The sequence below is a fragment of the Solanum verrucosum genome, unplaced genomic scaffold (assembly GCF_900185275.1).
Source record: "Solanum verrucosum unplaced genomic scaffold, falcon-dt-bn FXZP01000203.1, whole genome shotgun sequence".
In the NCBI taxonomy this organism is placed as follows: domain Eukaryota; kingdom Viridiplantae; phylum Streptophyta; class Magnoliopsida; order Solanales; family Solanaceae; genus Solanum; species Solanum verrucosum.
Genome location: NW_026020815.1, coordinates 604,694 through 748,872, shown reverse-complemented (window position 1 = coordinate 748,872; position 144,179 = coordinate 604,694). Strand labels below are relative to the sequence as shown.

The 144,179-nt window shown below is 30.2% G+C and overlaps 13 protein-coding genes across 14 annotated transcripts in view; 7 read left to right on the top strand and 6 right to left on the bottom strand.

Annotated features, from left to right (window-relative positions):
• The first annotated feature begins 9,566 nt into the window (after positions 1–9,566).
• Positions 9,567–12,948, top strand: LOC125813483 (U-box domain-containing protein 11-like). The gene is made up of 4 exons (XM_049492985.1): positions 9,567–9,933; positions 10,744–10,860; positions 10,941–11,393; positions 11,556–12,948. Exons 1-4 carry the CDS (start codon positions 9,631–9,633, stop codon positions 12,624–12,626), a joined length of 1,944 nt encoding a protein of 647 aa, XP_049348942.1. The 5' UTR covers positions 9,567–9,630; the 3' UTR covers positions 12,627–12,948.
• Positions 12,949–16,828: 3,880 nt separating this feature from the next.
• On the bottom strand, positions 16,829–25,702 carry LOC125813481 (putative 1-phosphatidylinositol-3-phosphate 5-kinase FAB1C). Its single transcript, XM_049492984.1, has 11 exons — positions 25,081–25,702; positions 23,533–24,315; positions 23,300–23,453; positions 22,864–23,208; positions 20,741–21,352; positions 20,329–20,660; positions 20,071–20,197; positions 19,805–19,969; positions 18,165–19,670; positions 17,755–18,021; positions 16,829–17,256 (listed from the first exon to the last, which is right to left on the bottom strand). Exons 1-11 carry the CDS (start codon positions 25,560–25,562, stop codon positions 17,002–17,004), a joined length of 5,028 nt encoding a protein of 1,675 aa, XP_049348941.1. The 5' UTR covers positions 25,563–25,702; the 3' UTR covers positions 16,829–17,001.
• An 18,010-nt stretch (positions 25,703–43,712) lies between these two features.
• LOC125813410 (uncharacterized) lies at positions 43,713–44,934 on the bottom strand. Its single transcript, XM_049492914.1, has one exon. It carries the CDS (start codon positions 44,894–44,896, stop codon positions 43,787–43,789), a length of 1,110 nt encoding a protein of 369 aa, XP_049348871.1. The 5' UTR covers positions 44,897–44,934; the 3' UTR covers positions 43,713–43,786.
• Positions 44,935–47,246: 2,312 nt separating this feature from the next.
• Positions 47,247–47,954, top strand: LOC125813412 (cytokinesis protein sepA-like). Its single transcript, XM_049492917.1, has one exon. The coding sequence runs from the start codon at positions 47,247–47,249 to the stop codon at positions 47,688–47,690; it is 444 nt and encodes a 147-aa protein (XP_049348874.1). The 3' UTR covers positions 47,691–47,954.
• A 4,574-nt stretch (positions 47,955–52,528) lies between these two features.
• Positions 52,529–53,336, top strand: LOC125813413 (kirola-like). The gene is made up of 2 exons (XM_049492918.1): positions 52,529–52,761; positions 53,080–53,336. The coding sequence occupies exons 1-2, from the start codon at positions 52,575–52,577 to the stop codon at positions 53,334–53,336; spliced, it is 444 nt and encodes a 147-aa protein (XP_049348875.1). The 5' UTR covers positions 52,529–52,574.
• A 1,047-nt stretch (positions 53,337–54,383) lies between these two features.
• On the top strand, positions 54,384–54,779 carry LOC125813417 (uncharacterized). Its single transcript, XM_049492921.1, has one exon. The coding sequence runs from the start codon at positions 54,384–54,386 to the stop codon at positions 54,777–54,779; it is 396 nt and encodes a 131-aa protein (XP_049348878.1).
• Positions 54,780–63,985: 9,206 nt separating this feature from the next.
• On the bottom strand, positions 63,986–67,382 carry LOC125813441 (auxin efflux carrier component 3-like). The gene is given in 7 exon segments (XM_049492945.1): positions 63,986–64,481; positions 64,576–64,652; positions 65,082–65,239; positions 65,581–65,666; positions 65,795–66,068; positions 66,165–66,660; positions 66,663–67,382. Coding segments are annotated over 7 exon segments (1,863 nt in total). The 5' UTR covers positions 67,368–67,382; the 3' UTR covers positions 63,986–64,414.
• An 8,280-nt stretch (positions 67,383–75,662) lies between these two features.
• LOC125813411 (uncharacterized) lies at positions 75,663–78,305 on the top strand. Of its 2 annotated transcripts, none has more exons than XM_049492915.1 (5): positions 75,663–75,758; positions 76,864–77,015; positions 77,291–77,372; positions 77,477–77,593; positions 78,023–78,305. In XM_049492915.1, the coding sequence occupies exons 2-5, from the start codon at positions 76,894–76,896 to the stop codon at positions 78,071–78,073; spliced, it is 372 nt and encodes a 123-aa protein (XP_049348872.1). In that variant the 5' UTR covers positions 75,663–75,758; positions 76,864–76,893; the 3' UTR covers positions 78,074–78,305. The 2 variants fall into 2 exon arrangements, with proteins under 2 accessions (XP_049348872.1, XP_049348873.1); XM_049492916.1 differs by having other exon boundaries at positions 75,707–75,758; positions 76,840–77,015.
• A 1,221-nt stretch (positions 78,306–79,526) lies between these two features.
• LOC125813408 (mitogen-activated protein kinase 9-like) lies at positions 79,527–86,632 on the bottom strand. Its single transcript, XM_049492911.1, has 11 exons — positions 86,548–86,632; positions 84,701–85,109; positions 84,480–84,607; positions 84,203–84,262; positions 82,813–82,962; positions 82,561–82,716; positions 82,335–82,472; positions 82,166–82,239; positions 80,963–81,061; positions 80,615–80,870; positions 79,527–79,754 (listed from the first exon to the last, which is right to left on the bottom strand). Exons 1-11 carry the CDS (start codon positions 86,548–86,550, stop codon positions 79,689–79,691), a joined length of 1,539 nt encoding a protein of 512 aa, XP_049348868.1. The 5' UTR covers positions 86,551–86,632; the 3' UTR covers positions 79,527–79,688.
• A 6,438-nt stretch (positions 86,633–93,070) lies between these two features.
• LOC125813407 (uncharacterized) lies at positions 93,071–96,792 on the bottom strand. The gene is made up of 3 exons (XM_049492910.1): positions 96,480–96,792; positions 93,746–95,267; positions 93,071–93,342 (listed from the first exon to the last, which is right to left on the bottom strand). Exons 1-2 carry the CDS (start codon positions 96,720–96,722, stop codon positions 93,792–93,794), a joined length of 1,719 nt encoding a protein of 572 aa, XP_049348867.1. The 5' UTR covers positions 96,723–96,792; the 3' UTR covers positions 93,071–93,342; positions 93,746–93,791.
• Positions 96,793–98,724: 1,932 nt separating this feature from the next.
• LOC125813439 (uncharacterized) lies at positions 98,725–103,555 on the bottom strand. The gene is made up of 7 exons (XM_049492943.1): positions 103,484–103,555; positions 101,620–101,895; positions 101,403–101,458; positions 101,234–101,312; positions 101,008–101,146; positions 99,317–99,430; positions 98,725–99,185 (listed from the first exon to the last, which is right to left on the bottom strand). The coding sequence occupies exons 2-7, from the start codon at positions 101,787–101,789 to the stop codon at positions 98,994–98,996; spliced, it is 750 nt and encodes a 249-aa protein (XP_049348900.1). The 5' UTR covers positions 101,790–101,895; positions 103,484–103,555; the 3' UTR covers positions 98,725–98,993.
• A 32,045-nt stretch (positions 103,556–135,600) lies between these two features.
• LOC125813460 (kirola-like) lies at positions 135,601–136,256 on the top strand. Its single transcript, XM_049492967.1, has 2 exons — positions 135,601–135,787; positions 136,003–136,256. Exons 1-2 carry the CDS (start codon positions 135,601–135,603, stop codon positions 136,254–136,256), a joined length of 441 nt encoding a protein of 146 aa, XP_049348924.1.
• A 7,843-nt stretch (positions 136,257–144,099) lies between these two features.
• LOC125813469 (kirola-like) overlaps positions 144,100–144,179 on the top strand; it is a 656-nt gene continuing 576 nt past the window's right edge. The window contains exon 1 of the mRNA XM_049492974.1: positions 144,100–144,179. This exon is cut by the window's right edge and continues 107 nt beyond it. Within this exon, the coding sequence (XP_049348931.1) occupies positions 144,100–144,179 (80 nt within the window).

The window sequence follows — 144,179 nt, the reverse complement described above, 5'->3', positions numbered from 1 at the left end:
TTTTTGAATGAAGCTTCCGCTGTTTTTTGGAAGAACAAGGAGACACAATTTGAAATTTTAATTTCCTAGTTATGTTACCTTTTTGTGAACGATTGATTGTTAGAAGAAAGAAACGTACGCTTGATTTGTGGGATTCAATAATATTTTCTGTTTTTAGTCCCTTATTTAGCACAGTAAACTGATAACAAAAGTGTTTAAATTAATGTATCTGTCCTCACAATTATGTATCCGAAAGATATAAAAAAAAAGGGATTTTTGTAATTAATGAAAGAGTAGGGATAAGATCTAATTTGTCTATTACACTATGTGGTTTGCATAATTTTTACAATAAAGAAAGCAATTTGACCCTTTAGTTGGGCCTAATGTTTTGGGCTCAAAAAGCTAGGCCTGGTTTCTTATGCTTGTTAAGGAGCCCAATGAAATTTCAATTTATGATTTTTTTCTATGGGAAACTTACATAAATAGACTAATTTTAAAAAATATTTACCATTTATAGCAATAACTTTTTTTTCTTCACTTGATCACTTTTAATACATTTATAATACAGTTTCAATACATATTACAAAGAACAATTTATTATTCACATATAATACAAGTTTTATTGATGGTTAATACGTTTATCACACATTTTAATACACTTATAATATAATGAGTCAACTTCTTACCAAACAAGCATAGTATATTTTAAAAAATAGTTATAATACATATATACTGCATACATATATAATTCACTTTTAATACATATTGCAAATTTAACATAGTATTGTTATGAATGGTAATAAATAAAAAGTATCGCTAAAATCGGTAATTACTCATTAAAAGGTACCAATCCATGTAATTTTTCTTTTTGCTATCTCTTAGCTATTTATAAAACTTCTACGTGACAATCACAATGGACGGAAAGCATACATTGATTTTTTTTTCTAATCATGTTTTTGTTTTAAAAAAATATTTATAAAAAAGAAGTTGGATGCATGTGTGACCAACTGTATATATGTATGTATATATGTGATTTCAAAGTAGAAACTAAAGGCTTAAGTCATCCACAGCCACTCAAAGTTGTCTGCATATTTCACTTAGACACCTCAATCTAACCTTATACATATTGAACACCTACACCAGCTCGAATTTGAACCATTTGAACACTTTTTTGACAAATAACTAAAAGTATAAGAGGTGTGTAATACACTTGTGCTGATGTGGCAATTTGACGAATGAATAACGTACATATGGCACTTTGAGCCAAAATATTTATTAAAAATTACAATTAAAAAAAAAGGAAAAAAGGTCTTTGTCTGCCCAACCGTGGACCTATAGCCTCTTTCGATCCACCATCGCGCCTCTTTGTTCAAATTTTCCTTGAAATAGCAAACTACATATCCTTCTTCGATTTCTTCATTTTAATCCTTTTTTTAATCTTCTCAGTTTCTAAAGGAAGTTGAAAGAAACCATTAATGGTGAAATTGAGATGTTTCAGTGGAGAAAATTTTCAACTCTAGAAAAGAAATTCTGAAATTGTTTTGTTTGTTTGAAATCAACGCTTTTTCAATTTCTGTATTTTCATCCCTTTGCACGTATTTGTTGCGGAAAGAAATTAAATCGTTAATGAAGGAATTAAGCTATATTTAGAAGAAAAAAATACTTATTTTTGAAAAAAGAAATTTCGAAATTAAGTTGTTTGTAGTTGTATATACTTATTAACTGTATATATGTATGTATGTATGTATGTGATTTCAAAGTAGAAACTAAAGGCTTAAGTCATCCACAGCCACTCAAAATTGTCCGCATATTTCACTTAGACACCTCAATCTAACCTTATACCTATTGAACACCTACACCAGCTCGAATTTAAACCATTTGAACACTTTTTTGACAAATAACTAAAAGTATAAGAGGTGTGTAATACACTTGCGCTGATGTGGCAATTTGACGAATGAATAACGTACATATGGCACTTTGAGCCAAAATATTTATTAAAAATTACAATTAAAAAAAAAAGGAAAAAAGGTCTTTGTCTGCCCAACCGTGGACCTATAGCCTCTTTCGATCCACCATCGCGCCTCTTTATTCAAATTTTCCTTGAAATAGCAAACTACATATCCTTCTTCGATTTCTTCATTTTTATCCTTTTTTTAATCTTCTCAGTTTCTAAAGGAAGTTGAAAGAAACCATTAATGGTGAAATTGAGATGTTTTAGTGGAGAAAATTTTCAACTCTAGAAAAGGAATTCTGAAATTGTTTTGTTTGTTTGAAATCAACGCTTCTTCAATTTCTGTATTTTCATCCCTTTGCTCGTCTTTGTTGCGGAAAGAAATTAAACCGTTAATGAAGGAATTAAGCTATATTTAGAAGAAAAAATACTTATTTTTGAAAAAAGAAATTTCGAAATTAAGTTGTTTGTAGCTGAACCCACTTCCATTTGCTTCTTTTTATTTCGTTTGTGGGCTTGGTGCCAAAGGAAACTCAATTTCAAGTTAAAATTTTTAATTCTTGAAAATGGTAGTGGTGCTTTCCAGATGAATATGGTAGTGGTGAGGGAGAGAGTGAGGTGGTTGACGATAAGAGAGAAAAGAGAAGGGTGGATGGGTGGAAATGGTGGTGAAAGTAATTATGTTTAATTAAGGAAGAAGAAAGAGATTTTTTTCAAAAAATAAAAAAATGGTCTCTCACACTCTGAATGTATGTGTACTGCACTTCCCATGTCACATCAGCGAAAAATGTTTAATAGGTACTAGTTTTGAATAGTATAAGTGTTCAATAGGTACAGAGTCTAGTAGAGGTGTTTAAATGAAATATGCGGACAACTTTGAGTTACTGTGGATGACTTAAGCCAAACTAAAAGTATATGTATATATAAAATTTATGTGTGGCCAATCAGATTTAATGTATGTGTTTTGAAATGGTATGTACACAATATTGGTCAATTGTATGAAAGATCAATTGTATATGAAGTGTATATAAAGTGTATGTTATATATATGTCAATCTCCGTGAAGTGGCAATCATTTTTTAGCGAGCAACAAAAACGCCAACAAACTATCGTGAAGGTGAACATGTGAGGTTGGGTGGGTAGAATTGTGGCTAGAGTTTTTAGATACAAAAATATGTATTTAGGTGTATATATATGTTATAAAATTTAATAATTGTATTATATCTTGTAATTATTTAAAGAGTAAATTCATCAGGAGCATCTAAAGATGATACCATTTTACTTAAACATCTTAACTAAGACTTGTATCATTTAAACAGATACAGTAAGATAGATTGAATTGTATTACCCTGACTTTTTTCAATGACCTAGCAACTTGTGTGATTTTCACCTCAAAATGGCGCTTGAAGAGCCTATGACAAACAAATTCCTCAATAAATTAATTATTATTGTTTGGGTATAAATATATATAGTTCAATGGGAGATAACAAATTTATTAGCCTAAAGTAAGAAATCATAAAATTATCTCTTTCATTTTTATATATATGAGAGAGTGATACATAAAATTGAAGTATAGAACAAGATATCAAAACGCAAGATTTTAATTTTTTTGCAAGCAATACTAGGGAAAGTCCAACTTCTTTATATATATAGAGAGAGAAGTGAGATCGAAGAAATCACAAATATTGAATTGCAAGGATATGTACATATTATCAAGTTACAAGGATGGGTGGATGACACTTTACCAAATACCTACAAAATATTTATTTTCACTTGATTCGTTCAATACCTATAAAATATGTAGAGTTTAGAAAATTATAATTTCATCCTCAAAATCAAAATAAAATATATTTAATTTTATTCTACGATCATATAGATGAATATATTCAAGTTTCATCTTAAATTGTGAACATAATCTTTATAACTTATAAAGATCGATTATTTAATTTTTTTTTTCTAGAAACTAAAATTTAAATAAGTAAAAGACACAAACAAATACACATCTATTTAATATTTTTTTTATAAAAATCGAAAAAATAATTATTCTATAAGGATACATTATTTCTAAACACAATTAATACTATATATATTCCAACAAATGTACACCACATCAAAGTAACACTAGGTAAACATCATTCTAACAATTCTATGAAAAGATTTAGAACCACAATTTCTGCTACCCCAATAAAGCATTTTCTTTCTCAACATAACTTGTTCCAATTATTGAGAATACAACAATAATAATACATTCAGTGAAATTTGATAAGTAATGTCATAAAGATAGAAAAACTATTTTCGAAAGACTCTCATCAGTAAATTCAAATATAAAAAAGAAGACAGTGAAAAAAATATTATAAATAACACGTAAGTAGTGCAAATTTGATCAAACACCACCATTCCAACTTCAACTCCCATGACAAAATACATTGCTTAGACATAGTATTTTACAAAAAAAAAAAAAATCAACTTTGTTTTAGAAATACACAATAAAACATTTTCTTAATTTGTCTTACTTTAACATCACTTTCCATTCGACACAAATATGGATTTGTATTTATCCTCCCTTTTATTTTCTTCTTTGGAGATAAGAATAAATTTGACTTATATGAAGAAAAAAAAATACTTATTATATCATGCATTGGATCCAGGCCAACACTTCAAGTTGTGGTCTCAAGCATTAATTGATTTGTTAGTATATCGCCATGTTCAGATGGTAAGCAGTAAGCACTCTTCACTTTTGAGTTTGAATCACCAAAGGAATAAAAGGTGGTAAAAAATATCACGAGTTCAAATCTCATTGAAGCTTCTAAGAACTAAAAAGATGGTAAAAAATATAATGAGTTCAAATTCTGTTAGAGCTCCTAAGAAAGGAGTAAAACGATTGAGCTCATTCATCCTAACTCTGTTATTTCGCGATATCTGTAAAAATAGCGCAAAATTGCTTCGACTCAGCGGTAGGGACATAAACTTATTTTACTACTATTTTTTTAATTTTAATAATGTGGAATAATCAACACACAAATTAAACATATTTCAACATATATTGCTTAGACATATAGTATTTTACAAGAGGAAAAAAAGAAGAAGACACTAATTGGTATTAGGAGAAAGGAAATAATCCTTTTCTTTATTTGAGTTTCTTTCCATTTCTAACTTTTTTTTTTTATGTTTAGAACTTTGGTATGTAAGTAAAATATATATATCTGATTTTGCTTCGATTAAAGGTTGAGGAGAATATAATCATTGAAAAACATCTTGTAAACTTGTTTTTCCTACTTATACTAAAGAACTCATTTATTAATTTTTAATGAACTAATTATTTCTCATTAAATATGTTTTTTCAAAAAAATTCATCAACTGAACAAAAAAAAATTGAAAAATTTCACACCGACCTCACCCGAACATATGTTTGTATTTATCCGTTTTCTAAAAAATCTTTTTCTTTGTAGATAAGGGTTATTATTTTGACTTATATGAAGAGAAAAAGAAAAAAAAAACTTAACATAAATTTGGACTTGTATAATTTCTTTGAAATGGTCCAAAAAAAAAAAAAAACTAACTAAATTAACATCCACAAATTCCGCCATAACCAATGGCCGTCCATTTTTTCAATTTGCTGGCAACTTTGTCGATGCCACGATTTAATTTCTTATATTTACGTAATATATTATAAATATATACTATACTCCTCCTACCAAACTTGGAATCCTAACAAACTTTTTATACTTGAAAAAATAAAATAATTTCAACTAGTAATAAATAAATAAATAATATTAATTTACGAAGAAACTAGAATTTTTATTATTAACATAGAAAATATGAAAAATAAACACATAAACAGTTCAGATATAATTTTCCGCAAATAAACCCCTTGCTTCAACTTGGCTCCGCCTCATATTATATACTCCTACCAAAGAAAATGAACAACAACTTGTGCTAAAAATATATCCAGACTGTCAACATTATCATTTTAGAATCTAACTTATGTATTATATAATATGCAAGAATAAGTCATTTGACCAAATAAATTTTTTAACAAAAAGAAAAAAAGATTAGTTCCTTCCCTCTATTTGGTTTTGTAAGCTAAGTCCCTTAAAAAAAGCCATAAAGATGTGGTCATCCAACAACCAACTATCCCGTCCGTTGTAATTTATTTATCATATTTATTTTTCTTAATTTACTTCAAAAAGAATTATTTTTTTCTGCAACTTTATAGTTACGATTTTCTACATAACATGTTTAAGACCCAAAGGATTATTTTTTCAAAAAATAATAATTCGTTTAAAGTTAAAATCAAACAAACAAATTAAAACAGAAAAAATAATAAATAAGTAGAGACTACTTTTAAAAAAGATAAAATCGTAGGTCCACCATGACCATAAACTTGCTTACCCAATCCAGGTAGCTTTGACTTAAGCTTTATATTAATATACTAAAATAATTATTTAATATGTCTCTCTAAAATTCAATAAATAAAAATGAATATGACTTAGAACTCATAAACTAAAAATTTCTGACTATCTCCACTTTTCAAGAAATTAATAGTTTCTTGCATGATATGTATAGTATATTAGGTAAAAAAGAATTTTAAGAAGTTAGTGGAGTAGAGTGAAGACCATTTTAAGATACCTTATTAAATGGGAAATGGCTAGCATAAAATTATTTTTGTAACAATATATGCAATATAATTTAATAAAAATGAGATTTGAGAAAAGTAGAGTGTATGCAGATTGTATTCTACATCAAGGATAAAGAAGTTATTTTAAATAGATCATCAACTTCTTCGGTATTGTGTTTCTAAGATATGATGCGAGGCTAACATGATAGCGATTAGCGAATGCCTTGAGTCGAAAGTTTGTGGATAATTTGGCCCGTATTTTAGTTGAGATATGACCATTAACCTTAGAGGTATAGTTTTTGGCGCTTTTTAAAATAAGAATATTTCCGAGCAAGTAGAGTTCTTGCATATGTGTAGGATTGCACAAACAATTTAGAAATCTTAAAGAGTTCGGTTATTTTGGATTCATATCGCGTAGGGCACCTTTTGGTGAAAGTCTTCCCCACCAAGAAATTTTTTTCATATCCAAGGCTCAAATTCAAAACCTCTGATTATGGGATGCGTTGTCTCATTCAGAACACCACATTCGTTAATGGTAATGAATGTAGTTGTTGATTGTGTCATGTGTCAAACTAAATTGGAAGAGAAAAACAGAAATGCATATTTAAAATTATAATCACATTATCACATACATATACATACGTAATCTAGTTCTTTGTCTTTAATACTAGTTTGATTTTTAGTCTTTATTTCGATAAGTCCAAAATCTATTTCAATGATAAAAATAATTTGTCTATGAATCCTTAAATCAAAACATTCGTAGTTATTCAATTTAACTATCATTATAATAATAACCCAAAAAAAAGGATAGAAAATCAAATCAATACAAAATTGACATAATTAAATTTAAATATTTTAAAAAAAACCTTAATTAAATTATTTTAAGTCTTTTTGAAAACTTACCCCATTCATCGTAACTCCTTTGTAGGAGTTCTCTTCTTTTTTGCTCCCTTAGTGACTTGAACTTATGACAATTTTCGAATTAAAAATAAAGAATATTTACTATCCGAGCAACTCCCTCTCGTCCTAACTCTTAAACACATTTTCACTTTTTTTTTTAACAACAAAATCCTTTTTGGACCTACCATTAGAAATTAGTGGCTCAAATTAAGACCCCAATTGTCAAATTGACAAATGAGGAACTTCTCCAGCTATCTTCCAATTCCCCTATATTCCACAAGGAACAATGTTTTTCTTTTTTTAAAATAAAAAAAAGAAAGTAAAATTGGATCAATCATTTGCTAAAAAGATTATTAAAAAAAATAATAGTTTTGGTTATATCTTTACAGCTTCTTATGAGCTATGAACCGTCAAATATTCTACTTCCAACTGTATTCTTTTGTTTTTTTCTCTCCTAATATTTTCCTTACCAAATTTCCACAATCTCTTTCTATCTCCACCAAATTTTTATTCATTCGATATCTGAGAATTATCAGTATTGAACTATCAATTAAATTCAAATCGTACCATGTAAGGAGTCCAAGAATCATTAGAGGATGAAGCTTCCAACAAAATTTTCTCTATATCCAAGATGTAAACTCAAAACATTTGATTTAGGGTATTGGAGCAATTCCACCATTATACCACAATCGATGTTGATTTATTTCGGTCACTTACTTCATAACCAATATATAAGGTTAAAATAAATGGGACTTAAGATCAACAAATTGGATGATAACTTATGGAAGAAAACAAGAGCAATAAAAACAACAATAGAAGTGATCCATCTTGAAGAAGCAAAATGAATCGAACGTAAGATCAATGCGGAAATAAGACTAGGACATATTGATAAAAGAGTCATCAAAGAACAGTGCTAATCATTATATAATTGTTCTAGTGATTGCATTGGTGTTATTTACTCATTTATCATAAGTTAAAACGGGAATTATTTATGGTTATCATATCCTAAGAATTTACCCCTATAAAATCAATAGAATCATACATATACCACATTGTTGATCATCATCATTGAATACTTGAATTTCGATTTAGTAATATTATTACTTATTAGTTCAATCCGCATTGAATTTTCGTTAAGTTTGCTCGTAGATATCTCTATTAATTAAAGATATAATTACAATCAGGACAATATAAGTTATATTTATTTTAATCTTATATAATTCATTCATATTATCTTAGCTTATTTTTTTTTATCCATAACTTTATTTGCTTATATATTTTTACGTTTTACCTTAATCAATTCAATCCTAACATTCTTTAAATTTTGCGTACAAATTCAGTTGCACCTTTTTATTTTTTTTGAGTAAACAATCAAAATTATAGAATTATTTTTCTCTTTTATTTAAAAATAATAATAATTTACGTACATTATCTTCTTTTTGCTACCCCTTTCTTGTTTTACTCCATTCATCTCCGTCTGTCTTTTTCATTATAATTCTTTTAATATATATTTAGTAATTTTTTAATTCTATTAGTCTTGTTTTATTTAATGGCAGAAATGAAATAACATGTTTAAGATTACAAGCACGGATAAAATTACAAATTTATTTACAAGTTCAGAAGAATTCATTAAATTTGATCAAATTCTGAATTTGTATTCTAAATTTTACTTAATATGTATAAATGATTTATTTAGAATTTCATAAACTCAACATCCTAAGTTTTTTCTTTAACCACAAGGTTAAAAAATATTTTTAATATGTTACTTATGTCTATCTTAAGATAATATACTTCACAAACTCTTTTACTATTTTTTCCATTCTAATTTATGTGATACTATTTCAAAATTCTTTAATATTAACGATTTATCATATATTTTGATAATTACTTGGTACATCTCATAATTTCAACATCCAAATAAAATTTATCGATAAGTTTGGAAGATTGTCGATGTATTCGACCTTGATTTAAAATTTAATTTTTTACAAAGATTAATATTTGAGACCAAGTTTCCCCTTAATTTCCTCTTTTTCTTTAAAAAATAAATAAATAAAAAATCCACCCCACCACCCCCACTACCCTTTTAACCCAAGCTTCATAAACCCCATTGGTACCACATAGTTGTTGCATTGTGGTTGTATAGATACCGGAATCCAACTCAACTATCTCCACCAACCACCACCATGGCCGGCGGAGAACCCACCGCCGTCGCCGGCGACTCTACCAAAATCCCTCTCCAGGTTGTTCATGACGTTTGTCGAATTTCCGGTGCCGGATTTGCTGGTTTCTTCAAGAAAGATTGTACTGATTTGGCTAGAAGAGTGTCCCTTTTGGCTTATTTGCTTGAGGAAATCAGAGATTCCAACACCCATTTGGGTTCTTCATCATCTTCCCATGATTCATGCTTGTATGATCTCTCCATAGCTCTCAAAGCTGCAAAAAGACTTCTTTTAGCAGCAAATGACTTTGATCCCAAGATCTCAGCTGTAAGTATATAGTGCTGATCCTCAGTAAACTTGTTTTTTTTTTAATTTGTGTATCTGTACTTGGGTAGTTAAGTTGGAGGTGGGGTGGGTAGGTAGGGGGAATTGACATGTGAATTCCCAAATTCTAAGTTTTTTAGCTGAAAATTGTGAAATCTAGCAATGTAGTTGTTTTTCCTGTTATGTGTTGATCATTTTGGAAACCCAATGGTGTGGATTAGTGATCAATGAAGTGGGTTGAGAACCACGAGGTCTCAGGTTCCAATGGTAGATAATGCTAAAGTGATATATATCTTCTCATTTGTCCTATAGCTTTGGTGGACAGAGTTATGTGTTACCTATTGTTGGTGGGAGGTTATAGGTATCTCGTGGAATTACTCGAGGTGCGCTCAAGCTGGCAAAGACACCATGGTTATCAGAAAAGAAAATTTTGCTCTCATTTTGTGGTTCTGTGTTTGAAGGTGGATAATTTTTGGTAGAAAGAATGAAGGTTCCTTTGACTTTTTCTGTGTTAGGTATTGGGAAGATATGATAATTTGGATGTAAGATTTGGCAAGAGATCCTTTTGGGGTTGTGTAGATTTAAAGTTGTTTGATTTGATTAAGAATTAAGATTCATTTGCCACATTGTGCATAATCCACACTTATGAAAAGAATGATGCAAGTTTTCTCTTCACGGTGACATTTAATTAAAAGGAACTTTTATTATTGAAATCTTCAATTTTCCGACAGTTTACTGAAGTTCTTTTGTAGCAAGTTTCATTCAAGCTAATATTGTGTGCCATTCTCAAAGTGTGTTGTTTCTTGATTGAAGGACGTGGAAAGGAAGAAAATTGTCTTTCAATTTCAATGTGTAACATGGAAATTGGTGAAATCCCTAGGCAGCTTACCATATGACCAGTTTGACATATCAGAAGAAGTACAAGAGCAGGTTTGTTTTGAGGTTTTACTTTTTCCTGGTTATGTTGCTTTCTCCGTTGGATTTCCCCCTTAATGTTTCCACGTTTCCAGGTTGAATTGGTCAGATCACAGTTGACACGAGCTAAAGAGAGGTATGGTGGACCTTTGACTTCAAATGTATTATCTCGAGCATTATCCCAACCATTAGATAAGGAGATTGATCCGCTTCAGTCGGGCAGTAGGGGAGTTGGAAGTTTACATCTAGAGAATGTTGGCAATATTGATCATGAAGTTAGGCCAAAACTTGGAGATCTTCCCTTAGGTAACACCCCAAACGGTAATGATTGTGTTCAGATAGTTCAGGAACCAGAAAATCTAAGGAATTCATCCAAAAATTCTGAGGTTACTTCTCCCAAAAGTCCTGGTTTGGCCAGGGAAGATGACTCACCCAGCAAGAATGTTGTGGAGAATAAGAAGCCCAATTCTCCTATAATTCCTGAAGAGTATCTTTGCCCTATATCCCTTGAGCTCATGAGGGATCCTGTAATTGTGGCCACTGGACAGGTACTGTCCTTGTCAGTCTGATACATTATCATTTGACTGCATATTTGCCTATCTTTGGCTTTTAGATGGAAGTTATTCTTGGATTGTTTCTTTTAGGTGTAAAATCTTCAAATGTAGTGTGCTAGAAGTAATGCTTAATGTAGACTTTTCTTATTCCTACAGACTTACGAGAGATCTTTCATACAAAGATGGATAGACGGTGGCAACACAAGATGCCCAAAAACTCAGCAAATACTCCAAGATCTTACGCTGACACCAAATATTGCTTTAAGAAGTCTCATTTCTGATTGGTGTGCAAAGAACAATGTAGAGCAGCCAACTGCATTGGCAAATGGGAGAATAAAGCGAAGTGATGGATCGTTTCGTGATGTTAGTGGGGATATTGCAGCTATTGAGGCAATTGTACGCAAACTTTCAAGCAGGTCCACTGATGATCGGAGGGCTGCAGTAGCGGAGATCCGGTCTCTATCCAAAAGAAGCACAGACAACAGAGTTTTGATTGCTGAAGCTGGAGCAATCCCGGTGTTAGTCAACTTGTTGACATCTGAAGATGGTCAAATCCAAGAAAATGCCGTCACTTCTATTCTTAACCTTTCTATATTTGACAACAACAAGGGGCTTATCATGCTTGCCGGTGCTGTTCCTTCAATTGTTCAAGTTCTCAGAGCTGGAAGCATGGAAGCAAAAGAAAATGCAGCAGCGACCATCTTTAGTTTATCACTTGGAGATGAGAACAAAATTATAATAGGTGCATCGGGGGCCATCCCAGCTCTGGTAGAATTGCTTCAGATTGGAAGCACCAGAGGGAAGAAAGACGCTGCAACAGCATTATTTAACTTATGCATATATCAAGGAAACAAGGGCAGGGCTGTTCGGGCAGGGATTATACCAGCACTATTAATGATGCTGAAAGATTCAAGCAACTGCATGGTTGATGAAGCTTTGACCATTCTTTCAGTTCTTGCCAGCCACCAAGAGGCCAAGGCTGCCATAGCTAAAGCTAGCACGATCCCTGTATTGATAGATCTACTAAGGACAGGTCTACCTCGTAATAAAGAGAATGCTGCTGCTATCTTGCTCTCCTGGTGCAAAAGAGATACTGTGAATTTATCTTGCCTTTGTAGGCTCGGTGCACTTATACCTCTTACAGAGCTTGCTAATACTGGCACAGAGAGGGCTAAGAGGAAGGCTACTTCATTGTTGGAGCACCTTCGAAAACCTCTGCAACCTTGACTGGTATTCTATCAGTGAAGGATTCATTAATTGCTTCTTTCATTCTTACCTAACCGTGAATTACACGATTCCATTTATAGTGTGATATAAAATCTGAGAAAACGAACATGAGAAAATAATTCATTCTCATTGTTCGTTGCATCAGTGTATCTATTTAGTCTGTTTTCGAGTGAGTCACTGATTCGTTTGACCTGTTTCTTTTCATTATTTGTTACTAATTGATCAATTTGATGTTTGCCACGCTAAGGTGTGACGGAAATTTATCAACTCTGTATAAATGAAACATTTTGATATGTGAAAAATTGTACTTTCTTTTCCTTTATCCTTCTACTTGTAATGTCTTGTAAATTGATGCTGCATTACCTTCTGCAGAAGAATCAAGTATAATATTTTCTGGCTTCTACAGATCTTTCATTCCATAGTACTAATGGCATGGACTGATGCTATCTGCTGTTAATGATTCTGGGATAATGGCCAGCAGCCTTATTTTCTGTCTATGAGGAAGCGTTACTCGGTATTTGTTTTGGTGGAAGGTAGTAGATATTTCATGTAATTAGTCAAGACGTGTGCAAGTTGGTTGAAACATGATCTTTTGAAAGGGAAAAGTACAAGTATGATCTCTCAATCAATGAGGCATCATTTCTAAGAATTACTTACTCTGTTTGAATTTGTTTGTATGGTTTTAACTTGACACGAAATTTAAGAAAATAAAGAAAATTTTTGAATCTTTTGATCTTAAATAAAAGGTATGAAGAATGTATCAAAATACTCTTTAATTTTGTGGTCTCAAATGTCTTCTTGATTTATATGTCACTTGATTAAATAGTGATATTGTTCGACTTGAGCTTAAACATGCACTATTCCAAGGTTTAACCTAGTGTTTGGTATGGATCAAATTTGATCAGACTTTGAAAATTTTATCTTTAAAATATTTTTAAGCTCCCAAGACTAAACTCATCAGATTTTGGTAGAAATTTCACTTTCACTCACAAAACTTTAAATTTTATTCAAAGTGAAATGCATGTCGAAGTTTCAACTTCAAAATCTTTGATAAAAAATGTTGAAACATGTTCATATTACCTAATGTGTATATTTCTTTATATATCCAACACCTTTCTCATGTTTTATCGTGTTCGACTTACCTATGACTATGAGGTTGGATGAATTGGTGCTTTTTTTTTCTCAAGAATGTAACTTCTTTCACTTGACAGATTTAAATTTTAAACTAATATGGTACGTAAAGTTATTATAACATTGTTCATAGGTGATCACTTGTCGTTATATTATATTTAGCGATAATAATAAAAATGAGTATTTATAATTAACACTCTATATACAATGTCGTTAAAGACTTTAGTAACTCTAGATGACATTGACACATTTGCTGCTAAATATTTTTATAGCAATAAATATTACCGCTAAAAAAAAATATTTACCACTAAATATCTCTTTTGTTACCATGATTAAATCACTAACTAAGATCAACATTCAACATTATGGTATTCCTTTTTTAAAAAGTAATTCTTCTTATACGCTATTGACTTATTGACTTATTGTTATAGATTTTGAAATTGATAAGTAGCCTTGCTAAATTGATCAATTCTCTATCAATTTTCTCATATTTGATTAAGCCAATTTCAAGAAAAAGAAAATAGTTTCACTGATTCCTGAACCTTCAGTCACCACCTTATCTCATTTGTATAAAGTTTTGCTAGATTACATATAAATGTTCTTAGAATAATATTTTATTTGCTTTATCATCCTAAATTCCTAATACTAGAAAAATAAATTTTAAAAATTATTTATAGAATTTTTTTTCCTTCATACCTAAAACACCCTAGGAGGAAATTGGCTGGCAAAACTTTTCTTGGTCCAAACTACTTTTTGCTTGGTAGTGACTCAACTTAGAAAATAACACAATGTTGGTCTTAAATATACTAAATAATTCTACGCGCATTAAAAAGGTTCCCTAAGACTTTGATAAAATGGTAAGAGTCCGACGACGATTCAAGCAAAGTCATTTGTTATTTATGGTATTTACTTTTTTATGTTTAATTATGATTTGTTAGTTAGAGTGGTTTCTAATCTTCATTTAATTTGTTTGTTACTTTTTTAAATAACGATGTTACTAGTTATTTTCAATACACAGAAATACAAAAAATAAAAATTACAAAAGTTTATAAATAAAATATTTTCCTTCATCTACCATTAAGTAACAATAAAAACTCATTTTTGTGTGAGGACTAAATGGTATGATCACATCATTATCTTAACTTTTCAATCATTTACTTTATCATACTGTATTTTTCTTATAGATTTGCCCTTCAAACTAAAAATACGTAACATTATGTAAAGACAGAAAATAACACGCTTTATTCAAAACACTGTCTTTATCAGAATAATACAATGTAATAGGACACTCTCCTGTCAATATCCAGTAGGATCACATGTGCTTTACAGAAAATGTAATTCATACATAAATAAAAATTAAAAAGGTTGTTACAATTGTCAATGCTTTGAAAGTTAGTTCTCTTTCACATGCAAAGAAAAACTAAAATAATGACAATATATATTTAATTAATAAAAATTATACTATTGTGAAAACAATCAATACTACATTATTGATTGTTAATGATTTTACTAAATTTATTTGGAAAAAAAGATAAATATATCCCGAACTATTATAAATGGTATACATATATCCTCTATCATATTTTTGGGACATTAGTGCCCCTGTCGTCCAAAACTAGAGCATATATACCGTTTATACTAATGGACATACACGTGTCATAATCTTATCCACCGATCGACATTTATTAAATATTGGATCGACGGATAAGATTGTGTCACGTGTCCCTATTTAGTGATCTTCTGTTAGAGTGAAGAGCATATATGCTCTAGTTTTTGGATGACAGGAGCACCAATGCCCTAAAAGTATGACGGAAGATATTTGCATACCATTTACGATAGTTTGGGAATATATTTGTGCTTTTTCCCAATTTATTTTAGAGTAGACGTCTTAAACGAACAACAGGTTATTTGTTAAAGTACTTTTTATTTTATTTGATCAAATCTAGCTTAAATGCTCTAATTAGTTGAATGCTTGCTAATAAATAAGACGTTTTAAAAAAAAGTAATAAAAAGCTATTTAGACAAATACTCTTATAAAAAGTACTAGTACCTTTTAAATTGCATAAAAGCATAAAAAAGACCGTCTTTTTCCCCCTCATGTGAGATTTTTTGCGCTTATATCATAACCCTTGTACACGATCATAATTATATTAAAGTTAAAACTGATCGCCTTTATGACCTACAATTATAAAATGAATCTTGCAATGAGACCTAGGTATTCCACATGATGTGGCTCCCTCAACACCGTTGAGCTCATTTTTTAAGTGACTAGTCGCTTTTCTAATAAATTAGGTACATTTCAAGCAAGAAGAGAATTGTGTAGTTGAGTTGGATGCTGATTTAACAAATGTATATTACACTTAACTAACTTGCTCTTTATGGTTTGTTCTTCACTCGACTTGACTCAAACCCGAACACAAAAGTAGTAGAAAGAAAATCAGAAAATCTCCACGTTATACCTAACCAACTTGCTCTTTATGGTAGTTTTTTACTCGACTTGACTCAAACCCAAACACAAAAGTAGAAGGAAGAAAATCTCCGCGATATACTTGACCAACTTTCTCTTTACGGAAGTTCTTCACTCGACTTGATTCAAACCCAAACACAAAAGTAGAAGGAAGAAAATCTCCGCGATATACTTTACTAACTTTCTCTTTATGGTAGTTCTTCACTCGACTTGACTCAAACCCAAACACAAAAGTAGAAGGAAGAAAATCTCCGCGATATACTTGACCAACTATGGTGATTCTTCTTTCGACTTGACTCAAACCCAAACACAAAAGTAGAAGGAAGAAAATCTCCACAATATACTTAACCAACTTGCTCTTTATGGTAGTTCTTCACTTGACTTGACTCAAACCCAAACACGAAAGTGGAAGGAAAAAACATCCCTCACCGCTTCAAGCCACGACTAGATGACCCCGCCCGAGTAGGTCATTTAAGCAATGCACAATGTTAACATTGATAATAAAATGTCTAATAACAGCAATATCAGAAGAAAGTTGCAAAGAATGGGAAGTAGTTTGCTAAAAGAGATCAATTTTCTAGATGAAGTCTGTAAATGATACATTTTGCCAGATTTCTCAACATACAAGATACCAGTAAGGAGTATTCCTATCCTACACTAAAAAAAAAACATAATGGACCAACTGGAATTTATCAACTTTCCTTCCTGCTGTTCTTTGCAAATGCCATTTTGGTTTTGCTTATTGATATAAAGTTCTTGTAATGAATTTAAGATGTTTCAAGATGACCATTGATCAGGCAGGGTGAGAAAATAGCTTGTCATCGCCTTTCTGAATCTTTTCTTGTATTGTATCGGAGAAACAATAGTTGGTAATGCATTCTTTGGTCCACCAAGTATGCCGGATGCCTTAACCCATGTCTCCAAGTGCTTGTCCCAAGTATATTGTCTCATAAAATCAATGATCCCTAAGACTAGCTCCTTGCGCTCTTCGTCCACCCCAACTAGCAAAGAGTAATCCATCACATCAACCGACTGCCAAGAAGAGAAACTCCATTAGTCATCACTCAAACTAAAAGCATAAAGAAGAGAAAGAGGCGACTCAACTCTATGGAGCACTAATAAACAAATGTAAACCAGCTAAGAGAACATTTTCAATCAGTTTAGAGCCTTTCACTCCAACAAACGTTTTGCCATATAGTAGTGTGCCAACCTAAAGTATTCGTTAATAAAGTTCTCACAAAACCAAAGGAGACTAGTGTGCCCTCCCCATAATCACATTTCTTACATAGTACTTAGGATACTTTGCTTCTAAGTTCTAGGAGTCTTTTAGCCTATTAGAGGTTATTATGCCAGTAGGAGATATAGAGAATATTTTGTATAATGATGGCTTAAGATGAATTTAATGGAGAAACTTGATCAATGAAGATTCATATACCCAACCCGAACTTGTTTGGGACTGACGCACAATAGTAGTTGCTTTAATATAATAAAAGAAATCTTGAAATTCAAAGTTGGAAGCTAAGCAGTTACCGCTAAAAAGGATGTATCGTTCCAAATAGCTCTCTCCAGACTTCTTTTTGCTTTGCTTCCAAGAAATATAGGTTTGGTACGCAATGTTTCTAAAAGATTCATGTCCAACAACACACTGTTTTCCCCAGTTGTGTCTGCATTGTAACGGGACCTTAGAGACCCCTTAAGATCATAGACCTTAGATATTGTTCTTCCAAAAAAGAGATTCTCCATCACAATCAAGTCCATTTTCGTTTCCCTGCCTCCTGTCATATGTTTGACCGAAACCTAGTATATGCAGCATAAATTAAAATAAGATTCTGCAACAAGTTTAACATTATCAAAATGAAAGGAGAAGTATTTCTATTCACCACCAAACCATGCCTGCATAGCACAGACACAAAGAGAGAAAGAGAAAAAGGGAGTCCAACCTGATATATTCCTAGAACTTTAGCAAGGCAAGTTGGACTTCTTGAGCTAACAGAATCTGTTAGATATTTGAAGTAGTTGGGTCCAAATTCTTCAAAAGATTCTAACTCAGTTTTTTGAACTTGTTTTATTATGAATCTTTCATCCAATGACTTAGCAAAATAAGCATTGCTCTTTCCTCCTTGAGCGCTCCATCTCTTACAACGGCTTAAAGACCGTATAAAGTCCAGTTCATCAGGACAGTATCTCTTCCTGAGAGCATCAAACTGCTTAGCAAAGTAACAAGTGACAGAAAACTTCACCTTTCCGCCAGCATTTGAAGATTCGTCCTCAAAAGAGATCCTTAAGTGAGGGGAGGTCTTGGAATCTGCAAAGATAGAACTAATTGTACTGGAAGCATCTTCAGAACCATGGCTTCCATGATGGATATAATCCATGTCTAGAGAGCCAAAAGACTGCCATCTTGAAACATTAGAGGCCACTCCATTCTCCTTCCTGAGGCCATTCGTGTTCCAACCCCTTTCAGCCACATTTGGCTTATCAGTCACCCGTTCTTTATACTCCTTGGAAATAAGAGCATACGATATTATGCTAGTAGGTTCATTGTCATAAACAGCTATTACAATGTCATTGAATCCATTGTGTGGAACCATTAATCTGGGTCCATCATGTATAAGAGATGCATAAGAAATAAACGAGGGTGATGAATTCATTAGGAGATTAAACTTCTGAGCCTCATTAGGTGACATTAGAGAATAAGTTCTCTGAACACTGATAACAGGGTCTCTGATCATATTTCTATAGTCTCCAGAAGCATGAAAAGATCTAATTGCTGATAAATGCAGTGAAGAAGGCGGCAATCCATTCTTGATTCTTTCTTGAAGTCTCAGTGCAGAGTCGAAGGATTTAACTCGTGCTGGTGATTTTACCCTTGCAATAGGAGGATAATCAAGTTGACTCAGTTGTCTGAAAGGAGCAGCTTCAGATCCATTTCGTTTTAATGTTATATTTAACAGAGCTTTTTTGGGAGATCGGTCAGTACCAGTCCAAGCAGAATCTATCTGATCAGAAAGAACAGAACCAGCTGAAGGAGCTCGTTCCAAGGGTGTTCCATTAACTGCATTTTCTCCTTCCATATGCATGTCCTGCGTTTTCTCGAACTCACATGAGGTAAACATGGACTCTTCCAGCCCACAAGGTGACCCGTGAGTCTCCTCCTGTTCAGACTGAAAAGGTTTCTGACGATATTCATCTAAGTTTGAGAATATAGGTTCGGTCTCTTCATAGGCATGCTCGAGAGGGTCATTTCTCCAATCTATCAGCTCACTACAAGATCCAGTATACTCTGAACCAGAGGTCTTTTGGAAGAGAGATTCCACAGATAAAAGACGACGATCCCAAACATGTGAAGCAATCACAAGGGAATGCCTCAAACGATTTAGTTCAAGAATGTCAACCACTGCCTGCCCTCGTTCTGAAGTTTCTGCATCAGCAGTTTGAAGCAAGTCCTGTTGTAGAAACAAACAGAAGCAGCAAATATAAGGAAGAAGAGTACATTTATCCTACACACTTGAATACATATAATTTGCCATGAAAAGGAACATGCAGAAGTATTATACATCAATCTCCAATTGGTGCTTACATGGTAATCGCTCTTTTCTTTCATAAGCAAGTCTTTTAACTCCATGATGCAGTCATCCAGCTCAGGTTTATCAGATAGATCATGTTCTAAAGAGGATCTTTTCTCTTCAATCCTGCGAAAAGCACTGGATATCTCTGCATACAAGGCTTTGGCTTTGCACAATAGCTACAGGAAGCATAGTATAGTATTAATAAGAGCTATTGGAAGCTAAAACTAAAAATAAAAAAGACGACCAGAAAAATCCCAAACATGCAGCATCATTGCACCTCATCTGTTTCTTTCCGTAACCAATCCTGCTCTTCATAGCTACTGAACATAAGAGTTGATGGAGGTAGACAAACTGACAGAATATCAATAGGAGAATAGCGGAAGAATGCAATCATACTTCCACACCTGTAAAGGCAAATGGGGAAATTTTATTCTCTAAATAGCCGCTGCAAATCCAACAATTGAATGATCAGAGTGATTGCACATTACTGGCAGACGATAAACTACATTGTTAAGGTATATTACGATGTACGCACCCATAAAACCGGAGGCAGTCCCGTTGGAGAGAATGACCACATCTAGCAACACGGTTGGCAGTTGCATTGTTTGAAAAACTAAGATCCAAGAACTTGCCAAATGAGAGTCCCCAAGCAGCATCTGACATTACTACTCTGTGAGTTGCTGGTGGGACTCCTTCTATATGGACACACTTGAGGCATCGATGCCACATCCATATCTTGTTGTCCCACTCACCAGGCAGCTTCACTGAGGGTTGCCGTCTAACATGTATAGTAAGGTTCCCTTGCTGGTGTGTATAACAAATGACATGGTCCTCAGCTGGCTCCTTGCATGATTGACAGGAAGGTATCTGGAACATGAAGTGCCATACATAAATAGCTCGAAAGTACTAAAATTGGAGATAACAAGATGACTTATGTAAACTTTTACCTGACCAAAAAGATCATCCAGAAGAAATCGCCCGAGTGGCTTGTCAAAAGATCCATAAAACTTTATGCGAAGAAGCCGAGAACGTTCACATACACTTCCATTTAGAATACATCGACTTGAAAATGATACTAGTATGCTTTGACGACTGTCAGCAGCTGAATATGATTCACTAGAGGGTTCAAATTCATCTGATATCTCAAGCTTTGACGGATCTAGCGATTCTCTTGGTTGAAACTCCCCTTGACCTAAAGTTACTCGTGATCCTTCAATGGTATCATCTAGGATGGTTGGATCTTTAAAAGGAGGGTAATGATGCTTCACCAACGATACTGGTAACCCAACGTCCGCATTGCAGCAGGCAGATCGTACATGGTTATGTGGGCCATTACCAACTCTATGGTGTCTTGCCGGGGAAGCAGTATGAGAAATCACTGAAATAGCATTATCTGCAGATGTCATCTCTGGTATGGCAACGGAAACTTTAGGTAGACTAGCACCCTCATCCGCAAGGAATGATGTCTCAAGGGACAGATGATATGCCGCAAAGACGGCATACTGGAAGACATTCTTCACCTTCTTGAGCTCTTCACAACACAGACCTCTCAGCAAGACCTACAAAATGTCAAATGAAAGGCTAACTAACATCGGTTTACAATTCAACCTCTTGATATTTAAACTAAGATATAACTGCAGCAATATCGGTTTACAAATTCAACCTCTTGCTATTTAAACTAAGATATAACTGCTGATCCTTTATGACAATGCAGTCTTAAGATCTTTTTTTTCCTTAGTTAATATTTTTTTAACTCACATAACCATTAATGGAAACTCAAGACCATTATAGGGATCAATTCAGTGACTAAAGAACAAGATGAAAGTTAATTAAGCATTTTCAGAATCAATACAGCATTTTAGACTGGTACCTGATGATTAGCTACAGCTGATCAAAGCATAAGCAACCTACAAAATTTTACTAGAGTGATAATCCACTATGGCAGATGGTGTACGTTATAAGTGACCACTTCTATTTCACGAAGTTCTTGTAAAATGTCCACTACTTGGAATTGAGAATGTTCAGTGACACGGAAGAAGTCATCAGACACAGCCCAACATAAGTATTTTATTTAAGACAAATGATTAATAATAGTAAAGATTGTGTAGACTATAGAGGCAAGGGAGTATAAAACTAAAATAGAGAGGTGATATTATAAAGTATAGGTATTTTTCGAGTAGATATGATGTAGGTCTGTTTTGTACAGAAGTACTCACAGGTCAAACAGAAAGATGAGAGCAGATGATTTGCTCTAGTGAATCACTTGGATTGCATTGCTAGCTTACACTGGACAAACATGAGTGTACAAGAACCGATCAATTTCACTCTATGGTTTTCTTTGGCTTATACTGTCTTCTCTTTTCCCTCCCATTGCTCCCGAGGAAAAAAATTGTATTCCCTTCGAGAAAACACTTACTTTCCATGATATAGCTTCGCACAATATGTCAAGGTTTGCCGTGAATAGTAAGACCACTGATCCTTTTCACTTACATCATTAAGATTCCCCAAATGACACTACATGAATAATCATTTCGTGAATGTTTGTTATTATAGCTATTGGGAACATGAAACCGCCGAATTAACATTAAGGTGTCCAGGGCATAAAAGTTTGTCAGTGAATTCAAATCATTTATGAATTGTAAGCACAACTATAATCATAGGAGTATTATATATTGTGGATTCAAAGTGTGGAAAGAAGTGGACATGTCACGCTCAGGGACTGGTCTAAAACACTACCAAATAAATTACATAACAAGCAGGTGACATTTGAAATTTATCCATTCATGGGAAGAGAAGACCAGCAGTACAACCAGTCCGGCCTTTGTTCTGTTTCTTACTAAGAGTGTAAGAATGGGCGAGGGTGTTCTGCATAAATAGTAGACATAGGCTATAAATAAGAGAATATCAAAGAACTAAGCCATAGAGAGTTTCACAATTTTAGCACAACGTACTTTTTGAATCCAATGTACTTATGAAATATGCATGATATAAGTCTTAATTAGAGCTCAAACATTTAAAAGTTTTAGCAGAAGAAAAAATAATTTTTGAAGTCTGCGGCAGACAAAATTACCGTGCAACCTAAACGCCTGGGACAACCATCAAAAAACATCAAAGTCTTTGATGGCTTCTTGTTGAACTGGTTTGAAGGTTCATGCTCTTCAGAAACTTTTTCTAAATGAAAGAGCTCACAATATCCCAATCTAGCCATGGCTATGTTATCGATGGACGGGGTTATAAGAGCACCAGTGCACCTGGCTATCCGTTCCAGCAGTGGCCGCTTAACATTTAACACCAAAGAGATCTCTTTTTCCAGTAGATACTCCTGAGCATGAGAAGATACACTTTTCTCCACAAGTAGCACATTAGGATGGTGGGCCTCAATTTTTGAAACAATCATCTTCAGATGCTCCCTTTCCTGTTAGAATAATAGAACTCATAAACTTGTCCCTAATTACTCTTATCTCAAATTCTCAAATCATAGGAAGATAGACAAATCTACCAAATACCTGTTGCAATAATGTGTTAAAAGAGGCCAATTGATTGGGAACTTTTTGGTACTCAAGTGCTCCTCCTAACAGAAGCAATCTAGCATTTTTGCAGTGTGAATTCATTCGCTTGTGTTTAATATTCTTCATACAGACTACTCCTTTAACAAGGGTGCTGCATTGAAACAAAACTGAATGATGAGACATGACTAACCAAGCGTAAGACGCAAATGTTTAAAGAAAAGACTAATTACCTCTCCCTTGGACTTCCAGAAGCTACACATTTCACCTTTACATAATAACCAGGATCCATGCTGCTTCCTTCACTAGTATCTGGCTTCACAAAATTCGCAGCTTGCCATGCTAGTGATGTAACTATGTCAACCCAGTCATCAGAACCGCTTTCTTTCCCCGACTCTACTCCTTCACCTTGCAATAACTGTAAGACAAGAGCCCTGAAATGGCCCTGTACAGCAGCTTTCATAGGTTCCTTGTGATCCACATGCTCTTTATCCATGGTGGTAAGGCTTGCACTTGAAGAAAATATTGTAGCCGATTCTCCAATTTCATCATCCTCATCATCATATGTGAAGAAATTATTTTCATCCTCATCATCTTCATCAAGTGGAGGAGGAAACCATATGAGATCACTATTTCTAAGATCGAACGGCTTTTGCTGCTTCTCTAACTGGTTGTGATACACAGACAAATTTTCAACACTGGCATCAGCAGTCTCTGTATCCTTCGTCCCTTTCTCAAACCTTCTTAAAACATACAAGGCTTGTTGATCAAAGGGACCATTATTCTGAGACCTTGGGATCTCATTTTGATCTTGCTGTACAGAATGCCCAACTCTATTGGAAGTAAAATGAATCCTAGAGGGGCTGTCCGATGGACTTGATCCAGCTGACCTTAAACTGTAAAATTCATGTCTAGTACTAACACTACTCGAATCTATATCTGAAGTATCATGAAAATAGCTACTTGATGGACTAAAAAATTGGCTTGTTGAATCCCCTCCTTCGTCTTCATCACTCCTGAAATTATTAGCAAAAGAGTAACAAATTTTATTACCAACAAGACTAACAGGTTCTGTGTCCCAAAAGCAGCTTACAACAACATACCAAGTGTAATCCACAAGTGGGGTCTGGGGAGGGTAGAGTGTATACAGACCTTACCCCTACCTCGTAGAGATAGAGAGGTTGTTTCCTATAGACCATCGGCTTAAATAAAGCATTTCCAAGCAGTTTGAAAAAGGGAATAGAAAAATGAGAGCAATAACAACAACGAAACAATGTGAAATGGAGAGCAGTAAACAGCACGCAGAGGAAAGAACAATAATGACAATAAAATAATGTGATAATCAAAGAACAAAAAACACAGCTGATAACCAAAACTGAAGAACAAGAAACTACAAGAATAGTTTGATTGGACTCCACACTCAACTGAAACGAATGTGAGTACTGTTCAATTCACATATAGGTAAATGAGCAAAAGGATTATAAGTTGAATATCCTAGAAGAGAACATAGATATGACACATCATCTCATATTTGCATCATCTGCTACTTCAAGATAAAACATCTCTGGGTACTAATCCAAAACAAATCTTGAGAAAACATAAAAGTTCCAATCTCTAGTACAAACAATATCAGAGGCCGAAAAAACTAAATCAACAATAAGATAATTTAATGATTATGCAGGATATATGTTCTTCCATCTAATATTAACAGATTTCAAAAGCACATCACATTGGTAACAAAGTTAATACAAAAACTACAATATGATACCCTTGCTCAGTACCTGCTTGGCGAGTGACGTAGAGACATCTGAGACGGATGACTTGAAAAGGTTGTAAAACTACTCTTAACTGGTGTATGTGAAGAATAACCATCAAATCTGTCACTGTTGAAATTTGGTGATGTTGATTCTGTGCTTTCTCTAGGAGACTCAAAAGGATAAGTTTTGTCTCTATTCTTCCCAACACCATTATTCCAAGTCCTTAACTCAGAACAAAACTTGCAAGATTTTATATCAACCACTTCCCCTTCTGATCCAGATGCAACAACATCCAAACATCCATTACTGTGTGTACAACAATCACCACAGAAAATTCCATTGCAAATTTGGCAATTGTACTTGTTGCAAGAATCAGTAAACCTCATCTTGCATTCCCAACAGGTTTTTCCACTGTCAACATCCATGTTTAATCCACTCGTTCCCCACGAAATCCAAGATTTAACTTTCTCAATCAAATAAAAAATTGAACTTTCAGATACTCCCATAGACTGGAAGTAATGAGTAAACCCCACCAAGAATGACAACACAATTCTGCCTCAATTTATCAAAGTTCATAACTTTTTCTCCTAATCTGTATCTAAACACAATGGAAACTATCAAACCCCACAACAAAATATGGGGTTTTTTTTTTCTTTTCTGCAATTTACATAAAGTATATAATTTTTTTTCTTTAAAGAATGTATGTGAAAAAAAATTTCCCCCAGAAATCACTATATATTGGAAAGGGGGAAAACAGATTACAGTAATTTAGAGTGACACCAAGTATGGTATGTACACCAATGACATGACCTGGAAGTATAAAATCTTGAAAACAAATAAGGAGTGCAATTAAAGTGCTTTTGACCAATCTATAGATATTCAAACCTAAACACATAAGCTCAACCAATCCCAGAATCATCAACAATAGTTCCCAAGATCCAATTTTTCATTACAAGAAACACAAAATCCAGAGCTAGGTACCCATATAAACTAGTTATACTTACCAAAATCCCAAAAAACAAGAACCCCACCAACAGAAAAGTGTCAAGAAACACAAAATCCAGAGCTTGGTACCCAAATAAACTAGTTAAACTAACCAAAACCCCAAAAAACAAGAACCCCACAAGCAGAAAAGTGTCAAAACAAAAGAATCCAGATCAAGAAAACACAAAAAAAGATTAAAGTTCCAATCTTTGATGGATTATAAATGGTTTTAAAGAACAAAGAGTACAAAAATAAAAAGGAGAAAAAGGAAGAGTATAGAAGTGAAATTTTTCCCTTTTCTAGTGGCTCTAATCTCCATGTACATTATAACCATAATCTGCTGCTTCTGCTTCTTCAACAAGAACAATATTTTATCTCTCTTTCCCATTTCCCTAGCATGGCTTTTGCTTTCAATTTCATTTTTCACTTCTCAAACTAACATTAAAATAATAATCCATTAAAATACACTTTTTTTGTATTTGTGTGTATATCAACATGCAGCTTAGCTAAATAAAAAATCCACATGCATATATACAAAAAAAAATTCATTACAAAATACAACTCTCTTTTTCTATGTAGCTTTTGCTTTCAATCACTATCCACTTTATCTTTCTTAAGGTTTATGTTCAAGAAAATGACACCCTTTTTTGAACCTGTTGTATATTCTTTTTTATTTATTTGGTTTATATAGCATTATTTAATTATTTTCTCAAACTGTTCTCTATTCTTTTCTCACTCATTGGTTACAATTGGAATTTATTATCAAGCTACTATAATATTAAATAATGTTAAACTTGTGCTCTTTTTTGGATCTTTCTTTGTTTTTTGATTTCTCACCTGGAGTTTGATATTCGTCTAAGATTGATGTTTTTATATTTGTGTTGGATAATTTTATATTTGGATAAAAATCTTTCTAATAAAAATGATTTCGTATTTTGAAGGGCTTGAATTCGAAATATGAGTTTAAAGATGAACAAACGATTAGGAGGATTCAACAGCTTAATGACTTGCTTGGATTATCTAAAAGATAAGGCCTTCTTCAATTATGATCTTAACTTTGTTTAAAGTTTCACTTTTTAGAAAGCACGTTTTTTGTTATTTAATTATAGTCTCAACACGTACATGAAATTCTTAGTCATGGGCTAAGCATGTGAAATTCTTTTTGATAATGAATGGTGGTAAGATTTGATTCAGAATATCGCTAAAAGTTTAAGTTGTTAGAGAAGACACATTTTCACATGCCGATCTGATCTTTTTCATTGCCGAGCATATATAAATTCTTTTTATAGTAGTAGACAATGAGATTCGATGCACACTCTTATATGCAGGTTGATTCTCTTTCATGGGTCAAGCACAGAAAAAAAATATAACAATGAAATTCGATCTTAAAATCTCTAATCGTTTTGATATCATATTAGAATGGTTATGTCATTTAAAAATATATCTAAAATATTAAAAAGATATATTTTTATTATTTAATTAGATTCTCAACGACTAGAATTAAGTATTCTTCTTTCTTGATTATTTAATTCCATCTCAACCTGTTCTATATTCTTTTCTCACTCATTGGAATTTATTATTATTAAAATTATAATATATAATATTAAATATTTTATTCCTCTAAATCTTATTTAAAGAGTATTGAATTTCTTGAGCTGTTATTGGTCAGAAACAGAGAATGGAATTATGTCAGCTGCAGTATGCAAGTCGTAAGGAATCATTTGGCATGCGGAACGAAATAGATAAGGATATTTTTTCGAGCTTTTTATATAAAATATTTAATTTTATTATTTTAATTTTAAAAAGTTAAAGCAAAACAATTATAAAATTAGCTAATATTTTAAGTTAAATAGAATAAAATTATTTTAAAATTATTATCTTTATCTCACGTATCAAATGATCTCGAGATTTTGGGTTTTTTTTTCAAATATTACGTTGGAATTTTGTCACCATGTCACTTTGCTTGCGTGTTGCACGAGTAATATATTTTTTTCATAGTTTTGATTCTTTAAATAAACAAATTTTAATGGAGTACTAAAATTTTATCCTTTTTTTAGAACCTCTAAAAAAATTACTATTGTTATTTTTTGAGTGCTTACTAGATAAATTTGCTCTTATATAATAGCTCATAAATTATATAAGAGTCAAATTAAAATTACGTATTCTGATGTGACTGAGCTTAATTGAAAGACGTCAATGAAGATAATCAATCAATAATCTCCCTTTTAGAATATCATATGCTATACCAACTCAACTATTCTTACGAGTTTAAACGGTGTATTTTTGCTAATTAATTTTCAGATAACAAAAGTCAAAACAAATATCATAGTGCAATAGATAACATCGAAAGGAACAAGTGCAAATGTTTATAAAAAAGAATTTTATGGTTATCCCCATGTTGATAAATTTATATAATAAAAGTATGAAGTTGACATTATTTTTTGAGGTACATGACAAATTCATTTTTATAGTATAAAAATCATTCTTGATATAGTTTTATTTTCTAAATTATTCCAATAACTTTTTGTCGTCCTTAGTTTTTTAGAACAAAAGATATATTAATTAGAAATGCTACATATATGTTCAATAATTTAAATACTGTTCTTCTCATATCTTACTTTTTATTCGAACCTATCGACTAGCCAATGGCAGAGGTTTTCTTTTTTATTTTCATAGTATTAGAATTGTTAAAACGTATTCACATCAAATATTTATATTGAATCGTATCAAGTTACATGATTAAGTAATTTGTCGTACCATATTTAAGTAAGAATATCTATACACACACAAAGTTACAAACATGTGTCACGTAGATATTGAAATTTAAATTTGATTTTAATTAATTTTTAATCAATACTAAATTTTAAAAAGTAATTTTCTAGAAAGATTTGCATTTGGTTTTTCACATAATTAATGCCTTTTGTTTCTTTACATATAGTCAGACTTGTTATAATAATATCCCATTATAACACATACTAGCAATTATTTTTAGGGTAGAAACTCATCTTAAAAATAAAGCATTATTTTTGTCATTTTCTCTAAATTAAAGTATATACATATTTACATAATATTTTCCACAGTTTTCCTCTTTGCACGTCTTTTCCTATTTCTTGACATTTTATGAAAACACATATAACCAAACAAAAAGAGAAAAAGAATGTAAAAAGTGTTTGTCAACAACTCTAACATAGTAGTTGACAGTTCGATGCATTATGTTTTTGCTATACGTAAAATATACAAAAGAGTTGAATTATAAGTAATTTTATTTTATATTGTTTGTAAAAAGCTATTTTTATCACTCAGATATGTGATTTCTCGATCACATAATAATAATTTTATCAGTTACGTCAAGACTTCTCTAGTTAGAAGTTACTCTAAAATAAGTAGCCCACTAGAATGTTGTGTCCAAACAGTTTATTTGCCCTCTTTAGGGCTACCTATAAAATATCGAAAATCAAATTATCGAATTGAGTAAAAAAAATTAGTAATTTAATATTCGATAATTTGGTATTTGGTATGGTATTCAAGAGTAAAATTTTAGAATTATGGTATTCAGATTTGAATTTGGTATGAGACATTAGTACCATTTGATATTTGGTACTTGTCAAATATCAAATTATTTACTTAATGAAGGTCATATATCAATATATTGATTACTCGTTAGTACAAGTCTAAAGAGAAAGTTAGAGAATAAGCATGAACAATCCAGATCTATTTGTTTTTTTTATGTCTTCTTACTTATTGATCTTCTATTATATCGTATTTCCACAAAAAAAAAATGATTGGAGAAATAGTATTAACTTTATAATACAATCGGCTATAACTTCAATACGCTATTGCCAAATACCATTTCAAACAAAAGTTTAATTTACCGTTTACCGAATTACCAAACTAAAATTTAAAAAATTTAATATTAGTATTTACTTTTAACTATCAATTACCAAATTCAAAATTCGAAAAATCCAAACCAAATACCAAACGTCCACACCTACCCCTCTTTTTCCCTTATTGGAAATGCCTAGAAATGAAGGAAATATAGCTGCTTCGATTTTGAGGAAAAATGAATAATCTCCCATCTCCATCTTACTTTAATAAATAATCCTTATTATTTTAATTTCTGTGAACTATATTTGATTGTACACAAAAAAAAAATTAAAAAATAAAGACTTTTAAAATTCATTCTAATGTCATAATATATAATATTTGTGTGATTATAAAAAATAAATTTGATGAGAGAAAATGGAACCAAAAGTGAGGTAGTACATAATAATTCTACCCATTGAATTAGAATTCCAAGTAAATTACCACACAAGAAAATCTTGAATAATATACCATATGATCCATATTGTCTAGAAAACCCAAAAAAAGATTTGTTGCACTTAATTTATTTTTTATTTTTATTTTGTAATTTCTTAATGCTAACTTTTCATCTGATATATTTAAGATCACAAGATTGAAAATATTTTAATATATTTATATTTTTTTAATTTAAGATTATAAAATACAAATAAATTATTTTTATAAATTTTATATCAAATCAACATCAGACAAATAAATTGAGATCGATATCACTAAACCTAGGGCTTAGGTTTGTTAAGAAGACAACATCCATGTGTCAATTTTCAAGTTATGTTTTGCTTTTTGCCAAATTGCCTCATGTATTTGTCTGTCTTTTTCCTAAATTTGCACCCCCTTTGTAATACTACTCTCCTTTTCTTCTTGGCTTTTTCTTGAATTATTAATAATTCACAAAAAATTCCTCAATTTTTTCCAATGTTTCTATTACACAATTAATTGAAGGATTATTGAATCTCTTTTGTTTCCTTCTTCATGTTTACTTGTATTAACACCTAAGAGATTCTCAAATTTGTCTCCAATATTATTCATGTGATCTTAAAGGGCTTTTTTTTAGTGCTAAAGAAATTGTTTTAGGTACTTATCGAGATATGTGATAGGTTTGTTGGATTTCTCTGTCATTAACTTGAATTTTAGAGAACGTCTTATATTGATGACAATAAAGAGAGAACAGTTGGCCTACTCCCCGATAGATTTAGAATCTGTTAGAATTAAATGATTGTAAATAGTTGATAAGCTACACTGAAGTTCTAAAAATAATTTTATAAATAAAAAGTTACACGTTTGTATCGAAAATGTTAATAAACAATTAATGTATTTGACAAAAAATACACAAACAAATCATATTTATAAGTTAATTTAATTAGCTTATAAACTTAGTTAAATATTAAATCACGTTACCAAAATACACAAACAAATAATAGTTATAAGTTGATTTAATCAATTTATAAAATTAGTCAAATACCTTCTTTTGATTCGATGTAAATTTAAATTAATCTAAATCGATAAGTTTAATTAAACTTTTTAGGGTTTTAGCCTTTTTAGTTGCACCCCCCACAAAAGTCTTGCTCAAATAATTTTTTTTTAAAAAGGTGACACATCATTTCTTCACCATTTTGTGTCATTTACATGTAAGGAAATTAAATTGAAGGATAAGAGAGAAGACTTTTATGACCCAAAGCTAGCCCATTTTAAAACTATTAAATTAATTGTTTCCCATAAATCATCATGATTCATGAGTCATCACCTAGGTTGAAAATATTGTCAATAGTTTGAAGGCAATTTAAGGAAAAATACATAAAAAAAACACTGAACTTGACACGAAAATTTACTTCAGTACTTAAATTATTGGGTGTTTATATACCCTTCTTTACATATTTGATGTGAATTATTTTCAACCCTCCGAACACCAGCCTTGTGCGCGTGTTGTTACAGCTTAGAATGGCACGTTAGTCATCTTTTAACATTTTTTTAAAATTAAATTTACCCCTCCAACGGTAATATCCGACCCATTATCCATTTGAAGAACAATCTTCACTTTTTAAGAACCCTAATTACCTCTTCTCCCTCACCAACCCAATCATCCAAAAATGGTGACCTAATTTATTATATTTTTCTTGATTTTTCTCAAACCTTAGCTCTTCAAACCTAAAAGTTGAATCTTTGAAGGAATTATTGTTCTTCAAAATGTAAGATTCAAACTTATTCTTCTTCATCTATTATTTTGATTTTTGTTTCCTCACTTTTCAGTTTTTCCAAATTGTTTATCAGTTTTTCAAGATTGTCGTTACTTCTTGAACAAAATTGTAGCACACAATGCGATCAATTACTTCACGCTAACGAAAGAAAAATCTTGAGATTAGGTCTTGTAGATTTGAGAGAATGAGAATCGGGCTTAGAGATTTAGGGATATTTGTTTAGAAATGGGTTGGGTTGTATTTTGGGAACGGGTGAATTATATAAAACGGGTAAGATATTTTTAAACCCTTAGCGACGTGGACCAATGAAAACGCGCGTGTGTAACAATGTCCAGCCTTCAACTGGGCTAGTGTTCTAAGGGTTGAAAATAATTCACATCAAATATGTTAAGGGAGGTATATAAACACCCGTATAGTTTAAGTACTAAAGTAAGTTCTCGCGCCAAGTTCAGGGGTTTTTCTTTATGTATTTTCCCGGCAATTTATAACTTCTTATTTTCAATAGGATAATTCATGATATATATATTTACTAATATTTACATTAAATTATATTAATTTATTATAATTAAATGAAATAAAAATATATACTTCCTCTGTCCAACAACACTTGTCCGCTATTGACTTTGCACTCTTCTTAAGAAACTATAAATAGAAGGGTAATTTTACTATATCACCCTTTGAATATACAATGTCTTAAAAAATGTAATAGAGAAATAACTATAATGATAAGGGTAAATTAGAAACTAAGTGTAAAATTATCCATTGATTTCATAATGTGGACAAGTATTATTGGACATCCCAAAATAGTATAGTGAACAATTATTGTTGGACAGAGGGAGTATTATTTATAATTAAATACTTATGTATAATACATGTTATACATTTCCTTGCGTGCATTTTTCAATTGTTTTTTTAGGGGTCAAACAATTGGGGTTATATTGGTACTACTCAATAGTTGGAGTAGTTTCTTAACATTTTTTCCCCTTAAATATTCATTTTTGTTTACTTTACTTGCATTTTTTGGTGCTATTTTGACCTTATAAAAAAATAGTACTTAGCCTATTTCCTACAAAACATTTAACTTGTCCTTCATATTAAAATAAACAGTCCAAAAAAATTATTATTATTTTAGAAAAATTAGATATAATTAGGTGCAATTTTTTTTTCATGTTGGTGTTAGTAATAATTATTCTTAAAAATAATAAATATTAATTACTTAGCATAAAATTTTTAAGTGAAGGACACATACACAAATTTCAATATTATAATTGCAAAGATTTTTTAAAATTTATTAAAGAGAGATAAAAGAAAGAATATTAGTTGAAAAAAAAGATAAGAGTGAATATTTTGTTAAAGAAAGTTTAATGGATAATGCTAAATGGCCAGAAAATTTGGCCAGAATTTGGTCAGAAATTTTAAAAGTCTATAATATTCTTTTTATTTTAAAATAAACTGATTTTTTTTTCATTTTTTAATTAAAAAGTATTAAAGTTAAAAGGGTAAAATGTTCAGCAAGATAAAATAACATAGTGTGAAATATGTTATTTTACCATTCTGGCCAAAAGGATTTTTCCTAAAAAATGGAAAAAATAATAATTTATTTTAAAATAAAAAAGATATTATAAATTTTTTAAATTTCTGGCTATTTAGCATTTCTCTATTTATTTGCCATTTCATATCTAATCACTTTTTTTTATCCTCCCTAGGAGCTCCCACCCCTTTTACTTCCTTGATGACTCGAACTCGCAACCTTCAAGTTGAAAGTGAGGGTGCTTACCATCCAAGCAACTCTCTCTCGTCCATATCTAATCACATTTAATATTATAATGAGATGACTTTTTGGGAGCCGTGGTCATTAAATTCTTGGATCCATAGGCTGGCCACTACAAATTAATTCCAACATTTAAAACATACATTTATATTTAATTTTTTTTTTTTGGGGGGGGTATGGGATTGAGTACGGGTGTCAAAATCAGCTTATAAAATTGTGATTGATATAATTTGTTTATATATGTATTTTATTAACTGAATTTATTTTGATTCACTTAGTTTAGTTTATTATAAAATTGAGCTAATAAGTAGTTTAGATCGACTCATGAAAATTTTTATCTAAATATTTTTAAGAATACTTTTTTATTATAAGGGAGAAAATTTATTAGATACTTAGACAAATTGCAAGAAAACAAATTTTGAGTTTAAAATTTTGTAAAAATTGGACGGAGTAATTTATGATTCGATTCTTAGCTCATTTCAGTCGGCCTTCCACTTCAGCGTAAATAATATTTAAGCCGGTCAATGATCTCCCTAAAAAGAAAACCACAATACTACATGATCCTTCTGAACATTTTACTTGTTCAATATATAATTGATTATTAAAATTAGTCTAATTAGTTTGAGAAATGTTACTTAATAATTAATAATAATATAGGTAAAATTTTAAAAAAGAATTTATTGCTATTTGCTAAAATAAATTTATTGTTAGTATATTTAACTAATAACAAGTAAGAAAGAGTGAATGAAGTATCATTTTTTTTATAGCTATATATGGGAGCCCCTTCAACAAACATCATTAGTTATATAGCTATTTCTTTTATAAAATTAGAGACTTAATAATGATTCGTTTTGACCCTAAAATGGTGTTATTGTTTGTGATACCTTTTTTCTAGGGAAAGTTCACATTGTTCCCAAGAAATATTCCACATAAGTTTTATTAATTAATTAATCAATACAAAAGTACAGATGAAAAAATAAAATATATAGAAGGATTCAATTTGTTTTTCTATGTCTTTTTTAATCAGTTTAAAAAAGAAGACAACTTCTTTTGGGTAATTTTTTAATTTGATTAAAGAATATAATAAATTCTACATATCTTTAATTTAGATCTTAAGACTAATTTATTTTTTTACTTAAATTTTTTTTTTGTGTGAAGTCAAAATCGAAAAAATAAATTAAAACTAAGGAAGTATTTAATAAAGTAAACATTCTATGACCAATGAAAGTGTGAGAATATTATATTATATGGTTTTCCCAAATTGTAGCCATCATCTTACTTTTTGAAAATATTTGCATTTAAAAAAGTAAAATAGTTAAATCGATTGGTTGTACATGGTGGGCTTCTTAAATAGACAAAAGAAAACCTTTTTTATTATCTTATAATCCAAATAATTCCTTCTTGGAAAGTAATAGGGTTAGGGTTAAACTGTCCTATGTTTTTGAGAAATTGAAGAAAGATAAAAAGAAATATCTCGACTTAGAGTTTTGAGAATATAATGAAATATACGATATTAGTTAACATATATTTTATTTTTTACATTTTATTTATGAAATTATTATTGTCGTGGCTAGATCAATTTGTACAAACAAAAATGAATTCTAACTTTCTTAGTCCCTTCGCCTTTATTGATTCCCAATAGCGGCAAGCGAAATGAGAGCAGCCTAAACCGTGAAAATAAAATTATGAGAGAGCAATAAAAGTATGGTGCTGCTAAACGATGCAGCCTGTGCACCCCCCTCCACACACATTTTTTTTTTTTTACTTAATTGAATAATCAACACGTTTCAATTTTAAAAGTGGATGATTTCATCTCATCTTGGAATTTTTCTTAAAGACATCTATCTCTATTATTGTCTACTTAATTATCAAGCTAATTAAAGACTTATACTCTTGAATTATTCTCTGAGAACTTAGGAAACTATTTTCACCTTTTCATTTGTTGCACTAAAACATTATAGTAAGTGGTGGTCTATATTTGTTTCCATGATTTGACATTGCAAAAGTGGGATTTTTTCCCTAGTTAGTTACTTCCTTTGTTTCAAAATACTTGTTTTGCTTCATTTTGTGAGAGTTTAATTACATGAACTTTGACCAACATTTTGAGATATATATTTTCATCAAATTGATATAAAAGAATTATAATTTACAATATTTTTCATATAATTTTTGAATTTTCAAATTGTAATTTTAAAATATTAGATTATCTAATCCAATAAACTCTGAATATTAGTTGAATTAATTTATAAAAATAAATAAATGTGACAACTAATATGAAACAGAGAAAATAGTAAATCTCTCAATTGTTGGATAGAATTTCTGGCCTTGTCATGAAAAATAGAAAGAAAAGACCAAAAAAAAAAAAAAAAAAAGAAGAAGATAAAACAAGGATTGATGGAGATTAAAGTTTTGAATAATTGAATAATTTCTTTTGTCCATTTAAGGGGAAGACTAATTAGTGGACAAGTCATAGGAAATGAAAATAATTTTTCTCTTTTTCAAAAATCTTTTTAAAAAATGCACTCAATTATTTGAAAAAAGAAAATAAAAGCTTCTCAAATCAATAATGTCCTATTGCTTAATGGAGTATTGTATTTTTTACTTTAATTTTCTTCTATTCTATTTTTTTTATTTTTTTTATTTTCTTCTATTCTATTGATTTCTAAATGGTGCATTATTTTAGGAAGAGAAATAAATATATAAAAAATTCATTATAAAGTATTTTTGTACTGAAAATCACCCTTCATCATCAGTAACCATCTTTATTATCACAATCAACACTATTATTGTCAATAATTATTAATTACCTTTGTCATCACAATCACCACAAGCAACCATAATTGTTTATCATTATTGTCAATAGTTATCATACCTACCACCTCTATCATTATCATCATCCTCACCATCGGCCATCGACACGTCCTCCTCCATCACTGCAGTCAATTTCTATTAGCTACTAATCACCTCCACACTATTACTGTCGTCAACTACCACTAACACATTGACAATCACCACACATTTTCAATCACTACCATCGCCATCACCCTTGTTATCGTCACAGCCACATCCACCATTGTTATCTGCCACTACCTACACTATGGCTAATTCTACTACCAACCATCTCTACTATCACTATTAGCACCGCCATCAACTACGTCCACCAACACATCATCGACCATCACACATTCTTTAGCCACTATCATCGACACCACCAACTACTAACATCAATCAACTTTGTCATTACAACTATCACCACTTCTACTAATTATAATTAATTGCCACTGTCGCACCAATCACTATAACACCAACCATCTCTACCATCAGAACTATCACACCTTCATTACTAGCTAGTCGCTAACACCAACCATTACCACCACCACTATAAGCCTTTTTTTTACCATCACTAGCGAACATAATATTTTTAAAATTTTATCAAGTAATAATTTTATATATTTTAATATGGAATTATTTTTATATGAATTGTATATTTATTATGTTTTTAAAACTAAATAAATTATGCATATTCGGATGTTGAAACACAAATAATCTTTAATTATTCAGTGTTTAGATCTAAAGACAATATCATAACAATGTAAATATGTATTCCTATTCTAACGTCTTAATTTGAATGAAAACAACGAGTCCTTTCCTTTTCTTTTTACCCTTTTAAGTTTTAACAACAAATAAGGCCTTCGTTTGGGTATCTATCAATATTTCTCTCTAAATCTTTTTAGGTATGAAACTAGAATAATTTGGAAGAATACCTAAACCCCTAAAATTAGGCAATAATTATTAATTTCACATCTAAATCAATGTATATTATTATTATTACATTTCATACTAATGCAAGTTGGTCAATGTAAATGAGGTGCACTGACTTGTAATTGTCACTTCGACCATAAACTTGGTCCTTGGACAAGGAAAGTGGTAATGCTTTTTAAAAAAGAGATTTTTTATATTAAAAAAGTATAGACTATAATCGTGATTTTGTCTGTCAGTGGTATTGGAGGGTTTCCTATTGATGTTTATCTTGTATATGAAAATTGATCGCAAAAATATCGAGAGAGGAGATTAGATAAGATATAAATTATTTGTAGTTTATTAAGGACATAATTTTAAATAAAAAGATATGAAGGTCGAAGATTAAGATAGAAGGTTACCAGATAGACGAGACGACGGACATTTGCCAGCGATTGAGAGGGTCACATTAATTCGACCCAAATGTTCATCACAAATTAAAAGGTAGACCATTTTAGGGTTATTTTTGCAAAGATTTGAAGTGCTATTTTTGGACCTTTGTAATAAGTTTGCTTAAACTATCAATAGCTAGACTAGCTCATTTTAGGCGTAATTAATTTGTTTTTAAGAGATTACATAATTAGACCTATTTTATTATCATATATACTTATTATTATTATTTTTATTTTTAAAATATTAAATAACTTATTACTAATTAAGAGTTTTCTATCATTTATTAGGAAGATATATGCACCTAGATACATGTATATTTGCTATCAAATACACTAAAACAATGAGAGAAGTGAGCAACATTTATTATGTATCTCAGATACATAGGAGAGTGACAAGCGAGATGGGAGAGAGGCAAGGGAGATTTGTTACGTATCTCAGGTACATGTGAATCCACTTGAATACATGCATTCAATGTATCTAGAACAAATTACAGCTAATTAATTTTGACCATATATATTTTGAGATACACGTATCTGAATGTATTTGGACATACCAAAATCTAATAGAATTGTAGTATTACAAATTAAAATATATCTAAGTAATTAACTCCTAAACTAAGATTTACGTAAGTTTCCATTTCCCCCCTAACATATTGATTGTCATTTCTCTTGAGAGAGTTTGTGTGTTTGGTACAAAAACTGACCAAATTATGAGTAGTACTTCTTTTAGAGTGTACAATCAATTTAGCCGTCGGCCAGATATATTATATGTATACAAATGCCACGTTTTAAAAAAAAATTTACAACGCATTTAAGATTTAAAATTCTATGAAAAAGACATTATTTTTTCATTGAAAAATGTTTAGAGGCTATTTTCGTTATTGATTGAATCGGTGAGAAAGAAAAAAATAGTTCTGTTTTCATATGAAATAAAATAAGAAAATGTTTCCTATCATTTCAGTGAGAAACTATTTTTCATCATGTATTTTGTTTTACTGATCTGGTTTAGTGAGAAATGAGTGAGAAAATTATATTTTATGACATAAATTTCTCACTAATTCATGATGGGAAAACCTTTTAAATAATCTCTTCTTTTTTTTTGAAAATATTGTTAATGAGTAAATATACTCCCTCTCTTTCTATTTAGTTGACATGTTCGATCGTATTGAAGCAACCTTTGACAGAAATACAAGGTAATATTGTGTACAATAGACTCTTGTGGTTGCACCTTTCCCCGAATCTTGCGCATAGCACGAGCTTTAGTGCATCAGATTGCCCTACATGTTCGTATGTTAAATCTTCTTTTTAAGAAAATATTAATGACAAGAGAATTGAATGATTAATTTATTTTTATTTATTTATTTTTATCTTTGAATAACACATTAATTTCTTTCTAATAAATGACCGCTCTAATAATGATGTAAAAAAAAATTAAAAAATGATTTCTTGATTTTAATTTATATCTTACTTTCTTTTTTAATACTTATATAACATGTTTAAGATCATGAAACTAAAATAATATTTTCATACATTATATGTATTTTTATTTTAGGCTCATAAAATTAATTTTTTTAATTATTTTTTAAAAATGATTTGTCCAAGCAAATTAAAACTAAGAAATGAAATAGCGTATAGTTTTTTTTTTTTTTGACTAATATGAGGAGTAAATAGAAACGGATGGCTATAACCTAACATTAGAATAGACTACTTTTAGACTTCTCAAAATGGCCGCCACTTCATATCATTTAATGTGCAATTTTTAATGATAATTTCAAAGTTGTCCAACTAATTATTTCATTAATTTATTAATTAATTATCAGTATAATTAATTTTAGCACAATTAATTTCATTAATATTGATCTCAGCATTACTAATACACCATATTTAATATTAATCTTATACACTTTATCAAATGATTCTTTATTTTTGAAGACAAGTTATATTGAGATTAGTTATTTTGATATTAACTTTTAATGACTGTTTGATTTGGTATATTATAAATAACATGGATAACATAATTTCTAAAAAAAAGTTGATTGTTTACAAAAATACGTCTATCTTATTAAATAGAAAGGGACTTTGAGAGACCCTATGGTATTTCTGTCATCTTATTATTTTTATCATGAGATAACTAATAATGGCACTATCATACCATCCTCTATCAGGGATAGTTGCTGATACTAATTTCTAATTTTGGTATAACTTATTTTAGACTTAGCAATTAAACAAGAGATTAAATTTTTACCCTATACTATTTATGTTTGTCCATTATAGTAAACAACCCCTTAGAGTGTGTTTGGTATGGATTAAAATAGTGTCCATTTTCTCATGTTTGATTTGTAATAACAATAACTTAACAACATACCCAATGTAATTTCATAGGCAGGGGCGGAGCCACCTTATGGTCAGGGGGTTTGGAGGTGAAAAATTATACTCCCTTTGCTCCTATTTATGTGGCACTTTTTATTTTTCGAGAGTCAAACAGTTTAAGTTTGACTAGAAATTTGCTCGTGAAATCTTCAATTTTTTGAAATGAAATTTATATATATATTTGTAAACTACATAAAAAGTACTATAAGTCACAATAATTGACAATTCAAAATAATTATATGAAAAAATTACAGTCAAAGATAGACTTGTTTGAATCTCAAAATCTGAAAAGTGTCACATAAAATTGGGACGAAGGGAGTACTATTTATATATGGTTAAAATAATTTTTTATGTGTATATAGTATATGTCGAACCCCCTTCGATTAATTTATGTTTATTTCTTTAGATTTGAACCCCCTTAGCGAAAGTTCTGATTCCACCACTATAATCATAGGTGCCATCTTGAGAAGATAGAGGGTAGCCAAACCTTATCCCTATTTCATGAAAAAATAGCTAATAAAATTGTTTCAGAAAAACCCTCAATATATACCAAAAAATAAGCTGATTATTTTCCGAAAACATTTTTCATAAAAAAACATATTTTCTTCATACCAAACACATCCTTAATACTTTGTGGTGTTATAAATAAGTCTAAAAGAGAGGGCATTGAAATCTTTTCCTCTTTGGCTGCACAAGTTAGCCCCATGATGTTACCTTTTCTTCCTCTTGAATAATATAAACTTCAACACATCCTATACTTTTCTTTTCCCATTCAAAAACAAATACAAGAAAACAAGAAGATTACAAAAAGAGCAAAGGGATCAAAATGTATAAATTTGATCTTAGAGGTTTGATTTTTCTTCTTGTTCTACTAATTACATCAATAAATATGGTTTCAAGCATAAGAGATATTGAAAAGAATTATTTGCTACAAAATCAACTTCCAAGAGGACCAGTCCCACCTTCTGGTCCATCTCCATGCCATGACAAGCTTGATCCTTTCAATCAAAACAAATTTTCATTTCATCTAGATTATGTCATATGTCCATAATGTTAACAAATTCGGTGAAATCTCACTGAGTGGAGTCTGAGAAGGGTATATTCATCATACGTTCATATTTATTTCTAAACTATATAGTTAGGTTATTTCAGGTAGAGTTTGATCGCTTATATGATATCATTCAACTATTGTAAATGATGTAATAAAGTTATTTTCCTTTCTTCTTATTTTGTAATAGAAAAGTCATTCGATTAATGAAAACAGAATAGCAAAGTTATTCTTCTTTGTTTTGTATAAAAAAGTCAATTTACTATTGTTATATCAAACAATTCACTCCTTAGGTTCATGTGCACTATTTCAAAATAGATTTTCACTTTTAATATATTAAGATTTTTTTTTCTCTATATTTTTGTTCTTAGTATTAACTACTTATTTCTGAAATCATTTTTCAAGACGTAAAACTAAACATCAAATAGTTTGATAGAATCTATCACGTTAATTATTTTTCTTTTAATATATAATATAACAAGCATTCCTTCTGAATATTTTTTCCAAGCACACTAACTTTTTTCATGTGATTAAGATGAGTTGTAGAGCCAGAATCAAAATTTAAAGATTATGAGTTTGAATTTTAATTTTTATAAATTATTAGATTCTAAATTAATAATTTATTATATATTTAATGAATTTCTTACTATAAATTCAGAGTTTTGAACCAAAATTCAAAAATTTGGCCGAACTCATAAGTAACACACATCTGTCCATGTCAAGTTGGGTTCGTGAGTCGAATAGTTCTATATTGATTGGATTCCTTTTGTATTCTTTTGATTTCAAATATTGTGTCACGTTATTAAATTGTTGCTGAAAATATACTCTACGACTATGAGTATATTTGATATGACATACTCTTTTTATTACAACAACAATAATATATTAATAAAATTTCACTATGTAAGATCTATGGAAGATAGAGTCTACACATATTTTATCACTATTTCATGAAAATATAGAGACTGTTTCTGAAAGATCATAGGTTCAAGTATGTCAAAACGATGAATAAAGTAATAAAGAAAGCATAGCAGTAAAATAAGAAAAACAGTGTACAATTGACAAAAGAAACAATAAGAACAATAAAATAGTATGATAATCAAAACCGAATAAGAATTTTTTTTATTACAAATAAATTTATTTTTAAAAAAAAAAAAACTTTATACATCAATTTGAATAGTTGAATAATCATACAAGCAAAGTAACTCTTTAATATGTACAAGGTACATTCAAAACAAGGGCATTTGAGGTCTAATAGCTTTCTATTAATTGATCCTTTCTCTTTCAATATCTTTTAGAAAGCAATTTCTAACTAATTTTATTTGAATTTTTCATTCATTTTCTACGATAATTTTTGATGAATTATTGAAATGAAATGTCTATCTGAATGAAAATGTAATTTATAAGAGATAGAAACATTTTTATTTATTCATTTAGGTTTGCCACACGTTCTCTAGCATATGAGCCAAATTGTTGAATTAGTAAACTCTTATCTGTTTAAATTTGAGCGACTTGATTCAGAATATGATGGTCAAATTAATTAATATTCGCGTGAATTCAAAGAAAAAATTTTAATTTTTGAAATAAATTTTACATATTTAAAAATTATATAAAAGTATTATAAGTCACAATAGTTAAAATACAAAATCTTTAAAAATATTGTGGTTAAAATAAATTCTTTAACCATCCAAATATTAACTTATTTCAATTAATAAGTTAGATTGAATTGACTTATTTTTAAGTGTTTGTGGCTTTTAAATATTTTTTTATTCTACTTTACTTTAGGCTTAAAAAGTACTTCATCCGTTCACTTTTACTTGTCACTTATTTTTACAATAAATTTTTTATTTTTACTTTGTCACTTAAGATATATCAAGAAGAGAATTTATTTTTTCCGTGTTTTACCCTTAGCATTAAATAATATTCTCCAAATCATTTACCAAGAGCTAATACTAGACATCAATTAATAGAGATAGTGTGATAAAATACTTGTATCACTAATTAGTGGTAAATGATTTGGAGAATAGTTCAACTACACAGTTTATACATTATTAAAATTAGGAAATTTGTTTACTTATTCATATTTTAAACCTCCTTAGTGAAAATTCTGATTCTAACTACTATTTTCCAATGAACTCTTCGATAAGAAATGAGTAAAAGAATCATAATATGTAACACAAATTTATCAATGATTCACCATGAAAAAAACTTTTGTTTCTAATAGTAGTGTTTATTCATCATTTGCTATGAAAAAAAACTTGTCATTTATCAAAATAAATTACAACAAAACAAGTAAAAATAAAATAATCAAAACCTAAGCTACCCTCTTATCCATATTTTGTACAAGTCTACGCATTTGAAATCTCCAAAACAAAAAATAAGTTAATCCAAATCCAACCAAAACAAATAACCATATATTATCTTCTTTATCTTCATTTTCCTCTATTTCAACTATACTAAATTCTTCTCTATTTCCATTACCCATTATACCCTCCATTAAATGCCCATATAACACATATACCCTCTTCCTATTTCCTACTACAACCGCCGTAGCAAACCCTTCCACCTCAAGGGTAGTTTCGTCAAACACCACTCCTTCGTCCCAATTATTCTCACTCTTTATATAATAAAGTTTATGCTGACTCACTACTAAAACGACGCCGTCACTTCTAACGGCGATTCCATCACCCGCCGTTAAATCCTTGTTTAAATTAGCAGTCTTCGCCGTTCCGTCGTTAACGTTGACTTTATACAATTTGCCGGTATTTGATTGGACGACGAGTAAGTACCCATCGGAGATGAAAACGACACCGTTTAATCCACATTTGTGGTAGTCAACGGTGAGGTCCACGGGATTTGATTTGAAAACCTCCGATCTAGAGAAAATCGAACCTTCGCCGTCGATGTTTACTTTCCAGATGAAGTCGCCGTCTGAGTTTGTGACGTAAGCGTTGCCGGAGGAATCAACGGCGACATCGTTGGCAGCAGCGGGGTGGATTATCTCTGTTACGGTTGCGATCGGGTTTTGGTCGTTTTTGTCAAGGAGCGGGGTGAGGAAGATGCGGCGGCGGGATTTGAGATCGTAGGCGGCGAGTGCGTTGAACGGGGAAGGGTGAGTGGCGGTCGGGGTGCGGTGAATGCAAGCAAGGAGGCGATTGTTACGGCGGTCGATAGCAAGGCCGAGGAATGAGGAATTTTCCGGTAAATCTGTATCGGAGATTAGGGTTTCAGCTACGCCGGATTCGGAAATTGAGAGGAGTTTCTGGTGACGAGTACCGCCGATGATGAAGTTGTGAGATTTAGGATCCCAAGTGAATGACTCCGGGTAGAGAGACGGTGATCGGAAAGTGATGACGTGGCCGGTTTTAGCGGCGGAGGCGATGATGAAACTGACGGAGATTAAAAGGGCGAAAAATGATTTCATTGTAAAGCTTTGGAATTTCTGGTAAGTTTTTTTCAACGGAATATAAATTTATAAAATCGTTTTATTTTGTTTTTTCCATTCAAACTAAAACTTGGCCACCAATCCAATGAAAATATTATTTAAGAAGATAAAAAATATTTTGTGATAATGTTATTTTATTTTTTCCATTCAAACTAAAATGTAGCCAGCAATCTGTCAGCTCATGTGCATGGTTTATTCTTTTGTCAAATTTTAACGGTTAAATCAACAGCTATCAATAATAACCGATAAGTCAATATCATAATTGTTTTATAACCATTTTAATATATTTATAATTCGATAACTGATAAGTCGAATCGATAAACTTCAAAACAGAATCGAACGAACCTATGGCCTAGTTTAACTTGTGAGCTCGTTTAGTGTAAAAAAAGGTCAAGAAAAGAAGTGACATTTACAAACATTAATTAATTTATTAGAAACACTAATCTCATTTTGTCGGTAGCATGATTTCTGCAATGCAGAGTAGTGACGGGCTATAGAGACAAATTCTATAGCTAAATATTAAAATTTATCGCTAATTTTATTTAGCAACAAATCGAAACGAAACAAATCAGTGATGCAATTTTGTTAGTTACGAACAAATTAGCAACAAAGTTTATAGTTGAATTAAATTTTTTATTTCCATAATGATAGTCAATAAACCATATGTAATTAATCAAAAACACACACTAACTTTACTAAACATTATGGTTATAAAAAAAGAGCATAGTGTAAAGTTGAAAGTTTCATACCAAGAAAACATGTGAAATAAGCTACAAAATTTATCGGTAATACCTAGTTAATTCGTCGTTAAAAGTTTCCTAACTAACTAAATTTTATTAAAATCCATCGCAAAAATAAAATCAACATAAAAATTTATTATTTAGCTATAAAAATTTATCTGTCGTTAATTCTTCGATAGCCTAATATATAATGCTCGAATGTAGAGTGCAATTAACTTAAAAATTCATACCAATAATAGGCTGTCCAAACTACTCTTTATAAAAAGTGGTGAATGATTCCCTAATATTATCATGCTATAAAGAGTATTAAAGAATAATGTATACGTTTTGCAAGAATTTCAAAAATCTTGAGTAGATATGACGAAAAATAAACCCCACATGCACCATATTTTTCATATTATAGCTAAGCTTCACCAATTTGACTTATAGCGAAATCCAATAATAGTAATTCAAAGTTTCTTGCCTACTTCAACTAATCTAAATACGTGGATCTCAGAAGCTCACTTGGTTGACTATTTAAATTTTTTATCTTGTTGAAGAAGATTTTATCCTCCATATTGTTACCCCCTCAATCCTCAACCCCCCCCCCCCCCCACACACACACACCCCACACACACGAACCAAATTTTCACTATTAAAATTAGCTACGAACTTTGTATTTAATCTGTCGTAGCTATACACAAATATACTTAGTAGTTAATACTCGTAGAGTTTTTAATACTCTATTGCTAATTCATCTCACTAGATTAAAAAAAAACTATAAATTTTATTATTTAGAATTTGTCGATCGTTAATTTTTTTAATTAGTTCAAATATTATATATCTAGTTGTCTCAATTTTCTCATTAATTATTAGACCAAACTAATAATAGAAAAAAAATACAATTATTGGAAGCTAACACATGCAACATAGTTGTTTTAAGAGTGTTGATCATCAATCATCCTATAACATCAATTGTATTAATTCATCATTCAATAATTAAGTGTTTAAAGAACAATTTTAAATTTTAAAAATAGAACATAAAATATGTAAAAGAATAAAATGGTGGGACACCAAAATGCACCGACCACATGCATTTTGATTGACTTGAAGATTAAGCCTTCACCATACAACTCATAATCCCACTACTATACAAAATATTAACAAATTTTAAGTGATAAATATTTATTGTTAATATAAAAAAAAATGCTATGTTATGTTGAGTTACATTAGTTGTATACAAAACAATTATATCGTCAATGCATATAACTTTCCAATTCTTTTAACTATAATACATATGGTTAATGCAGAAATCCTGTACTATAAAACGTGATTCAAGTTATTTAGATATCAAAAATTAAACTTCTTAATTTTGACTGTATATCCTTTTTTTTTTGCAACTTCCATGCACTTATAAGTAACGTAAACAAACCACTCTTCATTTCTTATAAATAAAGACTTCCCTTTTCTTTTCATTTGATTTTAGTGATTTTATTTTTTCCACCAAAGGTCACCATACCTAACCTACCATATTTCTTCATTACACACTCATATAGCCAATTCTTCTAAGCAAAAAAATCAATAACAACTCAAAATTTGTCTTGGGAATTATGTCAAAACTCCCAATTATTTTTCTCATTTTTGTGGTTTATTCAACACAAATAATCAATGGATTATTGAATAATCCAAGAAAACTTGATGAAGCTAATATTGTGAACAAATGTGGTAGTTGTCCTTGTAACAATCCATGTAATACACCCTCTCCACCACCACCACCACCACCCGTTCCGTCACCACCACCACCAAAGAAACCACCATCAAGTGGATATTGTCCTCCTCCTCCTCTTCCTCCTTCCGAGGGCGGTGGTGGTGGTGATGGTGGTGGCGGTTATAGTCCAAATCCACCAAGTAATTCACAATACATATATATGAATGGTCCACCAGGAAATTTGTACCCCGTTGATCAATATTTTAATGGTGCCAAAAGGGACTTTACTAGTGGATTTTCACTTTTGATCAGTGGATTTTTCATGGGAATTATTGCTTTGATATGAATATTGATCAAATTTTATGAAGCTAGCTGCAGATTTCATCAAAAACAAGAAATTTAGTGGCTAAGAGTATTTTTAATCTTCTTAGGTTAGTGCTAATTAGCTATATTATCTTATCCTATCGTTATAATTTCCATCTGTATCGATTCTAGTTCCAATAACATTTTAATTTTCTTCCACTTTGTATTTTTTTTTTGTAAAATTTGTTGTCAGTATTTTGTTTCTTTTTATATTTGATCTAATCATATACTGTTTCTCTTCCTCTCATATTTTCTTTTGGCGTTAATTTTATTTTAGTTGGGGACTACATTAACTATCCTTAACGTCTCGAGTTCGAATCCTGGATATGGAGAAAATCTTATTGAGAGTATCACCTCAAAATGTGCTTTGCAGTATGCGATTCAAATTTAGTTGGGATTCCAATACGAACTTTGAAGACCATGTGAGAAACCAAAAATCAAAAACCGAAAAAAAGAACTACATCGATATGGTTTCAATTAAAAAATATATGCAAAAACTTACTAGTATTAAACAAAGAGTTCTTATTTAAATTTCAATATTGAAAAGATGTCACATAAATTAACACGAATACGTTACAAAATGTCTGCAGTAGAAAGTTGGTGGGGGGAATGAGATCAACCTTGGTTAATACTTTTTTGAACATCTTTTTTTAGGGGAGATAACATAAAATGTCGTTCCAAGTAAGTTTAAAAATAGTTTTAAAAATAATTTTTTGGATAATTTTAGTCTTTTAGATTTTCACAAAATATTTTTTTTTTGTCTTTGTCCAATATTACAATTGTAATCCATTAATCAGATCGGATAGAAATTGTAAAAAAATAAAAATAAATAAATTATGAGAACTCATATTTGGAAGTGCATTTCTTGTGCAACTCTTTGACGTGCAATTTTTTATCTATTTTTTTTCCCATCCTAGTGTAAATTTTTCGTGTTGCAATTTTTAATAATTACGAGACTTTCTTGATATTTTTGATTAACAAAATTTGTTATTCCCATAAAATTTAAAGATAAAATTAAATATTTGACGGAGATTAAAAGCGAATACTTTTGACAAATTTTAAAGTGTTGGCTTTTGTCAATCTAGGAACGTGTGGTAGTTAGGCCTTTATTTTGGCTAGTTTTGCAACAACCTATTTTATTTATTTATTTGGTGTCTTGTATTCACATTGGAGTTTAATTAAATTTACATGTGAATGGAAAGTCTCTCATTAAGAGTAAAGTGTTCCCTAACAAAGACAATTCTATACCTCGAGAGACTTGAACCTGAGATTTTGATTAGAAATGAAAGAGTGCTTACGAGTCAATCACAATTCTTGTTGATGCAACAACCGGGTTAGGTACTGTTTAGGTTAGGAGTGTGGAAAATGTCAAGTTGTTTGGCTACTTCTTTTCATACTATTGGCTCACCACATGTGACAATAGGGGAAAGGAAAATTAGGAGAGACGTGGAAAATCAAATCTTCACTAATAAGTTATGGTGAAAATTTAAATAGTCAATTAACTGGACTACTAAGATTTTTCAATTGTAAATGTCATTTTGTCACTTAAATTAAATTTTTTTTCCAACTCAAAAGTTTCATCAAGGGAAAAAAGAAACAAGATACTTACCCATATGTACATGCAGCAACAGAACATTTCAACAAAAATGGTTGTATCTTGTATGTATATGTAATGTAAGGATAATGTATTTTTCATTATACCAAAAAAAAATCATTTTATTACAGTAACATATTCCGTTGAAATCTAATCAAACAAAATGTAAGGATTCAGAAATTTGAGTCATTTTATCTTATAAAGATAGAAACATAAATTTCATTTATATAATGATTTTAAATTGCACATAGACAAAGCAAACAAATAAGTTGCAGTATTCAAAAGCAAGCTAAGCAAGATCCAAAAAATTAGTTAGACCAAAGTTGTGCAAATTGAGTAGTACCTCTGAATTTTCAACTTGAAATTAGTGCAAATTATGAGCATGGAGTACATCATAAGTTAGATAAAAGCCTCAATTTTCACAAGAATTATGAGAACCGCTATATAATACTCCCTCCGTTCACTTTTATCTGTCACATTTGGATTGACACGCTCATTAAGAAAATAATGATTGTCATGATTATTTTACCACACTATCGGTCTTTTAATTGGTGTTTAAATGTCTTGAAAAATAATTTGAGGAATAAGTAATTAATGTTAACGATAAACATGAAAAAAAATAATTATCTTTTCTTGATAGGTTAAATGATAAATAAAAATGAAAATTTATTTTGAAATAGCGGATAAATAAAAATAATCGGGGAAGAGGGTGTAACTAGGAATATGACATAATTTAATGATTAAGTAGTTTAAACACTGGTTTGATTTTCACTTTAAGTAAATTAATGGTAACTTTTTAGTTAGCCATTTGAGAGAATAAACGAGTACCAAGAAGAAAATCTATTTCAAGAAACACACCAAAGATTAAATATTTTCCAAATATATATTCTTTTGAATAGTACTCCCACCGTCCATTTTTACTCGTCCAGTATTAATATGACATACCTTTTAAAAATAATTAGTAGAATGATAATTTTACTATATCACCCTTTGAATATAATAAATTTAATATTTTTAAAAATATATTGAGCAATGACTATAATTAATAATAAGGATAAATTAGAAACTAAGTGACAAATTATAATATCTTGATTTTTAAAATCATAAAAGTAAAAATGGACATTTATTTTTAATATAGTAATAGACAAGTATAAGTGCATGAATTAAAATTAAAGGGATACTAGTTAATGTAATACTAAGACTACGACTTGGTGGTCAATGCAATTATGTGAATATTTTAAGGACTTATAAAAATCGAATACCAATCGAGATAGAAAATATCAATAAGTTAATTTTTATTATTTGCCTTTATCCGATACTTGTACCGTAATAGTCAATGAGGTATTTGCACATTTTACTTTGGCTCGGTCGTCATTATTTTTCTATAAATTTAAAAGTATTGCTAAAATAGATAATTAGAGAGCCCAAAACGTTATATATATATATATATATATATATATATATATTTTTTTTTTTTATTTTTTTTTTATTTTTTTGATAACTAACGATTTTATTAACTACCAAGAATCATTTACAATCCAACATGACTCATACAATTTGCTAATTGCTATACTAATCAAATTTCAGACAGACATTATAATTTTTTCTAATAAAAATCCTATACAATTTTTTAAAAGAAATATATGGGCTTAGAGTCCTATGCAATTTTCTAAAAGAATATAATGAGTTATTTCACATCGTAAAATTAAATGACAATTTTATATGTTATAAATTTTTTTAATAATAATAATAAAAATCAGCCAATATTTTAAAAATCTTCTTAGTGGGGATCAGGCTAAGACCTAATTTATTAGTGACCATTCTTTAGATTTAGACTCTCTACTAAGGATATAGAGGATTACCCTTTTTGGGGAAAAAATGACTCAAAATTGAGTATTTATTGCACAATCAATTAAACTCAATCTCTGACTTTATAAAGTTTGGCAGTGTATTGGAAAAAAGAAATTATGCATGCGACATTTATTATTGAATACCTTTTTTATATGAATATTTTCACATTACTTGTCCATTTTAATAAATTAAATGAGATTTATTATTTTTTAAAAATATATTATTTTTATTATTTAATAATTACATAAAAATTTAGTAGTCAAATCTAGAGTTCAAAGTATAATTAATGAAAATAATTGAGTAAAATAAATTCTTACTAATAACATATTATATAAAACGCTCTTCTATTCAGAATTTATATTTCTGTAATACTTGAAAAAGTCTAATTATATTAAAAACTTGAGCTAGATTAGGGACCATTCTTGAGATTTAGACTCTCTTTTCAGTGTTTGTAGGATAAATTTTTTTATTTATTTTTAAAATGATCCAAAATTGAGTATTTATAGCACAATCTATCAAATTCAATTTCATACTTAACAAAGTTAGGTAGTGTGTTGAAAAAAATAATATGAAAATTGGCATTAGTTTGGTGTAAACATCCGATGCGGATAATTTTTTTTTAAAATTTATACATGTGACATTTATTATAAATCCCTACTAATAACATATTTCATAAAACGCTCTTTCGTTCAATAAATTATACAAGTAACGTTAATTAGATTAGCACATAATATAATGTATATAACACAAAATCGTTATATTTCTATTATTTGAAAAGCCACATAATTTTGTAAAATTTTCTAAAAAAAATTCTTTATTAAATTAGCACAACTGCACAAGATGTACTGCATGAGACGATAATAAATTAAATCGTGCATGTTATCTTTTATCAAACAAAAATAAAAATTAAAAGAATTATGTAGCAGATAAAATTACAAAAGGTACAATAATATTGAAGGATGTACATTATTTGTCTTTTTATATACTTACATTCTTCACTTGCTTGATAAAGATGATTTATTTCAAGATTAATAAAAACGCAATTCTCTTCCTGCTTTTATATTTATATATATATGATAGAAAAATTAATTCTCATAATTTTGTTATCCTTGAATTAAAAAATATGTATTTATAAACCTCAATCTAATTATAAAATGAATATACTTTAATTAGCATGGATATCTAATTTTTATTGTAAAAATCAAATTTATAACTAAACAAAACATATAATTATACATAAATGAAATAACACTAATTATCTTTGATCCCCCACCAATTATAACATGTAAGATATGTAGCGATAATATTTTTTACTAGCTAGTTTTTCTCAGCTAATTATTATCTATATAAAGACTACATGTTCTTAACATTTTCTCACCATTTTATTTTCACAACTTATTGCTATTTTGAGCAAAAGAAAATATGGGTTTGAAAGGCAAGTTGATCGCTTCACTAGAGGTGAGGGGTGGAGGACACTTGATTTTTGATATTTATCACACTAATACTCATCATGTATCCAATATAAGCCCTAGTATTGTCAATCATTTTGAGATTCATGAAGGTGAAATTGTAAAAGTTGGTTCAATTGTTAGCTGGAATTATAACGAAGGTAACATATATACATTTTCCCGCTCTCTTTCTCTATATATATGATTTACTTGCATCAATTTTCTATATTTCAAATGTTTTGCAGAAAAAAAAGTTCATGAAAAATTACTTTTGTCATATCAAACCTAATATAATGGAAATTATAATTTTCCTTACTAATTTCCATGTTCTCCCCAATGCAATCTATTCTTATGTTTTCAAGAAAGGTAATTCAATATAATAAGATATTAATTTTAATTGTTTAAATCTTTTACGATGAATGAGACAGTTGAACTAGGAGTAACATCTCTTGTATTTTTATTTTTTTTATTAATTTCAGATGGAAAGAAAAAGATTATGAAGCAAGTAATTGAATCCATCGATCCTCACGAAAAATCAATCAAATGGAAAGTGATTGAAGGCGATATGTTAGAGTTGTACAGTTTCTTTGCAATTGTAATATCTTGCGAACATGAGTGGACTACATGGACTTTTGTGTATGAAAAAAAAACCGAAGACATCCCAGAGCCCCTCAATTTCTTAGGTCTTATCCTTGACATTACCAAGCATATAGATGATCACCTTCTTAAGCAATAGAAGATCTATGTTGTGCTATATGTGTATGTACACACACATATACATATTTATTGTGTGTTTCTGTTTATGTGATGAATAATTTACAATATTGGCTAATGTTTGCTAAGTGTGAAATAAATAATATTGTGTTTGAAGAATATATTCTATGTATGTCAATCTCCTGTTATCATTTTCAGTGACCAAAATATGTAAGATATTATGTATTTAAGCCATTTTCCTTTATTTTTAAATGCTATATTATTTTTAGGGAACTTAATTTTTCAGATTATACTAATTACAAACTTGATAATATTTATTGTTATACTAAATTTATTAATAACCTTCAAACGGTTAGAGTTGGATCACCTAAAGGATAGTATAGGTTGGGTGTCAATCCCAATTTTAGGATGTGATAGTTTATTTGTTATTTGTTATTTGTTAGTTGTTAGTTGTTAGTGTTATTAAATTATATTATTAGGGTATTTCAAGTAATTTACTCTTCTATGAAAGACAAATATTGGAAGTTAATTACTTTTTTTTATTGGTTTCCATGCGGTGTTTGGAGTTTGTATTGAAGTTTTGATTAAATTCGAATCACGCATGACAGAGCTCACTTGGGGTAGCGCTCCCAATAGAATTTTTTTCATATCCAGGGTTCAAACTTGAGACCTATGATTAAGAGTTAAATAAAGTATAAAAAGGAAGAAGTGTGTGTGTTGACACACCTTATAATTCTATGACACATAAATTGAAACAGAACCAAATGAGTTCATGGAAGACACAAGTCTTCCACCTAAGTTACCTAACATACAAAACATCACCTATAAAACATTGCACTTGCATTTGTTGCATACTTTTCTTCATCTCTAGCCTCTTTTTTTCAATCTAGACATAAATACCCTCAAGAGAGCCCCCACCCCCTACCCTACCCCTACCCCAACTACCTCACACTATTTCCTCACTAACTTTTTTTCTCCTCCCCATTCTTTCTTCTTCCTACAACAAAAAAAAATGTTCACTAAACATCTCCCACTCTTACTTCTATTCTTGTCACTATTTCTCAACTTCATGGCATCAACCTTCGGACAAGTGTGTCCATATCCATGTTACCCTCCACCGACCGGCCCCGTAAACAACCCTCCGGTGGCTATAACCCCACCATATCCACCACAAGGTTCTAATTATAACAATTATCCACCACCAACAAGTGGTGGTGGTGGCGGCGGCGGCGGTGGTGGTTATAATAATTTCCCAAATTACCCTCCACCAAATAATGGCTATGTAAATGGTTTAGTGCCACCACCTCCTGATCCAATATTACCTTGGTGGCCTTATCATTATAGAAATCGTCCTGATCAATTCTCTTCATCAAATTCAATTCAAGAATCAAGAAACATGATATTCATCATGATCACTATTATTGTTCCAATGTTTTCCTTGTATTTCCCTTTGCTTTTCCATTAAGTTAGTTTCTTGTTGTAAATTTTCTTCTTCTTCTTTTTTTGTTTTATAATTGTGGTGGTCAGACTATTTTACGTATATCGTAATTATTTTATTTTGTATCAACTATCTTTCATCAGTACATATGTATTAAATAATATCATTAATAGAATTTTTTAGATGGATCAAAAGAAATTAATTGTCTTTCTTAGGTCAAATTTTATGGTTAAATTTTTGTGGTTCAGGGACGGAATCAGCTTTAAAGATATAGTTGGTTGGAATTCAGTAATTTTTGTTGAAATTGTATATTTATATTTTTAAAAAATTACTAATAATTTATTTAGAATTAGGGGTAAATTTAGAATATTAGGTGCTAGTTTTTGAGGGTTTATTAATTATTGCATAAATCTTATATTTATATTGAGGAATTTATTAAATGTATAAAAAGAAAAATCTCAATGCACTATTAGTATGTAGTGATCAATATATTTTCATTCATCTTTATTAGCTTTCGTTTGATCATAAATTAAATGTTGTTTAAAATTTTAAGTTATAATTTTTAGGGATAAGGGTCTGAAAAATATCTCAACTTTGGTCGAATTTGTTGTTGTGATACTAAACTTTCATGAGGACCTATTACCTCCCTAGACTATTTAATAGTGTAGTTTTTACCCCCTGAACTATTTAATAGTGTATTTTAAAGGTATATATGTGCCCACGTGGACACATTACTATTTATAATTTTGCATTATTTTTTATGACCACATGGGCAAATATATATGTTTAAAATACGGTATTAAATAGTCTAGGGAGGTAATAGGTCCTCATGAAAGTTTAGTATCGTAACAACAAATTCGACCAAAGTTGAGGTATTTTTTAGACCTTATCCCTAATTTTTAAGATTTAAAGTTATATATGAACATACAATTCACTTGAAAAATATTTCAAATTCTATGAGTTAAAGTACTAAAAACTCAAAAATTGATTTGAGCCGATTTCTAAAAATTTTAAGATATCTTAATATTAAAATTTTAAAATCTAAGTGAATTTAATGATCAAATGAAAATTTGGAAATTTTAATTTAGAAAGGAGTATTCTATGTATGGAAAGAGTGAGTTTTTTTCTCTCTTGATTTTGCAGAAAAAAAGGGGGACAAAAATGGGTGATGGAAGTAGAGAAAAAAAGATATGGCTGATGATAGTACTTCAAGTGTCTTGGCTTTACATCTTGTAATTTGGATGTTTCTATATTTCTCTTTTTTTTATCCAAAATTTTCTTTAAAAACAAATATGATAATTGCATCATCACATAAAAATATGTTTTGAGTTGTTAGACACACAATTGAACACTTCTAGTGATAAGGTTCAAAGAGTCCTCTAACCATCTAATTGGACCTACTTCTATCTTTTGTCTTTTATTAGGGGTTATTTTCTATCATATAACTTAAAATTGAGGTGTTCAAAAGTCTCAATCTCATAAAGGATTTTGCCCTTTTTTCCTATTTGGCCTTATTAAGCACTCTAAATATTTAAGTAACAATTAAAGCTAATATCAATTAAATTATGGCATCAATTGGTTAAATGATCTTTTATGATAGAGACTCTTTAGCCCCTTAATTAGAATAAGCTAATACTACTAATTAAGAGTCAATATGACTCTATATGAGTATTAAAACAAATGACTATGGTTGAGAGAGACCAAAAACCTACCAATACTAGTCTAATTTTGACATAACATTTTATTTATTAAATTAAAAGAAAAGAGATTAGTGTTAGTTCTTTCTTTCCTTTTCTTCAGTGTTAAAAAATAAGTTTTTTTTATTCATAGAGTGAGTATAAGATATTGGTGAATTGACAAAATTGCCATTTAACCAAATAAATTTGCTAATATTGTAGTACTATATTAGTGATTAATTTGGAGTTGTTTTTCTTTGATTTATGTTTTATAATAATAATCAGTATAGAAATGCGAAGTGGATGGATACCCGATTTTGATGTTGATATTTCACTTTGTACTTATTTTTGAATTTCTTTTTCTTCATGTGTTTCTATTTTGGGACAATTTTTTATATACGAAATATAAAATCAATTTTGATAATGTTAGAATTTTTATATGACAGATATTCGAACACATATGACTGAACTTTAACAATTTTTATTGAAAGTTTATACACATATATAGTTAAAGTTGAGAAAATTGGTTGAATTTGGGTAAAAACTGAAAGTCAAGAGGTAAGGGGGTGAATTGAAATTTTGCTCAGTCGTCTATCAGTAAGAGGTAATCGTTTTTTCCGCAGATTAGATTAACAAGCAAATTATAATGTTTAAGTATTGGAAATAAATAGAGACAAAAATTTTATACTCGTTCAGATCATAGATGCGGTGACTAGTCTAGTCTTTTTAGGTTATACGAGTTTCTTTTTGGAGCTTCTTGAAGATCTTGTGAGTATATAGTTATTGATTCTTGACTCTATTTGATTTTAAATCAGATTGACAATTTGACACAACTTCTACTTATATATCATATACATACTTTTTTTTTTCTTTTACAATTATAGACTCGAGAGAATACAGAGTTTTATGAAAGATTAAAGGATGATTTTATTCAAGTTCAATTTAAGTGCGTGATTTTCATTTGTTGGTATTGACACTATCATTTGACGTGTACCTATTTTTTAAAAACTATTTAAAATGCACTATAAGGTTCGTCTTCTTCTTCATCCTCCTCCTCGTCTTCCTCTTCCTCCGCTTATTCCTCCTCTTCCTCTTCCTCTTCCTCTTCCTCCTTCGAAGTTTGGTCACCATTTTTGTTTGTTGGTCTAATACAAATGTAAGTCCAAAAAGTTGGGCCTATTTAAAAGTTTATTTAAATGGGCCAGCTCTATGATCTCTTACTCAAGCCCAATTCATGAGAGAATGATATTTGAAAGGAAATACACATTTATATTTAGTTTGCAAATTGCAACAATACCCGATTCAAATAATAACAATTTTGTAAAATTCGATTTTTGAATTTCTTCAACAAATTGAAGCCTAATTTTCTATCTTATTTTTCAAGGACAAAACTTAAAACTAAAATAGGGACAAGAATGCAAATGATCCCATTTGTATCTCCCCTCTCTTTATCCTAAGGCCCAAGGCCCAAGTCAACTATTACTGTGTATAACTTTTATTTTCTAGCCACAATTTCGCACGTCTACAAAGCAATTGGACCACTATGAAACATAACATCAACGCAAATAAATATGGACAAATTACAGAAATCACATACTTTTAAGGCAAAATTATAATTTATCCCTTAAAAGTTTATAATTACAGAAATCCCTCATTTTCACGCATCAAATTAATGTATCAGCGCTTATATTATTGTATCTCGCGCATCAGATTAATGTATCAACGCTTATATTATTGTATCTCGCGCATGTATCAACACTTATATAGCTCTGATACATTAATCTGATGCACGAGATACAATAATATAAGCGCTGATACATTAATCTGATGCACGAGATACAATAATATAAGCACTGATACACTAATCTAATGCACGAAAATGAGGGATTTTGGAGATTTGTAAAACTTATAGGGGATAATGGTAATAAGTAAACTAAAATGTGAGATTTCTGTATTTTTTCCTAATAAATATTTAGGCTAAGACGTGAATATTTTGCTCTTATTAAAGAAATATAAGTTCATTGTAGTGTATTTGTATCGATCCAGCATAATAATTTTAGAGTTGTCCCTTTCAAGAAATAGCAATTTAATAATATTGTATAACTCAATTAGTTGAAGAGTTCAAAGTTCATTATTAGAACACATTCTTCAATATAAAATTACCTCTCTTTGTATAGTGAATAAGTTGGAGACTCAAAATATTTTTCTTTGTCTCAACTATACTAACCTCACAACAAACTACTCCCTCCATTCCATATTAATTGAATTTTTGAGATGTTTCATACCCTTCAGGAAAAGTAGATTAAGACATAAATTGAACATAGTTTTTTATTTTTACCCTTATTAATTATTGTCAAATTTATTGAAATCATCACATTGAAAATCCAAATGAAGGATAAAATTGGAAGAACACTCTAAAAGTAATCTTGAAAATTGAATAATTAAGTTAATTTAAAAAATGAAAAATGCCTCAAAAATTCAATTAACATAAATAAAGGGAGTACAATATTTTTTCATACTTCTCGAAGGGATTACGACTGCCTTCAAATTACCAAGACAAACACATGAAAGTAATTTATTTTTTTCGAACATCGTTGTCATGAAAAACAAAGTACATTTAAGGTGAAATAAAAAAGAAAATTGGAGAGGTGCAATAAAAAGAAAGTCATATATAAAATTTAGCTTTTAGAATGTGTTGTCCATTATGCTTTGGTTTTTAAAAGCACTCACTCTATTTTATTTCCCACGCGATGTTTAGTTTAAAAAGCGCTCCTAATAAAAGTAATTGATCTGTATTAAGGGGAACTCGAACCCAAGATCTCTGGTAAAGGATGAATGAGTACTTATCACTCTACTAGAATCCTTGTTGGTCCCTCTACTTTATATTACTAGGCCCGGTGTTGAAAGTAATTGTTTCAATCTACTTATTTAATTTATAAAATTAAGAGATTTTTTTTAGAAAAAACCTTTGATACTGATATAAATAACTAAATAAAATAATAGTCATTAAATTAGAGTTTTAAAATATTATTAATAAAGTCAATTAGTAAAATATATTTTTAATTTAAAAAATATCGCATTAACAAGAATCAAGTAATATAAAAAGATGGATAAGGTAGGGGCATATCTCTATCAAAGTCTTGAATGGTCCCATAGCATGTTTGTGGTTCACCCTACAATGTAACATGACACTCATTTCCTCTCACTTTCACACATGCATGTCACTTACTACTACATTTATTAAATTTAATTTTGTCAAAAAATTATTCAAAAACACTTCTAGTTTTTTTTTTTTTTAATTCCCACTATGTATTTGAAGCTCGCATTGGAGCCCTAACTTAATTCGAATCGTGTATTGCATGACCCATTAGGGAGTAACGCTTCCAACAAGATTTTCTTCATATCCAAGGTTTGAACCTAAGACATCTAGTTAAGAATAAAACAATTTCACCACTGCACCACAACCATGTTGGTCTTTTAGCTTGTTTCGATTGAACATTTGAATATAACATAACTTATCCTTGTTAATCAATATTTAAAATATGTCACCTTGTTAGTTATACACATTTATTTCAATAAGTAGTGAACCCTCGAACCTATTTCAATTGATGTTAATATATATAAATATCGGAGAAAATATATATAAGTGATTAATTTATTCACGTAATGAGTGCGTGAAAATACGTGCAAAATTAACGGGATTGGTTCCTTGAAGGGATGTTGGAGAATAAAGCCATGCACACGAGGACACAACCATATGTTTATTTTTAATTGGAAATATATTATTATTCAATACATTTACTTCTAATGTGTTTTTACTTCCTCTTATTTTGTAATAGAAATTGACAATGTGCATTAAAATAAGTGATCATATTGAGCATATATATATTTAAAATTAAATTACAATAATGAATTTCTCAAACACTTCAGTATATGATCTTTACTCGTGTTAGATAGCCTATTATGTGTTTTCCAAACAAGTTGTTTCGAAATTAATAATAATAAAATTGTAATATTGAGTCGATTATACTTTATTGATAGATATTTGATTTCTTAGACTGAAAATGAGATATAAGGGGTTAATAAAAACACGTGTTTGATCTAAAGTAATTAAATAAATTGAACTACGCTTAATTAATGAATCTCGAATTTTTATTTCACCTTCAATGGGGAAATAACATCACATGCAATTATGATAGAACTAATTTGAAAATTAAAAACTTAACCATATATAAAATATATTAATCTCGTATATAAACTCAAGATTGTATTTTCCTATTTCACGAACCAAATGATGACATATATAATAAATACTTGGGTCCATCCATGTCCACAATATAGCATATTCTTATAATATCGACCTGGCTTTCCCCACAACTTGCAATAATACCATACACACACCATGCATTGTTTGGCTTCAATAACTTTCTTGTTTCCCTAAATCCTTATCCCACATGTCCATGGCATGGAAGCCACATGAAAAAGGACCCCTCCCCCCCAACCACCCCCACGAGTGACAATGCATACTGTAGTTGTTTGCGGAGGCGGATTCAGAATTGGAAATGTCGGTCGAACATTTTTTTTTCTTCAAATAATCTTACTATGAATTTGAGATCGATCTCTTTGAATGTTAGAATCGAAATAAATAGGTGTTATGCGTATGCTAGCAAAATAAACCTGAGTAAGAAGACAAACGAGAAATATATCAAAAGACACAATGATTTAACATGGTTCAATCACTTCGATCAATCGACTTACCTCCACAAGAGGAGATGAGCAATTCACTATATAAATATAAGAGTACAAAATATAGAAAGGAATAACCTCACACAATTCACTCGGAATACAAAGAAGTTCACAAAAGTGATAACGTATCACTTGAGTACCATAAATTTTCTCCCTAAACAAAACTCTCAAAGCCTCAAGGACGTACTACATTGGGATCAAACTCTCTGAAATCTAACCAAAAAAAAAGAAGCTAGACGACTACTTAAATGTCAAAAAATTAAGATTTTGAAAAAGGCAAAGAATCGAACCCAAGTGACACTAAAACAAAAAGAGACATTTAGTGTTAATAAATTTTTCCTCTAGCGGCAATCTTATTTATTGCCGTATAAATATTTAACGGCAACTGAGTTAAAATCATTATATTCAGAGTCGCTAAAATTCTTTAACGCTAATTATATTGAGTGTTGATAAAATCTTTTATTTGGTTGTGAGCCCCTTAAATGTCCACGCGTGCATCCTAATCAATTAGTGGAACCATGTTACTCTATTATTAGAGATGCCAATACCAAGATAATTTTTAACCACATAAATATTTAATGCTTAATTTATACCATAGTTACGAAATAAAAAAAATAATTGAGTTACTATTTTTGTCTAGTACAGACTATGTACGAAAACAAAGCATAATGGGGAAAGGGACCCTGAGGTGTCAGTATGACAAGAGATACAATGCCAGTCCAAAACAACCAAATCCAGCAATTTTCCTTAGAGGATCAAATAGTGTTTATATAATTAATAATGACTAATTTTCGTGTCGAATGAATTATCGAATAAATAGATCAGATTCGAACACAACTGATTAAGAAGAGTATGTATAAAGCAACATTTCTCCTAAAAAGGTACTAATAGTTTAATAATTTATGATGTATTTACAAGTGTTATGGTTCAAATTTGACATCTAACCGTGAAAGGATACGAACAACAACAAAGTACTATATGTTGCTCGTTTTCAGTGCACACACAAATGTACGTAGTTGTGAAGTAGTACAATGATTGCTTCTCCAATTGCATATGATCAAATGAACTTATTTGATGACAAGTGATATCGATTTTACTGGTTATAGTTATAAAGATAAATATTTGTTTGTTTATTCTACTTTTAAAACTAAAGACAAGAAAAATACTAATGATGTTTGATTTCGTAGAAGTTATGTTGTTTCACAGAGAAAACGGATCCTAGGGCTTATGGTTAGTTTTTGGTGTAATTTCATTATATCTATACTTTAATTAGTTGATATGATAAGTTATATCAAGTCGTTGAATCACAAGATTGATATTATAGTTATGGTTTCTCAGACCTCAAATCGTCTAGCTAGGGTAATCTCATATGTATATTATTGTTAATTAAGTGATGATATTCATAATTAATCAGAACACATTCATATCTCTCGTATGGGAGCCAAGAGAGCAAACTACATATGATTTTCATCTTAACCGCAAATCACATCCTATTTCGATCCTTTTAAGTTTTAACCCACATTCTATATTATCTTTCCTCATTTCGACTTATTCTATTAGCAATTATTCATTTATCCTAATTGTTGCTTAAGCAATAAAATAACAATATATAACAAAATCAGAAGGACAACTTATATGGAAGAAAACAAAGAATTATGAATATCACAATAAAATAACAATATATAAATTATTCATTTATCCTTTTCCAAAGTTTAGTATCGTTACAATAATTTCGGTCAAAGTATTGTGTTAATATTATACTTTGTCCATAACCATAGGAAAAGAATGATTATTACTCATAATCATATCATGTTTGTAGCAAGAATTTTAAAAGTTATGTTAAATCCTAGAGAGTATAACACAAAATTTACATTAGACACGAAAAATAGATTAAAATTCAATAAAAATTATACTTTAAAAGATTGCACCGGACTCTAGAAATAAACAAAAACAACAGAAAATACGAAAAAAAAATGCATCTCTAATATCTAAAGGTGAGTTCCCACTAAATTCTTTTATTTCACAATTTTCATCAAATTTGACAGAGAGAATTTATTAAATATTTGACAAATATCAAAAGTCTCATTTTGACGAATTTAAAAGATCAAAACTATTCGAAAATATTTATATAAAATAACTACTTTTAATCTACCACAAACACAAGGGACCATAGTTGCGAAAAAAAGAGAGGTATAAATGATCCACTTATAATTAAGTAAAGATACTTTATATTTTTGCTTTCTCATCATATCCATGTTTGTTCCCTCTTCTTTTTGCATATTTATTGTTTTTTCTATTTATGAGATGGAAGCTTCATATCTTTTCAAATCAATTATTGACAAGCTTTAACTTTGAATGATAAAATCAATACGCATTGTGGTGCAGAGATGAGATTGCTTCATTTTTAATCAGAGGTCTTGGGTTTGAGTTTCGAGTATGAAGAAAATCCTATTGGGAGCGCCATCCTCAAATAAACCCTATAATGTGCGATCTTGATTTAGTCGGAGCTTCAATGCAGGCTTCGAATACGAGGTGGGAAACAAAGAAAACTTTGAATGCTAAAACTCTTTTTTTCAAAACATCATTTTCACAACTATAAGAAAAGAAATCAAACTCTCTCTATATATATATACTATAATGACTTACATTAATGATTGAAATAAAAGGGGAGTTAAATAAAGAAGAAAGAAAACATATCTAAAAATTGAAAATCAACCATTGCTCTACATTAAAAAGTCAAAAACTCAAAATCAATCTCAATTGTACATACAAATTGTTTTGAACTTTCTTCTTTTTACAAATTATGGAGAGAAACTAGACTATTATCATCAATTTTGCCTCCTTGTCCCCTTCATACTAGACTAATCCCAATTTGTTTTTCCTCCAATTTTGACTAATTGGATGAAATGTTTTCTTAATTTCTTCAAAATAGAGACAAAATATCCTTAAATCAAGGATCTCAAACTAATTTAAGTCAAACATGTTGTCTAAGCTCCAAATGCTTGGGAGTACTCTTCATAGTCCATAGATAAGATAATTTCTATCTAATTCCATATTGACATGAACTCTTCTACTCAAAATCCCTCTTGTTTCGAAATATCCGATTCATCGCGTAGTTGATTATGTATATGAACTCAATGAATTAGGAGATCGGTGCTAGCTTGATCATGTTCATCGCGTATAGTTCACTATGTCTTGACTCGATCAATCAAGAAACTGACACGCTAGCTTGATGTTGACTTATAATCCAAGAATAATATAGTAGACTAATGTGATTGGTAATGCAATCAACATTCCAAAAATAACCCTGAAATTCCAAAAAAGATAAAATACTCTATTATTTAGGAATTTAAAATATAGAATTAACATTCAAAAAATTAACTAGGGGAAAATTCACTTACGCAGTACTAAGAATAGCTGGATGAACATTGTACTCCTTAGCAAAAACAAATGGAACAATCCCTTGTGGCAATGCAGCCTAATTAATTAACACATGACATTTCAAAGAATTTTAGAAAGAATTTTAAACAATTATTATAAAACTAGAATGAAAAAAAGGGAAAACATAATTAATTTCTTCAAACTCATAATGAAGTGTAGTAGCTCTTTTTACTAATATCTGATATATGAATCATTACTTAATTTATTTAAGAGAATGTCTATCACGATAGCTTGTTATCCGGGTCTTTTAGGCGTTGACACATCTCCAATTTCAAAAATATAAGAGTAGATCGTGTCATCATTAAATTACAGATTTGATAGAATTCATTCAGTAACTTGACTCAAACTTTGTAGTTGTATTCGAAATGTTATTTAACATATATAAATCTAAAACTCGAGTATAATAAAAAAAAAGAGTTAAATTTTTTAAAACTTTTATAAATCAAAATTCTGACTCCGTTATTACCTGGACAATCGCGACATGGAGGAGTGTACCACGTAAGCCAACGATAATAGAAGCGGCAGCCATAACTGCTGGGCCAGTAAGAAATCTTACTGCCATTGCAAAAGTAGCCACCGTGTTCCCACATGCTATTATCTTCGGTTGAAGGGCCATAAACAAACCTACCACACAACATGTTCAAAAATTCGATGAAATTTAAATTCATGTCGAAAAAATTAAAATCGTCATAAAAATATTCCCTACCAAATATAAAATCATACTCAAAACTCAAATTTTCAACATTTAGTTAAAAAAACCAAAAAAAAAAATTTAGTCACAATTGTTGCTGGTAATTTCAACGTCTACTCTTATAGTACTATTTGATCGACTTCAACATTACCATATACTTGTACACTCTTTTTTTAGATTCTTACGTCGAAAGAGGGAATTATAAAATGGAAATCGAACTCTCGCCAATCAAGTAAAAATTTAGGTATACCAATTGTCAAATTTGACTACTCACCTAAGCTAAACATAGCCATTCCAAGTCCAGCGTCAGAGAGAATAGAGATTGATTTCTCTATTATTTTAGGCATATGCACATGCCACCTACAAAAACACGACAAAAACAAAACTTAATTAATTAATTTAAAAAAAAAAAAAATTGCCCTAATTAATTTAAAATGTTTAAAGATTAGTGGAAATTAATAATTTTATTAATCTATTAATTAGCTTACCTATACGAGATTAGGGACCAAATCAAACCAATGAGACTCGAATACGTGTTCGGGTTTCGGATAAGCTTACGCCAAACCATGATTAAAATCAAACGAGTCATAACACTTGCCGGAGGCATTTGTTTTCCGGTACCGGAATCTTGGACTCCGGTAGCCCCGGTGTGTAGTCCGGTGAGACCCTCTTTTTCTTCTTTCTTTTCCTCTTTATTCTTTCCATCACCACCACCAGCACCATCAAAGCTGAATTCCTCGCCACCAAAATCTTGGGAAATGACTGCAAGAATATATATAAAAAAATCAAATAATATAAAATGGTTGCGATAAATTGATCGTCAACAAAATACCGTAAAAAATAAAAAATAAAATATACCTTTATTATCCCCAATTTGAGGGTGATCAGATACCAACATTCTAATTTCTTTAGCACCATCAGACTGACAAGATTGTTCGTTGGCACTAAAATCCGTGCCACCGAACACATGGAGGCCTGCGGCCTCCGACACTGGTGAAGCACTAGAGCTCCACACAAACATGTGGAGCTCCTTAGCATCATGACTAGCTTTACCATTCTGTTGTTGTTGCGGCTGGTGCTGGTGCTGCGAATGTACTTGTAATTGTTGTTGATTTTTCGTGTTTTTAGGAACTATAGAAGCAATTTCCGGATTTGGGGCTGGATAATTAGACTGTGCAGGGTAAAACCCAAATTTAGGGGAGCTCGTTAGAGCTCCCTGAGTACAATTTTCCTCGAAATTAGATTGTCTAGGAGTTGAATCAACCGGACCAAAATTCGATAACCTTCCTGGAAACCCCATCATCGCGTAGAAATCAGTATGATTGAAATTCGACCCTCGTGGGGTCGGATTCTAGACGAATTCAAGCTATAAATTTCAGCCCCAGTAAGATTTGACGGTCTAGGTGTCATAGCAAATGACCTTCTAGACACATTCGACTTACGTACCGTGACATGAAGTTTCCCATCTTGTCCCAATTCAGCATCAGTTTCAAGAAAATCTTGTCCATCTAACGAAACAACATCAGATTCAACCTTAAATGAAACAATTTCCCCTGCTGTTTCTGGGAATTGTTCCATGATCAACATCTTAGCACCGCGAAATTCGAATAAAAATAACAATAATGTATACCATATTATACATTGTAACACCACAACTTGTACCATTAAACTACCTGAATACTCACCATACATAGCTATCAATAATGGAATTCCCATAACAAGTGTATTTGGAAGTGTCGAAAGAGAAAAAATTGTTATACTCCATTCAAGACTTCCATTTTTTGTCACGTTAGACCAAATGCATAACACTATTAACATGATTACTTTTTGTAGTGTGTCAGCTGCAATGAATCGAAAATTCATTTCATATGGATTGTTCATAGAAATGAAGTGAAATGACAATAATGGGACCGCGAAAATGGCTACAAATCTGTTGATCCCTGAGCATTGGTCCGGTGAGAAGATTTTCCACCACCGGACCGAGCCGTAGGCTAAGATCATGGCGACATATAGAGGAACAACGGCTGTCAAGACGACGTAAAGATCATGCCAACTTATCATTGTTTGTGATTTGGGAGAAAATAGAAAAGAAATTAGTTATTTTAGTTTGTTTTTTGGGAAGAAAGATGAAGTAGAAAGGATAATAGAGAGAGTGAAGTTACATAAGGATGTATATGTAATAAGAATAAGTAGACTTATATATATATATATATAGGCAAGAGTGAGTGTGAGAGAATCTGGTGAAGCGATAATCACTCTTTCATTTTTATCGGAAATTTCGAGTTTAAATTTTAGATATGAAATTATTGGAGTATTTCACTCCTTAATGTAAAACTTCACGGTGGTCAGCTTCAATACAAGTATTGGACATTAAATGAGAATATGTCATATTTAAAACTGCAAGATTAAATGTCATTTTGATATATTTGACATCTCTTTAATTTAATACCATGAATTTTTTAAAGAAAATCTTACTTTTTAAAACTTTTTATTAAATCAAAATATAAGAAATAAATTAAATTTTAAAAAAATTAATTAATTGTTTTTTTTTTTTTTTTTTTTTACAATTTTTATGTCCAACCACCCTCTAAGTATGGGAAGTGGGGTGATTGAACTGGAATTTTAGGACAAAGTAGTAGGGGCCAAGGGATGTGGACAAAAGAAAAAGAAGATTTAGCTTAGCTTATATACACATGTTATAGCATATAACATGTCTTGCTTTTTCTGTTTTCATATTATTAATAATTCAACTTTTATAAAGTTATCTATAACAATAACAATAATAATAATAATAATAATAATAATAATAATAATAATAATAAATATTATTATTATTATTATTATTATTATTATTATTATCTTTTAGACGACTAAATAATACATTAAGCGAAAAAGAAATTATATTATCAATATATAGCAGTAAAAATTAATACTCAATTTCAATGTGTTTAGTCATTATTATGATTTATGGGATGTGATAAAAAATGTTTTTACTTACTACTTCCTCTGTCCCTAATTATTTGTCCACTTTTGAATTAACACACCTATTAAGAACGCAAATTATTGACATAGTAAGTTTACCATTTTACCCCTATTAATTATAAAGTGGATGGATTAAAAATTTAAGATTTTCAAGAAATTCTACCTTTTTCAAAGTAATTAATTGAGAGTATAATAGGTAAAATTATTTTGTCCTTTCTTGATTTGTCAAAATAGACAAGTAATTAGGGACAATTATAAAAGAAAAAGTGGACAAGTAATAAGGAACAAAGGGAGTATAATCTTTTCCAAAAATATATGTAATTATAAAATGGAATATTATATTCTTTTAAAAATTAAACTTAATTAAAAAGTTTGAGAAATTCTTTCTCGAACTTTGGAACTAGTCCTTTTTTTTTTTAGAAATATAGAATAAATAGGTTTGGCATGGGAATGAGAGTGACAGGTATTAGATTGGCATGGGTTGTCTGTTATAATTCTATGTATATTTATAAAAATATTTTATGATATTATTCTTTTCGACTCAATTTATATGATGATATTTGATTATTTGGGACATATGATGAATCTAAAGTTCTATTTTTGCATCTTCTTAATCAAGTCGTCTAATTACCTGGAGCTTCTTCAATGAAAACATGATTATGTCGAAATTTTGGTTATTTCATTTTTTTCGAATGATTTTGCGTTAGCATTAACTGTATTGTTACTCTTTTTTAGAAAGTATCACATAAATTAGAATAAATGAAATACGAAATTAAGCGCCAAATTCCTTCTTAGCACAATTAAATTTCTGCATTTGTTAAAATTAAATGCCAAATTCCTTATTCTAGATTTACTTTTTGGATAATCAAATACAAATCTTCTCCAACTTATTTGTCAGACGCCTTGACAACTCATATTATTTCCTAGTGTACATGGTCGGTTTGGTTCGGATTTTTCAAATATCAAATTAAATTATTTGTGTTGAATTTTTAAATTTATAAACCAAATCGAACCAATTTAAGAATCTTGTGAGAGACGTTAGATGATGATCCAAAATGTGTAAGTTATTGCAAACATTTGACAATAATCTAATATATTATCTACAAGGTTAAGCATTATATAAAAGTAAATATTAGATCAAGTCTAAAATTATTTTTAAAAAAGTAACTTTTAAATGTCTATAATTGACATCACTTTTAATAATAATAACAAAATTATACTAGTAACCTAAAAGGAGATATATTCGTAGATCAATCAATAATATTATCACATTATATAAAAAGTATTATTTTAATTTATTTTAACCTACCATAGGAATGTTAACTTGCCTTCTTCTTTCTTTAATTTCCTCCTTTTTTGTCCATTTTAGGTGAAAGTTTGGTGTAATATATATAATAATAACAATAATAATAATAATAAGTGCTGTAAAGTGAAAGAAGGGGTCCTCAAGCTGCAAATTATTGAATAATAAAGTAGACTCTGAAAATGATATTGGCCAATAAATTCAATAATTGGTCAAAAATTGAGGGGGCAATCAAAGATTAGAAATTTGTTAGGGAATTTGTTTGGATTATTTATTTTAACAATATTTCACGTGCAATAATTTTGGTGAATTTAGGCCTTTTCCGTGACTTTTGTTTTTTGCTTTTTGGTCCACAATAGGAGTAGCAATCACACTCTTGTGTTAATTTGCTTTTATTATATTTTTCTCATATATGTAACTTTGAAAATTTTGTGTTGATATCCACATTTAGAAAGATTTTTCAGGTTATCAATATGAATTGTGATGACCAACCAGAGTCGCAGTGGAATGGAATAATAAGTATTCTTTCATTTTTAATTAGAGGTATTAGGTTCGAGTCTCCCTACAGGTGGAAAACCCAAAAAAAAAACTTATGGATATGTAGTGGATGGTTAAAATCTATCTCCATTATGAATTACGGGAAATGAAAAAAAAAATCCAATATAAATGTCGGACATGAGTAAGAAATTTAAAAAAAAATCATGCTAATTTATCATACAATATGATAGTTATTTTTTCTTCTAAGAAGGAAAAATATTAGAGATAATTTTAATATCTCGCAAAGAAAGAGAGATAATAATAACAATAGCTCCTCCAACTTGAAGTATGTCAAATTATTGAATTGTTTATATGAATTCTCACTGATCATATTTTCGAAAGACGATGGTAATTTTAAATTTATTTATAAACTAAAAATGTCACATTCACTTGTATCAAATGAAACATTTCTCACTTCACATAATTGGTGTGTGCCCTCAAAACAGCCCTCGACAAAAGTTCCACTTATCTTTTTCTCTTATTGACTTGTATTTATACAAAAAAAAAGAAAAGGAAATGTACTTATCCAAAATATAAGAGGGGTTTTTCATTTATTTATTAATATTTTCGATAAAAATAAATTAAATCGTATTGTTTAGAGAATATTTATATGTAATCTATAATAAAAAAATACTAATTTCATTAAGATTAGCTCTATTATGGTTTACTAGTTAAATATATATGCATTATTTTGTATTAAAAATATATATTTACCGATTGTTCTTTTAATGAGTGGATATACAATGTAGTTTTCCCACCCACCAGATCCACCCCTGATTTTTTAAGCAGACATAATTTACTTTAATAAATGTTAGCTATGTATTAAACCACCATATTATAAGTAATAAATCCAATAAGATAATTGTATACAATTTATTAATTGTTTATTGTTTGTCCGCTAATAATATTGAATTAGGTCTTGACACGTGAAGGATGATATCCAATTGAACCCCTAAATTCAGTGATTAATTAGCCCAAATTCAGCAATAATGTTGGCAAATTAACATTAATACACATGCATTTCTGCACCTAAATCAATAAAAAAATAAAATCACCCATGAAACTCTATGATTGAGTAACATTACCATATTGATAGAAAATGTAACACTTTTTTGCTTCTAAATATCTTCCTCAAACCCTGGTTTGGTACGAACAGAAATATTTTTCATAATTTTTTTTAGAAGATAATTAGTGATATATTTATTTATTTTTATTTGAAATGTAAGTATATTTTTTTTGCTATATAATTTAGGCAATTACTATAAGGATGAGAGGAAGGTAGGAGTGTGAGAGTGGTGCGGAAGGAGGATATGGGGCAGGGAAGTGGGGGTGGAGGTGGTGTGTGTATGTTAGAGGGTGGGAGGAGACGATAAATGTAGAAAGTCATTTATTAAATTTGTGTTCCCAAAACTTCAATTAGAGAAGTTATATTTTTTTAATTTCGAGAAACTTGTTTTCTTAAAAGAAAATATTTTTCATTTTTTTGATAAAATCAAATATAAAAAGAATTATAAACTATTTTTCTCGGTACCAAACACATCCTATATTTACATATCAATATCTCAATTTAAATTTTAAAAAATGGTCCAATTAAATAAATTTGTTTTTATATATATATGTTAGTTGACTAAGTGAGGACTATTCCTTCCAAATTTTATTAATTAATGAAAGTAAAAAACTATTAAGGTTCTACATATGAGTTGGGGGGTTAGTTAGCTTATACAACCTTGAAGAATAATATCTCATATGGGGATTTCAATTCGATTTTATTGTTAACATAATCTCTAATCACACGGGTTAAATCCAATGTTTTTGGTTTAATTACATTTTAAAAAAATTTCATTTGATATTGATATGGGGATACCAAACGATGTCATACTAATTCGAGCACACCAATCATCGTTGGAGCATATATATCGAGGGAGGCTAATATAGTGTCAGACCTATTAGCAAATACGGAAGAAAGTCAAAGGATCCGAATATGAAAAGTAGTCAGTGTTATGTTTTTGAAGCATCTCCTTCTTTTGTATAATTTGCTCTCGAACGAGATGTTGTGGGAACTACATCATTCAAATTAGTTCCTCAATTGTATGGATAAACCTTATTATTAATAAATAAGATCCTTCCGCTCTTTTCTTTAAAAAAAAAACCAAGCACCAATGCACCATAATCCATATGATTGATTTTGGAGATGTAGTTTCTATGCTCATGAGTTGGTATGATTCTTGACCTATTTCATTCTTAACGTTGTATTAATTAGATATTGTTATCAATAATTAACAATGTTATCGTCTTTATATTGGATTTACATTCACTTTTTGGGTGATTTTGCTACTATTTATGATTGGTTCGCTCGATAAGGGACTGTTGGATATCAGTTACAATGCTCGAGAATTTTTGAGGTATTGAGAATCTTAACCAGAAAAATATAATCAATATTTCATACTACCGACCTCAACTTAATTATTTGAGAATGATCATGTTACTATAGTATTTTTTTTAGAACAAAAATAGTTGTTAAATGTGTGAACAAGGTGAAATCAATCTTATCTCTAGCTATTTAACATGTCCAAAAGTCATTTGATTCATAGAATTGTCTATTCATGTCCAAACATTAATAGGTTTTAGTTGTCTTACAAAAATTTAAAGTAGGTCCCTTGTCTACTTCAAAGCCCTTTCAATGAGGGTAACAACTTTTTGGTGTTCACTTTTGAATGAGAAATTTACAACAAGTAGACATACATAATAATTGATTGGTACTATAGTTTTACGTCTCAATTTCATGTTCAAATATTTATTTTCGATGGATGCGTCGATAAGTTAGGTGAACTTCATCGTCGTGGTGGACTCTAATGACAGGTGTTGGAAAGGGTGGAGGTAGGGGCTCAAATTTTATTTATTAAATTACATCTTGAATTCTCTTTCCATATTTATTTTTTATATTTTATGAATTATTTAATAAAGAAATTAAATACTTTCCTTTTCTTTTCACTTCAATTCTTTCAAAAAAAAAATTACAAGTAATATAACCATAATAATAACATACTTGAGAGTTTATTTTCGATAGATGGTTTGTTTAAGGAAAAATTACTTGGATGAGTATCTTTTAATAAATAATTACTGATTTTAGCGATACTTTTTATTTATTACCATTTACAGCAATATATATCAATATCATGCTAAATCTGCAATATGTATTAAAAGTGAATTATGTATGCAATATATATGTATTATAACTGTTTTTAAAAAAAAATATATTATGCTTGTTTGGTAAGAAATTGACACATTATATTATAAGTGTATTAAAATGTGTGATAAATGTATTATCCATCAATAAAACTTGTATTATATGCGAATAATGAATAGTTTTTTGTAATATATATTAAAACTGTATTATAAGTGTATTAAAAGTGATCAAGTAAAAAACACTATTATTGCTATAAATTGTAAATATTTTTTTAATATAGTATATTTATGTAAGTTTCCCTTTAAATAAAGCATTTAAAAAAAAAAAAATGAAAGCAAAAACTTTAAAAGTTATTGCAAAAGATAAAATTTGACATATATAGTAATGAGGAATTTTCACATATAGCCACTCAAATTATGCTCTATAGTTATAGTTTGCTAATTACGATTCGTAGCTACATGTTAGAGGAAGGAGAGAGAAGAGTGAGATTGGGAGAGGGAGGAGAGAGGTGAGCAAGAAAGGTGAATTGTATATGTATAGCTGTCAAATAATTGTATGTATGTAACTGATATAAATATATATTTGTATATCTGGCAAGTGAGATTGGGAGAGGGAGGAAAGAGATGAGCGAGAGAAGGTAGAGAGTGGAGAGAGGCGAACTGTATATGTATATTTATCAGATAATTGTATATATGTAATTATATACATATGTATGGGTATATCTAGCGAGTGAGATTGGGAGAGAGAAGAGAGGCGAACGAGATTACCCCTGAACTCAATCACTTGATGTTGTCACTCTTCAGTTTTCTATTGAGGTCTATCGGGAGAAGGAGAAGAGAGGCGAACGAGATTGTGAGAGGGTGGATAGATGAGCAAGAAAGGGCAGAGAGTGGAGAGAGGCTAATTGTATTTGTATATCTGTCATATAATCGTATATGTACACATATATAATTTGTATATGTATAAAAGAGGAGAGAGGAGACGTAATTACAACTAAATTAAGATGCAAGTCGTAATTAATTCAAACTATAACTATGCTAGCTAATTAACCAGCATATATTTGTTTATGCATATAATTTCCCCTATAATACATTATAGTTTTAAACGGGGGCAAGGGGGAGGGATTACAAGGTAAGAATCAAATCATCACCAATAAAATAGGAGTTCTGGTAACCAACTGATTGAGTCATTTCCCCATAAAAACGATAACTAGCTTATTGGCCTTTGTACTTTTGTCATTCTTTTCTGGATACATGAACTATGTATTCTTTTTTATTTATAGAAAAAGATCAAAAATACTATTCAACCCCGCAAAATCAAACAAAAATATCATTAATTAATAATTTGATCTAAAAATAGCTTTACCTCCAATGGTTTAGTACAAAAATTTACCTTTTCTCAAAGGTTTGCCTTAATTTTATTTTCTTAATATTAATTCTCGATATAGTAATTTTGTCCCAAAAAAAAAAAAATTACATATATAAAGAGAGGGAGAGTGTGTGTCATTGTTATTATGATATAGTTTATATTTTATGTTTGAATATTTATAATTGATATACTCTTAAATATTGTGTTTTACGTTTTACTTGATATATATTAGGGGTGTGCAAAAACCGATTTAACCAATAAACCGAACCGAAAAAAACACTATTGGTTTATTGATATTGGGTTATTGGGCTAACGGTTTTTAAACGGTTTTACAAATTTTTTTATTGGGTTATTGGTTCGGTTTTCGGTTTTATAATTTTTGTTAATGGTTAAACCGATAACCCAATAAGACTATACTAAATTTACTAGTCTTATTGTTAATGGTTAAACGATTGTTACTTTCACACTTTTTGTTAATGGTTAAACGATTGTTACTTTCACACTTTTTTCTTTGAATGTGTCTAGTGTCTAAACTTGCAAGAAAAATGATTGTTACTTTTATGATTATTACTTTCATGCCAAATGCTGGAAAAATCATATGGTTTATTTGAAAATTTTCTTATCGTGTATATAATATATATGAGTATTTTCTTATTGGTTAAACCGAAAACCGAACAGTTAAGTACCATAAACCGATTAACCAAAAACCGATAAGAAATATGTTATTGGTTTGGTTATCGGTTTGAAGTATTTACAAACCGAAAACCGATAAACCGAACCAATAACACCTAAAATCGAACCGACCGATGCGCACCCCTAATATATATATTCTAAATATAATTTTCATTATGTTTCTAATTATTGCATAACTGAATCACTAAATTGAAAAAAAAAAACAAAAAAAAACAAATCGAACCAAATTTATTTTGATTCGAATTGAGTTACACCAAATAGTATAATACCAAATCAAAAAATCAATTTTTCACACCCATAGTTTTAACTCATCAAGACGAAGAGAAATACTGAATACTGTCATCTGCCGCGTCGCTTCCCCTTTGGCGGAGCTGAAAATCCGGTAAGCTTTCTACTCTCAATTCTCATTTCTTCAATAATTTCTCTCAACTATGAATATTGGGCCATTGCTAATTTCATTGCACAAATTGCTACAAAACAAAATATGAAGCTTGAAATTATTGGAAGAAGAATAAAACTTGCCAATTTGAATTTAAAAAACTTTTTTCAGATTACGTTATGATACTAAAAATCAACACCTTTTTGGAATTGGAGCATCCCACGGTGTTATTTTTTTTGTGTGAATTTTTACTCTATTTGGCTGATTCATGTAGTTTTCTGTGTTATCCATTGAAGTTTTTCCAATTTTGTGGTATTTGTTAGTTGAGAGTTGGCCCTCTTTGGTATGAATTTTAGCTTGTGGTTTTATTAGGAAAAATGAAATGGGAACTTATGCACACAACCTGTTCGATGAAATGTCTTATTCGAGTTGGATCACTCTGTAATGCTACCAATAATTGTACTAATCCAATCGCATATGTCTTTCTCCTATCAAAAGGAAAGAAATAGGTGAAATGTATGTCCGGTTCCTAATCCTAGCTTTATAGACGTATAATGTCAGAATTTGCACCGATTTGTATCTATTTAGTGATCACCTCGCTAGTTTCTTTGATCCCACTTTGTCTTCCTTTTCTATTTTCTTCCAATAGTTTGATCTATCCCGAAAATTGTCAGTCTACGAATGTGGTTACGATCCTTCTAGTTTTTTTATAACCATGGTGTCCGGGCCAGCTATCACACACCTCGATCAAGCTCCCACCAGCAACAAGTACCAAGTAACTTTGTCTACCAAGGCTAGGACAAATGAGAAGAAATCACCTCATATTCTCAATCCGTTTTGTTGACTACTAGGCCACACCCTTGAGTGTGCACCTTCTTGACTGATTTGGTTATGGTCCTTATGGAAAAGCTTGTTCTTTAATGACCCTCTACAGTTTTGTCTCATTATTTGTTGTGTTGTGTCTTCGTGGTTTGGTTGCTCTAATTCGATAAAACTTCTTTTAGACTCCTGATGAGATCAAATTTTCCCAATCCTAATGAAGGTGGAAAGTGGGCAGGTCATGTTCAGTCTAACATTCATGTAGCTACTAGCTTCTTTTTTGTTGAAGGTATTTCCGTGCTCAGCGGATCAATACAAAATGTGGCGGCTGTATGAAGGATGGAACGACATTTTGAAGATCCAAAAGTTCCGGAGAATTGTGTCCTATACTGGATTCTATTGCTTCGTTACAGTCATCACATATGCGTACACCAACAACACGTGAGTGTTTATGAGTTTTTATTGCTTATTTCTAGCCACACTAAGAAGTTAAACTGGTAGCTTTCTGTTTTTTCGGAGAATTGCTAAAATAGATTTAACGTTTGATCATTATAATCTAGATAGCTGGTTATAATCATCTTTTGCAAATCTGCTTTTATAACACGCCGAGATATATACCTTGGCTTCAAAGCATCTTTGTACAAACCTCTGGTACTCACGCAGCTGTAGTTAGAGATATGTTGTTTCTAATCACTATGTCGGTTTGCGTATTGCAGTACTAGAGCGGGGTACTCGAGAGCTGACCAATTCTATGCTTCGTATCCAGCTGGTACAGAGCTCCTTACTGACACAGCTAAGGTCTGTCTGATTGCATGATGATGGAAAGTTCCGATTATCATGGTTTTCCCTTTCTTTCCGGTTACTGATTTTTATGGAATTTGACTTTTCTTTTCCATTCTTAGCTATATAAAGCAGCGTTGGGGAATGTTTTTGAAGTGGAAGAATGGGGACCAGTCGAATGGTCCGTCCTGGCTAAACATTTTGAACGTCAAGGAAAATCACCATATGCATATCATGCTGTAAGTTGATGATGAGATATTCGCGTTGTTACTATAATTCGTATGCCTAACTTACTTTTCACATAATGTGATAGCAGTATTCTTTTCCTGTTATACATAAAAGCGAAATCTCTTTTCATATGCTAGTTCTAGCAAGTAAATCATTTGTCTGAGAGATATAGAACGAGACGTTGTAAGTAGTCATCTCTACAAAGTGTAGGATGCTTGAAATTTGCATCTCTGCATCTTTTAAGATATGGGAGAGGGCAAGAAGACGGAGCTTATCATCCCACTTTTCTCGAGGGGGGAAACTGTGCTATTTCATTGACTAAATGGTTCACATCTCATCATATATTCCATGTCGGATTCTGGAAAGTTAAATGATAACGTGAACTTCATGTCTTGCATACGTTTATATATTTATAACTTTTCGTGTGTGTGATGGTTCAGCAATACATGGCACACCTTGCTTCTCATGGACAACTAGATGGAAGTGGCTAGCGGAAGCTCAGTAGAAGCAAACTGATGATTTGACTCCTCTCATCTGTATCTTGAGCAGGTTTAAATCAATTCAAGAAGCTGATTTGGTGATAGAATTCGAACCAACAGATATGTAAGTTGTTGAACATGTATTAACCTAGCCTAGCCTATCTCATATCAATATGGTGAGTTGTTAGGAGTGATTATATTGAATAAATAGATTCCTGAAATCGAAATTCATATCTTTTCTGCTCCTTTGTTATTCCTGGATTTGGCTCCTCTCTATTTCTCGTGATACACGAGACAAAATTTGAACGTTTCTAGCCTTCCCACCAGATCATTCTCCTCCTCCTCTTTCTCGTCCTCCGTTTCCTTTTTCGTCCATGAGTACACAACAGTGAAATATGTTGTTACAGCAAATTTAAAATTGATTGCTTATTTGTGGTCTGATTGACTGAGTAATGTTCCATTGAGCTTATATGGTCTAATCATTAATAATTTGGATTGTGGTTGGGAAAAAATTGAGAACAAAATTGTTGGATTTTCTTAAGCTTGAAAAAAATAAAGAAAGTAAATGAATTGATTTAAGAAGGTTTAGGTTGAATCTAACTATTGAAAATTATCGATATTGGTATATTAGAAAACTGCATATCAAATTTAAAGTCAATTTGGAGTTGTTTTTTGATCATATTTTAAGGAAAAACATGTTGGTGAATTTCTACATAATTATGATTTATGGTGATCAAGATCTAATTTTGATATACCAAGTCAACTTGACAATAATTGAATTAATTAATGATGAACAGTTATAAGATTCAAAAACAAGTCATTTTGAACATGAAATGAATTCTTAAAATAGTTTTTAAAAAATAATAGAAGGACAGAAATTTCAATTCATATAAAGACAATTACCTAGATTATTTGGTTCGTTTTTTTTTTCTTAAAACCGAAATCAAACAAACCAGACAAATCAAAAGTGCTTACTATAAGCTGAATAATCATTTAAATTGGGAATGATCAATTTATGATTTTTCACTTATAAACTTTTTTGTATTTACCAAACGCATAGATACTAAAGTAAAGCACCCTCTTAGCAACTTCACATTATCATTTTTTCAAAAAAATTAGATTGAGTTGGGTTAAGTTAAACATGAAGTTATGGACTAAGAAGACCCATGTATTCACGTAGCCGACCCCAACTTGCTTAGGATTTGCGTGGTTGGTGTAGTTGTGCTATCAAGGTGGACCAAGCATATGATAAAGAACACTTACAATATATACAAAAGATGCTGGAAATAAATAGCTCAACTGGTTATGATCATTACATCTGAACCACAGCATAATATAGTTGAAGATGCTGGACATAAAACAAATAGGCAATCCATCCCTCTTTGGGCACGAGGACGATGTTTGAAATCCAATCAGAATAATCTACTGTCTTAATGAAATCAGTATAATAATAACGACAACTGAAGTCGAACAAATAATGTAAGTAATGATGTCAAAGTGAAACTGTTAAATAGTTTACAATACAACCAACCAAGACTCCATTTCGAGTACATGAGCAATTACATTGCAATCAGTATGTCACTTACCAGAAATTTAGCAATTCCTTATCCATCCAAAATAAAAATGTTCAAGCATATAAAGCTGTCTTCGATGATTTATTAATCCCGTTTTGATATGGCTTGCAGGTTGTATCCTGAGGGAAATGCAGGTATTACGGTAAAAGCAAATTCTACGGTGTCGCGCACCTTTTATTTGCAATATATGAAGGAAAGCACAATAATAATACTAACTCACATCCAGATTTTCTGGGCACCCCTCAATACAAACATTTAAAAGCCCTAATCATAAAAAAAATTGTTTACAAGAAGTTACCCCGTGTAGTCCTATAAAGTGGGGTCTGGGGAAGGTAGAGTGTACACAAACCTTACCTCTATATCTAAGTACAGAAGTTGTTTCCGATAGACTCTGGGCTCAAGAAAAAACCAGTTTCGCAGCTAATTAAAGTTGAAAGGATGAATTTGGAGAAAACAGGAAGGAACAATACTAAAGGAAATAAAATGTACCCATGATTTTATGCCATCTGTCTAGCCTTCATGCCGACCCATAAGGAGGGGGAGGGGGACAAAGATGGGATCTGTGTTGCTCGGACTCTTCAAAAATATCGATGGGTGTGCATCGGATACGCCAAAAATAGTGAATTTTTGAATCCGACACGGGTGAGACAACATTTTTGGAGAGTACGAGCAACATAGGATGAGACTATTAGGATATTTAATAAGTTTAAGAAAAAAAAAAGAACATTTCATATATCAATTTTCCAGCCGAGGTTTTAAGAGCTCATATTTTTTTTATCTATTGTTCGTTCAAACAACGAAAAAATGTGAAGTGATTTGCAAGCATGTTAGGTCTGATCCCTATACTTTGGCTGAGTTGTATGTTACTATATTTTTACAATACAGGCTTTCCTAGGCATAGCTAATTTAGATTGGGGCATAGGTGATTGATTGATATAGTGTTTTTCTTCTTATAGGCCACAGTTCAGAAAACACTTACCTCGCAATCCCATATGGCCCCAACACATTTGGAAAAACTAATACTAGAACTTCTTAGCATGCAGCGTTCGGTATTCGTTGGTGTACTATGGCCAGCCTCTGTAGGACCTTCAACTGTATTAGCAGTATCCGGTTTCTTGACCTTAGGGGAACTCGGGGGGCTTGGAAGGCATCTCTGAGCCATAGAAGCCACAACATGCCTTTCAAATTCACCATCCTTATCAGCTTCCTCATCTGTGGAAGCACAAACTCGTTCTCTGCAGATAGTAATGAGGCTATTTAGGTAAGAGAAATTGATTACAACTATTTACTATTTAACACAAAAGAGAGAAGGTCAAGGACATTTCACCTGGGCAAAGAGGCATATCGTCTTGGAAAGAGAGTACTTCCACCTCTACCACTGTGCCCCTCGAGATGGTCAAATTGTTGTTTGAAGCAATCAACCCCACTAAAAAAGTAGTTTTTCAATTAGCAGAGTAAGTTAACATGTAATGCAGTGCATGCACCAGAAACAGAGAGGGCTTCAGAGCAAAATGCAGGCGAAATGTAGAAAATAGAAACCTTTTAAGTAAAAGGAGAAAACAGTGTTAAGAACTAAAAATACACAGGTTTGAGCATGAATCCTGCAGACATAGCAACTCTTAATCACAGTTTGTGTAAGTAGTAACTCGTCAGTATCCAGCTCTTTAATTATGTGCAATGGCAGAATCAATTTCCTTCAATTATCAGAACTGGTAAAATTAGTCCTAAAATATCTTTCCATCAAGTATTAGATGCATTATGAGTTTATGACTCAAATTTAGTACAGTTCTTCACAGGTTCCAACACTACTACTGGTTTGAAGCTCAAAACAGGCAAGAATTCTCAGCCTAACCTGACTAATGGCAAGTCTTACTTCCAGAGAAACATCATGGCAGATCTACTTGTCTTATACTTGAAATATGCATGGTCCATTTTACGCAATGAATTATTATCCATTCATTCAAAAATCTGAATATTTTTCTCTCACAAATCACAATTATTCCATAAGTCCATTCATCTACAGATCACAACACAAGGTCAACCCTTGTGTTGAATGATATCACAATCTAGAAACACTTGTGACTCTCATTAGCAGCAGATTTCTCCTTTCTTATCACCATTAAGTATCCGTTAGAGATATATCAGACTTTATGCATCAAGCATCAGGAGGAAATGAAGGGACAATGTAAGAATTACATGATAAGTTGGCACATGAAAAATAAATTATTTATGAGAACATCAGTGTGAATGATGTAGACAGAAGGATATGAATCATTGAAGAGGTTTATGACTTCTACTGCCATAGGTCTGCCAGTCCTTATCCTAAAAGGTTCAACTAATACAATACATGGATCATGAAATTTCTTGTTGATACATGACAACACAAGTATTACAATAAGTTTTTTAGGATGATGTTAGGCAGTTTGAGACAAATTTCACGAAGACAATGGAAAAATGAGTTAAATCATCAGATGAAAAGGTGTTCACAGCAGCAACAAATATGAACTATTTAGAGAGAAGTTTGCATTACCTTGGATACATAAAGTGAGTGTGATCAGTGCCATGAAGATGCTCCTGCAGCATCTGAGGGTGATATTCCAGAATCTGCCGACAGTTGAAAACAATGTACACTATAAGTAGTAGAAAAAGGTGCAAAAAGAAGGTCAAGCAAAGATGAAAATGGTTGTTAACGGATATACCTCTCGGTAGATGAGGTCCCTAATATCCTCTTTCCCAAGTTTTCTTCGTTCAAAGTCGAATTCGAATTTTGAGATAGTCTGAGATGATGGTTCCTGTTCCTTGTTGGCCAAACCACGGAAATATGGATGTGCTAGCGCCTGAGTGGATTAATGAATGCTAGTATTAGGAAAAAATATGTTTATACAAACTAAAGACAAAGACCTAATGACCACTGCTACATCCTACCTCTTCAGCAGAAGGGCGATCTTTGGGATCGAATGCAATCAAACGCTCAAGTAATCTTAGAGCTAGTGGATCAACGTGTGGGAATTGCTGTGAGAGAGGGATAGGTGCTTTCTTCTTCATGCTGCTTAAATATCTCCTTGCTTTTTCATTTTTAATCTGCAGGTATCAGGAAAATTAGGAACAAGATATATTCAAGATTCATTACTAGATGATATGTTTATCAACTGTAATAGATTGATAGAAAGCACAAACCCTTGAAATGGCTTCAGTGGACGGTGTACCAAGCAAATCAGTTATGAGATCCAATTGGTGAACCGCATTTTTCCCCGGAAATAATGGTTTTCCTGTAAGCATTTCTGCAAATATACATCCTAGACTCCAGATATCAACTGCTGGGGTATACTGCAATTAAGTCTTTGGTCATTTGCATGATTAAGCTACCACAAGTGAGAAACAAATTAGGCTTACATACCATCTCATTAGGCATATGCCAAGTTCAAATTAGAGCAGAAAACCTAATGCTCATTGACACAATATAACTTTATTATGCAGAAGTTTGTGTAACATCTTAGCACTTCACTTTTTCCACTTATGACAAGGAATGCCATAGAAACCGACTATCCGGAACTCGTCCAAGATTAGGAGAAAAAGTCCTTGAAGGTCCTACTACATGGCATATACAGAGTGGCAGAGATAACTAAAACACATGTAATAAATGAAAAGAATTGAATGGTTGTTATTTGGAGGTGATACAGAGAAGACGGAGAGAAAAGAGGATCTCTTCTTCATAATCAGAGAGTTACAGTCTCACATCTTATGTTATGGACAAACTAGGATTATATGTCATTGTGTACTTGAAGAGGATGATGCTAGAATCGAGATCAAATTATTGAGACAGCACCCAAAGTACCCTTTTCGAGTGCTTTGTCAAGGGAAGACAGTATCTTTTGAAACATCAAGAGGGTACCAATTTCACAACAGCTGTTACAAATTAAAAGAATAACACCCTAGACAATGGTTAAGGGACTAGAAGAGATGAATACTCATTCCATAATAATAGACATTTCTCGGGCCTAATATGGTCTCAGCGTTAAGCAATTGCTATCTGACAAGATTTTAGCCATTGCATGGAAAAAACCTTTATGCAATAAAGATGTTTCAGAAGAAAAGAACAACCAAATAAGACAAAAGTAAGAACCTAGATGTCTTCACATCATTTTTGCATAAAGAACATAAAATTGAGTATAAAACATCCGAAAATAGAGTAAAAGTAAATTATGGATGAAAGTACTTTGCCCTAAACAGTTGGAGAAAAGGTTTTCTGCAATGGTATGAAATCTTGATGCATCAATTCCAACAACTAACTAATCATTACTTACTCAAAATGACTTGCATAAATTTTTGACACCAGCAAAATGAAGATTGCAAACAAGAAATGAGGAAGCGAAGGAACAACGTCACTAGTCCATAAGATGAAAGAATATTGTAAAAGCAAAATCCCATGCTAAGTAAAAAGTCTCACAATAAGAAATTTAAGTTTCTTTTCCAACGTTAGCATGAGAACATGCACCTGAATAGTACTAGCAATCATATAAGTAATGTATATAAGCATGCCTATTTACCTGTATACCATCATACTTACTTTGGAAAAAAAGGAACCACAGAGTTCTGGAGCACGGTACCAGCGAGTTGCCACGTAGTCCTTTAGAGAAAAAGGATGAAGAATTTTACTTGGAATTACAGGTGTAACAAATTAACAACTTAAGAAGGGTGTTGGATATATCGGTGCACAATGAATCAGGCACTTCTATGACAGGTGTACTAACTTAACACTTTCAGTGTTGGCATTGAGATATTTTGAGTGGCTAGTGTAGTAAGGATAGACTAAGAAAACTTTAAAGTAAAGAGATGAAGCATACAGTCCAGAAAACAGCAGATGGGTTATCGCCAAGTGATACCCGAGCAAGCCCAAAATCACAAATTTTCAGCTTGCAATCTGCATTTGCTAGAATGTTTTTTGGCTTCAAATCCCGATGGAACACGTTTGCTGTTAAATCAACAAATGTGGGAATGAGTCATAAGAACATATGTAAAACAGAAGGTTCTTCAAGTACCAGAAAACAGAAAGAGAAATCGCAACCTGTATGCATATATTTTAAACCTCGAAGAAGCTGATACATAAAGAATTGATAATGTTCAGCAGTGAGACTGTCATTTGCTTTAATTACATGCTGAAGGTCACATTCCATCAACTCGAAAACAACATAAATATCCTTGAATTCCCTCGGACATGGAGGCAACAATATATGCTTTATTTCAACAATATCTGGGTGCCGAAGCAACCGAAGGAGCTTTATTTCTCTAAGGATGCGGGTGGCTTCACAGCTGTGCTCAAAAACATCATTGATCTTCTTTATTGCTACCTTCTCTCCAGTATGAGTATCAATTGCTGCTGCAACAACACCATAGCTTCCCTTGCCAACGACCTCTTGGATTTCATATTGATGGGCCTCACCATATTCAGTGAAGAATTCTTTGAAATCCATTACCTGCAATAATATGAGATACTATTAGGATTCCTCTTTACACAAAGAGACAAGGTCAAAATAAGACGCAGAAGGATATATCAAAATCCCAAATTTTCTGTAAAACCGTAAAATTTAAATCTGAAATGAAATGTCTTCCCTCATTTCGTCCCGTTTCTATGGTCTAAACAACAAGCTCTACCTCACACATCAAACAACATATATTTGCCAATGCAAGAAATCTAATTTTACTGAACATTCTTCCACAGTTCACAAGCAGGATATAAAACAGAGAGAAGCAAAGGATATTACAGGGATCCAAGGGGCATTCAGGATACAGAAAAACTGATCTAACTCTTTGACAGTAAATCAGCTTCTGATATGAATGGAACCTTTTAAGGTGATTGTGAAAGGTGAGACTGATGGAATACTATGAAAGTAAACAGCAGAAGGTGATTAAGGGAGGTATTCAAACAGAAAATGCTGAAACATTTAAAGTCTAAAATATGATTGATACTTAAAACATCTTGTGTATCATTTCTTAAGCATTTGATTTCCCTACAATACCTTTGTTTTTCTTTTAGTGTTGAGGTCATAAACATAGGTTGAAAGTTAAAATCATTTATCAAATATTGTTTCAAATTCCTTTCGAAGGTTGAAATGAAAACTATTCTCAAATATTCAGTTGCAGAAAAAGAAAAAAAACTCTCAAATACTCAAAAGCCAATAATAAAGTTACAGCATGAGTACTTCACTTGTCACATGAATCCTGTCTACTCTGACTGCTAAATTACCTTGAGTTTCAAGATTTTACTTTGAGTGATAAGCTTTTACTTACATATGTTAATTAGGACATTAAGATATAAACCCTAACATAATAGATCAGTCAGAGAGATGCTAAAAATGGGGAAATGGGAAGAATTTGACTAAAAACTCTGATAGGAAAATAGTTAAGTAAGAAATTGGCAGGAGATAAATCTTTTTGGCTGAGATCAGTCTTTTCTCCTAAATGGCAAGTCAACAAATCCGAGTAGCGAAGATGTCTATATTTCAAACTTTTGGATAGGATTTACAAATTAAACAAGAGTAGGGAATATTTTGCTTTTATCCCATGAAAGAAATAATGGTTTCCAATTGTCTAAACAAAAATGCAGGTCTTTTTGCAAGTATAAACAATATAATATCATGAGCTAATGATCTATCGGAAATCGCCTCACGGTTTCCCAAGGTAGAGGATAGAGGTTCGAGTACATATTACCCTCCCCATACTCCACCTGTGGGATTACACAAAGGTGTATCGTTTTTGTTGTAAACAATATAATAGCTGAATATATAAACACACTAGAATTAAAACATTTCAAAGTGCTACATTGATACACTAAATCAATTCAAAACATCTCTTCCTCTACCCCACCCCGACGGAAGTTTTAATTAGATGATGACAAAGAAGAAGAGAAGTTACCATTTTTGATACTTAGACTTCTAAATAAGATGGACACCGTTTGAATCACTTTCAGCACCTGCAATGCATCAATAATCAGCTAAATAACATGTAATTAATTACTCACTGATTAAAAGGACTGAATGCTAATAACTCAAAATTCCACATTTTATGAAAGATGGGAGATCTCTAACTAACACTTGAAAAGATCTCTAATACCAGATTTAAGTTATGTGATCTACCAGACTTATACATATATATACAAACATCAACCCCAGATTATTCTTCTTGTGTTCAACCATGAACCTTTATATCCATCCATTCAATTACATTCCAAATATTTCTTCCCATCCGTCCTAGCTTTGGTGAGACTATCACATAGAATTATTCAAGGACAACATGGTTATCAACAATGAAAAAAACTACATTCCAAATAAATCTCAATATACTCAACTAGAAAAGAAAAATCAGATCTTGAATCAAAGAATACCTCATCATCCAACTGCATTAAAGATCTAATATCTAAAACTCAACAAAACTAATAATCAAAAAAAAAAAAAGATTAGATCTTGAATCAAAAGAATACCTCAACAATAATAGGTCTCTAAAGAGAGGTAAAAACAGCTCTTAAGAGACAATAATTGCTTCTCTTTTCCAAGTTCCCAGCTTTAAGGAATTAACAATTGACAACTTCCTCTACTTGCTTTTAACTTCAGAAATTGACAAGGTAAAGCCAACCCCAGTTGAAACCCTCTATATATACTACCTATTAATTAATCAATAAAAATATTAAAAATAAAGTTGAAGAAACAGCCAAAATTGAATATATCAGCTGTATCAGTATCTTTATCACAAATCTTCCACTATCTTCTTTTTTTTTTTAAAAAAAATGGGCGTACATACGTAGGGGGGCGAAGCCGAGTAGGACCAAAGGAGTTTATATTAAAATATTATTTTTTTTCAGAATTAAAAATCTTTGCTCCGCAACTGAATACATCATAAATCCAATCCACAAAGAGAAAAAAAATGTTTAAAAAAACTCCCAATGGAATTGGAATCCGATGCAATTATTATAATAATAATAATAGTTGAGAATTGAATGCGTAAACAGTGAAAAGCGACAAACCTTGAATGGCGAACCTTATCTTATCTCTATTTCTGGCGAATTTTGTCTACATCCACAACTCTGAGAGAGAGAAAATTGAATCTGATTCAGATCTGAGAGTTAGGGTTAGGTGAAGTGAAACGAAAAGTCTGATAAAGTTGAAAGTTCAAAGAATATTAACGCGTTTTTCAGAGCTGTGACATCGTGCAGTAGATTTGACTGCTCCTCTTCGAACTCAAACTCAAACTATATGGACAAAAAATTGATAGCAAACTATGCGACTCGAATTCAGAATAATTAATGCTAATGGAAAAAAAAAAAAATTGTAAATTTGAGCTAAGCTAATAAATGGCCATTGAAATTGAGAAAGAAGAATTGATAATTGGACCAAGATGACGCCATTCTTTTAATTTCTGACTCATAATGACATGGTAAATCTAATACAAAGTCAAATTTATTGATTAGGTGTAAATATTATTATATTTATTTATTTATATTTAATTTGATATATCTTTTTAAAAAATTAGTAAAATAGTGGTTGTTGTATTGGTTTTTGAATATAATAACTATGTTTTGGAAAATATTTGTACTTAATAATAAGAAATTATGAATTAAGTGAGGATATTGTTTAATTTTTTAAATTAAGCAAGTAAAAATAGATATCTCATTTGAATAAGTGGATATAGAATCACTTGGTGACCGTCCGTAGTTTGATGGCTAAGACTCAATAGATGATAGAAGTGGAGAAAGACTATATAGTTATTTCGAGTGAGTTTGGAGATTAAGAGAAGGTAATTGAGTGGCTTGATTACTGTTAGAGTTTAGAAGATGGGAAAGAAGTCGATAGAGATGAGGGATTGAAAGAATAGCAGAATACTAATAATATGTTGATAGCGCAACTAATTGCAATAAAAAAAGTAGCTAGAGAGGTGTTAAGATTTTGAAAGGTAACGATAGTGGACATCGAAGACATAAGTGACGAAATCGAACGTTCCCTATAAAAGTGAGAGTCCAGAAGGTGGCTTATAAAAAAATGGTAGAGAGTAAGAACAATGAGGAAAGGTATAAACGGTGGAGAAGGAAGTGAAGTTAGTAGTTACAATAGTAAAGATAATAGCATTTGGTGAAGTTAGTAGTTACAATAGTAAAGATAATAGCATTTGAACATGTTGTGTATGAAAAACTAAATGACAAAGACAGAGATAGAAACTTGTTTAGGCTTGCCAAGGCGAGAGAGAAGCACCCAAGACTTGGACCAAGTACATCAAAGATAAAAAATAAAAAAGGTAAAGTATGAAAGTATCAATGGAAGAGGTCATATTAAAGGAAGATAACAAACATACTTCCATAAGCTCTTGAATGAAGAGATGTACTAAGATATTGTGTTGAGCAAATAGAGCACTCTGAGAAACCAAGATTTAGAGTATCGTACGAGTACAGAGTTTGAGGAGGTTAAAGAGGTCATTTGTAAGATTGGAAAGGAGAGGGTGATCGAGCCAAATGATATTTTAAAAAAGCACAGATAACACAAGTATAAAGTAATTGAATTGTTTGACGTCATTTAAATGTCAAAAATGTTGAAGAATGTAGGTGGAGTATAATGATCTTGTTATATATGAATAAGGGTGATATTCAGAATTACAATAATTACGGGGTATCATGTTGAAAAGACACACTATGAAAGTTTGAAAGGGATAGTGGAAATGAGGGTGAGGGAAAGTGTCTATTACCAAAACCTAATTTGAATTCATGTCGGAATGTTCAACTACTAATCACATAAGGAGATTGATGAAGCAGTATAGAGATAATAAGATGGACTTATATATGATGTTCGTTGACCTAAAAACACATGTGATAAAGTTCCTAGAGATTTCTGTGAAGATGTTTGGAGGTTAGAGGTGTACTTGTATCTTACGTTAGAGTGATTATGAAATATATAATGGAGTCAAGATCCGATTGAGAATAATAGAAGAGGGCTCAAAGCAATTTCTAGTTGTGATAGAATTGTACCAGGAATCAACTCTTAACCCATATTTATTTTCTTGGTGATAGATGAACTGACGTGACATATTTAAAAAAAATCGTCTAGTGTATGTTAACGATGGCTTGGAGGCTTAAAAACATACCCTAGAATTTAAAGTGTTTACGTTGAGCAGGACTAAAGTGTCATACTTAAAGTGTTAGTTCAATTACATAATTTATGCGACATATATGAAATTAAAAATTGATACATAAATCATCTCCAACAAAGAAAGTTTCAAGTATCTTGGGTCGATAATCTAAGCGAACAGAGAAATTGATGATGTCACATCATATAAGAATGGCGTGGATGAAATAGAGATTTGCATTTGGTGTCCTGCATAATAAGAATATGTCAGCAAGACTTAAATATAAGTTTTATAAAATAATCGTTAGATTAGTTTACATTGAATGGGCCAGAGTTTTAGTTGATCAAGAACTTTTCTTCAGAAGATGAAAGTAGAATTAGGAAGTTTGAGATAGATGTGTACATACTAGAAGAAATATGATTAGGAATAAAAGTGTTTGGGATAAGATGAGAGTGAATTTTGTGGTGAAAAAGATGAGGGACTGAGATGGTCTAGGAATATGAGAAGGAGATGCATGTATGCCCAAATAAAGAGGTGTGAGATGTTCTCTATGGTGGGTCTGAGGAGATGTAGAGGTAGACCGGAGAAGTATTAGAGAGAAATGATTAGACATGACATTATGCACTTGCAGCTTATCGAGGACATGACTATAGACAAGAGGATATGGAGGTTGATAATCAATTAAGGTAAAAAAAATTAGTAGGTAGTTGAGTGTTGTCTTATTTTTCAATGGGATTAGAACTAGTGGTAGTATTTGCCTTATTCATATAGTTTCTTGCTTTTATTATTTGTTATCATCTATTGTTTATTATGTTTAAGTGATCACACTATTTTGTTAATGCTATTATTTCTTGTATGTTTGTTCTGCACTGTTTTTTTATTAGTTGTCATATTTTTTAATAGTCATTTTTCTTTTCATCAATATTTGATATGTTTCACTTGAATTGATGGTCTTTCGAAAACAACTTTTCTACCTCTACAAAATAACAAATTGAAATAAGATGTGCACGTATTTTACTCTCTTCATAACCACTTTATAGAATTTACCAAATATGTTGTTATCATTAGTTCATCCAACTTGTCTACATTTGACAATTACGCATTAAAAATTGTGGGGGTCCTAATCTATGACCTTCGTAGATTTGTTCAAAAGTAACGTCATTATCCACTAATTGTTGATGTAACACAAAAAGTATGTTAATGATAGGCCATATCTAAATCTAATAATTTATACTCCACTTTCTTTGTTCCACTTGCTATAATATATATTTCTTTTTAAATTATTTTAGAAGAATAATATCTTTTTATATATTTTTTTAAAAAGTAAACTTTTAGTTCACATTTTTTTGTTAATGAAAAATGATTTATAACTATATAATTAGTTATCATATTATCTATTCAACCGTAAATTTTGAAAAAAAAATTCCAATTAAAATGTATTAAATATATTAAGACTAAAAAAATAAAAATAAATTTAGCGTAATAAGTACTTTTTATATAGTGTGAATCCAAACTAAAATTAAAAGGCTAATACATAATTAGCCCATCCAACTTGTCTACTTTTTCTAATTCAGCATTAAAGTTTGTGGGTCCTATAATTCATGTAGACTTGTTCCCTAATTTGCTGATTATGGCGCAAAAAAAATGTGTTGTATTAATTTAAAACAAAGACAAAAATATACATGATGGCTTAAATCCGTCGTTATGTAATTATGTCATGAATAATTTATTGTAATCGTGTTGTTATTTTATTTTTATTTTTCATTTTAATTATTATTTAATAAATTTATTTTGTCTTACGAATATTTAAAATAATATTTTTTATTTACATATCTAACCAAAAAAACCCACTTATTTTACTTAAAGATATTTTTCATAAAAAAATATTTTCCATATCCACCCAATAAATTGCTTCATACTTGAACCCAAAAGAATAATTTTATTTAAAATTGATAATCACACGACTTAATTGAATCCAGCCTGACATGTTCAGTCAAAAAAGTTGAGCTTAATCAACTTAATTTTTTTTAATAATTAAATGAATTAGAAAAAACTGGAATAAGCTTTGACCAAATACCAAGTTGAGCTTTTTACCCAAAAATAAAATAAAATAAAGAGTAGGTAAGAACTAAGAAGTACTCTAATAGGTAAATAATAAATCCATTGTGTATTAATTTAATACATTTTTATAAGAGATAACGGGATATAAAAAAAAATTGAAGTATCTTTTTATTTCGATTTTCATAACTATCACGTGTTTGCATTTTTTATATGAACTATTATTAATTATTTATCAAAACAACCTCATATGAATAGTCCAAATGTTTGAATACAATTGTAAAAACGGAGCACAACAATTTAATTTGCTCATAAAATTTCATCCACATGATAATTGACTCATTAATTTTGAGGTGTATTTGATAAATAGCTAGTGATAGTTCAGGTAGGAAACTCATACATCTAATAGTTTAGATAGAGAAACTCGCAAAAAGTGATAATTCATTTGACAACTATTTTTGTTTTGGTTAAATTTTCATTATCAACTTGTATTACCATTTTTAATGCCAAAAAATGTCTACACCATGCACCATCAGATACTAGTTAAAGTGTATTTTGACAAATAGGTGATGATAATTTAGATAAAAGATGCGAACACTTGATAGTTCAAGTAAAAAACTTGTAAACAAAATAAAACTTCACGTGTTTTTAATCATTATCTTTTTTTTTATAAATATTTGATCTAGCTTTTTATGAAAACACAAAGAAAATAAGTGTTTTCATTCTTAATTATAAGTCTCGTGTTCGAGTCTTTAATATAAAATTGCCTTTATTACAGAATGTGAATCTAAATTAAATCGAACCTCAAAATAAATATCAAACACTATGACAAAAAAGAAAAGATGCAACATCCACAACCACACACCACTGAACTGCATTTAATTTAGAAAAAGAAAATACTAGTTCAATAGGACATCATGAAATCTCCCCTTTGTTATACTTGGTTGAAATGTCTCAATCATTTGGTATTGCATATTTCTTAGCTATTTCCTATTGTAGTCGTTTGGTGTGAGGTATTAGTATAATAATTCCACGTTTAAATGTAGGTTAATTTTATACTATGCCTGGTTGAAAACATTAGATAGTCCTGAGATTATTTATCCACCATTTATACTTTAGTGATAGGATAAGTTATCCTTTATACATGGTGTAATAACATATCCTGAGATAACTTGTTCTAACCAAACAACCCTTAAATATTGAAAAATATAAAAGCAAAAATGGAAGGATGTTCCACAAATGAAATATGAACATGGCAATATCTTAAGAAGACCATATTATAAGAAATCCAAGTTCAAATAAAACAATAACTGAAAGAAATAAATCTGGCCTTTTACATATGAAGAAAAGGTCCAGATTCTGATAAAACAAAAATATGCTAGCTGAAATTCCAATTTGAGAAATAAAACATATCCAAGAGAGAGCTTCATATACACTTCGCCTTTTGGTATAACCATCCGGTATCTGCTACTCACCAACCCGACTAATCTGGATTCGTGTTTCCACCAATAATTTCTTCATATACACACTAACTTAAGTATAGACCTGCAAAACTCAGATAGATTTGGTTATAGTTAGTTGAATTCCTTGAATAGACATGGAACTCGAGTATCAGATTAGACAAGCCAATATCAATCAATCAACTACACGTCAATCCCAAACAAAGTGGAGAAATAAAGTCAATACTAACTTCCTTTTCACATATTATAGTACTTCATTGCTGGATTACTCTGTCATAACCTCTACTATATAGAGAAAACTTCGAAGAAAAGAGAGCTGCGAGCAATTAGTAAGCAATGTTATAGCTTCTTTCAAATAACTATGTCAGTCAAGATATTAGTTCAAATTACTATATTGTACCTCTATTTTACGGGGCCAAGTTTGAAAACATGAGAGAAAATACAAGCAATTATTTACTAACATTTGAGCTTCTGGGGTATATTTATACCTTTTGTCGTCGTAAGAGAGAGAATGAAGGAACTGCAATGCTCACTTTACTGTGCATTCCTACGCCTTCCTACACCTCGATGAGTTTGTTTCTTTGTTAGCTTCTTGGATGATCCTACATCCTTCAAAAGTGTAGTATCTGGATCAGCCACATCCTCCTTGCCCTTGAGAGACCTCCCACGACGCTTAACTTTTGGCTGCTTCAATTGCACCTCTTGTTGAGGATCAGTCAAATTCAATGCCTCCTCACTTATTGCCAATGCCAATGGCTCTTCCATCTGTACTACATGTTGATCCACTGAGATACATAATGGTTTAGAGATGCTTAAAGGCTCTTCCATAAGTACTAACTGTTGATCCGCTGAGTCACACAATGCCAATTGTTTCAGTTTAGAGGTAATTACTGATTTAGGTTCAACCGGGCTTTTGCTCCAGCGCTTCAGTTGTCTTTGTGCACGATCTGATGAGCTCTCCATAGCTAACTGTAATTGTTTTCTGTTTCTACCTGACCTAGGTTGTTCATTTGGAGTTACTGTTCCTTTCGCTAGCGCCCTAGTCATTGGCCTATTTGTTTGCTGCCCGCCATGGTGCTTCTTTTTCTGCTTCTTAGTCTTCAACAGATCCTCAGCAACAGCCTCCTCTTCACTAGGTTTGTCAGAACTCTGAGGCATAACATGGTCTTCTTTTGGTAAATCCAAACCTACTGATGAAGAGGTATGTGCTTTATTTTCTGTGGCATCCTCCACCACCACAAGCTCAAAACCTGGAGGTGCTTCAGGACTTAAAAGTAGAGGCAGGTCATCTCCAGGTTGTTCATTTTCCAGAATTTCTTGTGGATACAAGTTACTAATATCAGCTGTTTCCTCAACTGTGCTGAGACTAAGCTGCGATAGCTGCAACTCCGAATTACAACCTATAGCACTCTCAGCAGCAATGGAGGATTGCAGTGATCCTCCAGTAGCATCAAGTTGTTCTTTCCCTTTCTGTTTATGTATTGTACTCCTTAGAACTCTTCCACAAACAACTTTATTTCCAGTTACAGAATTTTGCTGGTCACTTAATTGCCCATCTTCTTTATTTGTGCTCGGTGCATTATGATGCTCATTCAACTCCAAATGTTCATGTATTTGATTTTCTTGCCCACGATTTTCATCAACAGTGACGTCATTTTGTTGTTCATCCAAATCCTTCTGTGCTGCAACAACTTCCACATCATCATGCTGCACCTGCTTTTCCTCCTCCTTCTCCTTCTGCCCCGACTGCTTTTTTTTAATAACCGACTTCCCCCTTTTCTTCCTCTTTCTTTTTTTCTTTGGTACCACGCTTTCGCAGTCACCAGGAAGCAAAAACCGTCCTCCAATCATACGGATTTCTCCCTTTTCAGTCATCTTCTGTAGATGATGTTTCAGCATGGTCGTATGAGCATATGGCAAACTGGCATGTTCTTTCATGATAAACTTAGATATTGAGTCTTCACTAGAACCCCCTTTTTCCTTCAATTCTTGCAGGGCCTTTTCAATCATCTATAACAAAAGAAAACATTCGATTAGACCATAAACTCACTTCACCTTTATGGAAACTTGAAAAAATCCAAATAACAAGATTCAAAACTATTCACTGTTACTCCTAAAGCGATGTCGGAAAAAAGAGAAATCGTTAATCAAGTCTCCGAGGTATGAATTCAAATTGCTACTTCGATTACTCAAGCTCTTATTAAGAAAAGAACTTCCAAAGCCAAATCTTTTTCAGCTAGTATCTGGGGACGGTATTAACATTATAATAACAAAAGCAATCTCACGTTTCCCTCGATACATATGAAATCAATAACACAAAATTAACAGAATCGACAGGAATCTGACAAACACGTATTAACAAAGAATCGAACAAATAATTCATTTTTCAAAAGAATATTTGGTACTCAATAATTTAATTCAAAAGGCCCCATCACATAATCACAGAAGAAATTCCCTGCTCTTTAAACTCATATACACACACACATATAGGAAGGCTAACTTCATAAGCAGCCAAAACGAAAACTATAATCCAAGAATCCATTTTTTTCCCAGAAATCCCAATAAATAAAACTTCCTTCATACTTTGATTTGCTACTAAAAAAGCTTAGGCCACATTCTCAACAGCTCCCTCCATTCTTTTTAAAAAAAAGAGAGATTTATCTTTGTACAAATCACTTGCAACAATTAAAGATACAAATTTTACACGAAGAGATGTGTAACCAAACAACAACATACCCAATAAAATCACACAAGTAGAGTCTGAGAAGCGCAGAGTGTATGCATGCCTTACCACTACCTCGTGGAGGTAGAGAGACGGTTTCCAACAACAAACCCAAATGATAAACTACAATCAAGTATCAACCCGCATGCCTTACCACTACCTCGCGTGGAGGTAGAGAGATGGTTTCTGACAACAGACCCACATGATAAACTACAATCAAGTATCAACCCTAAATTTTTTTTCTTTCAAAAAACAATTAATTGGTGAAATAAAATTTCATACAATTCAGATAACACAATTCAATTATAATATCACCACCAGACTGCTCCACCCTTAACCAGAAGTCTTTGTTCGAAAACCTGAGTGGGGCCTACCAATGCAAATTCAAATCCAAATTACTCGAATTCCAATGCAAGTACCAGACTCGGGATGGAAAACCAAAAAACAAATAAATTCAATTATAATGAAAGATGAAAACTTTATACGAAGAGATGAGTTACCCAAGCATACGGAGGATGATCAGGAGTAGTAAGACAAGAGAAGAATTGTGAAATGCGTTGTTGAAGAACTACTTTTTGCTTCTCTGATAATCGCACATTTGGTTCACTGTTGGCCAAATTGAAGACTGCTTCTCTCAACTTCTTCATTGACATCTGCTCCTCCTTCTTCTGCTTCATCTTCTCCTTCTGCTGCAGCAGCACATTAGGGTTTTGGCCACCATTTTGATGTGTTGATGGATTCATAACTGCTGGTATTCCCTGTTTGGAGAAGTTTTCAGAAATTCTGTTTAGAGAGTTTATTAAGAAAATTAGGATTTTTTTTCCCAAAATTGTTTTTTTTTTTTAATTATTGGGTTTAGATGTGTTTGACATATTTATAGTATGAGTCTAGTGCTTAAAAAGGAATAATTTTCAATTCAAAATATACTAAAAAGATATGGTCAAAAATGTGTACCAAAAAGGATTATTTGTTAATATTCGTAAACGGTGAAATCTGTTAACGTCGTTAATATTAAAAAAAATATATGTTTCTACTTATTGTGTATGTAATTCTTTTTAAAGAAGATTTAAGATTGTTTTTTTTTTAATTTTTAGGCTTAGATGTGTTGACATATGCATAACTGGCTAAAAGAGCATAATTCTTTATTTAATACACCAAAAGTGTATGTTTATAAAAGGTATGAACTAAAATGGATTATTCGTCAATGTCATTGAAATCTGTTAACGTCGTCAATATCATAAAGATATTTTTCTTAAAATATGTATCGGTTAGTGTTTGTGTTTTTTCCTTTTTTAGAAAAACTCAAATACGTTGACTTATGCATAATTTAATTTATGGCTAAAAAAGGAGTATTTTTTAATCGAATGTACCAAAAAACTATTTTCGTAAAAATATGTATCAAAATAAATTGTCGTGTATGTCCCTAAAAATATGTACTAATTAGTGTGTATGTTTTTCGTCTTAGAAAAGACCCAAAATTATTTTTTATTTTTAGGTGTAGATGTGTTGATCGATGCATAACTTAGTCCAACTAAAAAGGCATAATTTTCAATTCAATGTACAAAAAAGGTATATTTTTAAAAACACATACCAAAATATATTATTCGTCAATATCACGCAAACTATGAAATCAGTCAACGCCATCAACATCCAAAAGGTATGTTCCTAAAATTATGTATCAACTAATGTATGTTTTTCCTTTTTAGAAAAAACCCAAAATTATTTCTTATTTTCGCGCTCAAATAAATCAATCAAATCATAAGTTGAGTCAAATCAAGAGCAAAAAAAAATTGACTAGTAATTTGGTATTGAAAAAAAAATCTGACTATACTAGGATTGGTTTGGTTTTAACTAAAAAAAATCAACTCGAGACCAAATCAACATGACATTACATAAGTAATTTTTAAAATTTATTTTATACATAAAAGTATTTACTTTGATATAATTTATAAATATTTCTTATATTGTTTCATTGTTTTTATCTCAAAATACTATATTATTTCAAGTTTGAAACTTAAAATTTTAAATGACCCACTAAATATTATAGTCCATAAATGTTAGTAACGGTAATACAACTCAAATCAAAATCAAATTGATACTAATGCTAACAAAGAAAAAAATCAATTCAACACTAATGTTGAATATTTGTTCTTTAGTTTTACATTAATTTAGACAACTAAATACATAACCTAATTTTAGTTGTTTTTTAAAAATATTTAGTCATGTAGTTAATACTAAGTAGACTAATTTTAGCATGATTTAATACTTTTAAATTATGATCATTTTCATTATGACTTATTAATTTGCAATATTTGTTTTATGCGATTTCATTATTATCTTTTTGTTAAATATTTTTGTATCGTCACTCATCTCATATTATATGATATTTTCTTATAAAACACCTTAATTAATTGTATTTTGGTAGGATAAAAGAAATAATTGAAGCAAAAGTTAATTTTATGTTCATATGAATACTTTGTCAGAAAAAACCTGAATACCTCCGAAAAAAACCAAGGTTGAAAAATTCGAATTTTATTAGTTTGATTTGATTTATATATTTAAAATCCCAACACAAATGACTTGATTTGATATTTGAAAAATCCGTACCGATTCGGTCATGTACACCTAGTATTGACATATACATACTTAGTCCCTTGGCCAAAAAAGGCATAATTTTTAACCCAATATACTAAGACAAACTGCACAGCAACAGAGAAGAAGAAAACTTAAGAACAATCATATTCAGCAAATAATGTTTCACACTGGCAATCATAATGAAAAGCAACGATAATTGCCATCGTTCTACAGCACATAGCTATAACAGATAACTATCACTACTTTTCTAAAACAATAAACACTACAATGAATAGTAATAAGGATAGACCATTGAATTACAAGACTGATCCAAGATTGCAGTTGCAGTGTGTTCTTTTTCACTTCTTGTTTCAATAAATGGAAAATCTTTGCAGGCAATGGCAAGTGGTTTCGACAAATTTGGCAGGAATTATAGCAACCTACTCAAGAAGCTTATTGCAAGTGCTCACCCCAACAGCAGCAGCAAGATGCCAACCAGCATGCAAGAAAGGTGTTTCAGGAAAGACATCATCAGCTATGAAAAGGGCACCCCCTAGCAATGATGACATTTTGTGCACATTGTGACTCATCCTTAGATCCGGATCTTGAAGTGCTCTTTTGGCAAATGCAACCTAAATGGAAAAAAAAGAGTGAAGGCAGTCCATTAAATCATATTCTTTGCAGACAAGGGAAGAGCTACATAGAAGAGATTAAAATGGTAGTGTAATTCAGTTCATTCGAGCATTCAGAAGCAGATATCTACCTCCATCATTCCGGTGTGCACAGCAGAAACCATCAAAGGTTGGATTGGTAGGAGGACTGCAGATGCTGCCATCAGCAATTTTGGATTCTCATTTCTAAGTGCCCTTGATAGACACTGCAAAAAAAGTCAGCAGTTAAGTTAGCTTCTTTTAAAGCTACATAAAATTTCATAGAACCACCTGTTGAAAAGCACCCACAGATCTACCCCTTTCCCAACTGTAGACTTTCTGGATATGGATGAGAGTTTGTACGTTCTTTATTAATCCACCAGGTACTTGTTACCTCCACTAGATACTAGAAACTTTTCCACTAAGGACTTATATGAGAGAAAATCACCAAACTATTTTGCTTATGTTTGATAAATAAAAGGGAAGGCGAAGAGGGACAGTTATAATTGATCCACACTTATTATGAGGTAGACTCTAACCAGTACCAATAGGTTATAATTCTTGGCCTCCACTTTTTCTTATCGGAGACGGAAGGAGAGTAACTTTTTGGGGACATACTGTTTGTGGGGAAATATTATTGAAAGATGAATTTCAGAGGGTGTAGAGAACATCTTGCCAAAGAGACTCAACAATACAACATAATGGGGGGACACAAGGTGGAGTCTTTTTGGGACTTGAGATTTAAAAGACAATTCCAAGATTGGGAAGTGTCTGTGTTTCAAAGATTGATAACTGAGTCCAAACTTTTGGTTAGGAAGGACCATATTTGCCCTTGTAACATAATATGGATATCAAAGGTGCAGAGGAAGGTGTGTTTTTTACTTGGTTAACTGCTAGAGGGGTGACTTTGACAACGGAATATCTAAGAAAGCGGAAGGTTGTCTATAACGTGGTTCCGCTTGCGTTATTATGGATTGTTTGGATAGAGAGAAATAGGAGAGCTTTTGAAGGAGTGGAGTCGAGTTTCTCTCCGTTAGGAATAGTCTCTGTTTCTTTTGGTGCACACAAATGGGTGGAGTTTGTAGAAAATGACATCTTTTTGTAGATGCTTTACCTTTTGGTATACCCCTTGTACCAATTTGGCCATATTTATGAATGAAAATATATTTACCTGTTTAAAAAAAATACTTTTTTATGACGGTGGTGTCTAGGCCAACTTGCTTGCATTTAAACATGTATTTATCCAGGAATACTATACAGAAAAAATAAGAATAAGCATTAGGGTAATGCTTACTTTTAATATTTTCGTTTAGGTACTTGAGACTTAAAAATGTAGAAGAACACGTCTTCTTTTTGGGAAAAGTACTGTTTGATTGAAAGTTCATGATGAAAAAAAAATCTTAAAACACAATTCTCAAGGTAGTGTACTAACGCTCCGGTATAGCTCTATCTAATTAGCATCCAAATAAAAGTATTTCTAGGAACTTGAGCACTCTAACACAAATCATCATCACTTTCAAATGCAGAGTACATACTTCTCACACAATTTAGCAAAAAGGAGACCAAGAAAACCATTTCAGCAATCAGCACACCTCACCAGCTATTTCAACGTCAATGTCACACACCTTTTCCAATTCTTTGCACTTTTTTCTTTTTGATGTTGATGAATGAGGTAGTTATCAATAATATAATTTTCAGCAAGCATTTCTGGTGTGATTAATGTTCCAAGCAAAATTGTATCTTAGAATATCTGGGCAATATAAAAGATCCTGAAAAGATATAAAATGAACAGCTGAAGACTTACCACTGTTGCTGTTGCTATCATTGAGTAGTCAGCCCATCTCATATAGCGTCTTATTTTGCCTCTCGAAGCATGGTACAAACTGGAGACAATTCCAACTCCAATCAATGAATTGGCATAAAGTTTGCAATGAAGATTTTTCCTGCAGCAACAAAAGAAGAAATTAAAAATTATGAGCGTAATCAAACATGGTCATCATAAAGCAGCTCTAGCAAAATATATTTCTGACCTCGGAGCTTGAAGTCCAAGAGCAATAAAAGGAAGAGAAGTGATCACATTTGCAATAGTTTCAGCAACGGTTCGATCACCTAAAAGAAAACAATTAAAAGATTAGAAACATGGTAGAGGCAGTATTATACACAAACTGTTCATAAAGTGATTGTTATTTGTATGTTTACCATGGCAACTGCAACGGATGGGCCTGAGGCAACCAGGCCTTTGCTGCCAAACTCTCCTGGTGAACAAGATAACATGATGAGTCAAATTCTTGTCAACCCTAATCCTAACTTTGGGTCTGAATTGACAATTCAATCATCTGCATTGCTTATAGAAGATAGAAAAGCACCTCCAGACAAATGATCAGAGGTCAACCAAGATAACCTCATTTTCACTTACTGCACTATTAGGTGGTGTCGTGTTCCAACAGGAAAACTTGCATGGCTCCGTTTATGTAAGCCCCCATGTTGTTTTATCTCTTCCAATGCAAATGGTGAATGAGGCATCACTTGCACTCCATGCACACCCTCCAAGGCTGTCTTAGGCTTCACTGAACTCTGGGCACCCATCTGCAATTTGGCAATCAGTCAATTGAATATGACTGATTGCCAGCATACACATGCAGATGCCGATATTGACCAGTTATGGTTGTAATCCAACCACTCCTTTGATTTTCTGTTACAAGGAAAGGAATCATTTGTAACTTCATGTTTTCGATTGATGAAGAGTACATATTACAGATTTTTTAAGCAAAGGAAATCCTCCATTGATCAGAAATATATCCAAGGGATTCATCAAACCACACAATCACTGCTTCATGCAGGTGTTATTTACAAAATCATTGAGTAATTTGCGTTTTATGCTCTATATATATGCACCCTCTTTGGTTTGCACCATGTCTTCTCCAAATTCAAAATTTACCCCCTAACTTGTTTATTTCTTTCGAAAACTTCATATTGTGAGGGGGAAATTAGGAACTCGGCCGTTAATTGCCAAAAAAATTAGGAGCTCGACTGTTTCCAGGTTTATGACCTGTACAACTGATATAGATGGTGTTATCTTGTAGGGGAATTGGTTGTCTCTGCACTGTGGAGTAGGTACCAGAAGTTAATGAAACTATATGATATCGATATTTTAGAAGTTCGATTTATTGAGTATTGTGTCTTCCATTATTGAACCACATCCGAATTCCGATGTTCAAAACGTGTGATTTTTGAATGATCTGGGATCTGGATTAAACTTCAGTAGTTAAACTAATATCATTTTTAGCCATTTTCCGTCTCAATAGGATCCATTACACATTCCAACCCAATAAATAGCAGTAGAATCTCATCATGTCAATGATGTACCTAAAGTCCAGATATGACAATTAGAACTCAGATATTGATCAAAGATCAAAATTTTCCAATGAAAGGATATCACCTTCAAGTCACTAGTCGAATCTTCCGAATCAAGACCTAGAAATAACTTAATAAAGATCAAATAATGTACTATTGAAAAACTCATTTATGAGCCTTTCATGGTGATCCATTCCCTTGTTTAAGTCATGGTTTTATTATGTCCATAGAAAGATTACTTTTTTCAAACAATTATGGTGTCTGGATCAACTTGCATGCGCGAGTACCTACTATTTGTCACCAACAAAGGAATCAGGTAACTCTGTCCACCAACGCACTTACATAAATGGGAAAAGACTACTTTTTTTTCTCTTTTTACTTACAATTCAAGCTTCATCTCATAAGCTTCAGCATTATAATTAACTCACATATCTTTACTGATTTAAAAATAAGAACTAAGTTATCAGACCAATCTCCTTTCCTTTGAAGCTAAAACTTTACTCTTCAAAGCAGAAAAACAAGGTCAATTAGACATGCACACACCCCACCCCCACCCCTAGCCAAAATGAATGACAATTAAAACTATGTCCCCAAATTCCAAGCAAAACCCATTTCATTTCTGATCAAATCCCCCAAATCAGAGCATAAAAACTACATCAATGGATCCTTAAAAATTCATCCATGTAATACCCAATACATTAAACTTACTAGCTAGCAGCTCAAATTAGATAAAAACCAAATTAACCAATCTTTAGTGGGACTCCAATTAGGATCATAAAGGGGTAATTGAAGCATGAAACTCAACAAAAAAAAAGATCCAATTTCTTATAAAAAAATCATTATTATTAGTTACATGGGTCGATTTTAAATTTGAAAAAAAGGGAATCTTGAAATTGAAATGAGCAACATAGGGAAAGTGAAAGAACCTGTGAGATCGGTGTGTGGCAATGCGATAAAGAAGGAGATTTTTGTGAGCAGAGAGATCGAGAAAAGGGGGTATTTATTTTAGGGAGAAAAATATGGCATAAATTATGAGATTATGCGAATTTACGAATCTTTTTTGCAACTTTGCGGATATTCGGGTCTACAAAATGGGTATCCGAGAAACTACGCAAATACTTCACTATTATATATATTACTAGTAAACTTGTCCGCGCTTTGCGCGATGTGAATTGCATTTTATAAATTTGTTATTAATCGAAAAGTCAATTTACAATTATAATTTGTTTTAAAAAACACTTTAAATGTTTTAAAATATATTGAAAAATGCTCCTATTTGATTTGATTTTCATTCAACAACCAAAATTATGTTCAATAAATTTCTAATATGTTGGCATTCATATCAACTGTGGCTTGCAATAATAGTCAAATTTAATTTAGTGAAATGGACAAAAAAACTATAGGTATTTTAAATAAGTAGAAAATATTTAAAATATAAATAATAACAATTTTTCAAACTTTTACCACATGTTAAATCTTCTCAAATGCTAAATGATGTGTTCATTGAGTTCGTAATCTTAGTATATTAAAAGTATATAAATAACAATATGCTTCTTTTTTTGAACCATCAGACATATGATTAAAAAAAATATATGAAGTACAAAATAAATATATCTACATTTTTTTGTTGTTCTTTTCTTCACCTTATTTAGTTTTTCCTTTCTGTTTTCATAATTAACATATTAATTGTTAGTATTAGTTCATATTAATGTCACCATAATATAAATTGCACACATTCTAATTGTTGAAATTAAATGATTATGTAAGTAACTTTTCAATAACTACAATCATTTAATGTAAGTTATGGCTATTACTAATTAAGAGTGAAAATTATGAAAATGGAGAAGTGTGAATTATGAGAGTATGGCTTTTTTAAAAAGATAAAAAAGGAGAATAAAATTCTTGATGAAAGAGGGATGTCACTTATCTTTTCCCTTTTATTTCCCAACTTTATAAATATCTCTCATATTTTAAAAGCTAAAAACATCAAACATTAGTATCATTTCCTTCCTTGTTCAATAAGTATAATTTTGATTTATTTGGTAGGACAAGTAACCCTAATTACACTATTCTAAAATTTTAATTCATCCAAATCTTCTTTTTTTCAGTTTCAAAAGGATTTATAATCTAATTTATCTTAATTAAATTATGCATATGTAACTCCAATCCAAGAATATATTTGAATATTTATAAAAAAAATACTATAAAATAATAACTTTTCCCCCCTTTTGATTTTTCTCCTTATTTCCTTATTATATTATTGTTAGAATGACTATCCCAGTTACACTAAAATATATGTCATACTAATTGTATCCTTTTTGTATAATTAATTCACTTCTCCTTTACTTTTTGATTATTTTATTCAAATCCCCCAAAATCATGTTTGGGAAATCAATTTATCCTATTATTACGACAAAATCAGTAGGTTCTATAAATTCAACAAAAAAGATAAAGAAATCAATTGATTTATACTACACAAAGAGTTCTTATATTAAAGAAACCTCAATTGTCAAAACTTAAAAAAATATAGAAAGTGTGAGAAAGTGTGAGGAGCTTGAAGAATATTCTTAAAGATTTTATTTTTATTCATATATCATTTGTTTTGAGATGAAAGAAATAATTGTATTTTTTTTTTAATATGTTACTTGTTTTGGGAGCATTTAGAAATCGTATAAGGAGAGGTTTTGTTTGTGAATAATAATAATAATAATAATAATAATAATAATAATAATAATAATAATAATTTGATATAAAATTAACATAATTATTTCTTAAATTTAAAACAGGGCATTTATCTTAGGAAAATAAAATTTGTTACATTTGAATTCACACTAACAATAATAATAATAATTTGATATAAAATTAACATAATTATTTCTTAAATTTAAAACAGGGCATTTACCTTAAGAAAATTAAATTTGTTAAATTTGAATTCACACTATAACTATATACAAGCTTGCAATAAAAAAAATATGTAGATAAAATTTGATATATCGATAATGATTGATATTCTTCAAGCTTGATCCTGACGAGTTTCTTTCACAAATAAGATAATATATATGTCGCTCTCTCCCATTTTCTAACAACTAAAAATCAGGCATCAAAATTACAAAGTTACTAATTATGGAGACAATACCAATAATGATAAAAATAAAAAAAAAGGGAAAAAAGAAGAAATAAACTTCTTGCAAAAAGAGTAAAAACGAAAAAGATGAAAAATTGAAAAGAAAGTTATGAATAAAAAAGGCAGAATGTGTGCATTGTTGGACATTTGCTTTAGTATTTATAGTTGGCAAAAGCATTAGTAACATACGAATATGAAAAGATTGATAACGTATATTTGAGTAATTATAATTGAATGGCAATTAAGTGTTTTCCTTAATTGAGTTCTATTATAAAAAGACTTAATTAGCTTTAAGAAAGAATTAAATATGACTCTCTTTAATATTTAGGAGTTTTTAGTATTTTAAAATTTGAAAAATGGCCAAAAAAATCACAAAAAAAAATATAGGTTTCTAGCCCTTAGAAGCATGCCACATCAGCATGTATAACATTCTCCTTTATATTATACTAGACATAGGACCCCGTGCCAGCACGGGGCCCAATATATATTTTGTATTTATTTTAATTTATGTCATATTATGAAATTTGAAAAGTTATTGAAATTTTTATATGATTTTAATAATATTTTAAATTGTTAGCTATTGTGATTTGTAGTACTTTTTTTTAACATAATTTTGAAAATAATAGTTATTACTCTCTTTGTTCTAATTTATGTGGCACATGCAGAATTTCAAATATTAACCCTTTTTTATATGTCTCTTTAATATATTAAGTTGTTAATTATTGTATTTTATAGTACATTTTGAACTTAATTTTGAAATAATATATGTTATTTCCCATGTCCCAATTTATGTGGCATTAATTGATAGATTTGTTGGAGTCGAGCGAATTGTTTTTGTTAATTATTGTAATTTATAGTTTCTTTTTTGTCAATTTCAAACAATATATGTTGTTAATTGATAGATTTTTTGGAGTCGACTATTTTTATTTTTTAATTATTGTAATTTATAGTTTCTTTTTCGTCAATTTCAAACGATATATGTTTATCAGATAATCCATTTTATGTGGTACCAATAGAATTTAGAGAGTCAATTAATTTTTTTATATAACTTTGAAATATTTAAGTCGTTAATTATTGTAATGTATAGTATTACTTATATTTTTTTAAAATATATTTAAATATTATATGTTACCTTTTTTATCCTAATTTATATGGCATTGATAGAATTTAAGTGTCACATAATTGTTAATTATTGTAATATAATATGTAGGACTTTTTATGTAGTTTTTACTATTTTAAAGCATATTAAGTATAGTATTACTTATATTATTTTTAAATATATTTAAATATTATATGTTGCCTTTTTTATCGTCATTTATATAGCATTGATAGAATTTAAAGTGTCAATGAATTGTTAATTATTGTAATATAATATGTAGTACTTTTTATGTAGTTTTTACTATTTTTAAGCATACCAAATTGTTAATTATTTATATATACTACTTTATTTTTTATTTTAAAAATATGTAATCAAGGAAAAATGGTGACACATGATAATTAAAATAAAGAAAAACACAACTATTGGTCAGCCGCCATGAGAAAGGTAGTGGGGCCCACTTTAATTAATTAAAGAGTAGTAGATTTGATGGATATATGTGTCATTATGGAGATGTTGGATGGTTTTTTTGTCTAAAGAAGAAAAGGTACAATTATAAAGCATTGACATACAAAAGTTTTAAGGAGCAAAAGCTAGTAAATACCAAAATACCCCCATTTAATTCAGCCAATTTATTCATTTGTAGCTTTTTGATGGGGTCCAGTTCAACCCTGTTTTTTTTTGTTTTTTTTGCCACGTGTCGACGGAAAAGAGGATATTTATTCACTCTTCTTATATAGTAAAATATAGATTGTTATTTATATTTTAAAAACATTACGTGTTTTATCACAAATTAAGGATTTTCTATTATTTATTAATAAAGAAACACCTAGATATATCTGTTTTTGTTATCAGATACACTAAAATAGGAGGAAAGACGAGCAAAAATTCGGAGGGAGGCGTACATGATTTATTATGTATCTCAAATACATGTGAATCCACTTAAATACAATGTATCTAGAACAAATTACACCTAATTTTAGCATCATGTATCTGAAACACACCAAAATCTGATAAAAATGTATAATATTGCAAACTAAAGTATATCTAAGTAATTAGCTATTGAACTAATGAAATTTATGTAATCCCTAAAATATATGGTTACCAACTGAATTCATTTTTAAATGGGTTAAATATGGATCAATACATATTATCCATCATAACATATGGATAATTCATGGTATCCACCATTTGCAATCGCCTTACCTCTAAAAAAACTTACACTTTAAATTATGTTTGAACATATATTTCGTTTGACAAATGCTTGTGAGGGAACAAATTTAGAAGAAAATTGCCACAATAAATGATCAAACAATTATTTAAAGAAAAAAAAAGTTGAAAAACACACACACAAAATAAAAAATAAAAAATAAAAAATTGTATGCCCAAACTCCAAACAACTCCTTAAATTTCACAAGTGCATGAAATTTTCGTTGTGAATGTTAAAATTTCGGAATAGCAGTTCATTTTTAACTACAATGAGTGAAAATCGACTATTTGAGAATTTTGACTTTTATAGTGAACGACTGAAAAATAAGAAATTAGTGATAGATAAAAAAATTATAGTTAAGCAACAAAAAATTCATGTTAATCCTATTTCGCTATGGATTATAAGACCATCCAATCATCCGAAAGCTATTAAGCGACGGATTAGTTGAAAATTACCAATAAATTTTGTAGTTATTTCTATATTTTTTAATAGTAATGAATTGTTATACGTCAGTCCTTCTCAGTGACCCACCCTCGTCAGCCCACTCACCATCATGACCATGGGCGTCACGTCCACCCCCTTAGGTAGAAAGATGAAGAATTGGGTCACGTGGAAGGAAAAAGTGGCATAAATTTATGGGATTATACGAATGTACGAATCTTTTTTTAGGAACTTTGAGCATATTCGAGTGTTCCTTTGGAATTTTTTTTTTAAAAAAGTGTTCCTTTGGGAATAAAGTTTGCTCAAGGTCTGATATTTGTTATTACTATATCTAGTTGTAACTTGTACAATGGTAATTGAATCAACATCTAATGATTCATAGTGTTTTGTGGATGTGTTTTTGGCTTATCTACATTGGGTTTGGGTAATATTAATTGTACAAAAATCATCACAAATGAGTATGAAATAAGTATTGTTAATGTTATTTTTACTTCATTTATTTCAATTTGTTTGTCTTACCTTCCTTTTGAATTTGTTTCAAATTGATCAGTGTCTCTTTCATTTTTTGGCAACTCTTTAATTTCAACTTTCCAAATTAAAAGTCTTCTCTATCTTTTTAAATTTTGTATCATGTCAAAATAGGACAAACAGGTTGAAATGACGGGAGTAGTAAACTTGTACTTAATTGTCGGGAAGAGCGGGTAAGGGTTACACCATGTTTTATGTTTATGATGCATTTTACATCTATATGTTAATGTAAAACAATATGTTCCAAATGAATTCATACTTATGAAATACTCTATTTGTAGATAGTACATGTTTGTGAACTTTATGAAAGCTATAGCATTTATATATAATCACAAATATGAATTTCATGATACGATATGTGAAATGTTTTGGGAGTTTTTGTTTGGGCAAACTACCTTATTAGACATACATCACTACTATATATACCAATATTATCTTTACTTTCAAACAATTACATATATTACCACTTTTAATATTTTATATCATATATTAATATATTATTTGAAGATACAATTAGATTATTAGATACCCACATATCTTAAAACTAGGATTGATTAATTATCTGCTTAATTAACTCTTTCACTCCAAATCAACTACTATCTCTTAATTCTCCCCTCCCATATTTATTACTCAATTATGTCTCCTCCTTTTTTATTCAAGAATTTCATCGTACAATTTCATTCCAACAATAGCTAATCTACTCTCTTCTTCTCAAAATATCATCACCATGACCGACAAATTCTCCTGAACTCAAATATTATTTTGTATTGTTCATTTATAACTAGATCAAATCAAAGTAACTGCTACATAGAAAACTTTAATTCAGAGTGTGTCTTGATTGTTTGTCTCCGAAAGAAATGGATCTTTGTTTTGATTATGTTATACCACAACGCAAAAGGATCAAAGGGAGTATTGTAGAGAGTTTTGTTTGTTGGTGTTCTTCTAAGGCTTTCTTTGGTTACCGTGACATGGATTTGGTAGTACCAACATTACTTTGATATAGCCCTTGAAACATGTGTATCCAATATGTACTAATCTTAATTAAGATCTAAGTTGTATTTTTAGTAATGGGGTGTCTGACCATGTATATGTATCCACCATTAAATTTCGGATACATGATTTTTAACAATACGATGATATTAATGATACGATAGATACTCTACAGTCGTGATTTGTTCCTAAATTCATGTGTTTCAGCTACATTTCATATTTAGATACACATAATTAAATGCATATGCTTATTTTGTATTCGAGATACATGTTTTTGGATATAACGTATGAAATTTAAATACACATAATTAAATGTATATGCTTTATCTTTGTGTATATTCCATATTTAGATACACATAATTAGATGTTTATGCTTACTATGTATTCGAGATACATGTTTTTGGATATAACATATGCAATTGATACTTGATAGATCAAATTAATACTAGATACGTATAAAAGATATATACATGAAATTATAATATTATATATATATATATATATATAGATACATAATATCAATACTAGATACCTATAACAAATACATGAAATTAATGCTAGATACTTCTATGATACATATAAATGTACTTGGAGGACACTCATGTATCTAAGTGTTTAGTTTGTTGGATACATCATATATTGATAATAGATACATCAAATTAATGAATTTATTATTTCAAGAGTAATAATTTGAAATTAATCGAATTGCATTACCAAGATATACATGTTTTTATCTTATATTAATAATATTAATGAATTTACTATTTTAAAGAATAATAAAATGAAATTAATTATCTATGTATTTTGAAAATCCTCAATTACTCCTCTAATTAAGGAAATTAGTTCCAAACAATTAATTTAAATAAATAAATTGTGTATCTCAATTTTAAAATTTGGCAGATACATGTATCTCATGGATTCAGACTCATGTATCCTAAGGATAAAATGTGGTACATGAAATAATATTTGAAACTATTGGGAATCTTAATAATTAAGACCTAAACTAATGGGATTTATGTGGTTTCCTTTTTGTTTTGACCCAAGCCCACACACGTATTGTTCATTTTGGTGTAATAGACTTCACATATTTGTTTTTTGGGCTACGCTATTATCAGGCTTAAAAGCGTATGTATCATGTGAACTTGTGTTATGCGTTATAAAGCTCTTTACTTTCTTCTTACATTCTGATGTGAGATTCGTCTAAGATATCATGTTCACCCTTTCTTTAGAAGCTTGTCATCCTTGAAGCCTATGAATTTTTCTTTGTGGCTCACCCTCATCGGCCCGTCCTCCGTTATAGGCATAATATCTATACAACCCAAGCTATGACACATATTTTGCAACTTAAATAAACATTACAAAATCACATTAAGGAGATCAAATATCAACCACGAAATTGAACTCAACAACACCATTACAACAATAAAACAACATCCACAATAGAAGAGTGATGCATGAAAAGAGACAAAGCTAGGATTATCGAGCTACAAAGAACTGAATCTGAGTGAATCGTGTAACAGTAAGATTTGACTCTAATTCATTAACTGAACGAGTATTGTTCGTACCTCATAGAGCAACCAACTAATTTGACTTGACCTCCAATCCTTCCATCACAAGTAGTCATCAAGTATGCTCTAGCAAGACTTACACAAATAGCACAATTATCTGAAGATGCTATATTTGACCTGCAAGTAGCATGGCCATAAGCTAATAAATCATCATTAGGATAAGGAGATGTTACATTTTGGTGTCTCATTCTTTAATGTTACAAGAACATAATATAAACTTTCTGCAAATGGGCCATTTTTGTCATATATACCACCATTGCACATATAGCCCAATAATTTAGCACTTGGAAAATCTCTTGTTGCTAAACAATTAAACCCCAAGATTACAAATTACAATTATAAGGAATGTGGTTAACATTCTAATTCTCAAAATTGAACACACACACACACACATAGTTTAATTCTAATGTCCTTGTTTAAATAGATTATATATCAATTTATTGATTTCTCCACCAATGAAAATTAAGATTTTGGTCTAACCTGCTTATTGTTTATAAAATAGATTTTGTTTCTTTTTTTAATTATAAAATATATTTGTGTTGCCGGCAAAAGAGCACCGCTACTATTTCGTTGCTTTGATATAAATACTAATCCTTAGGTATAATTCTTGCAAGAGGAGGAATATTCATACGAAGAAATATCCATTAAAAGATAGAAAAACTACGTAATTAGACTACGTACATATATATTACGTATATTATCACTAATTAAGGATTTCTTATCATATATTGAGGAAGATATACTTAGATACATGTATTTTTACTACTAGATACACTAAAATAGGGAGAGAGGCAAGCAAGATTCGTTATGTATCCTAAATACATGCAAATCACATAAGTAGATACACACTAGATACATATGTATCTATATTTATCTTGTGTGATTCGCATGTCTCTGGGATACCAAATACAAAGGAGAGTGGCGAGAGAAATGGGAGAGAGGTGAGTGAGATTTGTATGTATCCCAAATACATATGAATCCACTTAGATACGATGTATCTAGAACAAATTACACCTAATTTTGACCCTATGCGTGTATATATCCTGAGATACATTTTCTCGACGCAATAAAATTTGGTAAGATACGTAATATTGCAAACTAAAATGTATCTAAGTAATTAGTTCCTAAACTAGTGACATTTATGTAAGTTCCTCTTAAAAGAAAATGATGAATAGTTATTTATATACAAGATGCATAAGTTCATGTCAGCATGGACCCAATATATGTTACTTTTTTTTATCCTAAAAAAAGTGTCAATAACTTTCGATCTGGATTAATACGCAATGAAATGAGACAATAACTAACATCCCCAAAGTGAAGTATTCGTTAACGGAATAAAGCATAAGTTGAGACCCACACAACACAGATTATATTCTTTATTTTATGAAATTTTGTGATACTAACAAAGTGTTTTATAGTCATACGCACAACTTGGATCTCATGAGTACTTATAAAGACGATCCAAGTTTTTTATAAAGGATGACCACATTTTTACACTCACGTAGGTGATTCTATCAAGTTTGTCTCAATCTAAACAACCCGAAGGAGTATTTAACCTTATAGAGCAAAATAAGTTTTAACCTTATAAAACACTACCATACATTAGAGATAGAAAATGGAGTGTGCATTGAGGACTTATAATATGGCTTCGTTTGATTATCTATTGTGTCTTTTCTTTTATCCCTCCCTTAAGAAAATATTAATTAGAAGAAAGTTTTAACATTTTGTCCTTATTTATATTAACATATAATTCTTTTCATTGGATACTTATTTTATTATATGCATCTCCTATAATTGAGATATTGTAATCTTTAAAAAATAATTATTCATTTTATGTTAAATGTCTAACATAACAACTAATTTAAGAAACCTATTTTTAAAAATTACACAAATAATTTGAGAAAAAAAGAGTATAAAAATACACTTCTCATACTCCCTCTCCTCCTCTCTTTCCTTTTTGCCTATGTAAATGTGCAAACATCTCAAAGGTATTATTACTACTTTGCTAAGAAACATGTTTAGACATTACCAGCATTGTATTAAATGACCAATATCCATGAATATGGTATAGTAGATTAAAATGTTTTTTCTAGATTTGAGTTTTGAGTATGAAAATATATTTGGTCGAAATCACTTTAATTCCCTCTGAATATAGTTTTATATAGCGTGAATTCAAATTAATCAAACTTCAATACAAATATCAAATATCGAATAGAAACAAAAAAGACATTATATTAAATGATTTGAGTAGAGAGGCAGAATTATTTTTTTTAATAAAAGATCTAAAAAAGCAAATGACACAACATTTGACTGCATTGAATTATCAACGCGTGTTTAGCTGTCATTCTAATTTAAGTCTACCTTGTTTCCTGCTTTATCATTTACTGCGTTTGGTCTTACTTGTATGTCCTTTATATGTAAGTTATAATTCTACTTCTTAATAATGGCTTTGTAGAAACAACTAAAGATCATTTTTCTCGAATTCGAGTCTTTCTGAATACGAACTCGTTCTTATTAGAGAGTATTTTACCTTTTACTATGAGATATTTGACCTGAATTCAAATTTAATCGAGCTTCATTATGAATATCAAACACCAGGTGAAAAACAAAACAAAAGATCTTTTTTCCCCATATTTGGAAATGAATGTATATCATCTTAAAGAAAGTAGAAAATCATATTTTTTTTTAAATAAAAAAAATTAAAAATGTTGATATTTTTTCTTTCAAAAGTTCGGTTCTTCCGTTCGATTTGAGGTAATGGTCATGTTATTTGTTAATCAAGGATTTCTTTGGCCTGTCAAGATGCATGTTGACAAGTAATGACAACATATATAATTAAGTATATTAAAATATAATTTTTAATAATTTAACCTTTCCGATGAGATATTCAAAATATTCATTAAGATTCTTGAGGATTTATGATTGTCCTTTATGTTAAACAAGGAAATAATTGCTACTTTTTGTTTTGTTTTTCTTTTTTTATAGAAAATTTTCCTTTATTAGGAGAATATTATACAAAATCCAACAAAAAATCTCAAACATTAATAATAAATTAAACAGTTCTTACTTATCCAACTAACAAGACAAGAATAGGGTAATTAATTTCCCAATAAGTAAGTAATTATTTGGGATTCATGTGAACTTTAGGGTAAAAATGTTTTTTTTTAGATGGGGTAGTGTGGATCCTAAGATGTTTAGTAAGAATATCTAGAATAAGCTACTTAAATGGGGTTTTCAAAATTCAATTAAGGCTCAAAGATTTAATTTTACGTACTATTTTTTTTTCCCGAACTTCTTAATGAAAATTTTGAATTTGTCACGGAAGAAATACTACCTCGCAATTCATATTTACCATTAAAAAAAAGAAAAAGTATACCGTAGACAACGGCTATTAATAATGGACAGTCCCACCTCGCTTCAATGCGCGCACTACATATAGTATTAATAAGAATCCAACCACTCGGATATACACATAAAACTACATATTTTATTAAGAGTTCAAGATATACTATAACGTCTCAATTTATGTAACATCTTTTTATTTTTTAATATTACGTAAACATTACGTAATGAAAACATTCTTAAACTTAGTGCTAATTATTAATTTTGTCTTTGAATTATCGACAGTCTTAAAAACACTCTTTTTACTTGACTGAATGAACTTCAATACACCGCTAATCTGCCACATGACATATCAAGTGGTTTCAAGCTCTTGATAAAAAAATCGAGAAAAGTGTTGAAAACACTCGTAAACTTGACGAAAATATAGGGGGTGTATTTCACCCAACTTGCAAAATCAGATGTATATTTAAGTTCAGTTAGTCCAGTAGAAGAATGTGTTTAAGACTGTCAATCGTCCAAAGATAAAACTGACACACCGCTAATAGTCCAGAAATGAAACTAATTATCAATTTTGTCTCTGAATTATCGACAATCTTAAAAAAACACTTTTCTACTTGACTGAATGAACTTCAATACATCGCTAATCAGCCACATGACATATCAAGTAGTCTCAAACTCTTGTAGCAGCATGAAACTCTTAATAAAACATCAAGAAAAATGTTGAAAACACCTATAAACTTGACAAGAATTTAGCGAATATATTTCACTCAACTTGCAAAATTAGATGTATATTTAAGTTTAATTAGTCAAGTAAAAGAACGTGTTTAAGACTGTCAATAGTTCAAAAACGAAACTAATATTCGCATATAAAAAGTAGTTAAAATTTATTTTACCAAGCATAAGCAGCAAAGATGCATATCTAAAAGCATAGTTAGAAGCAAATAAGTTGGTGCAGAGTTCGAAGCTTCATAAAATCAGAAAAAAATAAGATATAAATAAGAAGGTTCCCTTGATTCAAGGGTCAAGATCCTCCTTCTCTCCATGTGACTTACACCATAAGATAAGGAGATCACCAACACTTTTTTTATAGAATATTTCAAGTCCAATCAAACGATCAACATCTTTTAATTCTTATCAAGTATGTTCCAACAAAACTATATTACAACATTATAGTAACTCAAGTCACCCTTTGAGTTTCTATGACTAAAGTCAACCTTTCAAGTTAACGCGCATGCAATGACAATTCAAGAGGAAAATAGAAGAAGAAGAAGAATCAAAGTCATTATTCGGGCATGGACTGTAATGTTGATATTTTCTCAGTTGTGTATATCATCGTCAATTGCCCACTCTCCAAACGCCACACCAAGAAAAATCGGAATTTTTCATGAAGTAAGTACTATAACTTCCGCAGATCATAATGTTGAAACAGGGGAGAAAAAAAACAGAGGAAACAAATTGTATGATGAAGACAAGAGATTAGTTCATACAGGTCCAAATCCTCTTCATAACTAGTATAGTTCACTACTAGGAGTTTTGCTACTATTCAATTTTTCTAAACGTTAGACTGTCTGCATTACACCCGTTGAGGCCTGCTAAAGCGGTATGCTCTATGCATTGGTTCAACGGGCCTTTTATTCTATTTTTTTTTGCTCTGTATTGGAATTAATAGTAGCAAAGCTTTTACTAGTAGAATTGTCAGTCATTGTTCAATGTAGAGGTTTCATTTCATAAACTTTACTTTGTTTACATACAATTGATATTAGTTGTGTGATTATGGACGGCATTAGAGGGTAGCAAGGGGTTCACCCAAACTCTTCCGTAGTATATATATATATCGATTTTGAACATGTTGAACATAAGATTATAAATTAGTTAATAGTTGAAAGAGTTTAAAATTCGTCTCTAGTTGATAAAAATCCTAAATTCGTAATCGTGTTAGCATTTTTTTTTGTTTCATTCACATGTTGATGGACCCAAATCTTATGTTTTTCACTAGAATATAAATAAATTGAATTTAGCTACAAAGTTTATTGAGTGTTAGTATTGACAAAATCTTTTGATACTCCATTGTTAATTCATTATTAAATAAAATTAACAACGAATTTTACTATTTAACTACATAATTTGAATTGCTACTTTCTAATTTTTTTCAAAAATATCTAAATTTGAATTATTACAAATTTTGAACTTATTAATTTGTGAGACAAAACGAAGCCTCATACAACTAATATAAATTGGGTGAGACACAAAATAAATTATTTCAGAAGCTTAGGGCAGAGAGCACACCAGTAAAGTCTAGAGGAAAAATAGAATTGAATGAGGGTTAAATGTCCTGATTTTACTCTTATTATTATTATTATTATTAGGTAAAAATAATTATTTCTGACTTCTTTTTATTTTCTGTACCTTCTGATTATAAAAAAAAGTGTCTGTTGATATATTAAATGTAGTAGTTACTGCTACTGAATACTGCTACTTTTTGTTGATTCTTTTATCTTTGGCCAGCCATTTGGTCACAGTAAATACAATTCTCTTTTCAGTGTTTAAGCACTGCCATATTTTTGATAGAATATAGAAATATATTAACTCCGACAAATTAAAGTCAATTGTATGTATTATTATAGTAGGAAAAAAATTGTTAAGGGTCCTAGTGTAAGGAGTTGTTGACTTGTTGTCGAGGCAGAGTTAGGTAAAGGCGAGAGGTTCATCTGAACTCACAGTACTTTATATGATAAAGGAGTTAAAACCTACCTTGAAAGCTATTTAACCTTGAGTCATAGGGTACGTTGTTCGTGATGATGAACTTCAATGACGGTTGTCACTACTTCTTCAATTTGAGAAATTGCTTGTTTGTTGCTTTCGACCGCCTAATTAAAAGATCAAGGTTCAAATTTTAAGTAAATATTATATATTCAGTATTTGTATTGATGGAAGATAGAAAGTATTCAAATTAGCTATGTCAAGTTAATTATATTTAAACACCACAATATACAATTAATACCTTCTTTTTTAATAATTAATATGTAACGACATATTCAATAGTAAATTATATTGACGGCAAGGACATTTTTAAATAAAGTTATGAAAACTCTAAAGTTATTAACGGTAAAAATATTTTTAGATCAAATTATTAACTAAGGATATTTTTGTTCAGTTTCATATGATTCAGAAACATTTTTGATCTTTTTTCGTGAATTAAATAATCTAAAAACACCTATGTTCAAAATCTGTTCAGCGTGATTGGACTTGTATAAGTTTCAGAATAGAAATAGAAGGTTGCCTTGGTTTCTTAATTCTTGTACGTACTATATACATAGAGTATTTAATTTGCAAATAATTACTAAATAATATGTTTATTTAAAACCCATAAAAGGGAAACAAAAGTATGGCAAGATGTGGAAAACCTAAAAAGTTGCTATGGAGGTGCTAGCTAAGGGTCCTCTTTCTCAACTTTGAGGATTTTGACTTTTGTTAGTCCCTCTATTGTTATATATCTTGATCTATTGTTAAGTGATGTTGAGTGATTTTATATTTTTTTTAAATTGAAGATCTATCGAGAATAATTTTATTATCCTGTATATATAGGGGTAATATCTTTGTCTATTATATCCTCTGCAATCGTTATTTGTGTGATTACTGAATATGTTATTGATATTAAATTTCTTACTCTTTAGTCTTCTTTGGTGTTTGATAAGCGAATAAAAATATATTATTAAAAAAATATATATAATCTAAGTAAAATACTATGATGGTCGAAGTCAAAGGTGGGGTTGTGCGGATAGGGGCTATGGAGGGGTGCGGGTTGAAGGTGGTGGAGAGGGATAATTGAGATGTCAAATGAGCGGGTTGAGTTTAATTTAAATAAGTCAAAATGTGTTGAGTTAATAAATGATCTTCCTAAAAGTTACTTTGGCTAAAATGTGGGTCATGCAGAATTGCCCCGTTCTTGCTTGTTTTAATCGCCTTTTTTTTTTCCTTTTATACTCCCCCGTTACTCTTTAGTTGTCATGTATATAAAAAATATTTGTCTAAAATAATAAGCAACTTTCACATATAGCAAACACAAAATTCATATTTGTATGCTATAACAAAGTTTGCATAATTACACTCTATAGCAAACATATATATGTATAATTCGCTATACATATACAAAAAAAATAGTTGTATAATTCGCTATACATATACAAAGAAAAACAGTTGTATAATTCGCTATACATATACAAAAGAAAGCAGTTGTATACAAAAGATCAATTGTATAATCTGTGTATGTATAAAACGAGAAAGAGAGAAAGACAAAAGAAAACTGGGCAGGAAAATATTTGTATTGTATAATTATAAGTGTATAGGACGAAGATATATGTATTTGCATGTGTATATACAATTTTCTCTCGCTTTATACAAACAGAAGCGCAATTTATACATTTCGTTTATGTTTGTATAAGCGAGAGAGGCGAGGGTGGCGAGCGAGATTTGGGAGAGTGGCGAGCGAGATCTGGGAGAGGGGAGAGAGGGGAACGAAAATATATGTATATATACAATTTCCTCTCGCTTTATACAAACACAAACACATTTTATACATTTGTGTTTGTATAAAAGCGAGAGAGGCGAGCGAGACTGCCATCAAACAAGAGTGGCGAGCGAGATTCCACCAGGGAGAGTGGCAAAAATAACAATAGTTTGCTATAGGGTACAATTAAATAAAAGTATATTTATAGCATTTAATTTGAATTAATAGTTTGCTATTATATATAATTTTTCCTAAAATAATTGTCAATTTAAACAATCAAGAGAGAATTAATTATCTTTTCCCAACTTTGCCCTTAACATGAATTATTCTAGAATTAAGAGGCACATATATAAATTAAGATTAAAGAATTAATAAGGTATATATTAGATAAAGTTGTCCAACAACAGTTGGCTACTATACTAAAAGTAGTTGTCAAGCAATATTTGTTAAATTTAGAAAATTAAGAGATACTTTACCTTTTGTTACCCTTGCTAATACTACTCTATTTATCATTTGACACATTTTTTAAAATATTAAATTTAATAAAATTAAAGAATAAAATAATAATATTACATCTATTATTTATTATTTTTTAAGGAATGCCAAATCAATAGTAAACCACTATTATTAGGCCGGGAGATTAATATAGATAGGTTAGAATGTTAATCAAGAGATAAACAAAGTGTTTTTTTCCTTTTAAATAAAAGTGGGGGTTGTTAGTGAGATTGTCCAAACTTTAATTATTGTATTGGGAAGTGATACTTGGATTGACTATTCCTAGAACTAGTATAGTGTTTTTCATATTTGTCATTCAAATATTAATGCTCCTCATTTTAAAATTATTTTTAAGTACATATTATAGGGCAAGCCAACATGCATATATAGAGTCAATGTTTATTATGGACACTGCAACCCAAAACATATTAATTGCCCAACTATTTTATATTATGTTCTACTAGTACATTTGCTATTGGCAAGTCATTTGGTCCATAAGATTCCTTTCAACATAACTTTTATTATTTTAAAATAAGAATCAACTTTTCTATATTATATTTCAATATATATAGTTCTAACAAATTAATAAATAGTTTTCTTTCTTTTGAGATTGGAAGGCTCAATTAATGCATAGTTGAGAGCTAGCAAGAATGTGTTTGAGTCGATCAAGTAATTATAATACACAATTTTCTTTTAACTTATACTTTCTCTTTTTCACTTTTATTTGTTCACTTTAAATTTTACACGTTTCTTAAAAAATGATGTTAATTATAACACTTAAATTGATTGAGGTATAGTCTTATGTCTTGAGAAATAAGTAATTAATATTAAGAGTAAAATGTGAATAAATATATTTTACTCTTGATATACGAAGAATGACAAGTAAAAGCCAACATCTATTTTTAGTATAAATGACAAATAGAAATGAACAAATAAAAACATAGAGTATATTAGTTATGCAACATTTTAAATTACAAAATAAAATACAATATTAATTTCATATATAAATAACTTACCATATAATAAATATCAAACATAATATTACTTAGGGAAAAAGGACAAATATACCCCTGAACTATCGTAAATGGTATGCAGATACCCTCCGTTATACTTTTGGGACATTGGTGCCCCTACCGTCCATAAACTAAAGCATATATGCCCTTCACTCTAATGGAAGACTAAATAGGGACACGTGGCACAATCTTATCCGTCGATTCGATATTTAATAAATGTCGGGTCGATGGATAAGATTATGACACATGTATGTCTGTTAGTATAAAGGATATATATGCGCTAGTTTTTGGACTGCAGGGGCTTCAATGTCCAAAAGTATAACAAAAGATATCTGCATACCATTTATAATAGTTCGAGGATATATTCATTCTTTTTCCCTATTACTTATATAAAATTAATACTTATATAACTCATCACCAAACCAACTATAATACGTTCCTATAGTGAAAAGTAAACTGGCAGTGGCTGGGAAAATAAATTGGATATTACCACATTGTACTTTTCACTTGCAAAGTGAATAGTGGACTTAGTTTGGCTACATTAGAAGATCCAATTTTTTGTACTCCCCTCTGTTCCTAATTACCTGTCCACTTTTCTTTTTTTAGTTGTCCTTAATTACTTGTCCATTTTGACAAATCAAGAAAGGACAAACTTTTTTTTCTCTATTATACCCTCAATTTATTACTTTGAAAAATGTAGAACTTTTTGAAAATCTTAAGTTTTTAATTCATCCATTTCATAATTAATAGGGATACAATTGTAAACTCACTATATCAATTACTCCCTCCATCCACAATTGTTTGTCAGGGTAAGGCCATACACACCCCTCAAGGAAAATTTAATATAAGGTGTAATTTGACTAATATAACCCTACTATACCAAGAATACCAAAAGTCCACATAACTTTTCAATTGAACTATACTATCATTAAGGGTAGAATTGGAAAAAAGTGACTAATTATTTCTTGATTGTTTAAATTGACAATTAATCTTGGACATCTATTTTTAGTATACCTGCCAAACAATTGTGGAAGGAGGGAGTATTAGTTTTTTAATAGGTGTGTCACTTTAAAAGTGGACAAGTAATAAGAAACAGTGGGAGTACTACATATAATTTAATAATTAATACTGTGCATCTTTTACTAGTTGTCCCTTAAAAGTTGAGCAAAAATATTTCAAATGAAGTTTTGGTTTTATCAATGTATGTTACCTTTGCATTGGACAATGTACCATATTGTTCTCAAGGTGAGATCTAAAAAGAAGATATAGAAACTTCTTGGGTGAGTTTCACCAAAACTCTTAATATAAAATTCCCCAAAAATTAGTTGGAGAAAATCAAAGCTAGCTAAAGCCCTACTCTCAAAATAATAAATAATTAATGGTTTTTTGCATAGTCCAAAAGATTCTTGCAAAAAGAGAGGAGAGGAAAAGGTATTCTCTTTTCTTGAACTATAAAGGTATATATATTTTTCCCATGAAATGAATGTTTGCCTCAAAGACATGAGTAGAAACTTTCTCCAGAAATTTAAAAAGTCTATAATATTTTTTTTATTTTAAAATAAATTGTTATTTTTTTATTTTTTTTAATTAAAAGATATTAAAGTTAAAAGAGTAAAAATGTTCAAAAAGGTAAAATAACATACTGTGAAATATGTTATTTTATCATTCAGGCCAAATTTTCTGGTCAAAAGGATTTTTCCGTTATAGTTTACTCTCCAGTTATCCATTATACAATTTTGAGAAGTTTAACAATATTTATTCATTTTATGAAATTAATCGATAATTTTACACTTAGTATTTAATTTACCTTTATTATAAATTATAGTCATTTTCCTATTACATTTTTCAAGACACTGTATTTATTATATTCAAAGGGTGATATAATAAAATTACCCTTCTATTTATAATTCTTTAAGAAGTGTGCAAAATCAATAGTGGACAACTATTGTTGGACAAAGAGAGTAATTCTTAATTTATACTTATTATTGATTATAGTCATTTTAAAATATATATATTTTAAAATAAATTAAATTTATTATATTTAAAAAGTGATAAAATAAAATTATCATTATATTTATTGAGGTGTATCAAGTCAATACTGAACAATAAAGAATATAAGAATTACTTTCTGCATTGACTTTTACTTGTCCAGTCTAAATATATAAATGAAAATTAATGATGAATTACTATGATCTTTTATATATATATATATATGAAAATTGATGATGAGTTATAATGGTTTTATTAGAAAAAAGAATGTGTTTAAAATGAAAAGAAACAATATATTTATTATGAATACACCTTTTTGGCCCAAAACTAATAATAGGAATATTTCTTAACTAAAGTACTGATTATAAAATTATTTTTGGATCAAACTATTAACATACCATTTTTATTAAGTTTCACATAATTTAAAAATACATTTTATCCTTTTTGTAAAACTTTTTTTGCACGTTGTGATTATGTAGTTACACCAATTGCTTTACAATCTCACAATCTCATTATCTTTCCGTGGCATATTCTGTTTTTAAGTTTCTCATTCAGTGTTCGAAGTCTACATTAAAGTCACGACAAAATCTAAATTACACACTATAAAATTCATTTAAAGATGAGGCTTCTAACATTATTTTCTCTAATACTCAAGATTTTGTATGGCATATTCAAATTTGTCATTACATATAGCTTTTTTTAGGCTTTTAATTTGTACACATTAGGTTACTCAAAGTAACAATAAATCAAATTTATGACAATATCACATGCCAATCTTTGTACCACAAACTGGAAAACTATAATGGAGGTGAAATTTAATTTAAGGTCCTACATAATTCAATTAGGACTCTGAAAAAGAAAGGGGTAAAATTTATTTCAATATCAACCACCCAAATTAAGAAATTATTCTAATAATAATGTTGATAAATCAAGATTCCATTATGTATGTTTAGTTTATTTCTATGGTATCAAAACAATGCTTTGACATGTGCTTATAAAATTATAGTTTATCGAACCTGACATTTGGCTTCCCCCCTTGAGATACCTAACTTCACCATTTTTAAGATCTTAATTTTATTGGATTTGTTATATGTTGCACCCCGATTTCAAATTAGTCAAAATAGTTCGCAATGCAACGTAAACGTAGTTGTATCACTGGTTTTGATAAATGTTTAGAATCGTTACCTAATATTTTAATAAAAATTAGGAAAATCACGTTTTAATGAAATGTAAATGTCAGTTTGATTTACGTAAATTAGTGAAATTTTAGGTAAGAAATTTGATTACTCGAGGAAAATGTGTTAAGCACACCTGGAAGTCTATCCAAAGATAGTCCTTAAGTTTAATTTCAGAATAAAATAGGGATATTTTTGTTCATTTATTTGCTAAAAAATGATGGTAATAATGAAGAAATTTTTTTATTAGTTTTGAGAAAAAACGAAATACACAAGGTGTATAATATGTATTCCGACGATATACAAGGCTATTTAATACTAGTAAATTAGTAATTATATAAAGTAAATGTATAAATATTTAAAATGCATGAAAGATTTTTGATCCTATATATTAGAAAATATACATATATGATATATGTTATTGTACAAAGTTTATGATCTTATGTACTTAAACAAGACATACTAAAAATTAAGAAATGAAATAGCAAAATAGTTGGACGATTATTCGGCAAAAATCGATTTTTATAAATTTGGGCCTTCTAAGGAAATCTGGATTGGGCCTTATCACTTGGATCCATATATATATGAGGATGTTGAGATAAATGCGTGGATATACTAGGAAATATATGATTAGGAACGAAGATATTCATGACAAGATATGAGTGACCTCTGTGATGGACAAGATGAGGGAGGTGAAAATGAGATGTTTCGAAGTAGTCCAAGGAGAGTTAGAAGTAGTCCAAAAAGTATTGGAGAGAAGTGATTAACTAGGATATGACATGACCTGCAACAACTTACTAAGCTAGCGTTTGGCCATAGATTTTCAATATTTTTGACAAATATTATTTGTTTGAAAATTTGGGCAAAATTTCATTATGTGTTTGACCATAATATTTGGGAAACATATTTCACTATTTTAGAAAAAAATCTGATTTATACCCATAAATTTTAAAAACTATCAAAACTAACCATAAATTTGTATTACAAGTCAATTGGATCTTCGTTGAAACAAATAACAAATAGTGTCCATGAAACTGGAGCAATGTAGTAGTTTGGAGTGAGCGCAACAAGCATCATTCCATACAACGTGAAGTAGACAAAACACATGACTTTGTTACCTTGAGCCGATTATTCATCATTTTCACCAACAACCATATCATCACTATTCACTGAATATTTCATCACTACTTTGTTGTTCACGTAAAAAATTATGTAATACAACACAACCAACTATTATAGAGGGTGTTTTTTTTGGTAAAAGAGTTTGGTGTAGAATTTGAATTTTTAAAAGATACCAAATAATGAAATTTGACCCAAATACTAGTTTTTTCTAGTATTTGGAAATTTGAGTTATTTGCTAAAAATATTTGTCAAATAATGGCAAATTGTATGGACAAACACTATTTGCCAAATTTTTTCTCAAATTTTACTTTGGAAATCTATGGCCAAATGGGTCCTAAGAATATGAGAAGGATATAAAGGTCGAGGATTATGATAGAAATTTAGTAGCTAGGTAGTCGAGTTTCCTTTATCAGTAGTACACTCTTACTACCTTCGTCCTACAGACACACTTGTAGTGTCTATTTTGATTGACTTATTTTAATTGTTGTTAAGCTAAATAACTTTTAAACATTTTTAGAGTATTGAAATAATTTTAAAAAGTGCTTATAAGCCTCTAATTTCAAACTAAAATCATAAAAATAAGTCAATTTATTTTTAATTTTTTAATTTTAATTTATAAATCAAAAGTCTAAAGTCAAAAGCCAAAAGCTAATTCAAACTGGCTTAATCCTTGACCCACCTATATTTTCAATTCTCTGCATCTCAGAGAGTCACATTAGACCTAGTTGAATAGAGATAATATTGAAAATTATAAGATAAACATATACAATATATTTAAAAAAAATTAGATTTTGGCCAATAAAATTTAAGTCATAGAACCCAAAGATTTTGTTGTTTTTATATCGTTGTCCACAAGATCTTCTTTATCTACTCACAATTAATGAGATGTCGTTCAAATCCAATAAAATTTGGGGTGTCAATGGGACGGTTCAGTTATTTTAAAAAGTCAAAAACACTCATTACCTCCCCGAACTTGAAGCTTTTTATACGGTGTACACCTAAACTAAATTCTGTTTTAATTACCCCCCCCCCTCCCCCCCGAACTTGTTTATTCCTCTATCGCGTAGACCTTTTTCGTCCACATGCTCCTATTGTGACTACACGCGCGCGACAGCTGGCAAAAGTGGTGATGTGAATTTCCACCTGGATAAATTAATATTGCAAAAAATAAATTTCTTAAATTTAAAATTCATTGTTTAAAAGTTATTTTTGAATAAGGGCTGATTTCGCGGAACTCCTTCTGGATTTGGGTTTTTCTAGACGTGAAGTTGGTCGATTAAATTTTAAATTTGTCTGAAATTCTTACCAAGTAAGTGTTAATCTTTGTTTCCTTTACTTTTTATTTATATTTTGCCCAATTTTTTGTTTAAAATATGCCAAATATTAAAGAAAAAAAGAGAGGAGATTTTACGTTTTTTTTACTGTTGTAGCTTTGTGATGTGGCAAAAAATCGCTTCCTCACATGCCTAGTAGAGTGTGTTGTCGATTTCTATGTCAGGTGGACGAAAAAGGTGTACGCGACGGAGGAATAATCAAGTTTGGGGGGGGGGGGTAATTAAAACGGAATTTAGTTTAGGTGTACACCGTATAAAAAACTTCAAGTTCAGGGGGGGTAATGAGTACTTTTGCGTTTTAAAAAACTTATATCATCCTAATGTTTCAGGTATTTTATAATGTATAACCAAAATTAGATTTTTTAAAATCGTCTAAATCATTCTTCAGTATTGGTACAGTTCGGTTAGTTTATTTTTTTTACTTTTAAATATCACCTCAAAATATACTATTCTTAAAATATTTACTTGAGATTTCTTTCACAAGTATTTTCTTGAAGAAGCACTTCAAATTTTCAAAAAAATGTCAAGAATGTAAAACATTATTACTGTATTGTTTGATGTTATAAACATTTAATAGAAGTGTTTGCATAGATTTTGCCTTATTGTTTGATGAAGTATCTATTACAGTATCTAGGACTAGGTTATATTTATGTTTGAAAAATGCTATAAAATGTATTTTTATATTAGATTCAACGTATTGTTAATATATAAAATATATTTACATGTAAGATTATTCGGTTCGGTTCAGATTTTTTTTAATATTATAAACTAAAAAAATCATCCCAATTATTAGGGACAATTATACACTTAAATAAAAATCCACAATTTTCTTAGATTTTGGCTATGAAAATTTAAGTCATAGAAATCAAAGATTTTGCTGTTTTTATATCGTTGTCCACAACATCTTCTTTATCTACTCACAATTAATAAGATGTCGTTCAAATCCGATAAAATTTGGAGTGTCAATGGGACGGTTCGGTTAATTTAAAAAACTTATATCATCCTAATTTTTCAGGTATTTTATAATGTATAACCAAAATTAGATTTTTTAAAACCGTCTAAATAATTCTTCGTTATTGGTACAGCTAGGTTAATTTTTTTTTCTACTTTTAAATATCACATCAAAATATACTATTCATAAAATATTTAGTTGTGATTTCTTTCACAAGTATTTTCTTGAAGAAGCACTTCAAATTTGCAAAAAAATGTCAAGAATGTAAATGTAGCACCCCGTATTCAAAATAGACAAAAATGCAGATTTTGAGAAGTTGCAGGTGCAACTTACGGTCACCATCCACGGACTGTAGGTCAGACCACGGCCCGTGCTGGTGGACCGTGGTTCGCCACTGCAACCCCTCCCCAGCCAGCTCAAAAAAAATTTGGCTAAGTCTCGACCCACGGACAAACTCACGGTCCGTAGATCAGACCACGGTCCGTGGTCTGTGTTCGTGGATCAAGACCTCCTTTACCCAGCCTTTGACACGAACTACGGTTGACCATCACGGACCGTCGTTCGATCGACGGTCCGTAGGTCTGACCGTAGATCGAAGGTTAGCAGTCAGTTAGCTGAAAATTCTGACGGGTCAACTTCAGATGGTCATAACTCTTAGAACAAAATTAATTATGTGTCCCATGATCTATGGTTAGAAAGATAATTGAATTATCTTTCCAACGCCACCGAGTTTGCTAAATTCCGACCTCCGAGTAAAAAGTTATGCCTGTTTTAGTGAAGCCCTGTCGGGCAGACTCGACCTACGGACCCAATCGACGGACCGTCAGTCACTCCGACAGCAGCTAATTCAAGGGTCTTTTGGTCTTTTTCTATTTCGTTTAACCCCTAAGATACGTCGTTTAGACCCTAAATCATGAGGTTTTAATTAGTTTTAGCCTAGAAACATAACTAGAACTTACCTTAGTCAAAATCATTAATCAAAACTTAGAAAATTAGAACGCTAAAAGGAGAAGAGAAGTCAAGAACCCTAGTTCAAGAACGAAGCGAGGTTTCTTCAGTTCCAGCCTCGAAATTGAAAGGATTTCTCCGTGGAATTCGTCACCAGGTATGTGGGATTTCACTAGTGGGTTCCTTTCGCCCATTAGGTCCCTAGAATTCAGTCAGATTCTTGATTCCATGATTATGAACAGACCTAGGGTTTCTAGAATTGAACAGATCATCATGAATTAATTATATAAATGTTCCAAATCAGATTATCATGTTATTGCTCAGTTTATCGCATGAATTTCAGAACCCTAGCTATGTATTTCTTTAGTTCTTGAATTACACATGCTAGGTCAGATATTTCAGTATTCAGTTTTACATGCCTCAGTTTATGAATGCATCAATATCAGATTAATTGTTGCATTCTCAGTTTGCATGTTCAGTTTCGAGCTATCCAGTAATTACAGAAATTCAGTCATAACTAGTTAACCACTTAATTCATTGGGAGTAGCATAATACCGAGTTGGACTAGGGCTTCAGCGTACCCATATAGTCCCAGAACTACGAGCCACATAGGTGTAAGTCCCCTCTGTGGGCAACATCAGTTTAGTGATCACACCAGCATGCCTCTATACCTCTGGCAGGGTATATTGGGTCCTTTCGATGGGGCGTATACATCGGACTCCACATTTAGCTCATGTGGTTTTATGTCGGTTATTAGTAGCTCCCACAGTTCAGTCAGACTCTATTGCATTGACCATGTTTCAGTACAATCAGTATTTAGTCTCAACATGTTATAAATTTGGTCATTGCATTCAGTTAGCTCAGTATTCAGTATTTTCAGTATCTATATCATGTTCAGATTTTATCATTGATTTATTGCTTTGTTCAGTTATATGTTCTTTCAGCTTTACTCTATCCTGCATGCTCAGTACCTTTCAAGTACTGACGCATACGTGCGCTACATCTTCTCGTGATGTAGGTTCAGGTTCTCATCACCCAGATCACACTTAGATCGGTTCCCGATCATCAGTTCAGCAGCATCAGTGGTGAGTCCTCATTCTTCGAGGACTAGTGACATGTTTATCTTTATCGATTTTAGTCTTTAGTTTCAGTTTTGCTAGATCTAGTTGGGGCATGTCCCAACATTTCTAGTCAGTTTAGAAGCTTATTTCAGACATAGATAGATTCAACTTAGTATTGAGTTAATAACTTCTTTGTATTAAACTCATCAGTTTTCATATATCTCAGTTATAGTATATGGGTATTCCCCATCTTTCAGATTTATTTATGATTTAGCTTCCGCACAATTTATATTATTCAGATTATATTTAGTATGCTCATGATCATGCCAGCAGGGTTAGCTTGGGATCACTTGTGGTCCTAGGTCCCGTGTCCGCGTCTCGGGGGTAGCTCGGGGCGTGACAGTAAAACATTATTACTGTATTGTTTGATCTTAAAAACATTTAAGAAGTGTTTGCATAGATTTTGCCTTATTGTTTGATGAAGTATCTATTACATTATCTAGGACTAGGTTATATTTATGTTTGAAAAATGCTATAAAATGTATTTTAATATTAAATTCAACATATTGTTAATATATAAAATATATTTACATGTAAGATTATTCGGTTCAGTTCAGATTTTTTTTGTATTATAAACTAAAAAAACCATCCCAATTATTAGGGACGGTTATACACTTAAATAAAAATCCATAATTTTCTTAGATTTTGGCTAAGAAAATTTAAGTCATAGAAACCAAAGATTTTGTTGTTTTTATATCGTTGTCCACAAGATCTTCTTTATGTACTCACAAATAATAAGATGTCGTTCAAATCCGATAAAATTCGAGGTGTCAATGGGACGGTTCTGTTATTTTAAAAAAATTATATCATCCTAATATTTCAGGTATTTTATAATGTATATTACAATTAGATTTTTTAAAACCGTCTAAATCATTCTTCGGTATTGGTATAGTTCGGTTAATTTATTTTTTTGTTTTTTTACTTTTAAATATCACCTCAAAATATACTATTATTAAAATATTTACTTGTGATTTCTTTTGCAAGTATTTTCTTGAAGAAGCACTTCAAATTTTCACCAAAATGTCAAGAATGTAAAACCTTGTTACCGTATTGTTTGATCTTAAATATTTAATGGAGTGCTTGCATAAATTTTGCCTTATTGTTTGATGGAGTATCTATTATAGTATCTAGGACTAGGTAATTATATTTATGTTTGAAAAATGTTATAAAATGTATTTATATATTAAATTCAACATATTGTGAATATATAAAATATATTTACATACATGTCAGATTATTCAGTTCGATTCAATTTTTTTTTGATTTTTATTACAAACTAAAAAACTCATCCCAATTGCTCGGGATAATTATACACTTAAATAAAAGTTCACAATTTTATTGAAAAAATGATATAAATCGATTCGATACAATTAGGTTCAGTCGATTTTTCATAATATTTTGACACCTGTAAAATTCATAGATTTTTTTTTGTAATAATTGAAAAATAATTATCATGAAATTTCAAATATATTAAGTGAAATTATCATTATACAACAACAATGTATAAAAACATATTAAATTTTTGAAATATATTTTTAATTGGCTTCTTTAAAATCCTAAACTCTCTCCTTTCAAATCAAAAATATTGATGTCGTGATAGAGATGAGACCACAACTAAGAAGGTGGAAAAGAAGACAATGGATATCACGATTGAAATAAATAAATTAATTATATGGTGATAGTTTTAACCTTTAATCTAATATTAATTTATTTAAATTTATCATGATGAAATAATTTTTCCACGTGAAGTGTCACACATGAGAAAAAAAATTTAAACAAAAGAAAAAGAATACACTTATCATCAGAAAATAGCCGATCAATGTTTCACTAATTATTGAGGAATCAAATACGATGAGTACGTCCTTTCTGGCTTGAAAATTTAATCAAAATATCATGCATGACTCTTAGTGAAACAAATTGAATACAAGCTAATTCTGAATTATTTTTTCAGAAAAATTTTAAAGCGTCTTTAGTTATTAGGTCTAGTAAGATTATAACTTTAGTGAAAAATGTCTGAAGTTGATTTTGATAAAATATTATAAATCTAAAGTCTTGTCAATGCCTTAAAAAATGATCCAATTTGACAATTAAAAGTGGAATTATTCACACCGCAAAAATATTTGCCTTCATGATTTTCTTCCTTAAAAGTAGGAAAAAAAGATTAAAAAAATACTTCAAAATAAATCAAATTTATCATTGGTTATATTTTTGGATAAAAAATATCTTTGTCATATATTTTTAGTATAAAAATACCCTCAAACTATATCCAAAAATCAAATGTATCAAAAATACCTTTTCTTCCAACAATTATTTCAACAAAAAAAAGGGTTGATGTCCCTTGAATTATTTAAAATGGAACTATTTTGTCATCCATTTAAAGTTAAGGATGCATGCTCTTAATTTTAGAGATTGAGTAAAATTTATTTTGGAGGTTATGAGATTAATCTAACTATTTAAAATAAAAATATTGTATACAATGCCAATTTTATGAAATATGAAAATTAATTTATCAAGATTGATTTTTCGACTAAATATTTATTTAATTTTTTCTTTTCAAAACTAATATGATAGCACTCGATTGAAATTTGAGATGTCTTAACGTTAAAATAAGTAAATATCAAAATATTACTGAAATTGATTTTTTTTTCCATATTTTTCTTAGAGTTTAGTCAAGAAAGGTATGTGATAATTTTCAGAAATAGTAACTCATACCTAATATGCACGTAATTAGAAGAAAAATCTATACTTCATTTTTTTTTTTCTTAAAATGAGAAGTATTTATACTATTTATTTTCTTATCTTATTATATTTCTCACATTCAACCCTCCCCCTCCAAATAAATATAAATAAATAAAAGAACAAGGCAAAAATATACAATTGAAATAGTGCAAAGTTATAATTGATTGTTTATTTTTTTGTTATTTTGGAATAACTGTTAAGAGTGAAGAATATTTTGGATATACTTGCATAATTGAAGGATTTCTTGGAATAACGACAGGTGTATTTTTACACAAAGTCATAACAAAAAATAAATTTGATTAGTTAAGCTTTGTCCCACACTTAACTCATGATGACATGAATATTGAAAAGGCAATCTTAATTTGTGTTTGGCTTTATTAGGAGCTTGACTTTTAGCATTAAACTTATAATGCACCACAGTTCCATTATATAAACTTTTATCCTTATTCATAAGTCGACTAGAAGTATTTTTATAAATCTTAATTTCATTTATGATGAGTTTAATAGTAGAAGACTTATCACTATTAAAAATAATAATGTCATTAACATATGCATGATGAGTTATGAATGCAGAGGCGGACCCATGACTTCGGAAAAAATCATATATATATATATATATATATCTATCTTGAGAAATTGACAGAAATTATAATATAATTAATAGTGTACCAATAAAAAACACATTAGTGTCATTGTGTTGCTGATATAAACTAGAGGATCCACTCGTGAGACCTTGGTTCGAATCCAGCTAAAGTGTTTATTTCACTGTTTTTATTTTAAATTTATCTTAAAGCTTATATTTGAGCTTAGGTAATATTGATGCATCCAAAGTATTTAAATTATGAATTCGTATCCGGGACTATATATTAGGGGGCATTGACAAAATAGCATGATGAAATTATCTGCCCAAAGTTTTGAATTATTTCCCAAAGTTTGGATTGATTCCTTTGGGATAGAATGGAGTATGGACACTGTTCTACAATATTAATAATTTAAACTACAAAACTTTAATGAACTCAATAAAAGAGTAAATTATAGGACACTTATTGTTTTTTTTTTAAAAAACTTTTATATTTGAATTTATAAGGAGTATATTTCGCGAGTTTAATTAAGTTGTAATTTATTTAGCAGGAATTAATTTCTATTTAGTAAAGAAAATGATTAATGAAAATTTTAAAATAAATTTTATTCAAAAATTTATCAATCATATTATTTATCAAAATATTTGACAAAGTCAAAGCTGAAGAACAACGATGCAAGCGGAGTCCCTCTTCTCTTCCCTTCGATAACTAAAAGGAGAGTTTATATTTAAAAGTACAAAAAATCTCCTTTTTCACTATCAGTAAGAAAGAAATAAGCTTTACTTTTCCTCTATTTTATTTCCCTATTACACCTTATTTTTAAAGATTTAGCCTTTAAAAAAAACCTTAAGAATATTTTTCTATTTTCTTTTCTAAGATTTTTATCATTTGAAACATTTCACTATTTTATAAAGAATTCCGTATGAGTTGTAAACCTTATCTTCTGCATTTTAAAAAAAAACAAAACAGTTGTGTGGTTGAAGTTTCTTCCGTGATATCATTAAAAATGATTTTTAATGAAAATTAATGAACGATAGATAATAGATTAATTGCTCAATAATATATTTATTTTAGATGCAATTAACACTAACTGTAAATGTCCCTGAAATCTATAACAATATTGAATTCAATGACAATTAACTGATGTGAGTAATGACTTTAGTATTTTTTTATTAATGTGCATTAATTGCCGTTAAAAGCTGATTTTGTTATAGTGTATGTTGTAGTCCTCGTGGATCATATTTTACAAGTAATATATTTGGAGGTGTTGATTATAATTTTTTTTTTGACCTTGAACTCCAAAAAATATATTTGATCATAAAATTTCGAAATCTAACTTGAAGTTGAATTTCAGAAATTTGGAAAATTTTAAAAATAACAAAAAGTTTTTAATTATTTTTCCATTCTAAATTACTTATAAAAGTCAATAAAAATCCAAATTTATATTCATGACCGAACATAACTTCTAAATTTCAAATATTTAACTTTTTAATTTTTTTTATAATGAATACATGATGAGACATTCACTCATAATTGCTTTTAGTACAACTAATTGAAAGAGAACACAATTGTATTTCAAGTAGGGCTGGTCATAAATACTGAAAAACCAAAATAACGAATCAAATCAATTTTTTTTAGTATTTTGGTTTCGATATTTCGGTTTTCGATATATATTTTTGTATTTTTGATAATTCGGTTCAATTTTCGATATGTGATTTTTGTATATTTCGATATTTTGATTTAACCGAAATCTATTATATTATAATATATATTATTATTATATTAATTATTAATATTAAATATTATATGCAAAATGAAAAATAGGTGAAAGACTTTTCAAATTTTTGACTTTTCAGTTTTCCATCTGCACAGTGCACTGTGCACGTCCCAATCCCACTTCCCGTCACCAGTACACATTCAATTTTCAAAGTTCAAACTCCGTCTCTCATAGCGGGTGTCGCACGTCCCAGTCCCACTTTAAATGAATGTCTCATCATGTATTCAACATTCCAGCGCACTGTTGATCCAGTGAGCAATTCAGAGTCAGTCGGTGAGTCTCCTTGCATTCCGAAGGATCTATTTTTCTAGTTTAGTCCATTAGGATGTTGTGGGGTTTATCCCAACATCCATCTCAGTTGTTTTAGAGGCTTCATAGACAAATAGTCAGTTAGTTATTTCAGTTGTCTTTACTCTTCATTTCTTATGTTAAAGACTTGAGTTTGCCTAAATGGCCAGTTGAGTGTTCCTTTATGACATTCTAGTTCCTTCATAAATGTTTATGTGATGAGTTAAGTCTTCTGTTGAGTTAATAAGTCAGGCCAAGGGTTCGCTTGGGGCCAACAATGGTCTTTGAGTGCCAGTCCCGCTCAAGGTGTAGGCTCGAGGCGTGACAAGTTCTAAATGTGAGTTTCATTAAATAGTTTTTTCCCATTAAACTTAATAATTAAAGCTTGATAAATATTTGAGGAAGACAATTCTCACTTTTGACAAATTTAAAACATCAAAACTGCCCAAATAATGCTTAAGAGACTCTTTTAAACCTACTATAAAAAAAAAAAAAAAAAAAAAAAAAAGATACTATTTTTTAATAATTTTTTCATTATCGGCTAACAACCCAACCTAAACTTCTATGATATGTCGTGGATCATGTTTTATAATATTTATATAATAACTTTTGGTGTAGCTAATTGAAATCTATATAAGGACTACCATTTTTAATAATTTTTTCACCACTTTCTTTCAAAACTTTTTGTTAAGCCAAAAAAAATATGGGTTTGAAGGGTAAGTTGATTTCTTCAGTAGAGGTGAAGTGTGGAGGACATTTGGTTCACGATATTTTTCATGCCAAACCTCATCATATATCCAACATATGCCCTAGCAAGGTCAAAAGTTTTGAGATTCATGAAGGTGAAGCGGTAGATGTTGGTTCAATTGTTGAATGGACATATAACGACGGTAAAATATACACATTTCCCCTCTCTCTACATATGAATGAATTTTTTACATTTAGGTGTGTCTGATATTGAGAAAGTCCATTTCCAATTGAATATTTTTAGTAAAAAAGTTTTTTGATGGTCATATTACTTGCTCCAAAAGCTTATGTACTTTATAAGTTTTAACGGGTAACTTTTATCTTTTATCTCTTATATTTTCGATTTTATTGATCGTAGATGGAAAAGATAAGAAGATAAAGGAAGTGATTGAAGCCGTCAATCATGAAACTAAAACAATCACTTGGAAAGTGATTGGTGGAGATCTGTTAGAGCTGTACGATTCCTTCACTGTTATCTCATCATTTGATCATCATTGGACTACATGGACATTTTTGTACGAGAAGAAAACTGAAGACACACCAGAGCCTCTCGCTCTCTTGGGCTTTATCATTCACGTGACAAAAGATATCGATTGTCACCTTCTCAAGTAATAAAACATCAATGCTACTCAATGGCTCATAGCCCTATTTATACATATGCAAATATATATATATATATATATATATGTATGTTTACACACAAATATATGTGTGTCTATGTGTGATATTGACTAGCTAGTGTGTGAAATAAATAATATTGTGTTTGAAGAAAATATTACATATGTTCCCCTCGTTCTAGAGTTGTATTTTAATGTTCAATATATGTAAAATATTATTAAAATTTACCTATTACAAAATTGATATATTTAATAGTGTGCTTTAATTATATTCTCATTCTTTTGTAGTCAACTCCTTTTTAGGTTTCTCTAGTTTTAAGATGGGCACTAACATAAATTTCAAATCTTAAATTACACTTTGGTTTCGACCCCTTCTATTACATCATGTGTTAAGCCAGTCAAGTGGATCGGGTCAACTCGGTATCACCCCGATAAGCATCAGTAATGTCCCGGCACGGCTAGGAATAATGGGTCGGCTCCTTTGACCTGATTCATGGGTTGGGTTGGTGGCTGAACCGTCTAGGCACGGGAGCTTGGTAGACCGGCCTAGTAGTAGATCGATAGCAGGCCAATGGTTATTTTTGCAAAAATAGCCGTTGGGCCAACTAAAATATCTGGAAAATGGAGCCCGAAACACCTCCAAACTTCCCAAAAATATTTTAAACTCTCAAGTTTTTTTAAAAAAAAAAATCATTTTGATTCATTTTTTTACCTATAAATACTTCTAAATTTCATCATTTTTTCTACAACATTAATATCCTTATTATCTCTGAATTTTCTCTTTAAGTCTTAATTTCTCTAGCAATCCCTTATTATTCTTGCAATTAACAGCATAAAATAAAAGTTTTCAACTTTGGTACATCATCGTTCCATCACTTATTTATTTAGTATATTACTTCTTAAATATTTAATTATTTTTATTTTTTAAAATTTAATTTGCACGATGGATAAAATAAAAAAAGTAAGTATAAGTGTTAAAATTTGTATCTCGAAGATAGTAGTGGTAGTAAGAAAACAAACGGTTCTGATAGAGATGTCAAGACATACCCAAAGATGCCAAACAGACCTTTGACATGTTTAATTTAAGTACTACATCACCATTTTAATTGGCTCAAGAGATATTCTGAATTATCTTCGAAATCAAGAGAATATTTTGATAAAATTTCTTAACATGAATATTGATCGAATCTTGTTAAAGAATTACTCCAAATCCGACTTTAAATTTTAAAGAATCAAAGTTATATTGCCACAAGCTAAATATCTCTGTGTTGATAATCTCAATCCAGTTTTCTAAGTAAAATTATTGGGTCGAATCTGGTTGGATCAATCCACGTGGATGACATATGATCCATGACCCAAAAAAACTTATATATTAATTTAAGTAATCTATCCTTTACAAAATCACTTGAGATTAAGATAAATTAATTTATGCCATATTTCTTTCTTTTTTATTTTTCTAGGTTTTTATTCTTTGAAACATTTCACTATTTTAAATTTAATTTCTTGTAAGTTGTAAACCTTATCTTCAATATATATATTTTTTTAAATTATAAGTTTTTTTATTTTTTATTTTTTATTATAAGTTGAGGGGTTGAAGTTTCATGTTGAAGGACAGCTAACACTAATCTTCCATGATATGTTGTTCCCCTCGTGGATCATGTTTTATAAGTATATACGTAGAAGACGTTTGATTATGATTTATTTTTTTAAAAAGTTGAACTCTAAAAATTATGTTTAATCATAAAATTTTAAAATTATATTTTTTTAAGAACTTAAAAAAATAATTAAAAGGTGTATTAACTTTTTACACTTTAAATTACCGACAGAAGATAAAAAAAAACAATTCTAATTTGAATTTATGATACAAATATAATTATACAACTCTTATTTTCAAATATTATATTTTACTTTAAAAATAATAAAAAATTTGTTACCATAAAACATAATCCAACATCCATTTATAATAGCTTTCGGTACAACCAATTGAAAGAGAACACAATTTTATTTTAATAGGAATTGAGGTCATTTAGAAAACAATATTGGCATATTATTTCTGGAATTAAAAACTTTGGCTGGCTAGGAAAAAAAAATATTTGTTGGCATATCATTTCTAGACGTTAGAAAAACTTTGATCGACTAAAAAGGGGGTATTTATTGGCATATTATTATTTATGTCGTGAGACAGAGTCACTAGACAACCTTGCATTGATGTCAATATTTTTAGACTATAGTTTCTAATTATTTTATTACCACTTTCTTAATTATCAAAACGTTTTGCTAAGTCGAAGATTGGTTCAATTGTTAACTGGACATATAATGACGGTAACATATACATATTTTCCTCTCTCTAGATATGAATCATTTTCGAACTGATTACCCTATTATTATCTCTTATGATTGTAGATGGAAAAGATAAAACTTCAAAGTCAAGTGATTGAAGCCGTCGATCATATATGAAACTAAAACAATCACTTGAAAAGTGATTGGTGGAGATCTTGTTAGAGTTGTACAATTCCTTCACTATTATAACATCATGTGACCATGAATGGACTACATGGACATTTATGTACGAGAAGAAAACTAAAGATATACCAGAGCCTCTTGTTCTCCTAGCTTATGTTCTTCATGTGACAAAAAGAAATAGAAGGTCACCTTCTCAAGTAATTAAACATCAATGCTATTCAATGACTCATTTCCATATTTTCATTTCCATGCATGACTCTTAGTGAAACAAATTGAATACAATCTAATTCTGAATTATATTTTCAGAAAAATTTAAAAGCGTCTTAAGTTATTAGGTCTAGTAAGATTATAACTTCAGTGAAAAATGTCTGAAGTTGATTTTGATAAAATATTATAAATCTAAAGTCTTGTCAATGCCTTAAAAAGTGTTCCGATTTGACAATTAAAAGTGGAATTATTCACACCGCAAAAATATTTGCCTTCATGATTTTCTTCCTTAAAACTAGGAAAAAAAGATTAAAAAAATACTTCAAAATAAATCAAATTTATCATTGGTTATATTTTTGGATAAAAAATATCTTTGTCATATTTTTTTAGTTTAAAAATACCCTCAAACTATATCCAAAAATCAAATGTATCAAAAATACCTTTTCTTCCAACAATTATTTCAACAAAAAAAAGGGCTGATGTCCCTTGAATTATTTAAAATGGAAATATTTTGTCATCCATTTAAAGTTAAGGATACATGCTCTTAAATTTAGAGATTGAGTAAAATTTATTTTGGAGGTTATGAGATTAATCTAACTATTTTAAATGAAAATATTGTATACAATGCCAATTTTATGAAATATGAAAATTAATTTATCAAGATTAATTTTTCGACTATATATTTATTTAATTTTTTCTTTTCAAAACTAATATGATAGCACTTGATTGAAATTGGAGATGTCTTAACGTTAAAAGAAGTAAATATCAAAATATTACTGAAATTGATTTTTTTTTTCCATATTTTTCTTAGAGTTTAGTCAAGAAAGGTACGTAATAATGTTCAGAAATAATAACTCATACCTAATATGCACGTAATTAGAAGAAAAATCTATACTTCATTTTTTTCTTCTTAAAATGAGAAGTATTTATACTATTTATTTTCTTATCTTATTATATTTCTCACATTCAACCCTCCCCCTCCAAATAAATATAAATAAATAAAAGAACAACGCAAAAATGTCCAATTGAAATAGTGCAAAGTTATAATTGATTGTTTATTTTTTTGTTATTTTGGAATAACTGTTAGAGTGAAGAATAATTTGGATATACTTGCATAATTGAAGGATTTCTTGGAATAACGACCGGTGTATTTTTACACAAAGTCATAACAAAAAATAAATTTGGTTAGTTAAGCTTTGTCCCACACTTAACTCATGATGACATGAAAATTGAAAAGGCAATCTTAATTTAGTGTTTGGCTTTATTAGGAGCTTGACTTTTAGCATTAAACTTATAATGCACCACACGTTCCATATCTTGAGAAATTGATAGAAATTATGATATAATTAACAGTGTACCCATAAAAAACACATGAGTGTCATTGTGTTATTGGTATAAACTAGAGGATCCACTCGTGAGACCTTGGTTCGAATCCAGCTAAAGAGTTTATTTCACTATTTTTATTTTAAGTTTATCTTAAAGCTCATATTTGAGCTAAGGTAATATTGATGCATCCAAAATATTTAAATTCTGAGTTCGCCTATGATCCGGGACTATATATTAGGGGGCATTGACAAAATAACATGATGAAATTATATGCCCAAAGTTTTGAATTATTGCCCAAAGTTTGGATTGATTCCTTTGGGATAGAATGGAGTATGGACTCTGTTCTACAATATTAATAATTAAAACTACAAAACTTTAATGAACTCAATAAAAGAGTAAATTATAGGACACTTATTGTTTTTTTTCTCTAAAAAAATTTATATTTGAATTTATAAAGAGTATATTTCGCGAGTTTAATTAAGTTGTAATTTATTTCGCAGGAATTAATTTCTATTTAGTAAAGAAAATGATTAATGATATTTTAAAATAAATTTTATTCAAAAATTTATCAATCATATTATTTATCAAAATATTTGACAAAATCAAAGTCGAGCAACGACGATGCAAGTGGAGTCTCTTTTCCCTTCCCTTCGATAACTAAAAGGAGAGTTTCTATTTAAAAGTACAAAAAATCTCCTTTTTCACTATCAATAAGGAATAAATAAGGTTTATTTTTCCTCTATTTTATTTCCCTATTACACCTTATTTTTAAAGATTTAGCCTTTAAAAAAAAACTTAAGAATATTTTTCTATTTTCTTTTCGAAGATTTTTATCATTTGAAACATTTCACTATTTTAAAAAGAATTTCGTATGAGTTGTAAACCTTATCTTCTGCATTAAATAAAAAACAAAATAGTTGTGTGGTTGAAGTTTCATGTTGAAGGATAATATATATATATATATATATATATATATATATATATTAACTTGGCAAGACTTAATTATAAATATAATTAATGAGATACAGCTAACACTAATATTCCGTGATATCATTAAAAATGATTTTTAATGAAAATTAATGAACGATAGATAATAGATTAATTGCTCAATAATATATTTATTTTAGACACAATTAACACTATTTGTAAATGTCCCTAAAACCTATAACAATATTGGATCCAATAACAATTAACTAATGTGAGTAATGACTTTAGCATTTTTTATTAATATGCATTAATTGCCGTTAAAAGCTGATTTTGATATAGTGTATGTCGTAGTCCTCGTGGATCATATTTTACAAGTAATATATTTGGAGGTGTTGATCATAAAAAAAAATTTGACCTTGAACTCCAAAAAATATATTTGATCATAAATTTCGAAATCTAACTTGAAGTTGAATTTCAAAATTTTCGAGAATTTTAAAAATAATAAAAGGTTATTTTAATTATTTTTCCATTCTAAATTACTTATAAAAGTCAATAAAAATCCAAATTTATATTCATGACCGAACATAACTTCTAACTTTCAAATATTTAACTTTTTAAAATTTTTATAATGAATACATGATGAGACATTCACTTATAATTGCTTTTGGTACAACTAATTGAAAGAGAACACAATTGTATTTCAAGTAGGGCCGGGTATAAATATCGAAAAATCGAAATACTGAATTGAATCGAATTTTTCCGGTATTTCGGTTTACGGTAAATATTTTTGTAGTTTCGATATTTCGGTTCAATTTTTGGTATGTGATTTTTGTATATTTTGATATTTTGATTTAACCGAAATATATTATATTATAATATATTAATTATTAATATTAAATATTATATGCAAAATGGAAAATTAGGTGAAAGACTTTTCAAATTTTTGACTTTTCAGTTTTCCATCTGCACAGTGCAGTGTGCACTTTCCAATCCCACTTCCCTCACCAGTACACATTCAATTTTCAAAGTTCAAACTCCGTCTTTCATCGCCGATGCCGCATGTCCCAGTCCCACTTTAATTAAGTGAATGTCTCATCATGTATTCAAATTTCGAAATCTAACTTGAAGTTGAATTTCAAAATTTTCAAGAATTTTAACAAAAAGTTATTTTAATTTTTTCCCACTAAATTACTTATAAAAGTCAATAAAAATTCAAATTTATATTCATGATGAGTCATGACCGAACACAACTTCTAATTTTCAAATATTTAACTTTTTAAAATTTTTATAATGAATAGATGATGAGACATTCACGTATAATTGCTTTTGGTACAACTAATTGAAAGAGAACACAATTGTATTTCAAGTTTGCAAAGAAAAAATAAAGTCTATTGGCATACTATTTCTCAACATCGAGAAAAACTTTGGTTGACTTAAAATAAAAAAGAATATTTATTGGTATATCATTTTGGATGTGAGAAAGGTCTATAGATCTATATTTTAGACTACAGAACTCACTATATATATCCAATATAAGCCTTATTATGGTCCAAGGTTGGTTTTGAGATTACAAAGGAGAAATCGTAAATATTAATTCAATTGTAAGTTGAAAAATATAACTATACTAATACACATTTTTCTTATCATGATTTAAAAATTCTAAAATCGTAATGATATCTATCCAAATCTCATAGCGAACAATATACAATGCTAAATTCAATTAATAAATTAATGTGAAGGTATAGAGAAAACCAACAATATGTCATATATAATTGACAATTTGTAATATTAGTAGAGGTTATTGACTAAATTTATAAGCTGGTCAATGTGACTTATAAGCAATTTTGACTTATTTAAATGTGTGGTAAAACAACTAAATGCTAAAGTATATATTCATAACTAGCCAAGTATTTATAAGTCAAAATAAATCACAAGTCATAAGTTGATTAACCTCAGCTCACAATTTCATAGCGGTTAAGCACTTGTTAGTTTAACCAGACGTTTTATGATTTTATTTTTGATACTTATTTTTTTTGCAAGTAAATTGATTTTATTTACCAAAAAGCTTTACAAAATAGAAAATTAGCAGATTTGGACATGCAGCTCCAAGCCTTAAGTATTTTTTTTAAAAAAAGAAATAAGTTGAGTGGTTAGAGTTTCACTATGAAGGATTAAATTTGTTAGAAATATACATAACTTGGATGGGAAAGTTACCAAAATAATTTCTTATTTTTTTTAGTTGATTAAAAAAAATTCCTTAAGTATTAACTAAGCAATTTTGATCTTTTAAATTTGTCAAAAATTAAATAAATACGTTTGATCTTCATGAAATAATTACCAAACTCACGAGTACTATGGAAAACGAATTAACCAAAAACATAAAAAATTGCCACCGAAGTTCTAGAAACCACAAGATAAAAATTACATCAGACATTAAAAAAAAATAGACAAAAAATAATTGAACTCAATTTACCTTTCAAAAATTGCACCAAACTCTTTAAATAAATAAAAAGTAATAAATACTATAAAATATATAGTTCTAAATGTTAGTTTCATTAAATTGCTTTTTCCCATTAAACTTAATAATTAAAGCTTGATAAATATTTGAGGAAGACAATTCTCACTTTTGACAAATTTAAAACATCAAAACTGCCCAAATAATGCTTAAGAAACTCTTTTAAACCTACTATAAAAATAATAAAAATAATAAAAAAAAAGATACTATTTTTTTAAATCATTTTTTCAGTAATGGCTAACAATCCAACCTAAACTTTCTATGATATGTCGTGGATCATGTTTTATAATATTTATATAATAACTTTTGGTGTAGCTAATTGAAATCTATATAAGGACTACCATTTCTAATAATTTTATCACCACTTTCTTTCAAAACTTTTTGTTAAGCCAAAAAAAATATGGGTCTGAAGGGTAAGTTGATTTCTTCAGTAGAGGTGAAGTGTGGAGGACATTTGGTTCATGATATTTTTCATGCCAA

Excerpts from the sequence above, each read along its gene's own strand:
- LOC125813439 (XM_049492943.1), bottom strand. The coding sequence starts at position 101,789 with ATGGGTGCCCAGAGTTCAGTGAAGCCTAAGACAGCCTTGGAGGGTGTG. Across the intron at positions 99,431-101,007 it reads TGATAGCAACAGCAACAGTG|TGTCTATCAAGGGCACTTAG; the intron begins GTAAGTCTTCAG and ends CTTTTTTTGCAG. Across the intron at positions 99,186-99,316 it reads TGCACACCGGAATGATGGAG|GTTGCATTTGCCAAAAGAGC; the intron begins GTAGATATCTGC and ends TTTTCCATTTAG.
- LOC125813408 (XM_049492911.1), bottom strand. Across the intron at positions 82,963-84,202 it reads GTGGTTCCTTTTTTTCCAAA|TATACCCCAGCAGTTGATAT; the intron begins GTAAGTATGATG and ends ACTTAATTGCAG. Across the intron at positions 81,062-82,165 it reads ACTCACTTTATGTATCCAAG|TGGGGTTGATTGCTTCAAAC; the intron begins GTAATGCAAACT and ends CTACTTTTTTAG.
- LOC125813412 (XM_049492917.1), top strand. The coding sequence starts at position 47,247 with ATGTCAAAACTCCCAATTATTTTTCTCATTTTTGTGGTTTATTCAACA.
- LOC125813481 (XM_049492984.1), bottom strand. The coding sequence starts at position 25,562 with ATGGGAGTATCTGAAAGTTCAATTTTTTATTTGATTGAGAAAGTTAAA. Across the intron at positions 23,209-23,299 it reads TTAACACATTATTGCAACAG|GAAAGGGAGCATCTGAAGAT; the intron begins GTATTTGGTAGA and ends TTATTCTAACAG. Across the intron at positions 19,671-19,804 it reads AAGAAAAGAGCGATTACCAT|GACTTGCTTCAAACTGCTGA; the intron begins GTAAGCACCAAT and ends TTTCTACAACAG.
- LOC125813410 (XM_049492914.1), bottom strand. The coding sequence starts at position 44,896 with ATGAAATCATTTTTCGCCCTTTTAATCTCCGTCAGTTTCATCATCGCC.
- LOC125813417 (XM_049492921.1), top strand. The coding sequence starts at position 54,384 with ATGGCATCAACCTTCGGACAAGTGTGTCCATATCCATGTTACCCTCCA.
- LOC125813411 (XM_049492915.1), top strand. The coding sequence starts at position 76,894 with ATGTGGCGGCTGTATGAAGGATGGAACGACATTTTGAAGATCCAAAAG. Across the intron at positions 77,016-77,290 it reads TATGCGTACACCAACAACAC|TACTAGAGCGGGGTACTCGA; the intron begins GTGAGTGTTTAT and ends TGCGTATTGCAG. Across the intron at positions 77,373-77,476 it reads TCCTTACTGACACAGCTAAG|CTATATAAAGCAGCGTTGGG; the intron begins GTCTGTCTGATT and ends TTCCATTCTTAG.
- LOC125813407 (XM_049492910.1), bottom strand. The coding sequence starts at position 96,722 with ATGAATCCATCAACACATCAAAATGGTGGCCAAAACCCTAATGTGCTG. Across the intron at positions 95,268-96,479 it reads ATCATCCTCCGTATGCTTGG|ATGATTGAAAAGGCCCTGCA; the intron begins GTAACTCATCTC and ends CTTTTGTTATAG.
- LOC125813460 (XM_049492967.1), top strand. The coding sequence starts at position 135,601 with ATGGGTTTGAAGGGTAAGTTGATTTCTTCAGTAGAGGTGAAGTGTGGA. Across the intron at positions 135,788-136,002 it reads TGAATGGACATATAACGACG|ATGGAAAAGATAAGAAGATA; the intron begins GTAAAATATACA and ends TATTGATCGTAG.
- LOC125813413 (XM_049492918.1), top strand. The coding sequence starts at position 52,575 with ATGGGTTTGAAAGGCAAGTTGATCGCTTCACTAGAGGTGAGGGGTGGA. Across the intron at positions 52,762-53,079 it reads TAGCTGGAATTATAACGAAG|ATGGAAAGAAAAAGATTATG; the intron begins GTAACATATATA and ends TATTAATTTCAG.
- LOC125813483 (XM_049492985.1), top strand. The coding sequence starts at position 9,631 with ATGGCCGGCGGAGAACCCACCGCCGTCGCCGGCGACTCTACCAAAATC. Across the intron at positions 9,934-10,743 it reads TTGATCCCAAGATCTCAGCT|GACGTGGAAAGGAAGAAAAT; the intron begins GTAAGTATATAG and ends TCTTGATTGAAG. Across the intron at positions 11,394-11,555 it reads TAATTGTGGCCACTGGACAG|ACTTACGAGAGATCTTTCAT; the intron begins GTACTGTCCTTG and ends TTATTCCTACAG.